The 144,179-nt window shown below is 37.1% G+C and overlaps 2 protein-coding genes, 1 long non-coding RNA gene and 1 pseudogene across 6 annotated transcripts; 3 read left to right on the forward strand and 1 right to left on the reverse strand.

The window, feature by feature from the left end:
• Positions 1–4,066: 4,066 nt before the first annotated feature.
• Positions 4,067–5,706, forward strand: LOC148860923 (protein WEAK CHLOROPLAST MOVEMENT UNDER BLUE LIGHT-like 1 pseudogene; annotated as a pseudogene).
• Positions 5,707–20,396: 14,690 nt separating this feature from the next.
• On the forward strand, positions 20,397–79,641 carry ABC1 (ABC transporter 1). Of its 2 annotated transcripts, XM_088941769.1 has the most exons (9): positions 20,681–21,419; positions 39,324–39,543; positions 47,251–47,403; positions 55,549–55,707; positions 56,037–56,196; positions 62,162–62,271; positions 66,119–66,157; positions 78,058–78,174; positions 78,907–79,641. In XM_088941769.1, exons 1-9 carry the CDS (start codon positions 20,818–20,820, stop codon positions 79,300–79,302), a joined length of 1,956 nt encoding a protein of 651 aa, XP_088797895.1. In that variant the 5' UTR covers positions 20,681–20,817; the 3' UTR covers positions 79,303–79,641. The 2 variants fall into 2 exon arrangements, with proteins under 2 accessions (XP_088797896.1, XP_088797895.1); XM_088941770.1 differs by lacking the exon at positions 66,119–66,157 and having other exon boundaries at positions 20,397–21,419.
• Positions 79,642–87,944: 8,303 nt separating this feature from the next.
• Positions 87,945–92,552, forward strand: LOC148860925 (uncharacterized). The gene is made up of 3 exons (XR_016112371.1): positions 87,945–88,612; positions 88,788–88,883; positions 91,949–92,552. It is a non-coding gene; the product is annotated as an uncharacterized LOC148860925 (long non-coding RNA).
• Positions 92,135–100,378, reverse strand: HEB1 (ARM repeat superfamily protein). Of its 3 annotated transcripts, XM_088982607.1 has the most exons (7): positions 100,251–100,378; positions 98,725–99,871; positions 96,692–97,156; positions 95,446–96,516; positions 95,043–95,151; positions 92,564–93,587; positions 92,135–92,407 (listed from the first exon to the last, which is right to left on the reverse strand). In XM_088982607.1, the coding sequence occupies exons 2-6, from the start codon at positions 99,805–99,807 to the stop codon at positions 92,602–92,604; spliced, it is 3,714 nt and encodes a 1,237-aa protein (XP_088838733.1). In that variant the 5' UTR covers positions 99,808–99,871; positions 100,251–100,378; the 3' UTR covers positions 92,135–92,407; positions 92,564–92,601. The 3 variants fall into 3 exon arrangements, with proteins under 3 accessions (XP_088838733.1, XP_088838731.1, XP_088838732.1); XM_088982605.1 differs by having other exon boundaries at positions 92,135–93,587; XM_088982606.1 differs by having other exon boundaries at positions 92,135–93,587; positions 98,725–99,915; positions 100,251–100,367.
• Positions 100,379–144,179: the final 43,801 nt, after the last annotated feature.

Here is a 144,179-nt window from a genome sequence, read left to right on the forward strand (position 1 = left end):
GAAATACCACACATAATACATAACTCCTACACAACTATCTCTTCTTAGTATAATATGCAATCATTAGGACAAACATCGATGTTTTCGTAATGGAGACCTAATTCCTTGATGATCTTTTTGGTTTCATAAAATGACTTTGGCAGTGTTTCACCCCCAAGAAATGCCTCCTTCAATAATATCAGTAACATAGTAAATGAGAGCATGGTGAACTTGTTACACCAAAGATATAATTCTTTGTCAACACTTCTGCCAGTTTAAAAAAATTTTGAGCCTCAACATTAGGCCCTTGTCTAGATGCTTGTGCCACATCATTCAACTCATCATCTGAACTTGAATAACCAAATGAATCATGTAACATAGCATGTTGACCTGATTCATCATTTGTAACATTTTCACTAATAGGCATAGAAGTTGTAGATTCACCATGGAACACCCAATTGGAATAATCCTTTTTAAATCAATCACATACAATATGATCATAAACTTCTTCCCGAGTTCTCAACATGAAATTATTGTAGTTAACACATGGACACAAAATTTTCCCCTCATGATTTGCATTGACAAATGCAAAATTAAGGAATTGCACTAATCCTTCCAAGTAGGCCATACTTGTCCTATATAATAAAATAAATCAAGACAATTAAATATTTCCAAGTAGGCCATATTAGAGATAATAATTGGCTACAAAATCTTTTTACACAGATACCTTGATCGATAAATCCAACTCTTGTCCATACTATGCTCGCCAACTACTCCCAATAAGACCTAAAATCAAAAGTAAATTGAGGTAGAGAGAAAATCATTCTCAGTTTTCAAATATGAAAAAGGCTAGGACCCTAACAACACATAGAGCATCATAACTTCATGAGCAGCAAAGCATCTTTGCACCTGGCATGCTTGATTTACAAGGGAGCATCCATGAAACTTAATTGGATGGTCTTTGAAAAGTAGATATACCTTTCAGGGAGTTTCCAGATTTTTACATTCATCTAAATGAAGTGTTCATGCTGAATCTGATAGGTGAAAGTATGTCTAAACTAGCAGTTTCATCCCTCAATAATCCAATTATCACTTAGTAGTCTTCATCAATCTCTAGTCTCTCATGGTCTACAAATAGTGCCAATCTTTACTCTTGGAGTACAGAAAGCATCTCTATTGAAATTGAGTTCCTATTGTCAATATGGTTAGGATCAAAGTATATCAACAATATTTCACCATATTGATTTCTAAAGACCGCTCCTTATCCCATTCTTCCTTGGTTTCATAGTCTATAACCATTGAAGGCTTGATTTGATTATTTTGAGGAGATTGAGAAGGATGAAATATCATTGTCAAGGCTTTCTGTTAAGATTTCATTCAAGAGAAAGCATCTCTGTTGAAAAGTTTATTGATGTTTCTTTTGGTGAATAAGTTTTTCAGAGGTTACGGGGTCCTTAATTGCTGGAATTGAAATTGGGCACAGATCACTACACTTTTGAATATTTTATTAAAGAGACAAAGCAATAAGTCATTCAGTTCATCAATTTTAGTCTCATTTAGTACTGAAATATTTATGTATATAATTATTTTATCTACTAAAACAAAAATTACATTTGTTTCTTTCTTATTTCCTTTCTCAATTAAGACTCAGTTTGGGATGAGTACAAATACAAATATGTACAATGCAAATACTACGTTTAGAAATGCCATATACAACAGTTTGCATTATACATATTTGTATTTGCACTTTCCCAATTTGAGATTAAATGTTTGTTACTTACCAAACAAATAAATAAATAGGAAAAACAATGAAAATGAAATAGATCATTGGTAACGAACTTAGAATTGAAAGATTGAGGAATTATAGTGCATAGGTTTACCAAGGAACACTAGTTCTTAACTAGCAGGTTTTGATCCTCTCTATCACTAATTTCCTTTAATTAACTTGTGTTACTCACCAAGCAAGTAAACAAAGAAATGCAAATGAAATAGGTCATTGGTAATAGTAACCAATCTAAACTTGTGAGAGTGGAAAGTTGAAAGGCAAATGCTTACAAGAGAACACAAATTTGCACAACGGAACTTAAAAGACATACATAAGTATAATTAGATAGACAAGAAAAATCACATAACACAATATATACTTACTCTCCTTATACTTGCATATGTAATAGAACATGGTGGAGAATTACATTAGCAGCATTTGCTAAATCCTCACTTATGCAACTCAAAAACTGAACAACATTTGCATTTGTTGGTTCTTTGAAAATTTTGTCAATCAATGGTTCAATGAAAATGTTCCAATCATGGGGCTATAAAATTTGAAACAAATTTTTAGTGTGAAAAATGATTGTAATGTAAGGTAAAATTATTGTAGTAGAGCCATAGACCAAAAATCTTTTGCTCTCTCTCTCTCTCTACACACAGACCCATGTAGGAAAAGCTTTGTTGGTCAAGTCATTTAGACAGGAATTCTAAACAACCTAGTAATCTTATGCACGACAATGTTGATGGGGCCATAAACTCTAACCATGTCTAAAATAAGTCCTTATATCTAGGCAGCTTTTAAAAATAGTAATATAAGATTTATCAATATTACTTGGGGCAAATGTCAATATAAGGTTTGGAGCCGGATGACAAGGATAATGGGATTGGTAGGTAGCTGATCCATGGGATCACCAATCCAGTGAATGGTTTGTACAAGAAATCATTTCTCTAGGCTAAATCATGTAATGGAGTTTCCTGATTGACTCTATTAAGCAAAACTTTTTCCTCAATGTATGTACGTATTTGTTAGTAAATAAGTATGTATGAATTTATTTATGTATAATTTTATTTAAAGATCTTGCGACTTGAGTGTATGTAAGTAAATAAGTGAGCTCTTCTTATGGGTTGAGTGTGTGGAAAGGCATAATGAAATTCTACTCTGCAACCATTCTTATCTTGGAAGGTGGGGAATGGGTCAAGCATAAGGAAGAAGGATTTTTCTTCAAAGTTTGTAGTGGAGTGGTTGCAAAAGGAATAAAAAGGATTTCAGGTTTTTAATAATGAGAAGAAGAATTCAAGTGGCTGACATAAAATATAGATGTGAAATTCAGTTCGGATAAAAGAACTGGGTGGATGGGTCACTAGTTCAACCATCCAATTGAACATTGATATCAGGATAATAAAAAAATTCAAAGAAAAAAGCAATATATGAAATTTGGTTAATGAATGATTCAGACAAGTCAATGGTTCAGTCTGGGCCAATGGATGTTTTCCAAGTCAATTCTTTTTTTTTGTAATATGGCATGTTAGAGGTTTATTGGGTTGTTGGTCAAACCAATGGATCAACTAAATGAACAAAATTTGGAATTCAATCTATATAATCTTAAAAAAATAGTAATATGAAGAATTATTTAGAAACATATATTTAAGTTGATTGGAATTGTTCAGACATTAATTGAGTAAAAACTAACAAATGGAATTAAATTAAATACTCAATCCAACTTATCCATAATCCCAATTAATGGAAACAAATGACAATTGAGCCATTCCCTTTCAAGCCTGCTTTGAAAGGGATTCATTCCTTACTAGTTACTACCATGTGCATTCCTTTTTTCACTTTGTTTAAAGCCAGCTTAGTCGACTCCACATAGTTAGGATAAGGCATGGATGATGATGATGATTTTCTGATTTTCTAATTGTGAAATCCTTTAAAAAAATCAACTAGAAGTGTTTAATTACCTTTCCTTGTTAGTTTCTTTCAAGAAACTAAGGCAATGCCCTATAATTACTATTTGAATTCTAGGTATCCACTTGAGACTCTGAGAACTTGCTTGGAATGGAGGAAACAGAAAATGCTGATAAAAAGTCTTGTCCTAAATCCTCTTTACCTTTTTCATCATCTAGCCAAGAAAATGGTCCTGTTGATTAAGTGGCAACTACAACAACTGCAAATGAAAAAGTAGCAATTGACCAAAAAAATGCTATTATGGAATATCCTAAAGTTGTAGTTGTATAAGATGCTTTTGATGGCCCAGCACCAGACCAGAATGGACTTCATACAATAGAGAACCTAGAAAGTCTACAGCCTAAACGTGAAGAAATGCAACCAGGGTCCTCAGAAGTTAATCTATTACCTCATTCATCTGATGTCTTAGAAGCACATGCAACTGATACAACAAAGCATCTTGATAATGTTTCCTCTGATAGCATTGATGTTGTTCAAGTTAATGTTGTACTAACACCATCTAATGGCTCCATTGAAATAAGGAGCTCTAAATATGATGATCATGTTCAGCAACTAGAAGAGCCTATTCTACCCCAGATAGAGGATATAAGTGTTGCCCATAAAACACCAGAGTCCACTGATGTTTCTCAACATGTAAAACAAGTTGATGTACATAGAGGCCTTGTTGATATTGTACCATTTGAGTCTGTTAAAGAAGTTGTTTCTAAATTTGGAGGAATTATTGATTGGAACACCCATAGAATACAGACTTTGGAGGTATGAGGCTTCTCTATGTTTGTTTTTGTTGCTGTTAACTTATTATCACATTTTCTTTGATGTGTTTCACTTCTTATTTGAAAGAGAACAAGGAATTTGATATCCTTTGTGTTTCCTTAACATTTCCCAGTTTTGAATATAAAGAAATTTAAGTTACTTTTTTGGGATCATAGAGGCACAGGCTTGTAGAAAAAGAACTCGATAAGGCAAAAGAAGAGATTTCTGAGTATAAAAAACATGCAGATGCTGCTGAAGAAGTGAAGACTCATGTATTGAAGGAGTTGGATAGTACCAAGAGACTCATAGAGGAATTGAATCTGAACTTGCAGAGAGCACAATCTGAAGAAGAGCAGGCAAAACAGGACTCTGAGCTTGCCAAGCTCAGGCTCAGGGTGGCAGAGATGGAACAAGGGATTGCAAATGAGGCAAGTATTGTATCAAAGGCATAGCTTGAGGTGGGAAAAGCCAGGTATGTAGATGCAATAAATGAGCTAAAACCTGTGAAATATGAATTGGAAGCACTAAAGAGGGAGTTTGTGTCATTAATTACTGAAAAAGATATAGTTGTAAAGAAAGCAGAGGAAGCTGTTTCTGCATCCAAGGAAGTTGAGAAGACAATGGAGGATCTGACTCTAGAACTAATTGCAACAAAGGAATCTTTGGAATATGCCCATGCTGCACATTTGGAAGTAGAGGAGCACAGAATTGGAGCAGCTTTGGCCAGAGAGCAATATGCTCTTGCTTGGGAGGAGGAATTGAAGCAGGTAGAAGATGAGCTACATACTCTAAATCAGCAACTTTTATCTACAAATAATTTCAAACCAAAACTAGATATATCATCAACCTTGCTGCTGAATTTAAAAGCTGAATTAGCAGCTTACATGGAATCTAAGTGTAACAAGGAAGACATTGAGGAAGAGGGGAAGCCAAAAAAAGAGCAAGAAGATCTAAATAGGAAAACCCATTAACAATTGGCAATTGCTTCAACCAAGAAGGAACTTGAAGATGTGAGGCTTAGTATCAAGAAAGAGACAACAAAAGTAAATTGTTTGAAGGTTGTTGGCATGTCACTTAAGTTGGAGCTTGAACAAAAAAAAAAATAAGCACTTGCCTCTATTCGGTAGCAAGAAGGAATGGCATCTATGACAGTTGCATCTCTTGAAGCTGAGCTGAATAGAACTAGGTCAGAAGTAGCCCTAGTCCCTCTTGACATCTATAACTTAGGTAAAAATAGATAATGGATATTACTTATCAGTGATTGGGTAAAGACCATTACAATTGAGTATAGAGATGATATGACCTTGAAATTCCACGCACGGTGAAATTAGTGGAGTCCCATATGATGACTTAGTCTGGATCAGCTATAGGATTCCTCCACATGGCAAAGAAATAAGTGGGGTCAGGTAAAGAACAAAATGCAAATACATATAGAGCTGGACTAAAAAGACTGGTGAAAGAGCTCCAGAAGCACAAAGAAATGGCTGACTCTATATAGATTATAGAGAGTTGTATTTAAATAGCGAACTATCTTCATCTATACTACAATCAGCAGAACATTCTCTTTTGTTTTATGACTTCATCTTTGTGAGTTAGACCTATCTACATAATTGCCTGATCCAAGCATCTAGATTTATGCACACCCCAGAGAAAAGGTTACTACATTCCTTGGATTGACATTGAACTTCCCACCTCCCAAAGATGTCATATCATATGAACCAACAAAAGTGGTATGTCCCCTAATACTGATTACTCAATTATCAACAAGCAAAGGGCTTGCCACAAGGTGGGAATTGGGAAAAACATACTAGAGTCTCAAATAGATTAGCACCATATTAAAGTCTGAAAACTTCCATATTTGTTGCCTTTGTGCTGATACTTGAACTTATCATCAATTACCCTTTCACAGGTGGCAAAGAAATTTGGTAGGAAGCAATCATTATTCCACCAAAGATAAACAAGGCAAAAAGTGACAAACTTAGCTAAGACTGTTAGAAATTAAAAGTGTAGACACACGGTTCACTTAAGAACTAGGTCCACAAACAGGGAGGCAGCTGCACCAACCAATACTAAGGCAAAACGGACCTGGGACTGAATCTATTGCCCATTTTAAGTTTTAATATGTTTTAAGTACACTATACATTATAGATAAGTTGTCCAATGTAAAACTTACATTCACATTGGCTTTATTTTGTATCTCAATGTGAGGACGAAGTCTATTTTTTTGGCATTAAAATGTCTCTGAAGTGGTAGAACTGAAAAGCTTATTGCTTTGTCTTTTAATAATTAAAAAATCTCTGAAGTGGTAGAAGGGAAAAGCTTATATTAAAAAACTCTACTACAAGAGGCAATTATAGGAGAGACTAATAGATTTCAAGAACTCTAGCATTTTTCTTGTCCTGGTCCCCTTCCCCAGACCCTGGGCTGCAGTCAGTAGTTACAACGAAAGAGGATAGAAATGCAGTGGGGAAACAAGACATGCGATGATACGAAGACCACACAAAACCAAGATAGAGACCTATGACTATGATAGTAAACCCATACACCAAAAAATCAAGCTTTAGGGAAGAAGGACCACTTAGTTGGAGGATAGTGCGTAGAAGCAAGAAACTAGGAGGGATGGGAGTAGGCAATTTGAGATCAAAATACATGGCCTTATTAGGAAAGTGGCTTTGGAGGCTTCCATTGGACTAAGACAAGTGTCATGGGGTGGGTATGGAGTATTCATGTTTTGCATGCTAGTGGCTGGGATGTTGGGGTAAATGTAAAAGCAACATTAGCTTCCTATCTGAAGCAATTCCAAGTTTCCTCTCTTGTTTCTTACGATTCATACCGATACCGCATGATTTTTATGCTGGGAACAACTTTTTGTTTTCGGAATATCTCTGGTGGGGTAATGTTCCTTTGAAAGACCAATCTCCTTATCTTTGCAAAAATTCTTCAGATTCTTGCTTTGACTAAGTTGCTTGAGGAAGTCAAACTTGACTTTTCTAAACCAGACTTTAGCATTTGGTGCCTTCCTCCTATAGACTATTTTCTTAGTGTGTGTGTGTGTGTGTGTGTGTGTGTGTGTTGCTTGCCTTCTTTGTAATGGTAGTGATGGGACTAGTATTATAAGACTTTACCATTGATGGAATCAATAAAGGCTGGAAATGAGGGCTTAATCCTCCACATATAAGGTTGCAGTCAAGGCTAGCTGGACTTTACAACATAATTTATAAATCTGAGGTCTGATGGATGAAACAGGAGTAACCCTGGTCAGTTAGAAAGGGTTGAACCCATTAAAGGATCTAAATTCCACACATCTGATAATTTAAGGGGATTCCAAAGTGGTTGTGGGCTGGCTGCAAAATGGGGACATGGTTCTGTGGCTATTTAGTAATGTTATTAAGGAGATAAAAAAAATGTATAATTAGTTTAGTTGGGTTCATAGCCATTCCTTCATTCATTGGCAAAGCAGGGGGTGGACAGGGTGGAATTATTTTGGGGAATTAGGGGAATCACTTGATATACTTATGCTCTCTATGCCTTCCCAATCTCTGGGATGAAGACAATGAAACAAAAAAAAAAAAATGGAGAAGAGCAACATACACTAAGGCCACAATAGTTTCACTATAAAAGAGAAAATAAATTTTTTAGTCTATAAAGTCTTTGTTTCATGGCCCTTCTACATGGAAACAAACATGGAGGCGTTTCTCAAGCAATTTGTAGGTGTGGTAATTTTTCTTTGCATGGAGGGAGTAATTTGGTAATTTGGAATTTTGGGTTTTCTTTTCATCCCCTCCCTCAATTTTCCACTGTTTCCATGCATCATTAATGTTGTATTATTAGGTACGTGAATTTTTCTTTGCATGCTTTCAATCTTGTTTGGAGATTGAGACTGATATAGGTGAAAATGGTAGTATTTGAATGCTCAATTAGGATTTTAGAATCAGGATTGGATGGCTTAGCACCTTTGACTTATTTGTGGCTGATACAGAAGAATGGGGATTTGTACTTGGGCTGGTTTAATGGCAAACCCAGGCCAATCCTAGGCAACAAAACCTCCATAATCCAACTTGAGCATTAATCCTATCCCAACCCAATTGATGCCTTAGAAATGCACCCTCACCCAGCTGTGCAACATGATTTCTCTCTCTCTCTCTCTCTCTCTCTCTCTCTCCCATTTGGCCATTTGCATAAAAATCACTTAAGTAAAGGAAAACCAGTTAATCAGGCTTCAATAATCAATAGGGAAAGGACAAGTGAAAATTTAATTTATATCAAAACCTATCTTATAAATACTCATTCTAGAAGAAAAAGATACATCAAGCTTCTTGATCATTGAGATCAGCTTGCTTTAGTAATGTGCCTTCCAAAAGGAAAATTAGCAATGGAGACCATTTTGTGAAATACAATTGATGTTTGTTTTCTTGTATGAGGTTTAGTTTTTATCCAGTTTATCAGTCCTATTTTAGTTTTAGTTATAGCATAAAGAATACATATTCGAAAGAAAATGAATAGTAGTAATAGGTGAATTTTCAAATTCCCCCACCTCACAAATTTTTATCTATTTGTACAGTTGGGAGAATCTAACACAATACAAGGGGATGGCACTATGTCATAGGTGGGGGTTTTGGAAAATAAAATCAGAAAACAATTAAAAATTTGTGAGGTGGAGTAAAGTGAAGATAATACAAAATCATTAATCCTTTGTACATGTATCCCTTTTGCAACATCCATGGTTAGACCATTCATCACCTATTAATTTCATGTTTATATGACAAGGGAATCTGTTAACAATGTTTTTGGCTTTATTTGGAGAAGGATTCCCTTAGAGAAGGTTCTGACCCTCTTTGTGCCTCATGGTTTTCCTTTTCCCCTAGGAGGAGAAGGGGTTAAATCATGTGAAAGTTCCTGAGAGAAGCAATCTGGTCAATTTGGGAGGTGACTAGTGCCAGAGTCTCTAAATTCCGCTCTCCTACAAACCCAGTTCAGTTTATTATAATCAGGGTAGACAATTAAGTTATATGAGAAAGGAGCTTAGAGATTTTAGTATTAATGTTGTTGTGAGAGGATGGGCAAATGCTTCCTTAAAGAGCAGGATTGTTTTTTTTTTTTTTTGACAAGTACAAACCAGGATTGCTTCTCCGTTTAGATTCATCAATCTTAATTTTGATGGATGGTTTTCTGGGCAATTCAGGCCCCAATAGCAGGATAGAACTACATCAAATCACACAGGTGCAAACTTTAAAGAAGCAACCACACTAAAAGACCTCTCCTACTCACATATTGACCAAAGGACAAAATCAAGATCCAAATAGACAACTCCACCTCTAGTAAAGTCCCACCTCACAGGATGCTATTTCTTCCCTCTCTTGCCATGGCCTCTGCCTCTACTGCTTTTTGAAATGCCCTATTATCCTTCTTGTGTCATTAACCTCCTTGCCCCTACTATTAACTTCCACCACTGAGCGTCCCCTACTATTAACCTCCTAGAGTATCATTGCTCTGTTGCATCTCTACAACATTGCTAATCTCAGTTGCCAAGTCCACCCCTTCCCTCTCAAAGTTTTGTGATACTAACACCTATATCTTGATTCTTGACTTTCCTACTCTCCTTATCTTTTTCCTGAACCTCCTATTGGATTTTGGTACAAAATTTTGTTAGTATTAGATTTTCTTGATTATTGTCAGCTTAAAATCAACTCTAATGAATCATTCATCTATGATACAAATAACATCGATAATCATGAATTAGATTTTGGTGCAAAAGCAGTAAATCATGTTCCACAAAAAATATTTAAATCAATAAAATCAATGTTCCAAAATATGGAATAAGAATTTGACAAATAGAAATTCATATATGATATCATTAGAAATAGCAAGCAATAATAAATTGTAGATAGTTCAGAGATGTGAAGTAATGAAGGAGAATTGAAAGAACTCCTCATGGAGCTTCTCAGAGCTGTGCGTAGAAAGAGATATTAAATCTGTGGGTCCAAGATTTGGAATCCCAAACTAGCACCAGTGTCCATTCTTTCAGTTTTAATCTAGTGTCTTTCTTCAAATCTGCTACAGATATTGCTTTGGCCTCATTTTTCATTACAACTTACTATCCACTAAATCCTTTGGAATAGAGTGGGAGGAGGTGAAAATGGTTATTCGAAGGAGGATGAGAAAGAGATTAGAATCAATCTGCTTTTAAAAACAAACCTCAAACGAACTAAATCAGAAATAAAATAAAAAAACTAAAATATCCAAGCCCTAACCTATTCGTTATTGTCGTTTTTGAGGTGATTAGTTCTTCTTATCCACTCAAATCTCAAAAGAACCAGCCAAATCGATGATTGTCTCACTGCTTCGATACTGGAGAAGGAGAAGCTGAACTGTGAGTATCATTTGATTGTCACTTACATTTTGGGCATTCTCATATAAGAATGAAAGAAAAAAATAAGTGTCGTATATTGTGGTTAATACCAAAACACCCTTAGTGGCATGAAGTATAATACAGTGGTATCTATAAAGTGCCTCTACATAAGTTCTGCTGAACTATATCATAATTGATTTCTTATAGAGGCATTTTTTATCAAATGTGTTCGCCCTCCCGCCCCTAAAAGCAATCTTTCTGGTAATGGAATGAATATAGATGGCTTTCAATTTTGTCTTACAAATAACCGATTAACAAATATAACTAGCGCTACTTTCTTCTCTATAATTGATGTGATTAATTGAGGTTGGTCACTTTAGCATATGAAGACTAGGAAGAAGCACTTAATTCCCCCATAAAACACATATGGAAGAATGTATATCCATATAGGATTTTAAATTCAAAGGAGTTGGGGAGACAAGAGAGATCATAGTTTTGAATTTTAATCGAGTAGTGAGTACTAGATATGTTATGCTAGAAAGGACAAAACTTAATAAAATCCTTGCAAGTTTGTCATGGAAAATGAGAATAGATTGATAGAGAGAATACAAGGAAATGCACATGCACTCATAGAAAATGAAATTAGTAAGAGTAGAAGAAAGGTAAGGATAAGTTGTTAACCCTTCTCCTCATGGCTTGTTTGAGTAGTGCTGGCTAGTGTTTTCAACTTGCCGTTGATTGACTGGTTGAACTACTCAAAGTGTCACCCAATAAAGATTTTGGGTCCAGTTTGAGTAAAACCTAGGGAGAAGTTAAAAACCATTGACTTGATAAAAAACTGTCAAACCCAGACGGTTGGACCGTTGACCCATTCGACCCGGTCATTGGGCCGTGGGTTGCTTACTAACCATGTATGCAAACTTTGGGAGGCCTAACTTTGCATTTAGATGTCTGGTTATGGTATTTTTTTTATTTTGGATAACTTTTTGATATATGTGCATCCGAATGTTCCATATCCCGTTATTTTTGCCAAAACTCCTTTTTTGCCTCAAATTGCAATTTTTAATATTTTTTTATGAATACAAAATTTAAAACTAAATAAAAAACATAAATTAGACACCCCATTCTTACGCCCTTGTGTCTTTCTGCAATACTTTGAGCTCCAAACATGCTTTAGTTAACCTCTTAATTTGGGGCATTTTTTAAATTTTACAAAAGTTGGGGCCTTAGAAATCTAAGACCATAAGTACATATAGCAAAAAATATTCAAATCCAATGACACCAAGATCAATTGAACCCAACACCGTTTTCCCCTCTTCCTAAGACCCAAAGTTGTAACTGATTCCGATCGTCCGATCAGAGTCATTTTGATTCTAAACCTCATTTCATGTCAAATCAGAAATCCAAAATCACAGGTACGTAGATCCTATAAATCCAAATCCAATAACACCAAGATCACCCGAATCTGACACCGTTTACCCTTTCATCCTTAGACCCAAAGCCAAAATCAATTCCGATCGTTCGGTTGAGATCATTTTGATCCTCAACCTCAGTTCATGTCAAATCAGAAATCTGACACCATATTTACATAGAGCCTAAAAATCAAAATCCAACAACACACAAATCACTGAAATCCAACACGTTTACCTTTTCATGTTAAGACCTGAAGCCATTGCCAATTCCGATCATCTGATGGGAGTCATTTTCATCCTTTACCTCATCTCATGTAAAATTAAAAATCCAAAATCATAGATACGTATATCTCAAAAATCCAAATCCAATGACACCAAGATCACTTGAATCTGGCACTATTTACCCCTTTATCCTAAGACTCGAAGCCTGACACCATTTACTTATTCATCTTAAGACCCGAAGCTAGAGTTGATTCCGATCATTCGATCGGAGTCATTTTCTGAACTTTTGGAATTTTCATTGGACCATAAATGCTCCCTCTCTAAAGTTTAATTTGGAAAACAATATAAGTCAAAATTGTTATTTTACATCTTCATTTAATGCTTTTATACTACTTTTAAAAGTGTGAATAATGGTGTGGACATTCTATACTAGAATACCCTTAATTTTTAATTTAATTTCTCTCTAATTGTGAGGGCGTTTGTAATTTGAACTACTAAATTTCTTCTCATTCAATTCCCTCTCGTTAAGTTGTATTATTAACTCCCATTCCTTTATTGAATCCTATATTTAAGATATTATTTTTACAAAATAAAAAATATAAAATTTATCAGTTAGATCTACATCCAATGCTTTTAACGATATAAATACATGTTTTTTTTAATTTACCCAAAAATGGAACTATTTTTCCATCATGGTGGTGAGTAAGCAATTCAACCATCTAAGTCAAGTGGGTTAATCCATGATATCATAATTAAATAAAAACTTTAAAATATAAACAAATAACAAATGTAGAAAAATTGGGCACACACAGACACATATTGAAGGAAGGTGAAATCCATTAGATGGATGGCTGAACAATGCAACATGGCTAGGTGAAATTTCAAAAACTTTATTTCAACCTTCTGGGAATCGTATTCCTTGTTTTAGAAAAAATTGCATTTTTCAAGGATCGTTTTTGTATCGAAACTAGACTAGATCTAAACCAAAAGGAGGGAGAAGTATACCTGATGAGGATTCTACAAATGTAGATCCCAAAGTGGTAGTTCATGTCCAAACCAAATCCCAAAACCAACATCCACTAAAAATGGCGCAACTTGGAATGCAACCGATTCAGCAAGGTAGTTTTCAGCAAAACTGCAATCCAACTCTTTGAATCGAACTAGGGAGGTGACCACGGTTTTTCACTAATATTTTCTTGCAAAATCAGATATCAAACTGATCAAGATCAGTCACAAGAAGGGGAGATTGAATTAAGGTTTCTAGGGTGACAAGAGCAAAGAGAGAGCTGAAAGCAGATTGATAACTCGAGCAGTTCGATCTCTCTTTTCTTTAAGCCTTAAGGAGCACCACTCCTAATAGAATTAGTAGATTCCTAATCCAAATCTTTATTTGGATTTGGACTCTATTAGTGGATAAGAGTTATCCTCTTAGGAGAATGGGTGTTCAAGACCCATATCCAAATCCATATTCGCCCAAGTCACATGACAACTTAAGTAGTCATGTGACCACTTGATTAATCTCATTAATCATGGGATTTAGGCACATTAAGCAAGTGGCTCATGTCCTAAGATAGTTGATGGCTCATTTAGGTTCAATTTGTATAGCATGGGACCCCAACAATGACCTCACATAAGCCCACATGGGTTAGGCCCAACCTCTAAGAAAAGGCTTAGCCAAATTCACTATCAAGTATAGTGAACCCCTGAGTCCATCAGTATAGGCTCTTAACGAGCCCAATATTTACAGTTAAATGATCATTGAGTCCAGTCATCTTATGAAGGCCCATGGATAATGGACTCAAGTGAGATATAGCCCATTAGGTAAACAACCCTTAATGGTCTCTTACACTTAATTTCTCAGCCATAATGATCAAACACTGCCCACCAGGGAAGGACCTCTCACCTGACTGCAAGGTGCAATGTTGCACTCTCTACTGGAATGGGTCCTAGGAATTAAAACATTTTGCTACCAGTTTTGGTTTCCATCAGAGAGAATGTAGCCCTGATCATTCACTTTGTCCGACAAATGAGCTGATTCTATCATTATGATCACCCACTCGAGTGAATTCACAGATTTCCCACAGATACCCAGGTTTTGACCCTAAAGGATCTCACTGATTGGCATATCAAAGACAACCCGATCCGACACCTGGTGTAGTATCATAGTCAAGTCCAGGAGTTGTGTATAACTTTCCAATTTTGCGCATCAGTCTTGAAATATTTTGTGAAAACTACTCCTTCAAAGTATTTTCTAGAAATATTTTGTGGAAACTACTCCTTGAAAGTGCTTTCTATAAGTATTTTGTAGAATTATTCCTTGAAAGTACTTTCTAAAAGTATTTTATGGAAACTGCTCCTTGAAAGAAGTTCTTGGATATATTTTGTGAAAACTTTTCATTGAAAGTACTTTCTAAAAGTATTTTGTGAAAACTACTCTTTAAAATTACTTTCTAGAGGTATTTTGTGAAAATTGCTCCTTAAAAGTACTTTGTAGAAGTATTTTGTAAAACCACTCATTGAAAATACTTCTTAGAACTATTTTCACCAAACCTCTCTTTGAAAGTACTTTCTGAAAGTATTTTGTGAAAGTTGCTCCTTAAAAGTTCTCTTTAATATTTATTATTATTAGGGTAAATATCTTAATCTATCCTTACTGTTCATGAAATTGACAAACTGTACCCTTACTATTTACATATTGTCTTAAAGTACCCTTAAGTTTTCTAAGAATTGACACGCCAGTAAACACTAACAGAAAAAAAAAAAAAATGAAATATCGATTTTTTCCTTCACCATTCATCAAAATGTCAAAATAAAAAACCCAACTGATGAAAAACCCCTAATTTCCAATTTTTTTTTTCCAAATGCAACTTCCAAACCTAAAATCGTGTTTAAGACATCCGCCTCATGCATCTTATTTCAAATTGAAAATCTCATGGTTTTTTGTAACGAACCTCAGATCTGAGTATCAGATACCAAAAGGACCAAAGGCGTTAGAGGTGGTGGAATTGGGTCTAACAAACCCTACGAAGCAATTTGTGGGGTAACGACATCCATGGCCACTAAAAAATTGGCAATAAAGGTCTGGCGATTAGGCATTGCAATGGTTCTATTGGTGCATACAAGGGCGGCTTGTGTTGCTCATGGGTCCGAAAAAGGTGTATTGAAGAACAACAATAAAAAAGGAGAGAAATAATACAAATGATAAAAGATAATACATTGAAGAAGGGAAAAAAAGCTACAGGGATGTTTTAAAGGACTTCTTTGAGCTTTGATTGGAAAAAGGCTTGTGAAAAAAAAAAGTTTTAGGTCCTTAACCTAGAGTGCGTCCAAGAGGAATAGAAAGACAAAGGATTTTGTTGGATGAATTTTGGTTTCTTGCAATTGAAGATTTGAAGAATACCATTCAATTCTACAAAAAGAAATACTAAAGATTCAAAGAGGAATAGGGTTTTGAGTTTAGGAGTCCATAGTCAAGGAAGTGTAAACTAAGCAGAGAGGAGGAAGGGAATTATCTCCGCAAAATCTAGGAAAAAAGAGGAGACGTATAGATTTTTAAGGTTTACTTGTGGGTTTTGATGAGAGTTTTCGATCCTTACAAATAAATTTCTTCTGTGTTGTACGTTTTCTCCCCTTACTCCTCTTACTAACATGTGACTCTTCCTCATCATCTACATAGTCAATTCCATCTTGCTTGAATTCCTCATCACCATCATCATAATCATCTTCATCCTTGTTGTAATCATCTGACAACCTGGTTCTTCTACCGAATCGTTTGAGCTTAGTTTTTGATCGACTAGAAGAACCCTTTTGGGGTTTTGATCTGGAAACCTCTTCGTGGTTTGGATCTAACCATCTAACAAACCTTGTCTGATGAATGCATCTTGGAGATCATCAAGTTTCTTCCATCCTCTAGAGACCACTGCTCGTGTTGTTGTCTCAAAGAAAGGGCTTGCCTTACAGGCTACCATGTGGATTTTTGTGTTAAAATTTGAGCTAAAATCCTACAACAATAAAATCTCAAGATGCTTGGAAGGAAAAAATTCAAACGATACATGATTGGCTACTCAAATATTCCAGCTGACAACCTCCTTTTCATCAAACTTTTATCGTTCGGAAGTTATAGTGGCTGCCGTCGCTTGTGACGACGATGCCAAAATCACCGCCACCGCTACAATTCCCAAAAGTGGTGGTGAACAAAAAGGGTATTTTAGGAATTTTAAAATAATACCACTCACGTGATGTCACATGTGAATGGAGTGTGACGGAAAATTAACGACAATGGAGGTTTTTAGATAATTATCAGAAAATGATACTTTTCTGTCCCATAGCCTTGATTCCTTATTTTGCAAAAATGATACAAATGATACTTTTCTGTCCCAAACATTAAAAATCCATTATGTAGATTCTTGTACTTCATTTCGCTTTTCAGTTGTGATGTTTGGGGATAAAACGTGCACATTAATTTTTAAGTGAAAGATAGTATTTTCTACAGTAGTTGATATTGTCTTTATTACATCTCTAAATGTGTTATCAACTGATTTAAAGCCAAACATATTTGTCATAGGAGTTTTATTCCAAAAAATTAAGTCAATTTTTTTGAATTATTTTAATTAATTATGCATGTTGGTTGATCAGACAACATGACTCAAGTAAATTTAAAAGAATCTTCAATCTTGAACGAATTATTCTTCCTCCATGTAATAACAAATCAACAATTTTTGAAGAATCAACTAATAGAACAATTTTGTTATCATCTAAAATTTGCAATGATTGTTTTCCACAAGAATGTTTTTCCTATTCCATTGCTTTTATAAACAAAGATTAAATCACCCTTATTATTATAATACACATTCATAATTTTATCAAAAATGAATTTCTAATAATCATTTATGTCCGCATGGCATAACAAAATTTTGAAATTCGATTGCACTAACATAATTCATTTTTTCATGTATCATCCTATTTTGTAGTAGTTGAAAATTTTGCCTTACTAACATTGGAATGAGGTGGGTATTCATTCAAAGATCTTACATTCTAGTTCAAAATATTTTTCAACCTCATTTGTAAGATCTTCCCAATATTATTTTCAAAGCTCAATAGCTTTTGTGACATTACTAAATGTTAAAATTTTACAAAATAAATTTATAAGTTGTGATTCTAATGCCCGTTGAGATTATTTAAATAATGTATTATGTTATTTATTATCATCCTCAAGTAAACCAAGCGTTGAATATGTTTCCTTATATGTTGGATATAGAATGTCATTCACAATTCTTAAATCCTTAAAGCACATGACTTATCTTATTTAATAAGTCATTAAAATCAAATAATACATCACATGAATTTGGTTGTGCATAATATAATCCTTCAATTGACATCTTTTTCTCCTTTTCCACTCATTTGTGTCTTTGTTCCATACCCTCATTAATGGAAATTCTACGTATGTTAAGCTTCTTATATCTTCATGGTTTTGGTTTGTTTCAAACGATTTTGTTAACATGGTATGTTTGACATCAGAATGATTAAGAATCGAGTCAATGTTATCAAAATCAGTAATTATTGATTTGATAAATGAAATTACAATAGCTGAATTGATAGAAATGCTCTTGATTTTCAAATTCAAATATCTTCAACATAATTTAATTGATGATATATACTTTCACAATAATGATTAATTTCACCTACATGCTTGTACTGCTACATATCATTAGCTATGAATGTACTCGTATAGGTATTGATCACCTTTGTGCACATCATTCAACATTTACATATGTATCATATCTTATTAGCAAATCAGGGTTATATAGACACATCGGTTAACAATTTCAACTCCATTCAACATAACCATTTTTCCATTATCTCTATGTCGATAAACAACAAATCCATTGTTATTTATTATTGTCTTTTTGCAAAAGACTTTTGGATAAACATTTGAACACCTTTTCATAAACCATGCATGCATTATTTGGATTGTATTTGCAACGTGGTCCATATATCATACATCAAATAAATATTTCATGTAACAATATATCTATTTCTTTATTAAGTATCTCAGTAGTTATAATATTATCAATATCATTAATTGAATTTGGCTTGTCTTCTTTTTGTTTATGTAATACGTATGTGGGAATAGGAAGGCATCGCTTTTGAAACTCAACTACATCAACACCTATGTTTTAAGAAAGCAATAGTTTATAATGTGGTTTATAATAAATAATATATCAACAAAACTTAAAATGATAATATATAAGTACTTAGAATGAGAATTCTAAAAAGTTTATCATTCTTCAGATCTTAAAGCATTTGCCTCAACTTAATATGAAAGACCCTAGCAACCAAATCAGGCCTATCTTTTGCTTATTGTCATGGTATTATTTTTAGTTATTTTTCTTGTTTTTTTTGGCTAGTTTGAATTATAAATGAATGTAATGAAAAGGTCAAGGGGTCTTGCCTATCTACCATTGAATCATATATGGTGGCCAACTTGTAAAAGATGATGGCAATATAAACCTTTGACCAATTATTGAAGTATTAAGATCTCTTTATGTAATTGCATCCCCTAGACCTTGATAAAATCAAATTGCAATTTTGATTGATTATCTTTTAAATGTTTCAAGAGATTTTGTTCAATTGCTGCAAAATTCCATCTTTTAGTAAACTTTCTTTATGCTTATTGTAAAGAATTTGACAATCATTTCAAGTTATGATTAGAAGCAACAACATCAACATTTCATTGTGGCAACAAATTATCAATTTTTGCAATTTCAAAGACATTTGCATGCTCTCTTGATAATGTTGAAGTACGTTCTTAAAAACCTTCGTTGGCCTAGTTAAAACTTTGATAGATCGGAAATGTTTTCACATGATCTAAATTTGATAATCTCTTACCAAGCATATTCACTAATCTCACAGTTCGAGCAAGTTTCCTCACGATCTATCAAATTCACAAGAGGAAAGGTCAAGATTTGAAACACAAATCTGTATTGCACATGCAAAATTTTGGAGTTAGACAAAGGGCTCCATCTAAATACAGTAATATTATCAGACTCTATTTGAAAACATGATGCATCAACCACAAACTCCTAACCTACCACTCCCAAGAGAGCATTACATTTCTCGAAAGCGGCTAATATTGTGGTGGATTTCAACATTAATCCTTTTATCACACCGTTTGCAATTCTCCTCCAATCCCTTAGTGGTTGTTCAGTAACCACTACTAATTTCCACTCCCAATCAACATTGGCAACATTGATGGTTATTCTATCATCACTTTTAATGTATCCTAATGTCAATAGCGCTCCCATCAAAACATTCTTTTCACCATCTTAAATTTGTGCACCACCATCATGTTAAGCTGCCTAAACTATGAGCACTAACCAATCCTCCCCCTTTCCAAAGCAATTTATTCACTATTCTTCCCAATAGTTTTGTCAAAACACTCATAAAGTTGTGAATGATTTCAAAGAAATAAATGAAAGGATTCAACATTCTTTTTTTTTTTTTTGCTTCATGGGGCTACACAACACGGGGTAGCCCATCCCCTTTCCCTTAACCCCCCCCCCCCAACCCCTGGTGGCAATGGGATTTGCTCTAGGTCTCTACTCCGACGAATCAGAGAACCTACCAACTGAGAAGGATTCAACATTTTTTAATAACTCAAAAAAATAAATTATATGATTATCCCTAACTATGAGAAAAACAAAGATATTTTATCAAAGAATACAAACTCTAAAGAATACCGATAGAACACTGTAAAGTGAGAGGCAAGGGTGACCGGAAGAAAAGAGATAAAGGTGAAGAGAAACTCCTTCACTCGAATTAGCGAACAGACAACCGAAAGATATAGAGATAAAAGTAGACCCCTTCACTCGAACGAGTGAACAGAAAGCAAAAGATATAGTGGTGAAGATAGACTTCATGAGCAGAGAACGAGATATGTAGAGACTTTGAGCGATTAGATTAGACATAATACATCGGTATCATGCATTAGACTACTACACTTTTTTTGATGTAGTATCATTTATTAATTTATTTATATGCATACTCGTCACATAAAACATTAGTACCTACCAATGCAGAGAGATACCATGCTTGTACATACAAAATTCTTCGATGCAGTTACCGGTTACGTTGATGGCTTGGCTCTTTTCTTCCTCTTTATTTCATTTCGAGCGTGTAAATAATAACCGCCACGTTTTATTGGGAAATAACCAACTGATCCCGACGCCACGTATACCCTGCCGCCTCTGATTCGCTGAAGGCTGCTCTGGTCGCTACTTTATCCTTGGGCTCAAATATCACGCGCATGCACCATAAGTATCCTTCGTTAACGGACAAGTTCGTTTCCTTCTCCCTATATTGTTCTTTCCATGGCGTCGCTCCAGGACCTCCGACGACTTCTCAATGGTGTCTCTCTCATTGCAACAGAAATTGCCAAACGCTCCCAAGCCCTCGAGAGCGCCAAAAATGGAGACTTTGAAGCCCTAGTCTCTTCATCCGCGAATAAATTCGTTCTCTCGGTTACAGATTTAACTGGGCTGACCAAAGGAAAGATTAAGGAGTTCTCTATTCCCAGCTCGAAGGAAACCGTTGTTTACTTCACGAACCCTTCTGAGTTCGGAGATTCCAACCCAACCAAGGATGAACGAATCATCGTTTTGGACCAGGAGGTTGAGAATTCTTCCAAATTTAGTTCGAACGATAGCGGAGAAGTTAGGAATCTCGAGATACCAATCAAAGATATTGCAGGGAAAAAGTTCCAACCAGTTTCTTCTTCTGCAGATACTAACACTGACCGTGTTCCTGAATTCGAGAACTTGAGCGGAAATAATTCAGAAGCTAAAGAACGCCATACCGAACAATCCCCAGTAAGGAGTGGTATAGCCGAAAGAGTTGAAGTGGGAGTTTCATCAATGAAGAGGAAGCCTCGGGAGAGGAGAGTTCCTTCAACCCCTTTCAGCAGAGCACTTGGGTGAGTTCTAATTCTATGCATTCGTCTAATTTACAAATAATTACTACTTATATATTTTACTCCCTTCCCCCTTCTTTGTTCTGTTATAGTTTCCGTCAAAATATGCAGACAAGTGGCTAAACACAACATGTGCAGACTAATGCTAACTATAGAAACATGCAATCAAAGCCATTAAACTAAAAGATATGAATGGTAAATTAATGAGTTGGAAGCTGGAAGAAAGAGTGGCCTTTATGTCTCTAAACATTAACACATCAATGGCGACGTATTTTTTCGCTTATTTTTAAGTAGGCAGAAACAGAACGAGCAAAGAAAAATTATGTGTTTGCTTTGATTATTAATCGGGAGTTTAACAAGCGAAGGACCTAATAACATAATCTGGACTCTTTTCTTATTTCCTGTATAGGAGGGATAAAATTGACTGGACCGAAGAGCCTGATGGAAAATCCTTTGATCGATCATTCCACACGCTATTGCTACTTGCTGGGGGGGGGGTGTCCATGTCCGTTGATGCATCACCAGTGTGTAGTAGTTGTTACCATCACCATCCAGGCCATGTCCCGACTATATAGGGGCAGCTACACTAATCCTGTTTCGCCATTCCGTTATCTTTAGTGCCATATTCATTGTTAAAGTTTGAAGTATGTGCACTCCTAAGATTGAAACCCATATATGGTTTCAATTTCTTGATAAGGTTCTTTCATTAGTCAGTAGATCATCTTAACAATTGGTTGCAAGAGGTGTAAGAGGACCATGTACTTGTTGGATTATTTGTTTCTATCATAAGACTGCCTCTATTTGGGTTTGTTGGTCACTTGATTAATTTCAATGGGCTTCTCTTCAGTCCTTTAAGGTTCTATTTGTTTCAATGTAAAATGGGTGCACAAATTTTTAGGCTGAAATAGTTGAGCTATATTTTCTCATTTTTTTTACAATCAAAACTATCTTTTCATTGCCATAGGCATCAAAAAAAATTAGGAGAAGACAATATTATGAAAGAAAGAATTCTGAGCTGAGTAGTGGGGGAGGTTCTTAGTAGATTGATCTCTAGGGCTAGTTAGTTGCATGTTGGGTGGTGGGCAGAGATAGTGTTGGTAACCCATCTTCAATTTGTGGATGACATATTGTTTTATTTTTTTATTTTGTGATGGGAGGGGGGGGGGGGGCAGAGAAGTGATTGAAAAATTGAAATTGGTGGTGAGTCTCTTTGCAAGAATGTCTAATCTTATAATTAATCGGAGCAAGAATTCGGTGGTTGGTTTAAATCTTGAGGAAAAGGATTTAGGATTTTTGACTGAGATTTTGGGGAGTGAGAGAGGGGAGTGCCTTTTAAAATATTTAGGTTTGCCTCTTGGCACTAACTTGAGGTTTGCGAGTTTTTGGAACTTGGTCTTCGAGAGGATAGAGAAAAGATTAGCTGGTTTTTAAAGGAATTAATCCACTCTGGCAAATCTCTCTATTTACTTCATGTTTGTCATCAGGATGCCTCAGGCGGTTGTGAAGAAAGTAGAGAAATTGGTGAGAGATTTCCTTTGGGAGCCGAGGGACAAAAAATGATCATTTGGTGAGATGGGAGAAGGTGATCAAAAGATAAGAAGAGGGTGGTTTGGGTCTAGGGAACATTAGTAAGAAAAACTTTGCTTTTTTAGGTAAGTGGTTGTGGCATTTTCCCTTGGAGAATGGAAGGCTGTGGCACACAAAGTGATTTCAAGTAGCTGATAAAAAAAACCGATTTCAAGTATTCATGGGCTCTCAAGGAATGGATGAGATGGATGCTAGTATGCTGTAAAGAGCTAATCAAGCTGCACCATGGAAAGTGATTCCTATGTGCTTCTTGTTTGGCTAGGACATCTGCCAGCCCATTTGCCGATCTTCTTTCCCATTGAACTGTGACTGAGATATTTGACATTAGCCACTTAAATCTTTTCAATGCCTCCCTGTAGGGCCAGGCTGCCAACTCTGGTTCTTTTAGCCATCCAATAACCAATTTGGAGTCACCTTCAATCATTAAATGCTCCACTGCAAAATCTTTTGCAATTTCTGCTCCTTGGGATGGCATTTGGGGCTAGGGAGAAATATTAGAGAGTCTGAAGTCTTGCCCGTTAAATATTTTAGATAACGTAGTCTTTGATGATTTAGTGGGTGATAGTCGGGTATGGTCTCTGAGTTCTTTAGGTTCGTTTACATGTAAATCCTTCTTCTCTTCCCTTGTGATCACTTCCTCTTCTTATTCTTTTCCTCTGAAAGAAGTTTGGACTGTCCCTATCTCCACAAAAGTTGGTGCTTTCTGTTGGGAAGCTTATTAAGGGTACATCAGCACATATGATTTGTTGCAAAAGAAAGACCAAATTGGTATTTGTCTCCCAACTGGAGTATTTTGTGTAAGTTGAATGGTGAGATTGCTTATCACCTCTTAACCTCTTGTTCCTTTGCTTGCTGTATTTGGGAATGGTTTTGCTCTCTTTTTGGTTGCATGTGGATCCCTCTTGTTAGTTTGAATTGCTCTTTAGCCCTTTTTTTTTGGGGGGGGGGTGGGGGGTACAAAGCGAAGAAGTAGAATCTTGTGGAAGTGTGCAAGGACAACGGTAGTGTGGAAAATTTGGAGGAGAGGAACTTGAGAATCTTCGAGGATAAGGAAAGGAATAAGGAGGTAGTTATCGAGAATGTTATAGTAAGAGTAGCATATTAGGTGAAGACTTTGAAACTAATTTCTGATTTTTCACTTGAAGAATTCTTCAGAAATTGATGGTGAATTGCTCAATCATCCTATAGGAAACAAAAAAAATCCTTGAAGTGTGGTCCCCCCAATTGGTGGGTGGATGAAACTCAATTTTGATGGTAGTAGTTTGGGAAATCCAACACCTTTCAGAATTGGAGGAGTGATTTGGGATGAGGATGGGAACGTTTGTGGTTTGTTTTCAGGGCCAATTGAATAGGGTAGTTCAATGAGAGCATAATTCATGGTTGTTTGTCCCCTAATTGGTGTGCCCTGTGTAAGTTTAATGGCAAGGCTGCATTTCATCTTCTTATCTCTTGCCCTTTTGTTAACTTTATTTGGAATTGGTTTGCTGCCCTTTTTGGTTGTAGGTGGTCTTTTCCTGATAATGCTGGATGGTTTGTTTAGCCCTACTAGCATTAGTTGCACTAAAAGGAGGGGTAGGATCCTGTGGAGGTGTACTAGAGCAACACTACTGTGTACTTTTTGGGAGGAGAGAAATGCAAGAATATTTGAAAAATGAGAAAAAGCAAGAGAATGATTCAATTAACACTAGTTCAGTCTTAGGTATGAGATAAGTAAGAAGAAAAGAAGAAGAAGAAGAGAAAGCAGAGGCTTAGCAAAGCAAGGGGTTCAAAGAACATATATGTTTTGGGCACATTTGTAATTCTGCCTGGGGTCAGCTTACTAAGCTGATTTCTTTTGCAACTTCTTGTTGTATCCTAAAGCATCTTAATTAATGAAATTCGTTCAAAGTTATTGATAAAAAAAAGAAGAGAAAGAAGAGAGGAGAAGAAGAAAGGGTTCAATCTGAGAAGAGGAAAAGTCAATCACCTCTCAACCAACCCACCTTATATTTAGGGGCTGTTTGGCAAGTCTTTTTTGAAAGATCTTATGGGAGCTTTGACAGTCAAAAGACGTAGTGAGCTTTTGCAATAAGATCTTGACAGTTAGGAGACCGTTTGGTTAAGGCGTGTCTTTTCGCGCGAAGATGATTTGAAAAAAACTGAAAATCTCCATTTGGAGCTTCCCGAAAGTCGCCCAAAATGGGCCTTGTACATCTTTTCGGCACGACGTCTTTTTGTGGCTAGATCTTTTCCCAACCAAACGGGAAAAGACGAAAATGCGGGTTGTTGGGACTTCTAAAAAGCCGACAACCCATGTGAAAAGACATGCCAAACGAGGCCTTATACTCTTTGCATTAGAATACAAAGGACAAATCTGCCCCTCATTAAGTATGGGACACAACTTCAACCCAGACAAAATAGACAACTCATCCTTAACACAATAGACAAATGACCAAACTGTTGGACAGTTTTGTATGCCCTTAGCTTCAATCAGAATGATGTACTTTATGGGTTTATTGTAAATGAATAAAAGTGCATATTTGATTCATGTTCCCTTGGTATGTTTCTGTGTAATACCCTTAAACTGGACACTTAATGAGACTCGTGTTAGTTTAGAATGTTCACAGTCAGTGGGTCGGTTTGGGGAGACCTATCCTGATAAGGCTGACACAGTTGTGCCACCAAATCGGTTGGGGTGGCATGTCTCAACTGCCAAAGTGAGACCCTAGGCACATACTGTGTAGGATTAATTGAATATTTGAACTGGACCAGATTTCCAGTATTGCCCTGGACCTTGGAGATTGATGGGCAAAACTGGAAAGTTACACCCGACCCCTAGACTCGATTATGATACTGCACTAGGTGTCGGATTGGGCTGTCTTTGATGTACCAATCAGTGAGATCCTTAGCGGGGGTCAAAACCTAGGTATGTTGGGACAATCTGAGAATTCATCTGAGTGGGTGATCATAGTGACAGGATCAGCCCCTTTGTCAGACAAAGGTAATGATCGGGGATGCACTCTCACTGATGGAAACCAAGACTGCCGGTAGCCGATTTCAATCGTTGAGATTTGTTTTGCAAAGTATATTTTATATGAGATATAAAAGTATATATATTATGGTTTCTAAAATGTTTGCAAAGTATATATATGAGATATAAAAATATATTTTATATTTTTATTCAGATCGCTCGATCTGAATAAAAGAAAAAACTTTACAAGTACCAAAATATAAAAATAAAAATAAATGTTTACAGGTCAAATCACACATATTAGATAGCTTCAGATAAACCATGCTAAAGCTACAATTAATCTCCTTGAGAAATTACTTTATATTTTCAACCTGCTTAACTGCCACAAAACCTGCCTGTCCTATATCAGTTTAGTATTAGAGCATGACAGCAAATAATAAACCATGAAAGCAAGGAAAAAACCATAGAAAAAGAAACCAAATTACCTTATATTTTAACCAATAACAACTTCATAGCTTCGAGGAAATTTAGATTTATTTTTTTTTCAAACTTATTTCTAGTTTATTAGTACATTAAGAATAGGGTTAGTCATTTTAAAAGGTTAATTTAGTTTATAGAGTCTTAATTATAGAGATTTTATATTATTTAAAACATGAAAAAAATGCAACTACACCATTGTTCAGTCTATTTTAAGGACCAAAACTTGTCTTTTTGCATGCCTTTTGTTCCATTTCATAGGTTATTGAGTTATCTAGCCAATGAGTCCAAGATCTTGTAACTTGGATGTGATTTGAGCAAGTTGTTATCATTTGAGTTCTAGGGTGTAAGTCTTTTGGCAGGATTTGCATCTTCCTATTTTCTTGGTCTTTGGAGTTGTTTTTCATTTTTTTTTTTTTGGATTCAGTATAACCAATGATGGTTAGAGTTGTTTTAGGAGTTGGAACCCTTACTATAGTGTGGGTTTGTCTTAGTTTTCAGATAATTAGAAATAGTTTTGGAGCAATTTCCTACTTGAGTTTGGAGCTTATATCCAACTTATAATAGTCATTGTGATTGATATTTTAGAGTTGTATGAATGGAATAAAGGCTTGCTTTGAAGTTACCTGCAAGTGAACGTATGATCTTTCACTCTCCTTTATCTTCTAAAGGTGCAATATTTCTTGTCTTTCTTCTATTTCTCTTCTCTACTAATTCTTTTTTTATCAGAAACGCAGAAAATTTATTAAAACTTATATCCAACTTATAATAGTCATTGTGATTGATATTTTAGAGTTGTATGAATGGAATAAAGGCTTGCTTTGAAGTTACCTGCAAGTGAACGTATGATCTTTCACTCTCCTTTATCTTCTAAAGGTGCAATATTTCTTGTCTTTCTTCTATTTCTCTTCTCTACTAATTCTTTTTTTATCAGAAACGCAGAAAATTTATTAAAACTTAAAGAGAAAAATATTACAAGAGATGTTAGAACTGAAACCCTTTACAACAATAAGATCCCATCATCTTGTTATAATTGAGCCCAATACAAATGATTTCTATTTACTCCTTGCTTAGCTAGTCCATTCGCCAAACCATCAGCGGGCCTTCTAACAGATCTTTGAATCCCCTTCCACAACCAGCCTTGTGATTCCCATTTCCTTAGCTTTCTGCATCCCAACAATAGCAGCCATGATTTTTATTTATTTATTTTTTTGCTCAGCAACACAAAAGATTTCATTGATTAAAAAAAAAAAAATCGGTAACAACAATAAGTTGTGAAAGAAACCCAGCTTTAGAAAGCTGACCTAAACCAAAGTTACAGCTAAGCCCAAAACAGATGTGTTCTTTGTACCCCTTGCTTAGCTAATCTGCCAAGCTGTTGGCAGTTCTCTTCACCCATTTCACACAAATTGACATGTCCTTTTGGGAACCACTTAAATCTTCTGAGTTCATTTCTCAACTGCCATGTCACTTCCTCTCCCTTCTGCAGCCATAAACTCTGACCTTGCCACATCACCCTGTCCCACAGGACCAGAGAATACAGAAATGATATTTTCATCAACATCTCTAATGCCCCCCTTATGCCTGAGGGACCCGAACTACCCACACAACTCCCATCAAAGTTCAGCTTCTTCCAGCAATTTAATGGGGGAGACCATGTCTCAACAGATTTCTGTCTTGTAGATGAAGAGGCATGAAGAGGCAGCAATAACACCCCAAGCTCTCTAAGAAACCTTCAACCTTGAAATCTGAGAACAACTTCATGCTTTTTGCCCAGTGTGCCACTCAATATTATTGTTTCAATCAAGGCTTCCTTGCTGTTAGAATCGATAGTACAAGGGTAGTTTGGTCATTTATCTATTTAATTAAGGACGAGTTGTCTATTTTGTCTGGGTTTAAGTTGTGTGTCCCATACTTAATGAGGAATAGATTTGTCTTTTGTAGTCTATTGCAAAGAGTATAAATATAAGGTGGGTCGGCTGAGAGGTGATTGACTTTTCCTCTTCTCAAACCAAACCTGTTTTTCTTCTCCTTGCTTCTTTTTTTTTTTTTTGATGAATGAATGGTATTTTATTAAATAGAGATAGAAATAGTACAAGCATGAAGCACCCTAAGAGGAGGCACGAGGTGTTACCTCCCCTTAAAGGTGGTTCCAAACCCAACTCTTTTCACACCTAGGACTGAACTAGTGGTAATCGAATCATTCAAGTGGTATCAGAGCACTAGAAAATTAGTCTAGAACTCAGTTTTTTTTCCTTCTTTCCTTCCTCCTTGGATCGCCATTTCAGAACTTCTTTTTGAAATAACTCCCAAACTAATTGGGGGATCGGTAAGGGACCAAAAAGGAGTAGTAGTTTTTCCTTCTTGGAGGTAACTATGCCTCCAGTTGCTGTGGTGGTGGTCATTGTGGTGGTTTGCTAGAAACCCTCTAATCGATGACTCAGAGAGGACTGGTTGTGGACAGGTGTGAAAAGAACCCTCTAGTCAGCTGATAGTGTAGAGTGTTTTCACCCTCTTGGACTGGATTTCATCCATGTGTCAATGCTGATTGATAAGTATGCATATGGACTGTTTTTCTCTCTATTTATGTCTGAATATGTGTGGTAACAATAGGGTTTTCTGGTGCTGAACCTATGACAGCAGCAGTGTCATAACAACAATGTTTCATTGTGTGGTGTGTGGTGTGCGGTGTAGTGCTAGACTTTCGTCTCTTGTAGTTCAACCTTTTTTTTTGTGTGTGGTGATTTTGTTATAAAGGCAACATCTGGAGAGGGTAGTGATAATAAAACTAGTGTTATGATTTCCACCAATTATCTGAATGTTCAAATGACCTCTATCAAATTAAATGGTGAGAACCATGTGCCATGGGCTAAATCAATGGAAGTGTTCTTGAGAGCGAAGAAGAAGGTGAAACATATGAGGGGAGGAGAAACCCTCTTCTAAATCTCCAGGGTTTAGTGAGTGGGAACAAGAGAATGCACAAATTATGATCCGGTTGTGAAATAGCATGGAGTCTAAAATTAGTGTGAATTTTATGTTCTTGGATACAACTAAGGAGATCTAGGGCCATGCTAATAAACTTTATTCTGGCCAAGATAACACTACGAGTGTACCAACTTTATCATGAGTACTTTAACCTTAAGCAGGGAAATCAAAGTCTAGAAGAGTACTATGCAAGTATGAGAAATCTCCCTAATGAGCCTAATATATATCACCCTTTGACTTCAGATGTCAAAACTAAGCAGCAACAACGAGAACAACTTGATGTGACAAGGTTTTTAATAAGTTTAAAATCTGAATATGAACCTGTTCGAGCACAAATATTAGGCGGATCTGCTCTCCCCTCTCTTGAAGAGGTGTTTGCCCGACTCTGGAGGATTTCTATTGAACCTACAGAGCATTCCACTCTTGCAGACAGGTTAAGCTTTGTGGTGGCAAGAGGGGGAGGTTGTGGAAATAGAGGTGGTCATGGATTTCCAGGGACCCGAAGTGGTCCTATGTTCAATCATACTGGTGGTCACAGTGGAGGTCGAGATTCAGGGGGAGGTCGCGATAGAGGACGGAGTACTGGTCCTAGAAGGTACACATATTGTGGGTTAGACACCCTCTACATGGTCCACCCAACACTTGGGCCAATCATGCAGTGACTAGTGGTGGTGGTCGTATAGTTAGTGAGAACCAGCAGGATAATCAGACACCCTCTACATCTACAGGTGCTTCAATGTCCCACGTGAGGAGTATGAGAAACATCCTCTCAACATAACACAATTACTCTTGCACATTCAGGTATAACTTGCTTGGCATCCATACTCTCACACTGGATTATTGACTCTATAGCCTCTGATCATGTGATTGGTCAGGTGTGTTTTTTTCTCTTTCTCAGTCTTCCATGTCCCAAACAAGTGTAAGACCATTGAGGATAATACCTGATGGGCTAATCTTGCATCTGCCCACAGTCCCTGGGTGTTACAAGGTGGCTTGGCCCAGGGACCACTTAGGGTAAGTGTTGGGCCCATAGAGCCCATTTGATGGGTTTCAGGGGGTGCACTGTCCATAGCAGTGTATTCGGCCAGGCCTTGTAACAAAGGCTGGATCGAACCCATGTGGCCGATGTGTAGATCAATGCTTGGGTCCCACACCATACAAGGAAGCCCATCTGGGCAACAGTTAGGAAGGCTAAGAGAGCACATAAGCTTAATGGGCCTAAAGCCCATTTCGAACTGGACGTATTTAATAAGTTAAATATGGGCGAATTCTGAGATGGATCAACAGATAGGATAGGGTCTTAACCCTATCTACTCAGAGAGTCCAGATTTGAATATGATTCAGATCTAGAAACCTCCTAATGAGATTAGGAGAAGGCTGATCTAATCTGCAGATAAGATAAGGGTTTATCCTTATCACCTAAGGTAATATCTGATCCAAATATGATTTGGGTTAGCAACTCCTGATTGGATTAGGAGCTGATCCTTTGGGTTTACAAAAGAAGGAGGGGGCGACAACCTTTAGAAGAAAGACATAATCAGATCCTCTTCAGAGCTGAAATTACAGAAGAAAGATTTCTGCAATCCCTGCAAAGATCTTTCTTGCCGCCTCCTTCCTACAGCCGCCAGACATCCAGTTCGATCTCCAGTTGTGGGAGAAGTCAAGAATCGATCTTGTCATCAGTTCTTTGAGAAAGAATTGATAGGAAGCTGTGCTCACGTGCCATCCTGCTGTTTCTTGCGAAGGACAGAGTTCTTGGAGAAGAACACTGCTGATTCTGCTCCATCCTACACTGCGCCATCTTCAGTGGGAGCAGTCTTTGGATCTTTCCTTGGGCGTGAACACTTTCGTTGGGAGATATTATTTCTCCGTATCAGGTATAATCCTCTCCTACTCCTTTTGGTCCAGATCTGGTTCAGTTTATGGTTCAAGATTGTTCCTTGAAAATATGATTTTCTAAATAGGGAATGAGATTCCCAGTTGAAAGGGAGAGAAAAATTTTTGAAATTCGCCCCTTTATTCCGCAAGATTTGGGCGTCCATACGATGGATCTCTCATCCCTTCACAAACTACCTTTGTATTATCGATTTTAACACTCCCCCTCAAGTTGGAGAATATATATCATGTAGTCCTAGCTTGTTATATATGTAATCCACTCTTCCCCAACCTCAACCCTTTTGTAAACAGATTTGCCCATTGGTTTCTTGAACTCAACTGAGCTGGATTCATCACTCCACTGATCACCTTTTCTCTTACAAAGTGGCAATCAATTTCAATATGATTTGTTCTCTCGCGAAAAGATTGGATTAGAAGAAATGTGGAGTGTAGCTTGGTTATCATAGTACAATGTCATAGGTCTGTCAATTGAGAACCTCATCTTCTGGAAAAGATTTTTCAGCCACACTAGTTCACATGTAGTATGAGCCATGGTCTTGTATTTAGCTTCAACATTGCTTCTTGCTACCACAGTTTGTTTCCTGCTCTTTTAAGTCACTAGATTGCTCCCAAGGGAGGTACAATACCCTGTAGTGGACCTTCTATCAAACACAGATCCAACCCAGTCAGCATCTGTGTACCCCTCTATCTCAAGAGTTCCTCTACTCTTGTATAATAGTCCACGACTTGGAGCTCCCTTCAAATACCTAACAATTCTTAGGACTACCTCCCTATAGAGAGACTGGGCTGAATGGGCCCTAGCCCATTAGTGTCTTTCTTGTTATGTTTTCTTATTGGGCCTTTTCTTTATGGGCCTTTAGCTCTAGTTTATGTTTTCTAAGTATAGTGCTGATGTGGATGCCTACTTAAGGGAAACCTTGTAAATTATGTAACTTAAGTAAGTTTATTAAAAGATTAGTGGGGGAAAGAGGATATTATCAAACTCTTCCTTTCTTTCTCCTTTCTTCTCCAATCTTCTTTCTACTACTTGCTGTCTTCTTCTTCTTCCTTACTTTCTTTTGCTTTAATCTGAAATGTTCTGCTAATTTTAATGGTTTGAATCACATCTCGGTATCAGAGCGGGTCTCCCTTCCAATTTTTTCCTTTTTTTTTTCTTTTTTTTCCCGTACCTTTTTTTTTTTTTTCTAATAGAAAGGTGTATGGAGAGATAAATTGCTGATTATTTTGGAGAGTCAAAATATGGCCGAAGATTGCCAAGAAAGTGGGACTGCAAATTTTTTCCCAAAACCCTAGCCGACTAGAGAATTTCCAGTTACGGGTTGAAGAGGCTTTTTGGGTGTGGCATTCAAGGCTTGGAGGGTTCCTTTTTATCTCCAAAAGTGGGCAGCTACAGTTGGAAGTGGTTTGGATAGCTCTGGTTTGAGCGGCTACCTCTTTTCTCTTTCTCCTCGGAGGCCAAGTATGGTGAAACCCTAGTTTTAGGACTTTTGAGTGCTTGACTGACCTTAGTTAGGTCTATAAAGGTTGAAAACATTGTTTTTTGATTTTCGTTTGATTGATGGAGCAATCTGGAAGTGAGGCGAAGAAAATCCCAATGTTGGGGGTTGGTCCCGTAGATTCCATTTTGACAAGAGTGACTACAATTAAACTTGACGGAACAAATTACCTTGCTTGGGCACAATCTACTAAGATCCATGTCTATTGTAGAGGTAAACTAGGGTTTCTAATGGGTGGTAAGGTGATGCCGGGTGAGACTGATCCTACATATGAGAAATGAATGCAGGATAACTACACAGTTATTGGGTGGTTGGTAAACTCTATGCAGCCCCACATAAGTCAACACTATTTGTTGATGATTTCAGCCAAGGAGATTTGGGATAGTGTGACAGAGACATACTCTCAGAAATTAAATGTTGCAAGGACCTACAAATTGAAGAATGATGTGAAAAATTTAAAACAGGGGGAAAAGAGTGTGGTTGTCTATTATTCGATGTTGAAGTCATTATGGTAGGAGATAGATGTTATGGAAGCATTTGTATAGGAAAGCACCAAAGATGCAGAAACTTTCAGGAAATTTGTGGAAAGAAACAAGGTTCTTGAGGTCCTTATAGGACTCGATCTTGAATTTGATATTACAAGGCAGAATATCCTGGCCAAGGATGAAGTGTCACTTGCTTAGGCATACTCTATGGTGAGCAGTGAAGAGAGCAGGTAACAGGTACAACTACAGATCCCACCTCCTCCAGAACATTTTGCACATGTTGGAATAAAACCAAAGGGGCTAAATGAAGAAAAGGAGGTGATATGTGAATATTGCAAGAAGCCGAAACATACTAAGGATTCTTGTTGGAAGTTTCATCCAGATCTTCTTCCTAAGAGGTTTCAGAACAACAACAACTTTAAGAAGGGTTGTCAGTCTAGAAAGCCCGAGAATGCAAATGTTGCTACAGTATCTGAATGTGAAGAAAAATCTGCGTGGAACAGTTGGCAGCAGTGAGGGCAGGATTTGAGAGATATGGGAAGTTGATAAACCACTTGGAGTCTACTATTGCATCTTCCTCCTTAGGCACCCTCTCTACATCTGCTTTTGCCCATTCAGGTATTCGTACTTCTGTAAATCATGCTACAACCTCAAGTAGTTGTAGAATTCCTTGGATCATAGATTCTAGTGCATCAGACCATATGATTAGCATACCCAACCTTTTTTGTTCATACCAGCTCCTCATGGGTAGAGAGAAGATTTCTCTTGCTGATGTGTCATTTGCTCCCATCTCTGGCAAGGGGAAGATTTCTCTGTCCTTCATGTTCCCAAACTTAGCACTAACCTTTTATCTGTTAGTAGTTTAACAAAATCAATAAACTGCAACATAACATTCTTTCCTATTTATTATGTTTTTCAAGACTTGAAGTCTCAGAGGACAATTGGGAGTGGCCATGAGGCGAATGGGATATACTTGCTGGATGTCTCTGATCAAAATCTTGGGTTACCTAGTGGTGTAGCTTTGGAGTCTGGATATGTCATTTCAGATTTGGTCATTTGTCTTTTTTAGCTTTGAGTCATTTGTTTCTAGAAATGCTTAAGGGAATATCCCTATCGAGTCTTCATTATGAGTCATGTGAACTTGCAAAACATTGTAGACAATATTTTTCAGTGAGTAATAAAAGATCTGTGTTTCCTTTCTATATTGTGCACTCTGATGTGTGGGGTCCATACCATTTACTTGCTTTGGGGGGTTACAAATATTTCCTTTTTTTCATTGATGATTTCTCTTGTTACACCTGGATTTACCTAATGAAATCCCGGGATGAAGTACTAAATATTGTACAAAAAATTCATGAACTTATATTTACTCAATTTAACACTCGGATCAAAATATTCCAGTTAATGCAAAGGAATATTTTGAGAAGAGTCTTTCCTCATATTTTGATACCTTCGGAGTTACTCATCAGATTTCTTGTTCCTACACTCCTCAACAAAATGGAGTGGCGTAAAGGAAGAATAGACATGCGGTTGAGGTTGCGAGGAGCCTCTTTTTTGCTTCCCATGTTCCTATTAAGTTTTGGGGTGATGCTGTCCTTACAGCTACATACTTGATAAACTGAATGCCTTCTCGGGTTCTAGGGTTTAAAACTCCCTTTAGCTTGCTTTTCCCAAATGAGGATCTCTTCTCTCTTCCTCTTAGGGTGTTTGGGTGCACTTGCTATGTTCATGTTCGCAGTCATCAAAGACATAAGTTTGAGCCTAAAGCACACAAGTGTGTCCTTTTGGGATATGCTTCAACACAAAAGGGGTACTGTTGTTTTGATTCGGTTCGTAGCACTCGTTTTGTTTCTAGAGATGTTACATTTGCAGAGCCTGTTCCTTTCTTTGGTACTTCTCTTGAGGGGGAGCATTCAGAGGAGTTGTTTGCATTGTCACCATCTATTCCTCTTCTAATTCTCATTGAATCTTCTATAGAGTCTCCTTTAGTCGAGTCATCTATCCTTGCTCTCCCTCCTCCTCCTGCTCATCCCCCTACTTTTCCTTCCCATCCTATTATCCAGAGGTGGTACCAGAGACAAAGACTCCACGACATGCAAGTTGTTTCCACGCCTTCATATGTGCCTCTTGCTCCTCCCATCACTAATGAGGTAACAGGTCAGCCATCTTCTACCACTTTGGATACCTTCCCTAACCTTGATCTCCCTATTGCCCTTCGCAAAGGCAAACGGAAATGTACAATTCATTGCATTTCCATACACCTATCCTAATCCTTCTTTCCCCTTCCTACTATTCCTTCATTGCCTCTGTTTCCACACATGTGACTCCCAAATCTATCCCAGATGCCTTGTCCAAACCAAAATAGAGGGATGCTATGATGACTGAACTAGATGCTTTGCATAAGAAAAATATATGGGAAATTGTGGATTTACCTGAGGGAAAGGAACCGATTGGCTGTAAGTGGGTGTTCACTATTAAGTATCATTCTGATGGTACTATTGAGAGATATAAGGCCTGTTTGGTTGCTAAAGGATATATTCAGATGCATGGTATTGATTACTTAGAAACTTTTGCCCCAATAGCCAAGATGACTTCAGTTCGAGTTTTTCTATCTTTAGCTATTGTTTTTGATTGGCCTCTTCATTAGTTTGATGTAAAGAATGCTTTTTTGAATGGGGACTTACATGAAAAGGTCTATATGTCTTTTCCTCCAGGGGTGTATGGGAAGGAGATGCAAGGAAAGGTATGTAAATTGAAGAAGTTTCTGTATGGCCTTAAGCAATCTCCTAGAGCCTGGTTTGACAGATTTCGGGTTGCTCTTGTTGCTTTTGGGTACACACAGACTCAGTCGGATCATACTTTGTTTGTTAAGAGAAGAGATTCCTTAGTGACCCTTCTGATTGTCTATGTTGATGATATTGTGTTACTGGTAATGATAGTCAAGAAGTTGTTCATCTTAAAATCTTTCTTAACACTGAGTTTGAAATTAAAGACTTGGGAGAACTCATATATTTCTTGGGAATTGAAGTTGCCAAATCTAAGGATGGTATATTCTTTTCTCAGCGGAAGTATGTTCTTGATCTCCTTGCAAGGACTGGCAAACTGGGGGTTCAACCTGCTTCTACTCCTATAGACCTAAATCATAAGTTGTCATCTACTGAAGGTGAACTGTTGCCTGATAAGGGAGTGTTCTAGAGACTGGTAAGGAAGTTATTATACCTTTGCATGACCCGGCTAGATATTTCCTATGTAATTAATGTAATAAGTCAGTTTATGCATTCTCTCAGATATACACATTTAGCAGTTGCTGAGAGAGTTATGTACTATTTAAAAGAGATTCCAAGGAAATGTATCTTGTTTGCTAAGCCTGGACACATGAAGCTGGAAGCATATATTGATGCTAACTAGGCTAGATGTATTGATGATAGGAGGTCCACTTCATGTTACTTTGCTATGGTAGTAGGGAAACATTGTATCATGGAGGAGTAAGAAGCAGTTTGTAGTGGCAAGATCCTCAGCTGAAGCGGAGTACAGGGCAATGGCACATGGAGTTTTTGAACTTTTGTGGTTGAGATCACTTTTATATGAATTGGATATAGACTGTGAGAAGCCGATGATGTTATATTGTGACAACCAGGCTGCTATCAACATTGCACATAATCCTGTTCAACGTGACAGAACTAAGCACATTGAAGTTGACAGGAATTTAATACGAGAGAGTTGCCTCGGGAGAAGTTTATCTACCATTTGTTGCTTCTGAAGAATAATTGGCTGATGTTTTGACAAAAGGTGTTCCTAAAGGAAAGCTGGTTCACTATATAAGCAAGCTGGGCATGATGGATATCTATGCTCCGCTTGAGGGGGAGTGTAAAGAGACTGGGCTGAATGGGCCCTAGCCCATTAGTGTCTTTCTTATTAGTTCTTTCTTGTTATGTTTTTTTATTCGACCTTTTTTTTATGAGCTTTTAGCTCTAGTTTATGTTTTCTAAGTATAGTGTTGATGTGGATGCCTACTTAAGGGCAATCTTGTAAATTATGTAACTTAAGTATGTTTATTAAAAGATTAGTGGGGGAAAGGGGAGATTTTCGAACTCTTCCTTTCTTTTTCTTTCCTTCTTCTTGCTGTCTTCTTCTTCTTCCTTACTTTCTTTTTCTTTAATCTCAAATATTTTGCTAATTTTATTGGTTTGAATCACATCTCTCCCAATGTGGAAATCGAGGTTGTTGCATAAATTGATTCACCATACTTACTACAAATGATATATTTGGCTGAGTAATAGTCAGGTAGTTCAATTTATCCACCAATCCCTTATACTTTCCAGGATCATGAAACTCTTCACTTGCATCAATACTCAACTTGACATTTGGTTACATGGGTGTTTCAGCTGGTTTGTCACCCAACAACCCTATTTTTCAAGTAAATCAAGGACATATTTTCTTTGGCACAAGTTAATACCATGTCTTGACCCTGCAACTTCTATTCCCAAAAAATATTTCAGTTTACCCAAATCTTTTGTTTGAAAATGATCACGTAGAAAGTTCTTCAACTTGTCAATCCCATTGCTATCACTACTAGTTATGACAATGCCATCCACATACACCACTAACAAAATCTTCCTAGCTTATGATTCATAACTGAACACAGAATGGTCTACATGGCACTGTTTCATGCTGAAGTCCCTCACTACTTCACTGAATATGCCAAGCCAAACCCTGAGCAACAAACCCTGATGGTTGCTCCATATATACTTCCTTAACAAGATCACCATGTAAGAAAGCATTTTTGATGTCAAGCTGAAAGAGGGGCCAATCATACATTGCTGCTAAAAGAAATCAACACCCGAATTGAACCAATTTTAGCCACAGGAGAGAATGTTTCCATATAGTTAACACCATACAGTTGAGAATAGCCTTTGGCCACTAACCTGGCTTTTAATCGTTCCACATTGCTATTTGGAAGATATTTCACTGTGTATACCCACTTACATCCAAAAACATGCTTACCAGGAGGGAGAGTGGTAAGCTCCCACATGTGATTGTGTGTCAGTGCAAACAACTTCTCTTCCATTGCTCGCCGCCACCTTGGAGAGACAATGGCTTCTTGGACATTCTTAGGAATTGAAATAGATGATAACAAAGATATAAACTGTCGATGAGAAGAAGAAAAGTGAGCAACCAAAATATAATGGGAAATAGGATGAGATGTACAACTACGTTTACCTTTTCACAATGCAGTAGGAAGATCAAAGTTAGAAGGAGGAGGTACAACTGCTGGATCCACTGACGAGGACTGAACTGGAGGAGGGGCCGGTGGTCTTCTGTGAATATACACTTGTATTATTGGTGGGCTTTTAGTATTAACCTACACTCGAGAAGACAACGACTGAGACACAACATGAACTGTAGGAAGGGGGTCCTCAACTGGAGCTGGAAGAGGAAACATAGGAGTAGGAGGAGGGACATCATAACTAGAAAAGAATGGAACAAACTAAAAGAAAGTAACATCAGAACACATAAAGGACCGACGAGAGTTAGGGTTGTAACACTTATACCTTTTTTGGGTTATGGAGTAGGCAAGAAAGATGCATTTTGTAGTACACACATTTAGCTTACCATTCCAAGCCCTAAATTCTGAACAAAACAAACACAACCAAAAACTTTGGGAGTAAGAGGGAATGGAGAAAGAGTAGGGAACAAGACTGAGAAAAGGGACCGACTTCCAAGGATAGACATGAGCATCCGATTGATGAGAAAACATGATGTATGGGCAACATCATTTCAAAAACGCTCTGGAACATTCATATCAAGCATAATAGACCGAGCCATTTCAAGTAAGTGTCGGTTCTTCCGTTCAGCCACGCTAATATACATTTAAAGAAATTCTTGATGCTATAGCCATGGAGATGCCTTTCTACTCCAGCAAGTTGGGGAGTATGTCATTTGTGCAATTTAACAGTTCTTTCACTTTCCCAATTTCATTGTTAACAGTTCTATTGCATCATGCTTGATTTATTTATTGTCGGTACTTCAGGTTTGCTGGTCTGGGAGCTGGACTTGCATGGGGAACCATCAAAGAGTCTGCTAAGAGACTTGCCTTTGGAACAAATTCACAAGACAGAGAATATTTTTCACCATTTTTATCTGAGCAGAATGCTGAACGTTTGGCTCTTGCACTATGTAGAATGCGTGGTGCGGCACTCAAATTGGGGCAGATGTTGAGTATTCAGGATGAGTCCCTTGTACCTGCTCCGGTATAGCAATGCTCTATCTGTACATTCTAGTCATTTATCTGTATATCCAACCCCCCCCCCCCCCCCCCCCCAGAAAAAAAGGGTTTCTGTATGTAACTATTGTTTCTTACTGCAAATCCATGTATACACTAAAAGCGGTAAGCATTAATGTTTTTCCCCTGTAGTTCGAATGCCTTCTGATTGCAAACATAGTATGGAACTTCAAATGGGAGATAATTCTTTAGTCTAGTTTAGTCAACATGTTACTAGATGATTACCTAGCTATTTTGGAGGATTGTCTACCAATCAACTAGGCAGGTGGTATAGGTATAAACATCTTAGTGGAGGCAAATGGTGGCACATAGTTAATTTGCCTTCTTTAAATACTCATTCTTGTGAGTAAGCTCATGAAATACATGGGGTTGAACAGAAATTCTGTAAGAGGCTTTAAAAACAGTTTTTATGCACATACCAACTAATAAAGAAGTGTTTGAGGACTATAGAAGATTTGAAGAAAAAAAATCATAAATCATTCAACAATTGTTTTATAGTGTTTAAGTAATTATAAAATATAAGTGAAGTAAATGATGACAATTAACTGATATTTATAATAAAATAAACAAAAAACTATAGAAGAAATAGACATCCTTCTTCATAGGTAACTTTAGTTTTACAATTGTAGCGCTATCAAATATTTGTATACAAATACTTTTTTCAATCAGCAACAAAGAAAATTTCACTAAAATTAGATAAAAGAGGTACAACAAGAAGTTGTGAAGAGATACAACAGACCCAAAGGGATAAAAGTATCCCAGAATATTACAAATGAGCCCAATACATAGACTGTCTCTGAACCCTTTGCTTAGCTAGACCATCTGCCAAATTGTTTGTAGATCTTCTAACCCAATTGACTTGAATTATCATTTCCTTTGATAGCTACTTGAACTGTCTGAAGTCATTCCTTAAATTCCAAGTTATTCCTTCACCCTTTTTCAGCCAGCTCACAATTGTTTTCGAGTCACCTTCTATAATCAATCATTCAATACCCAACTCTTTTGCTTTCTCCACCCCAAAAACTGCTGCCAAGAATTTTGATCTGAGTACGTCACCTTGCCCAACTGAACCTGAATACAAAGAGAGTATGTTCCCTTCCTCATCCCTTATTACCCCACCGATGCCTGATAGTCTGGATTACCCACACAACTACCATCAAAATTCAGCTTCTTCCAACTGCAAACTGGTGGTGACCAAACGGCAGAGGCTTTTTGTCTTCTAGAGGAAGAATAAGCTATTGCACCCCAAGACCTGAGTAGATTTCAACCTTGAAATCAGAGAAGAGGTTACAGGCTCTAGCCCAGTGCATCACTCCTAGGGTAATTACCTCAATCAGTTTTTTCTTACTTCTTTCTTTGCCTTAAAAGATCCTTTGATTTCTTTCTTCCCAAACTAACTATATCACCACTGCTTTCGTGCATCTCTCCAAGGTCCTACTCCTCTTTGTGTAACTAAAAGCATACATGCTAAACAACCCTTCCAAGCTAACAGAAGGGGACTACTTGCATCTAAAGAGAGAAGAAAACCATTCCCAAATACAGACAACAAAAGGTCAGGGGATTAAGAGATGAAGAGCAGTCTCACCATTTAACTTACATAAAAAACACCAGCTAGGGGACATTCTCCAGTTTGGTCTTTTCCTTTGGATCATATCACAAGTGTTTATACAACCGTGAAACACTTCCCACAAAAGGCATTGACTTTTGGTGGGGTGGGGGCACCAAATTTCCTTCACAGGAAAAGGAGACAGGGAAGAGTGTATTGTTTTGAAATGGTAACTTTCACCAAAACAACTTATAAAAACATAAAATGTCCATCAGCCAAACGTTGGGCTTTGATCTGATCAGAGTAAACCTTTTAATCTGTAGTCCGGCAGAAGAAAAAATAAAATATAAGAAAAGAGAGAAGGAAGAGAGAAGAAGAAGAGAAGGAGAAGAGAAGGAGAAGTTCTTATTTCAAAAGATATGTGGCTGGTGGCACCTAAGCTAGTATTTATACTTAGGGCAACAACTTATAACAAATAGAGGAGGAAATTCTAGAAATACCCCTATGCTAGTAGATAACATGTTACAACACTCCTCCTCAAGTTGGAGTGTATATGTCAATCATTCCCAACTTCTCACATAACTCATTATGCTGCAAATAGTGATGACCCTTTGTAAGGACATCAACTAATCGTTCCTTGGAACTAATGTAAGGGGTACAAACTTCCCCCTTTTCAAGTTTTTCTCTTTATGAAATGCTTGTCAACTTCAATATGCTTGGTCCTGTCATGAAGAACTGGGTTGGCCGCAATATTAATGGCAGCCTTGTTGTCACTGTAGAGAGACATTGGACTATCAACAGAGAAGCCCAACTCTCCAATCAAATTCTTTACCCAAAGCACTTAAGCAACTCCATGTGTCATGGCCCTATACTTGGCCTCAACACTAGATCTAGCCACTACACTTTGTTTTTTGCTTCTCCAAGTGACCAAATTTCCACCAACAAAGGTACAATATCCACTAGTTGATTTTCTATCATCAACTGCTCCGGCACAATTTGCATCTGCGTAGACCTCCACTTTCATATGACCATATTTCTTGAATAATAACCTAGTTCTTGGATATTTCTTTAAATATTTGAGCACTCTCTCAGCTGCCTTTGAATGGGAGGTTGTTGGTGCATGCATAGACTGACTAAGGACACCAACAACGTAAGCTATATCTGGCCGAATCATTGATAGGTAGAGAGGTCTTCCTACCAAACTTTGGAACTTCTTGACACCTGGTACTGGTTCTCTAGTACAATCGCCAAGACAATGGTTTTCATCAATAGGGGAATCTACAGGCTTTGCTCCTACCTTTTCTTGTGTCTTGTAAGAGATCTAGGATATATTTCCTTTGAGAGTTGAAGATCCTTTTTGAGAGCAGGCAACTTCAATACCGAGGAAATAACGTAGCTGTCCTAGATCTTCACCTCAAATTGCACATCAATGGATTCTTTAACTCTCTAAATCTTAGAGTCCCAATTCCCCGTAATCACAATGTCATCAACATACACAATCAAGGCCACAACATTCTTTTGGTTCCTTTTGACAATAAGGTATGGTCAGACTGGCATTGCTTGAACCCAATTTGTTGAAGAACCAAGTGAAATCTACTGAACCAGGCCCTTGGGGATTGTTTTAAACCATATAAAGATTTTTTTAGTTTGCAAACTTTCCCTTCACACCCCTGTGCTACAAACTTAGGAGGCTGAATCATGTATACTTCTTCTTCTAGATCCCCATTTAAGAAAGCATTTTTAATGTCTAGTTGGTGAAATTCCCAAACAATGTTAACAACCAAGGATAGCATAATTCGAATAGTGTTTATTTTAGCAACTGGGGCAAATGCTTCTACATAATCAACCCCATACACCTGTGTATATCCTTTTGCAACTAACCTAGCCTTATACCTCCCAATTGACTCATATGCTTTGTGCTTTATGGTCAATACCCACTTGCACTCCACTAGCTCCTTGCCTTTAGGAAGATCCACCAACTCTTAGGTGTTGATTTTTGTGTAAAGCAAAAATTTCTTCCTTGATTACATCTGCCCATTCAGGTATAGATAAGGCTTTTGCAACACTTTTGGGAATGGGACAAGAAGTGGGTAATAAGATGCTTAGTAGTACATGATCTAACACCCTTTCTATGAGCAATTGGGACATCAAGATCTTTGGTAGAATCATTAATAGCAATAGGTTCAATAATGTCAAGGGGAACAAGGGTACCTGGATTTGCCTTCAAGGAGTCAGATGATGCTAGATGTATAGTCTCTAACTGCTCCACATCCTTTGAATTCAGCTGTCCCTTATGGCGCCTCACAAAAACACAAAAAGGAAAGGAGTCAGGAATAGAAGGGAGAGAAACCTGTGGAACTTGCCTCTCCTCCACACTATTCTCCCCCTGAAGAGAGGCTTGGAAGAAGGGTTCAAATTCAAAAAAGGACACATCCATTGATACAAAGTACTTATGTGTGATAGGATTAAAGCATTTGTAGCCCTTCTGGGAAGATGGATAACCCAAAACAACACATGGAATAGACTTGAGGTCCAACTTACCCCGGTTTGGAGATAGGTCATGAACAGAGCACTTACAACCAAACACATATAGAGGTAGAAAATAAAGGAGATTGAGGAAAGAGAAGTTGATATGGGGCCTTGTATTGCAAGAGATGTGGTGGCATATGATTGATAACAAAGGCCGCAACCATCACAAAATTAACCCAAAACCGTTTCGGAACATTCATGTGTAGCATCATACTACGAGAAACTTCAAGACGATGTCAGTTCTTCCTTTTGGCAACACCATTCTGTTGTGGTGTTTTGCTTCTATGAAGAGATCCGTGAAATGAAAAAAAAAAAAATCAGCTAAGTCATGATGAAAGTATTCCTTTGCATTATCCGATTGGAAAATTTGAACTTCAACATGAAATTGAGTAAAGACCATGCGGTGATTTTTTTTCACAATTCTGGGTACTTATTTGGAATGCATAGGATATATCCAAGTGTATCTAGAGTAATCATTAATGAAGCTAATTAAATACTTATACCCACCCTTCGTATGTACGTTCATAGGGCCCCAAACTTCAAAAAAAACATGGAAAGGAAAAACATATCTTTTATTATTTGATGGAAAAGTTGTTTCACAATGCTTGCTCAATTGACATGTTTCACATCGCAATCTAGTGACAAACACAAATTTAAAAAGTTCAGGAAACATAATTTTTAAAGACTCAAAGGACAAATGGCCAAGGCGATTATGCCACAACCAAACTTGACTCTTAGTAGACTGACTCACTGGCTGACTCATAAGACTCATAGGAGCTGATGCCGTAGGACTAGCTTTGTTCTCCAAAATGTAGAGGCCATCAACCATATCTCCTTTACCAATCGTCCTCCCTGAGGTTAAATCCTAAAAACCACAAGGACGAGGAAAAAAAGGTTACACAACGGTTTAAGGATTGAGTGATACTACTTATGGACAACAAATTAATAGGAAGTTTGGGAACATGAAGGACATGGGGCAAAACAAGGCCATCAGGAAGGGATACAGATCCTTGACTAGCAATAGTGGATAGAGACCCATCAACACATCTCACTTTGTCCCTTCCAGATAAAAGAGTATAGTCCTGAAATAAATTTGATTTACTAGTCATATGGTTTGATGCCCTTGAGTCAATGATCCAAGTCGCATGAAATTTGACTTACCAATCATATGGTTTATTTCAGTCATAGGTTTGAAATAAATTTGACTTATCAGTCACATGAAATGCAAAAGCACCTTTACCTGATGTAGAAGCAAATGAAGTAGAAGGGGTAGGAGCCAATCTATCCATCTGTCCAAGAGTCCTACTACACAGTTCCAAATGATCTTTGGAAGAGTTAATTATGTCTTCCTTAGGGTTAGAACCACCAGGATGCTCTTGGGAAGTACCAATAGTCAGATTATTTGATTGGTAATCTTGTGCAGCCAGATTTGTAGAGGTAAATTTCTTCTGAGGATGCTTCTTTGATGTGTCTTGATTCTTGGTTGCCGCCTTGGGCTTCCCCACTTGCTCCTAACAGGTTTCTCGAGTGTCTAGGCTTTTGGTAGTGAGTACACCACAGTTTGTCCTTGTCACCATTTTTCTTTGATTCTCCCTTTTGTATTCCAATGTTACCCCCTCTTGCAACCAGAGCAACTGGTTGCTCCCCCTCAAAAACATTCATTAGATTTTTTTTGCTTTCTTCAGATTGAACTAAGGCATATACCTCTTGAACTGAAGGAAGTTCTCTACTTCCTAAGATCTATACCCAAAGAGGTTCATAAATAGGATTCAGCCCCAACAAGAAAGCAAACACTTGTTGTTGGGAGACAAGTTTTTTGTATGCTTTAGCATCCTCATCATCCTTCCACTCAATAGTTTGATAATGGTCCAGCTCCTTTCATACAGAGGTAAGGGCTGAATGGTATGTAGATAGGCTATGGTCTCCTTGCTTACAAGTAGATGATTCTGCTTGGAGCTGATAAATCTTGGCAAAATGTCTCTATTCAGAGTAGGTTGCCTTGGCTTATTCCCACATCTCACAAGCTGTATCAGCCCATATGGAGTTTTTCTTTACATGAGGCAGCATGGAACCTAAAAGCATGACATAACCATACTGTTTTCTTGGTCCTATCTATCATGTTCAACCGTACTAGATTTTGGTTCTTTAATCTTTCCACTTATGTAGCCAGCTTTCCCCCTAGCTGTGATATAAAATTTACTGCCTTTGGACCAATCCAGATAATTTAGACCATCAAAGGGGGTAATAGTCATAGAGAAATTCATGCTGTTCATCCCCCTGCTAAGGTTTCCTTGAGGGGAAGTAATACCAGAGGTTGCTGAATCCTCAGTAGCCATTTTGCCAATGTTTTACTGCTGATTTTCCAAGAATAAACTGAAAGAAGTTCTGTACTTCTACAGCACTGTTATTGGTACAAAGAGTAGGCAAACCAACCACCCAAACAGAGAGCAGCACACTAACCAAGGAGGACAGCAGTACCTCCACCACCCGTAATTTAAGAAGGGCTCCAAAAACAGTTTCAGCTGGACCGTAGGTCAGTAAACCCTAGCTGAAAAGCACTTCAGCTTATAGGAAAGGAGACAACCAGCTCCTACAACCCCAAACTGTGACATTCACAGTAGTGACACACTTAAATGTGAATGTAACAGTACATACCTGGAGTACAGTAGTGATTCCACGACCCACAGTCCATAAAAAACTAGGTGCAAACCCTAGAAATACTGCTCTGCATTCGGCTGTCACCACAATTACCACAAAGCCTCTTCTTGGTGCAACGACCAAGAGAGAAGAAAAAATAGGAAGACTAAAAGGCTAGGTAAGTCTGAATGAGTTTTCTCTTCCTCTTCCAATCGAAAAACAGAGTTTCAGATGGAGAACTCGATCTGATAAGATTAGGCCCAGATCAGCGCTCTGATACCATGTAGTTCAGCAGAAGAAAAAATCAAATAGAAGAAAAGAGAGAAGGAAGAGAGAAGAGAGAAGAAGAAGAGAAGGAGAAGAGAAGGAGAAGAGAAGTTCTTATTCAAAAGATCTGTGGCTGACGGAACCTAAGTTAGTATTTATACTTAGGGCGACAGCTTCTAACAAATAGAGGAGGAAATGGCAGAAATACCCCTATGCTAGTACATAACATGTTACAACATATGCTATGCCAGATAAGTTTGCATCGCTGAGTGATACCATGCTTTTTTGGAGCTTCGATTCTCTGATAGATCATTTTTTTACATGTATCGGAACAAACTATTTTTTTCTCCATCCAGTGGGACCAGAACTAATCTTTTCCCTAGTTGAGGTTGTTAGCATGACACAATGTGAATGGTTCCTAACATGTTCTGTTCTGGTCTCTCTCTCTCTCTCTCTCTCTCTCTATCTATCTATCTATCTATCTATCTATATAAATATATATATATATATATATATATATATATATAACAATTCGATAGTTGTTTGTGACTTGAAATTTGACAGATGGTTGTCATCTTGATAATCAATTTAATTCCATTGAGGTCTTGACCTTTACAAACGTTAATGTGGGCCTTAAAAAAATATTATTGCTATTTAGCTCCTGATGTACTCTAGATGTCTTTTATACACCTGTAGATTTTGGCTGCTTTGGATATTGTTCGTCAAGGTGCAGATGTAATGCCCAGAAGTCAGCTGAATCAAGTGTTGGATACTGAATTAGGTCGTGAATGGTCATCAAAGCTCAGGAGTTTTGATTATGAGCCAATGGCTGCTGCAAGTATAGGCCAGGTGATGTTCAATACTAGTTTTATTTGTTTATTTGACATCTGAGTAATAGAAAGTTAGAAACTATGCAAAATAATTTGGGCTACAATAGCTTTCTTATCTGTCACAGATGATGTGAAAAACTGACTGCTTTTGCTCTTTCTGTATTTTGGTGTTAGTTACTTTCTCCTTTGTTTGTTTGGATGTATCTATGTTAAAGAAGTGTGAGATCTTCTATGTCAAATTATGGATTTTGGTTCCTTCAACCATTGCACCACCAATTTGGAATCCCCTTCAATCACCACATTTCACAGATTCAATGCGTTTATAATTTTAAGTACTTCCTGTATAGGCAGTAATTCAGCTCTAGCTGACTTACCCACTCTTACTGGACCCGAAAACAAAACAACATTTCCTTCTATGTTTCTCAATACTCCTCTTATTCTAGAGGGTCTTGGATTGCCTTGACTTCTTCCATCAAAGTTTAACTTGACAAAACCTTCAGGAGGAGCCTGACAAATCACATCCACTTTTTCTTTCTTGGAAGAACTTTTAGATATCACTTCCCAATTTGTCCAAATATCACCAAAGGAGAACTGGGCAAATGAATCCAAGGTTCTAATCCAATGTATCACCTTGTCCATTACACAATCTCTCACTGTTTCTTTGCTTCTCTCCTTTATGAAGATTCTTGCATTCCTTTCTTCCCAGATGGTCCAAATTACAGCAGCCCTCACACACCTCCCTTTTCTTAGGTCAAGCAAAAGTGGAAGGATCAAATGGCATATTTTCTTTTGTTGGTTGATTCCACCTACACCCAAACAGAGAGAAAAAACAGTCCCAAATATCAACAACAAAAGGATAGGAGATTAGAAGGTGGTAACTACTCTCACTATGGATTAACACAGAGAGCACCGGTTTGGATATACACATAGAGGGGGTCTTCTTTTTTGTAGTATATCCAAGGTATTAATCTTCCCGTGCACCACTTTCTAACAAAAAGCTCCAACTTTAGGTGGAATGGATCTATGCTAGGCCTCCCTGAAAGGAAAAGCAATGGGAAGGAGCACAAATAGACTTAATCAAGACGCACAAGAAAAAATACCTTTTGGGATGGGTGGTCCAAATGCGTTTGTCCAATTCAGAGGGGTCCACACATAATCAAGGAGCTAAGCAACCTAGTCAATGAAACCAATTCATCATCCCTTAAACCTCTATGAAAACTAAAGTCCCAATTATGAGCCATCAGAAGTATAGGATGGGCAATGAATTTTGAGACAAATTCATTTTTGAACAAGGACACCAAGTATAAACAAGGAAAATGATCTTTTAGAGGAGAGCAACTGTTCCGAACATCCTCCAAAAAACAAATTAAATCCCAGAATGGGCATAATGCTTGATAAAATTGAGAATCTAATGGAGGATGCCATGAATAGCCTTCCTAGGTGATGCCAAAGTAGCCCAATAAGATATGCTTGCATCCCAACTAGTACCCAACCTCCCATGTATGCTTGCCACAACCTCAATCCATAAAAGGACAATCGACTCTGAGATTATTTTACAAAGTAATCAAACCAAGGATCCTCCGATCATATTGAGAGAGAAAACACTAAACAGAAAACCTAGGGGTTCTGGAATGTGTTTATGGGCATAAATTAGTTTCAAAGGCTCAAGGGTTGATTGTTGATTATGTTCTTGGATTCTCAACAACTACGTATGTCTCTGTTCAAGAACTCCTCTGTTGGTTTTGAGCCAGAGAGCCAGAGATTTGGTTTTGCCGCTTGGATCTGTGATGGTTTCACTGGAACAAACAATTGGTATCCATGGGATGGAAGGTGCAGTAGCTATCAAAGACAATGTATAGGTAGAGGCATTGTTGAAAATTTTGATCTGTCGAGTTTTGTTTTGAAATTTGAAGAATAATGGAGGGCAAAATTGACCACAAAAAGGTAATATTAAGATTTAAAAAATTCTATATGCGCATGGTGTCACATGTGAATGGATTGTAATGGAATGCTAACAGATATTAATGGCAGGGGAGGATTTAGTCAATTGTCATAATGAACTCCCCAAAAAAATGATGTCTCAATTCACGGATCACTCCAATGTTGTAAATCACTTTCCGTTTTTTCCTAATTATTGTTTGAGTTCTATGAATTATGATATTTTGTTGGAAGGACTAGTTGGAAGTTATTTTTGAGCTCATTATTCTTGTCATGTTTTGTTGGAATGTTAACTTTATTTATTATGTGTATTCTGCTGAGTTAGGGTCCGTTTGGACAAATTAAAGCAGTTTTTTCTTTTGTTTTTTTGCTGTAACTTAAGTAGGGGCACAAGGGTCCTTTCCCTTCTAATTATGGTCACCCTATATATATTAATATAAGCTGGCGCCGCCAGCACTGTAGCAGACACCAAATCTCTCTCTTCTCTTCTCTCCTCTCTTCCTCTTCTCTTCTCCTACCTCTCCTCTGTTCGGCTGTTAATATGGTATCAGAGCGATTCTGCTAGGCCTGTGAGCAGATTGAACAAGCGTCAACCTGCTGTCTTCTTCAATTGAGATAAAAAAGTGCAGACCTACGACTGGTATAGATTTTTTTAGTGTTTTTTTCCTTTTCCTTGGTCGTGTACTAAGAAGAAACTATATGACTCCAGACTGCTGAATGTTTTCTGAGAAGCTGTGAGGTTTGAGCCTCTTTTTTTTTATGGATCATGTGATCCCATGTCTGAGAATTCAGATCTGTAGGTCGTGGATGACCTGATCTTTTAACCCTTGTGGTGTAACCATACTGGTTTATGACCCCTCCTAGCAGTCAATGTGTTTGGGGTGTCTGGAAGTTGGTGGAGTGTGACTGCTAGGTTAGATCAGCTCTGAGATCACCCTAAAATCTTGCCTTTTTTGGACAATCTAGGCTGGTTTGTGGTCAGATTGTGTCCAGATTGCAGTGTGTGCATGTGGGCTTCATCCTTGGTGTTTCTAGGACTGTTTGTTTGGTGATAGGAGGGATCATAAGGTATGTGTAAGGTCTGAAAGGTGTTTGAATCATGTCCTCTGAGAATTCTGCAACTTTAGGAATTTCAGGAGGTCAAAATGGAATGAGTGGGGGGATGGATATGAATTTCCCCATGGCTGTAATACCCTTTGATGGACTGAACTATCTTGAATGGTCTAGGGGAATTAAACTTTATATTACTGCTAGAGGAAAAATTGGGTATATTAATGGTAAAATCAAGGAACCAAAGATTGGTAGTGCTGAACATGACAGATGGAACCAAGAAAATAGCATGATGATATCATGGCTCTTGGTTTCAATGCTGCCACAAGTAAGGAAGACCTTATGTGGGCTGAAACAGCTTGTGAAATATGGGAACAAGCAAAATCTACCTATTCAGAACAGAGACACTATGCAAAGATATATCAATTACAAGCAGAATCCTCTACTTGCAACCAAGGGGAGAGGAGTCTCTCGGTGTACTATTCAGACTTGACATCAATTTGGAAGGAACAGAATCATTATCAGAATGCGAATTGGAAGTACGATGAGGATGCAAAGGCCTACAAATCACTTGTTTCCCAACAACAGGTATTTACCTTCTTTTGGGGCTGAATCCTACATACGAATGTTAGAGGGGGTACAAGTACAAATGTTAGAGGTTCTTTTAACAAGGGAGATTCACAGAAGAGAGTGGATGACAAAGACAAACTTTGGTGCACTCACTATTAAAATTCCAGGCACACTAGAGACACATGTTGGGGTCTTCATGGAAAGCCGAAACGGGCTCAGGAATTGAGTAAGAAGTCTGATCCGAGTAAGAAGCCAACCCAGCAGAGTCATAAGAAATATAACTCAGCAAATATGGCATCTCAAGAGACTAGTCCCATGGTACCCCAAGAGCGACACTTTGGTTCTGACCCCAAGGAAGAGATCATCAACTCCTTTTGTGACCACTTGGAATTATATGGTAGGACACCTCGCCAAATGGATTTTGGCCCTACTCCTACCTCCTTTGCGCCTACATCAGGTAACATTGCCACTACCTTCCATGTGTCATCTCATACATCTGATTCCCCTTGGATAATTGACTCTGGAGCCTTAAACCACATGACCGGTAAGTCAAATTTATCTCAGGCATATAACCTCCTCTTTGGGAGAGATAAAGTGAGACTGGCTGATGGGTCTTATTCCACCATATCCGGTCAAGGAACCATCTCCCTTCCTCTTGGTCTTAACCTCTCTAATGTATTGCATGTTCCTAAATTACCTATCAATTTACTTTCCATTAGCAGCATTACTCATTCCTTGAATTGTCCAGTGACATTCTTTCCTTCTTCGTGTGTATTTCAGGATTTGACCTCGGGGAAGACGATTGGTAGAGGAAGCATGGTGGATAGCTTCTATGTGTTGGAGAATAAATTTGGTCTTGTGGCTACAGAGTCTTTAAGTTCTTCTAGTGAGAGTCATGCCTACTTGTGGCATAATCGTCTTGGTCACCTTTCGTTTGAGTCTTTAAAACTTATGTTTCTTGAGTTGTTTAAATCTTTGTTAATTAGTAAATTGCAGTGTCATACATGCCAATTGAGCAAACATTGTAGAAATTCCTTTCCTTTAAGAAATAAAAGATCTGAATTTCCTACTGAGACTGGATATAAATATTTCATTACTTTGATCGATGACTACTCTAGATATACTTGGGTGCATCCTATGCAATCTAGAGATGAAGTGCCAAAGATTGTGAAAAACTTTAAAAGAATGGTTTTCACTCAATTTCAAATTGAAATTCACATTTTCCAGTCGGACAATGCAAAATTGTACTTCCATAGTGATCTCACGGAGTTCTTTGCTTCGTGTGGATCTCTTCATCAAAGCTCTTGTGCCAGGACACTCAACAAAATGGTGTTGCTGAAAGGAAAAATCGTCATCTACTTTAGGTAGCTCCTGGTTTATTACTTCATATGAATGTTACGAAACATTTTTGGATGGATGTTGTTATGTACGCTTCATATATCATCAACTGTATGCCATCTCGGTTACTAGAGTATAAGGCCCCACATCAACTCTTGTTTCCTACAACTCCGTTGTTCCCCATTCCAATGCATGTCTTTGGGTGTCGTTGCTTCGTTCATGACTTGTCTCCTACTCGCGGTAAACTCGATCCCTGTGCCACTCTTTGTGTTTTTCTTGGTTATCCGTTATCTCAAAAGGGTTACTGCTGCTATGATCCTGCTTCACGCAAGTACTGTCTCCATGGATGTATCATTCTTTGAGAGTCAACCCTTCTTGGTTTCTCCTCAGGGGGAGAGTAGGGTTGAGGAGAAACACACTTAGGTTCAACTATCTCCTCTTCCCGACCCTTCTCCATTTCGGGTCTTTCTTCGCCGCCATAAGAGCCAGCAGAGTTCAAGAGCCGTGGAACCTGAAACTATGCAACCAATATCATCGGACTCTCTAGAGGTAGATCCTTCTCATCAACCAGGTACACTTGTTCCCATTGATATACCTGAATCTCTTAACATTGGTCTTCTTGTTGTTAATGATCTTGATGTTCCTATTGCTAAGAGAAAGGGTGTTAGGTCTTGTACTACTAATCATCCTATCTCTCACTTTGTGTCCTATGATCATATTTCACCTTCATACCGTGCATTCCTTTCCTCTATTGATAGTGTCTCTGTTCCTAAGAATGTGGCAGAAGCTTTATCCAAACCTAAATGGATAGATGCAATGAAGGAAGAAATTAATGCCTTACACAAAAATGGCACCTGAGAGTTAGTGGATCTTCCTGAAGGGAAGGAACCAATGGGTTGCAAGTGGGTATTCACAATAAAGCATAGAGCTGATGGTTTAATAGAAAGATACAAAGCTAGATTGGTGGCCAAAGGGTTTACACAAGTGTATGGAATAGACTATGCAGAGACCTTTGCTCCAGTAGCCAAGATGAATTCAATCAGAATCCTCCTTTCACTAGCAGCTAACCTTGATTGGGAGCTTCATCAGTTGGATATCAAGAATGCATTCTTGAATGGTGACCTAGAGGAAGAGGTTTACATGACTCAACCTCCAGGTTTCTGTGCCAAAGGTAGTGAGCAGAAGGTGTGCAAGTTAAAAAAATCTTTATATGGGTTGAAGCAATCACCTTGGGCTTGGTTTAGTAGGTTTCATTTAGCAGTGCAACAGATGGGATTCGAACAATGCCAGTTAGATCATACTTTATTTGTGAAAAAAGGTGAAGGGAAAATTGCAGCTTTAATTGTCTATGTTGATAACATAGTAATCACAGGAGACTGTAGGACTGAAATATAGAAGCTGAAGAAATTCCTAGCCACTCAATTTGAGGTGAAAGATCTAGGCCCCTTACATTATTTTCTTGGAATGAAGTTGCCCGCTCAAAAATGGGCATTTTTATTTCCTAAAGAAAATATGTACTAGATCTATTAGAGGATACAGGCAAGTTGAGAGTGAAACCAATTGATTCACCCATTGAACCCAACCATTAGATAGGAGACAGTTAGGGGGAGTGTTTGAAAGATGTAAAGAAGTTCCAGAGACTTGTAGGGAGACTCTTATATTTGTCTATGACCAGACCTGATATTGCCTATGTAGTGGGTGTTCTTTGTCAGTTCATACATAATCCTAAGATAACTCACTTTGAAGCTGCAGGAGGAGTCCTTAGATACCTCAAGAAGTTCCCAGGAGCTGGTTTGCTTTTCCAAAACCATGGGCATTTGAAAGTGGAGGTGTATACAGATGCTGATTAGGTAGGGGCAATCGATGACAGAAAATCTACCAGTGGGTATTGTTACCTTTGTGGGAGGAAACCTAGTCACCTGGAGAAATAAGAAGCAAAGTGTGGTGGCTAGATCCAGTGCTGAGGTAGAATACAGAGCCATGTCTCATGGAGTTGGGTGTTCTTTGTCAGTTCATACATAATCCTAAGATAACTCACTTTGAAGCTGCAGGAGGAGTCCTTAGATACCTCAAGAAGTTCCCAGGAGCTGGTTTGCTTTTCCAAAACCATGGGCATTTGAAAGTGGAGGTGTATACAGATGCTGATTAGGCAGGGGCAATCGATGACAGAAAATCTACCAGTGGGTATTGTACCTTTGTGGGAGGAAACCTAGTCACCTGGAGAAATAAGAAGCAAAGTGTGGTGGCTAGATCCAGTGCTGAGGCAGAATACAGAGCCATGTCTCATGGAGTTTCTGAAATGATGTGGATAAAAAATTTGTTAGGAGAGTTGGGTTTTGCAGTTAACAAACCTATGTCACTTTACTGTGACAACAAGGCTGCTATCAACATTGCTGCTAACCCAATCCTCCATGATAGAACAAAACATATTGAAGTGGACAAGCATTTTATTAGAGAAAAACTTGTGAGTGGAGAAGTGTGCATTCCTTATGTTAGTTCAGAGGAACAACTTGTAGACGTCTTCACCAAGGGCCTTCAACACGTGCGGCATAATAATTTGTGTGACAAGTTGGGCATGATTGACATCCATGTCCCAACTTGAGGGGGAGTGTTGGAATGTTAACTTTATTTATTATGTTTGTATTATGCTGAGTTAGGGTCCGTTTGGACAAATTAAAGCAGTTTTTTCTTTTGTTTTTTATGCTGTAACTTAAGTAGGGACATAAGGGTCCTTTCCCTTCTAATTATGTCGCCCTATATATATTAATATAAGCTGGCACCGCCAGCACTGTAGCAGACTCCAAATCTCTCTCTTCTCTTCTCTCCTCTCTTCCTCTTCTCTTCTCCTACCTCTCTTCTCCTCTGTTCGGCTGTTAATATGTTTGACTCTTGGTAGTTAAAAATGAATGGTATCAAGCATGAGAAAATATGATCTTTTGTTCCCCAAAAAGTTAACTATCATTTGATTTCTTCATCTGCATGTTAAGTTTAATCCTTGGTCAGTCTGAAAGCATTGCTTCTGCATCAGGATCTCAAAGAGGATTTTCAATTGAAATCTTTACTATTGAAATGTCTTTGTAAGGCACTTAATACTAAATTCACACTATATGTTTCCTTTTCACTTGTATTAACTGCAAAATATATTGATTGGTGAAAGTTTTAGAACTCTTTTAAATCGTGTTATGTTTTAAGGTCATTCTGTAGTACTAAGTAGCATTTGTTTGTTCCTTATCTTTTCTGGTTTTTGCTATTATACAACAATGATCAGGTCCACCGTGCTGTCACAAGGGATGGTTTGCAGGTTGCAATGAAAATACAATACCCGGGTGTTGCTGATAGCATTGAAAGTGATATTGAGAATGTGAGGTTGCTTTTGGACTATACAAATCTTATTCCAAAAGGGCTTTATCTAGATAGAGCTATGAAGGTAAATACTGGTTAGCTGTAGTTTCTTTTGTGTTTCACGTAAGAGCCTTCAAAATGCAAGAAATGCTTAATGATTCTTTTCTTTCTATATGTTCCATCAGCTTTGTCCGTACTGTTTTATGGTGATTGTAGCACATTATACTTTTTTCCCATAAAACTGGAAACAGACCATTTTGCATCTATGTCTTTGTCATTTTCCCTAATCCTGATAACATGCTAAATTTCTAATACACCTAGTGTCTCTTTTTGATCCTTCATTCCTTCCCAGCTAAATGGAAAATTATATAATTACGTTGTAGATCTATAATAATGCTCTTTCTGGAATTATAGGTGGCAAAGGAGGAACTATCTCGAGAATGTGACTACAAGTTGGAGGCGACAAATCAAAACCGATTCTGCGAACTGCTATCCAACATCAAAGGCTTCTATGTTCCTATGGTCATTGATGATCTTTTAAGTAAAAGAGTCTTAACAACGGAACTTGTCTCTGGTATGGTTGTTAAGGAATTACTTGATTTACATGTAAAGTTATTATCTTGTCATTCATGGTATATCCAAATTCTTCAAGACCTCTACTTATTCAATTCAAGTCAGCCTTAATCCCAACTAATTGGGGTGACTTCTAATAAGTAAACCTTTTATTGTTATGAATTTCATTAAATTTTTGCAGGAACTGATTGCCATCGATGCTGTAATGGAGTTTCATAGCTACTGTCCTTAAACCATAGAGAAAAGAAAAAAAATAGTAACTTTCTGTTACTTCTAATTTAAACTACTAAAACAGGAGAAAAAAACATCTGAGCAATAGTTATTAAGATGCTAGAGGCAAGATTAGGTGACTAGAAGACTAGAAGTAGAAGCAACTTGTCACCTAGTTGCCATGTATGTGATGAATTTTGACCTAAAAATGACCTATACATTTTTATATTGTTTCCCAAGTTTTTTTTTTCGTTTTTTTAATGAGTTAGATGGTTTCCATAGTTTAACTTTACTAACCAACAAACTAAGTAGCATAGTTGTATTGAAATAGGAAGCTGATCAAGTGAGAAGGCTGAATCTGCTGAAATGTCTAAGGAGAAACTTTCCTGTTCTGTTCTGCTGAATGTGAGAGAGAATATAGAGTGACAAAGAGTAATATATTGAAATGGAAAGGAAAAAGCCCTGTTGTGCTGAACACAAGAAAACTGAGAAAGACACAACAACATAAGAAAAAATGGGCAATAGTTATTAAGATGCTAGAGACAAGGGAAAGTGAACAAATAATGCTAACCATCCCTTGTTCCCTGAGGGGAATGGACAAAACTCTGACCTTAGCTACTAGCAAATATGGGCTCAAGAACCTCAAACCAGTTCTCTGTTTCCTCAAGTCAACAGAAGAAAAAGGGAAATGAGCAAATAACTCTTGATTGAAGGGCTAATTCTCTGAATTAAAACTTTCTCCTTTTCCTCCTCACTCCTCAAGGTTCAAAGTTCAAACTCTTAAATTTGTCCCTCTTGTTTTAAGCAAAACCTTGAAAATCTTCTCTCAAGGTTGGTAATGTTGAGCACAAAATTTTGGAAGGATATTTTGTGTGGTACAGGGTATTTGTATGATACCTTCCCTAGTGTCTCTTCAGTCTATCATATAACAAGGATGAAGGATGCTAAGATAAGTTTTAAGATGTCTTAGGGGATCATATTGTGTGGTCTCCTTGTCTTCAGTGAAATCTTATTATGACTCCTTAATAGTGGAGAGCAGGAAGCCTGTCCCATGGAAATGGATCTGCAAGTGCTTATGTCCTTAATTCTCACCATTGGTCTTCTGCTATCAAAACTCAAAAGGGACAGAGAATCTGTCCCATGGAAAAAGAATCAAGAATACCTTTCACTGCTTATGTGATCATGAACCAGAACCAGTTCATCACTTAGGGTCCCTTTGGTTCACAGTTGGAACCGGAGTGGTCTATTCCTATAGTCTGTTTGGTTCAGACGGGAATCAGAATGGGAACTGAAATCAGCTGGAATGGGATTTCATTACCAAGGGAGGGGGAGGGAATGGCCATTCCCTCAAATGGGGGACTGCCGTTCCAATTCCACCAACCAAACAGTTGAAACCAGAATGGCCCATTATGATTCCGATTCCAGACCCCTATTCCCACGAACCAAACAGGCCCTTACTGATTCACTGCTGTTTGTCTTAAGATGTTTATTCATTTCTTGAAACTGTTCAAGAAACAATGGGTAGGTTAAGTTCATTACTTTATGGATATTGGTTCCCTCTGTCATTTGTTGGTTGGTGCAGAGAGAACGCAATAGCAGATTTTTTCACAGCAAAAAGGCCACTAAGGATTGTGTCATGGGGAAGGTTGAGAGAACTTTGATTTTGTGGTCAAGTAATGTCAAGAAGTTGGAAGGCCTCAAATATCAGCATTTCTGTAATCATTGGAAGCAGATCATCTTTTATACCAACTTTTCAGTTTCATTTTTAGTTTCTTTTGTATTGAACTCATTGAACTTTACTTTTTGTTTTATATTTTTCAGAGTGGATCCATGTAAATTATGATTGAGGGTGTCTTGCTTTCCATTTATTTTTTATATATATTTCCCTTTACATCTATACTACAATTAAAAGTGCGAAACTTTTGTTTGACCAAAATACCCCAATTTTTGAATTTGATCTCTCATTATAAGGACAGAAATGTAATTTGTACAACTACTTTTCCCCTCATTCAAATCCCTCTAATTAAGTCTTATGTCTAAGATATTAGCTCCCATTAACATTCATTGAATCCTATTCTTTACTAGAATATCCCTATTTTGCTATTTGGCCTAATTGTGGGTGCACAAAATGTAATTTGAACTACTACATTTTTCCTCATTCAATTCCCTCAATTAAACCTTATATTTAGGGTATTAACCTTATATTCGAGTAAAAAATTCAACCTTTTGGGTCAAATGTGTAAACCCTTGATGTCATAATTAAATAGTAATAAAAATTAAGAAAGTATGAAAACACACAAAAGTATAAAAAATACAAAAAAAATTGTAGAAAACATTTAGACACATCTCTAATATCGAATATTCATCATAATAAACAAAAATAAGTGTATAGATAAGAATAATTTTTATAGACAGAAATATAAAAAAGTTGTAGAAAATTTTGGAAATATATTATTTACTATTATCATCATCCTCAAAAATTGTGACGTGCAAAGCATGTATACACTTACTAGTATTAAAAAAAAAGAGATAGAAGAAAGTGGTGGCCTTATGAATAGGCAGTTACCAATTTCTCAATGCTCTCAATAAAAAGAACATGCACTCATTTTTGTCATTTGACATGCCTAGGTAAGTTGTTGCTTAGTGATGACCTTATGAATAGGCAGTTACCAATTTCTGAATATAGAAGCTCCCAAATAAGGCAACTGAAGAAAATATCTTTTTGCCCATGCACCCCCAAGGTGATGTTTTGACAAGACTAACTTGAAGCAAATACCCTTAATATTTACATGACAAATTACCTGAGGTTTAAATAATATCTGGATGACCAAATATGCTTAGTAAGAACATGCACGATTTTAAATGAACATAAAAGAAAATAAAGGACTCCGAGAGATATCTCACAACCAGCTCTTCTTTTGCTGCTTCTTCAGGCTTTGTTTTTTCAATAAGATGGACAACTGGTTTGCCCATATCAGGTTGCCTTTGGGTTGGTGCTGATCACAGAGTATACTGCAAACCGTCATTCTCAAAACAGAAGGATACCTGATAGCAATTGAAAAATTGAACTAATTGGATGCATAGAGACATTAATTACATTAGTTGTCTCATTTCGCCTCATTGCCTTAGTGTTGATCTTGTAGCATGTATTAATAATTCTTTCTCCAGTGGCTAATCTAAGTGGCAGAGTTTTGGTTTTGTTTCATTGATTAGCAATGGCGAGGCTGATATTGGGAATTCATCTGAAAAGGTCGATTTGCAATTTTACTCACTTAATTTCACTATTCTGTTAGTTATTGATGGCTCAAGGCTGTTCTTGAGGGCACATTGTTTCTACAGGTGGTGGATCTCAGTATGATGGCATTAATTTGGTCAGTGTTCAAAATGTGCAAATGAATTTATTTTCCAGGATTTGGGAGCTTTAGCACTGGAACTGCCTGTGGTTCCAAGGTCTATGCAGGAAGGTATTCTGACTTGGGGTAGGAAAGTTGGGTGGGTCTAGGTAGGTGACAACAAGGTTCAAAGTATCGATTGGGCGTATCGTATCATATCTTTTGGGGTCTGAAACGCCTGTTTACAGGTGTTTCGGGACCCCATGTTAAAATATCTTCCCAAGAACCAAATTTTGAAAAAAAAAACTAAAAAAAAACCATTTTCGCTTGTATCTAAGTACCGATACGCCTCTGCCGATACACAGAGGCGTATCGATACTTTGAACCTTAGGTGACAAGGGTATGAATGGCAAGGGCATGGATGAGGGAAGGTTGATGATTTTTTTCCCTCTAGGATCATATTATGATCTTGGGAGTCAAGAAAATAACTTACGGGAACTTCCCAATGACAGATGGGGAGGATGAGGTGCAAGGTGAGGCAAGCATAGACCAATGAGGTTTCTTACTTTATTGAAAAAGAGAAAAGGTTTATCACTAAGAAAGAAACCGGATTGATCTTGAAGGACATCTAAGGATGGTAGGGATATGCTCCAATGGGATGCTATTGAATTGAGCCCTATGATTCCTAGATATGGACATGGATACAAATGCAGGAAATGGGGATATGCCTCTTCCAAGATTCTGGACATGGATGTGGATACGAATATCCAATGTAATATGTTTATTTCATGTGTCTATATCTAAGTTTTGAACCTAAATGTCATATTTCAAGACTTATCAAATTTAATTACATTTCTTAACATGTATAAATCTTTTTTGTGGTATAATTTGTTAAAATATACCATTTTACATATTTTTTTTGTAGATAAATACAAAAGAAAATTTATTAATGAAAAAAGGTATAATTGTCTAGGGTGACAAGGAGTCACCACCCAAAAAACCGACAGAAAAGACCCAAAATTTGAACCAAAATCTTCCCATTTGCAGCCAAAAGGTTTGGAGGAAAAAACCCAATCTACAAGCCTTGAGCTGATGATCGCCACTATTTTTCCCTTGCTCTTCACCTTTTAAAAAATTCTTCTATTTCTTTCCTTCTACAACTCCCAACAAACAGCAAAGGGAATGCAGCTCCAAAGAATTTTGTTTTGATTATCCTGGATGAAGCCATCACTCTTGTCTTTGAACCTACATGCTCCAGTACCACTGAAATTAAGCAACTCCTTTGGAAAAACCAACCTTGCTCAATATCCCGGTGACCCATAACATCAAAAGGCCCCTGATAATCTCTCAAATTCCGATTCCATCCAATCTCTATTCCTTGAATCCCCAATTTCATTGATAATTCTCCAATCCAGCTTTGATCCTTGTAACATCAATGGCTCAGTTTCGTAGTTCCTAACAAAGTTCTTGACCACCTCCCTTATTTTTTTTCCTTTCTTAAACCTCTCACAATCCAGATACAAATTGTCATATTTCCTCTTATTTCTCTTTTTTTTTTTCTTTGTTTCCTCAGCTCTCTCCTGAATGAAGGATTTTACTTCATTACTCTTCCTCTCTTCTTTCTTAGCCTCTTCCTCCTCCACTTCCCTAAATGCCTTCCTCACAAACTCTTCTCCACCTAAGAAAAACAGCCCCATTTTACATATTTTAGAAGTTTTAATGCAATAAAATGCATTTGGAAGTATTAATGCTGTCTAGCACCAAATACTGGTATGCTAGACATGTATAGGTATCTGGTATGCTAGACATGCCTCTAATAGGAATAGAGGCCAAAAGAATTTTGAGAAAGAGGTGGAGGAAGTTTTTTTTTATTTTTTTGATCAGCAAGTTGAAGGAAGAAAATTGGCAAGAGAGTGTTAACAAGCACAACTTCACAAGAGGGAGGTAAGAACTGAAGGGGCAAATTTGGTAGATTTTTGGAATGGGTCTATTTTTGCATGGTTAGGTGATATATGGGGTTCTGGATTTTGTCCTTTTGCTATTGCATCTGGTTGACTCCTATAAGGGACTGTATCTGTTTGGAGTGCCTAGGGAGTGTCACATTCTTGTACTTTTGGTGTTTTTTGTGGAGTATTTAGTGGATGATTTTTGTATAGTGTATCATGTTTTTATGGCTGTGGATTGGTAGGGTGTGGCTATTCTTTTAGTTTGCACTTGTTTTTGTTGAGTATCTGTTTTTTCTTCTTCTCAATTAGGTTACAATGCTCATCGTAGACATCTTCTATACTTTGCCTTTTAATTAGTTTTTCAATTTATTATAATAAGCATGTTGTTGTTGTTGTTATTACTTTATTGTGTGAGAAATCCTTATGCATCCTGTTTAGTTGAATGTCTCACTAATTCCCTTTTCTTTGCTTAATGCAGGAGTCCCTATTGATAAGGTAGTAGTTTTGCCCAAGGAAACTCGTGATTATGTAGGGAAAAAGCTGCTTGAGTTGACATTGATGGAATTGTTCGTTTTTCGTTTCATGCAGGCAAGCTTTCATTATTCATTTGTTTTTACTTGATCCTTATTCAAGTGAGTTTCCTGTATTTATCTTCTCATTTTTCTCCATGTTAGATTACCTAGTGAAGTTTTTAGAAATGATTTTGAATTAATACATGAGCAAAACTGAGAAGGGTTTGATGAAGGTGTGGAGTGTGGTGTCAGTGAAGAAGTGAGGTTCAAAGGAAATGGAAATAATCAAAGGGGAGTACTTGATTTAGGAAAATAAGGAGGAAGAGGCGTTGAGAAGAACAGGAACAGCAGTGGGGAAGATGAAAGGAATGAGGAAGAAAGGGGATGATGGGAGTAAAAGAAAATCGCAACAAACATTCAGGCCCAAGGTTTATAATAAGAAAAGAAGGTATCGTCCCAGGCCTCTAATAGAAAAAAAAAAGACAAGGCGGTGGTGGATATTGAGTCTAAGGATGAGGATGATTCAAGTGAAGTAAGTGAAGAGGAGATTGGTGTCAACTAAACTCACTCTGTTAATAAAACTATTGATTTGGACAAGGTTATTGATACCAAAGTAGAAGCCAGTAAGGCGTTGGGATTAAATGTGCAGGTGACATTTTTGTAGGCAAATGTTTGAGGAATTAGAAGGAAGATTCAAGATGCCAGTAACTGATGATGCTGATAGTTCCATTTAGGTAAAAAAAAGAAGAAAAAGAGAAAAAGAAAAAGAAAGAAACAAGCAAAAATGTTGATAATTATCTCTTGAAATGTGAGGGGATTGAGAGATTTCAGAAGAAGGGAGGTAGTTAGGAACTTGGTGGGGGATAATAGGGTGGGTTTGTTATTGCTGCAAGAAATAAAGTTGGAGGTTTTGGATTCTTTTGTCATTGTAGATTTATAGGAATCAAGTAATGATGGATGGGTTGGGTGTGAATCGGAGGGATTATTGGGAGGATTATTAATTTTGTAGGATTTAGAGGTGTAGACAAAGGTTGGTTATTTCAAGGGTCTTTACTTGGTGTCAATGGTGTTGGATCATTGGGAAACTAAAGGGATGGTATTGGTTTCAAATGTTTATGGGCCAAATGGTGGAGGTAGGACTGAGGTTTGGGAGGAGTTGGAGGGGGCTCATGATGCAGCACTGGGTCTTGGTTTTTAGGTGGGGATTTTAATGTATGTGCAAGAGTTAACGAAATGAAGGGGGTGTAGAGAGACTGGGCCAAATGGGCCCTAGTATTTGTTTTTATGTTTTAAGTAGTATGTTATTTATTCTGTATGTTAATGGGCCTGTTAACCTCTTTCATAAGTTCTTTTAAAGTTCTTGCTTAGCTGGCCGCCCACTTAAGGGCAGACTTGCAATTAATCTAGTTAATGAATATTAATAAAAGAATTAGTGAGGGGTGAGAGGAGATGATCAAACTCCTTCCCCCTTCTTCTTTAGAGAACATTTTTTCCTAGTTGGTAGAGGGTTTGGAGAGTTAGAATCGGGCTGCTGATTTTTTCCCAAAATCCTAGCCGACTAGAGAGTTTCTAGTTACAGGTTAAAGAGACTGTTTGGGTGTGGCACTCAAGGCTTGGATGGCTCCTTTTGATCTCCAGAGGTGGGCGATTGCAGTTGGAAGAGGTTTGGGAAGCTCTAGTAAGAGCAACTACTTCTCTCTTTCTTCCCAGGAACCGGGTGTAGTGAAACCCTAGTTTTGGGACCTTTAGGTGTTGAACTGACCTTAGTTAGGTTTATAAAGATTAAAAACCTTGTTTTTTTTTTTATTTTTGTTTGGTCAATGGAGCAATTTGGAAGTGAGATAAAGCAGATCCCGGTGTCGGGGGTTAGTCCAGTAGATTCCCTTTTGATAGGAGTGACTACAATCAAATTGGATGGAACGAATTATTTGGCCTGGGCACAATATATAAATATTTATGTCTGTAGTGGAGGTAAACTAGGGTTTCTCACGGGCAGTAAGGAGAAAGCAATAGAAATTGATCCTACATATGAGAAGTGGATGCAGGAGAACTACACAATGATTGAATGGTTAGTCAATTCTATGCCATAGTTGTCAAGGCGACCCCAAGGCGGGCGCCTAGGCATTGCCTAGGTGTGTGGGCGCTTTTTGGGTCTCACCTCGCCCAAATGCCATATGATGTATCTTTAACATGTTGTAATTTTTTCATATTTAATATTTTTTTTTATATTTTATAAAGACATGATGCACTGAATCATTATTTTTATTTCTTTCATATTATAATAATTTTTTTATTAATCTCTTATCTTTTTAAGGTTTATGATAGATAAAATATCCAAAGATGAGTTTTGAGAGATATAGATATGATATTCAAAGACGAGTTCAAGAGATATCCTCATCAAGTTCCAAGCTGTATGTCTTTGAAGAAGAAAGGGAAATTGATCATAGAAGGTATGCTTTTCATTCTTCTTAACAAAAAATAGGGGCTCTGCCCCCTTCTTCTTTTTCTTGTTTTGGAAGTTTGGAACAAAAATAGGGGCTCCGCTCCTTCTTCTTTCCTCCTCCTCCTCCTCCTTCTTCTTCTAGAACAAAAAACAGGGGCTCTACCCCTTCTTCTTTTTCTTATTTTGGAACAAAAACAGGGGCTTTGCCCTTTTGTATTCCATTTCAATGGCAAAAATAGGGGTTTATCCCCTTTTTTATTTTATTTTTATTTTTCTTTTAGACATTAAGCGACGCCTAGGCGACCAGGCAACTAAGCGCTCCCCTGTCGCCTAGGTTCGCCTTGGTGCCTTGAAAACTATGTTCTATGTAGCCTCACATAAGTCAACATTATCTCTGGATGACTTTTAAGGAGATTTGAAAACTATGTTCTCAGAAATTGAATGTTGCAAGGGCCTACAAGCTAAAGAATGATGTGAAAAATTTGAAACAGGGAGAGAAGAGTGTAGCTATTTACTACTCAATGTTGAAGTCACTATGGCATGAGATTGATGTTATGGAAACAATGGTATGGGAGAGCACCAAGGATGTAGAGACATTCAGAAAATTTGTGGAACGAAACAGGGTGTTTGAGTTTCTTACAAGACTCAAAGTGGAGTTTGACATTACTAGGCAAAATATTCTGGCCAAGGATGAGGTCATTCTTGCTTAGGCATGTGCTATGATAAGCAGTGAGGAGAACAGGCGGTAGGTACAGTTACAGGGTCCACCTACAGAATACTTTGCACATGCTAAAATAAAGCCAAAGGGTCTGACTAAGAAGAAGGAAGTGATGTGTGAATACAACAAGAAACCAAGGCATATTAAGGACACTTGTTGGAAACTTCATCCAGGTCTTCTCCTGGACAGGTTTTAGGATAACAACAATAACAGTAATTTTAAGAAGAATGGTCAGACTGGAAAGCCTAAGAATGCTAATGTTACCATAATGCCTGAAGGAGGGAATAGAGAAAGTGAAGAAAAATTTGCTATGGAGTAGCTAGCAATAGTAAAGGCAGAGTTTGAAAAGTATGGGAGGTTACTGAATCACTTGGAAACCACTATCTTAGCATCCAACCCTTCCGGTAACACCTCATCATCCTTATTTGCTCACTCAGGTACACGTGCTTATGCAAATCATGCTACTATTTCAAGTAATCATAAAATCCCTTGGGTTATTGATTCTGGTGCATCAGACCATATGACCAGTTTATAAACCTCTTTTGTTCATATAAACTCCTCTCTGGTAGAGAGAAGACATTCCTTGCTAATGGGTCTCTTGCTCCCATCTCTGGTAAAAGGGATTTCAAGGCCTCTAGTACCCTTGTCTTATCCTCTGTTCTTTATTTCCCCAAACTTAATACCAACCTTTTATCTGTTAGTAGCTTGACTAAATCCATGAACTGTAGCATAACCTTTTTTCCTACCCATTGTGTTTTTCAGGACCTAACATCTCAGAGGACGATTGGGAGTGGCCATGAGGTAAATGGAATATACTTGTTGGACACACCTGATAGGAGTCTTGGACCACTTAATGGAGTATCCTTGGAGTCTGTATTATCAGTCTTTTGATAGAGTCATGTTATGTCATTTACCTTTTTTTTGCTTTGAGTCATTTGTTTCCTGATATGTTTAAGGGAATGACTTTATCGAGTCTTCATTGTGAGTCATGTGAACTTGCAAAGCATTGTAGACATTCTTATTCAGTAAGCAATAAAAGATCTATTTCTCCTTTTCATATTGTGCACTATGATGTGTGGGGGCCATATCATCTGCCTACTATGGGGGGTTACAAGCATTTTATCCTCTTTATTAATGATTATTCTTGTTATACTTGCATTTACCTCATGAAATCCTAGGATGAAGTTTCAACCACTGTGTAAAAGTTTCATGAACTTATTCTTACTCAATTTAACACCCGGATCAAAATATTCTACTTTGATAATGCTAAGGAATATTTTGAGAAGAACCTTTCATCATACTTTGAGACCTTTTGGGGTTATTCATTAGAGTTCTTGTTCCTACACTCCACAACAGAATGGAGCGGCGGAAAGGAAGAACCGCCATGTAGTTGAGGTTGTTAGATGCCTCCTGTTTGCATCACACGTTCCTATCAAAATTTGGGGAGATGCTATTTTACTGCCACATATTTAATTAACCGTATGCCTTTTGGGTTCTGGGTTTCAAAACCCCATTTAGCCTTCTCTTTCTAGATGATGATCTCTTTTCTCTTCCTCTCCAAGTTTTTGGGTGCACCTGCTATGTACATGTTCATAATCATCAGAGACATAAATTTGAGCCTAGGGCACATAAGTGTGTCTTCTTAGGATATGCCTCCATACAAAAGGGGTATTGTTGTTTTGATCTAGTTCATGGCACCCGTTTTGTCTCTAGGGATGTCACATTTGTTGAGTTTATTCCTTTCTTTGGTGTTTCTCTTGAGGGGAAGCATTCTGAGGAGCCATTTGCTATGTCCCCAGTTGTTCCTCTTCCAGTTCCCTTTGAGTCTTTTATTGTTCCATCTTTCTCTATTGCTTCTCCTTCCATTGGGTCTACCTCTCATGTTCCTGCTCCTCTAGATCATCCTCCTAGTTTTCCCTCACATCCCATTGTCCAAAGGTGCTACCAAAGACAAAGATTCCGGCATGGGCAAGTTGTTTCCACTCCTTCAACAGAGCCTCTGTCACCTTCCACCACTTATGAGGTAACAAGTCAGCCTTCATCTGACCATTCTACTACCTTCCCAAACCTTGACCTTCCTATTGCCCTTCACAAAGGCAAGCGGAAGTGTACAATACATTGTATCTCCAAACACTTATCCTATAGCCTTCTATCCCCTACCTACTACTCTTTTCTTGCCTATGTTTCTACCCATGTGATTCTCAAGTCTGTAGCAGAAGCCCTATTCAAACCTGAATGGAGGGCTATGATGACTGAACTAGATTCTTTGCATAAGAACCATACCTAGGATATTGTGGATTTGCTTGAAGGAAAGGAACCAATGGGTTGTAAATGGGTGTTCACTATTAAGTATCATTCCAATGGCACTATTGAGAGATTTAAGGCTAGGTTGGTTACTAAAGGCTACATTCAGATGTGTGGTATTGATTACCTTGAGACTTTTGTTCCTGTGGCTAAGATGACTTCAGCTCCTTTTGATTGGCCTCTCCACCAGTTTGATGTGAAAAATGCCTTCTTGAATGGAAACCTACATGAAAAGGTCTATATGTCTTTGCCTCCAGGGGTATATGGAAAGGAAATGCAAGGGAAGGTGCGTAAACTACAGAAGTCCATTTATGCTATCAAACAGTCTCCTTGAGCATGGTTTGAGAGATTCAGAGTTGCCCTTGCCTCTTGTGGTTACACACAAACTCAATCTAACCATACTTTGTTTCTGAAAAGAAGTAACTATTTGGTGACTTTTCTGATTGTTTATGTTGATGACATTGCAGTTTGTTAGGAACTGCCCTAACTCAGGGATTTTTTTCGAGGAAGCCTGCCTCCTGAAGAGAGAGAGAGAGAGAGAGATTGTATTCCCAAAATCAATAATTTCTCTTTTGGCTTCCTTTCCTTATTTATACACTTCTGTTACAATTCTGTTATATTAGCCTCTCCACTTGTCCAGTTTGTTATTTAGTTTGTTCTAGTGGTTGGCTGTCAGTTACATTACTTAAAGGCTGACGTGGCATTTTCTTGTACACTTGTATTCCCTTTATTTGTGTCTCAACAGTCCCTCCTCCCTTGAAAGCGACCTTGCCCTCAGTGCAAGATGTGAAAATCTATTCTGTAAGTCCAAGTAAGGTTCCCAAGTTGCATCCTCAAGTGGGAGACCTGACCATACCACCAATGCCTCTGGTTCGATGTGATTCCCTTTGCGTATCCACCTGAAATCTGTTATCTGGGTGGGCTTAGTTTGAACTTGGCCATCTTTCGAGAATGATGGGAGGGTGGTTGTTATTATTGCTCCTGTTTTTGGCCCTTTCTTTAATAGAGATACATGGAATACATGGTGCAATTTTGATGTTGCTGGAAGGTCAAGCTTGTATGCCACAGGCCCAATGCGTTCCACAATTTGAAATGGGCCAAAGTACCTTGGGCTCAGTTTGTTCCACCTGTGGCCTGCTACTAAAACTTGCTTGTATGGTTGTAGTTTAAGGAAGACTTGCTCCTGAATCTGGTGCCCTATGCTTTATGTTGTAAGAGTCTGCCATCCATTGTTGGGCTCGATGGAGGTGGGATTTGAGATCTTGTAACACCCTATCTCGTTGGAGGAGTTGGTTTTCCACTACTACTACTGCTGTAGACCCTTTCTCATATGGGAGTAGGGGAGGTGGGTCCCATCCATATAGAGCTCGGAAGGGAGTCATTCCTACTGCACTGTGGTACGTGGTATTGTACCACCATTCCGCCCAATGAAGCCACTTGAGCCACTGACGTGGCCTATCCCCTGCATAGCACCTTAGATAGGTTTCCAAACTCCGGTTGACCACCTCAGTTTGCCCATCTATTTGAGGATGGTAGCTGGTAGATTTGAAGAGTTTCACTCTCTGTAGTTGAAAAAGTTCTGCCCAGAAATGACTCATAAAAATTGGGTTGTGGTCTGAGACAATAGAGTTAGGGGTACCATGCAGTCATGCCACCTCCTTAGTAAAAATCTCAGCCACCATTGAAGCTGTAAAGGGGTGGGAAAGAGAGAGAAAATGGCAGTATTTGGTGAATCTATCAACCACTACGAGAATGACGGACTTGCCATAGGAAAGGGGAAGCCCCGTTATGAACTCCATGGATATATCCGCCCACACTTGTGTAGGAATTGGGAGTGGTTGTAGCAGTCCTGCTGGAGACTGGGTATCAACCTTATTTTTCTAGCAAATGATGCATTCGGCTATGAATTTTTGGACCGAATTCCGCATGCCTTTCCAGTGGAATTGGGAGGCTAGTCTCTTGTAAGTGCGCAAAATTCCTGAGTGTCCTCTTGCTGGTGACGAGTGGAACACTTCCAAAAGCTTCTAAATATGGGCTGAATCCTGTGGTATCACCATTCGGCGTTTATACAACAGCAAGTTATTCTCCACTGTGTACCCTGGGTGGCTAGTAGTGTCCTCTTGGACCTGTGAACGCAGCTTGTTCAGTTGTGGGTGTCTTTCAGCTTCTTCCCTTAACTGACTCATGATGGAACATGTTGGGCCCGTGAGAAGTAATGGAAATAGTTGTGGTTGGCGTGACAGTGCATCTGCCACCTTGTTAGTGTGCCCTGCCTTGTATTTAATGACATAATCGTAGCCGAGTAATTTGGCTATCCATCGCTGCTGTTCCGGGGATAGTATGGACTGTTCCAACAGAAATTTCAGGCTATGGTGGTCAGTTCGTATGATGAACCTCCTCCCTAGAAGGTAGGGCCGCCACCTTTGCTATCAGTTCGCGTTCGTATACTGACTTGCCCCATTTCTGTGCTGTCATTGCTTTGCTAAAAAACACTAGTGTCCTTTCTCCTTCCATGAGGACCGCACCTACTCTTTGGCTTGACGCATCACATTCAATGATGAAGTCCTTTGAGAAGTCTGAAAGTGCGAGCGTCGGTGGGGACAAGACAGTTGTTTTGAGCGTCTCGAAGGCTTGTTGGGCCTCCCTAGTCCAGTAGAAACCATTCTTCTTAAGTAAACTTGTCAAGGGGGCAGCAATCAATCCATAGCTTTTGATGAATCACCGGTAGTACCCTGTTAAACCCAAGAAGCCCCATAACTCCTTAACATTTTGAGGTCGGGGCCAATTTATCATGCTTGAGATCTTTTCTGGGTTTGCTGCTACAATGTCATTTTCGACTACACGCCCTAAGTAGTGTACTTGCGTCTGTCCAAATGCACACTTTGACTCCTTTGCAAAGAGTTTACGAGTCCTTAGTAGTTCCAAGGTGATTTGTAGATGTACTAGGTGTTCGTCCCATGTAGCGCTATATACCAGTATATCATAAAAAAAAACGAGTATAAATTTGCACAAATGGGGTCGAAATATGTCATTCATAAGTGCTTGGAATGTAGCTGGCACATTGGTCAACCCAAATGGCATGACCAAAAACTCATAATGCCTCTCGTGTGTACGGAAAGTAGTCTTGTGGATGTCACCCTCATGGACCCGAATTTGATGATATCCCGATCTTAGGTCTAGTTTAGAGAATATGGTGGCCCTGTCGAGTTCATCTAGTAGTTCATCGATTACCGGTATGGGAAATCGATCCTTCACAGTAATGTTGTTCAGGGCCCTATAGTCTATACAAAACCGCCATGTCCCATCCTTCTTTTTCACAAGTAATACCAGCGTGGAGAATGGGCTTTGGTTGGGTTGTATAATTTTTCTATCAAGCATATCTTGCACTTGTTTCTCAATCTCTAGTTTCTAAAAATAGGGGTAACGATAGAGCCTTACATTTGTGGGTGCCGTTCCGGGCAGCAATGGAATGCAATGATCATGGGCACGTTTCGGTGGTAGTTCCTTAGGCTCTTGGAAGATCACTGAAAACTTTTGAAGTAGCTGCTGGAGTTGTATGTGGGCTTCTTCGGATCTACTGGAGTTACTTCCTTGGGCTAGAATTGGGCCATTCCCGTGGGAGTCTATCTACATTAAAATGATGTGGGTTGGGTTTGCTACCTATTTTCTTAGGGTGGCGATTACTCTCATAGTTTGAGAGGAAGCAAGGCCGGTCAAGGCTTGCAGGGATACTTCCGGGTATTCCTTTGTCCATTGCCCCCATTCTTGGTTGTCCACTGGCTCTTCAATGTCTGTTGATTGCTTGACATTTTCAGTTTCGGGTTGAAGGAAGAAAACTTGCGGGATCTTACAGCAATGGCTCAGTCCGAATTTGTCTCCACATGCATAACAAAGGCCCTTTTCTCGTCGGGCTTGCATCTTAGCCCAAGTTAACCTCTTGGCTGAGCTGGGGCTTGAACTAGAGTTGGCGTCTTTGCCTGTGATTCCTACTCCTGGTCTAGACTTCGGTTTACCCAAGATACCTGGTTCTGGATTCGGTATACCTGGTTTGACTGCAGCTCCCAAAGGTCGATTAATCCTTCTTGCCCGATTCAGTGTGTCTTCATGGAGTCGAGCTAAGGCTGCTGCGTCAAGAATGGTGGTGGGCTGCATGGCTTTCACCTTCAGCCATAATTCTTCCCTGAGTCCACCAACAAAACTTCCGACAAGTGCGTTTTCTGGCCACCCTTGCACGCACACAACTAACCTTTCGAGCGCCATCTGATAATCTTGGATGGAGCCAGTCTGTCATAGCTTAGCGAGGCTTTCATCATAGTTTTCAAAGGCCGAGACTCCAAATCTCATGGTTAAGGCATCGGTGAAGTCCACCCATGTGGCTCTTGGGTGCCGTCGCCGGTACCACTGGTACTAGACGATCGCCTCTCCTTCCAGGTGTGCGGAGACTAATGGAACACGATCAGGTCCCTGCGTATCGTGGTAATCGAAGTATCTTTCTGTTCGCAGAAGCCAGGATGTGGGATCTCCCCCTGCGAAGACGGGAAACTCGATTCTTGTTGTTCTTGATCCGCTTCGATGACTGGTGTCATTGCATTCTTCCTGCCTTTCCCGATTCGGCGCTAGTGGTGTCTGTTCCAGTCGTTCAAGCAAGGATGCGAAGCTTTCTTTGATTTCTTTGACGTCAGCCGATAATCTTTGCATTTCTCCTTCCATGTTGTCGACCTTGTTCTCCATCACGGACGACCTTGTGCTTGGCATCTTGGCTCCGATACCAACTTGTTACGAACTGCCTAACTCAGGGACTTTTTTGAGGAAGCCTGCCTCTTGAATGAGAGAGAGAGAGAGAGAGAGAGAGAGAAAGAGAGAGCGATTGTATTCCCAAAATTAATAATTCCTCTTCTGGCTTCCTTTCCTTATTTATACACTTCTGTTACAATTCTGTTATATCAACCTCTCCACTTGTCTAGTTTGTTATTTAGTTTGTTCTAGTGGTTGGCTATCAATTACAATACTTAAAGGCTGACGTGGCCTTTTCTTGTACACTTGTATTCCCTTTATTTGTGTCTCAACACAGTTATGAGTAATGACACCTAGGAAGTGATTAAGCTCAAAAGATTTCTTAACTTTGAATTTGAGATCAAGGATTTGAGGGATCTCAGATATTTCTTGGGAATTTAAGTTGCTAGGTCTAGGGATGGTATCTTCATTTCTCAACGCAAGTATTTTATTGATAGTGAACTATTGTCTGATAGGGAAGTGTTTTAGAGACTGCTAGGGAAGTTGTTATGATAGTCTGTAGTAGCTAAATCCCCAGTTGAAGTAGAGTACAAGGCAATGGCACATGGAGTGTCAGAATTACTGTGGCTGATATCACTTTTGGAAGAGTTGGGTATTGACTATGAAAATCCAATGATGCTCTATTGTGACAACCATGCAGCGATCAACATTGCACATGATCTTGTTCAACATGACAAAACTAAGCACATAGAGGTTGAAAGACATTTTATACGGGAGAGTTGCTTCAAGAGAAGTTTCCTTGTCATTTATCTCTTCAGAAGAGCAGTTGGTTGATGTTTTGACCAAAGGTATTCCAAAAGGGAAGCTAACACACTATTTAAGCAAGCTGGGAATGATTGACATCTATGCCTAGATCGAGGGGGAGTGTAGAGAGGCTAGGCCGAATGGGCCCTAGTATCTGTTTTTATGTTTAAGTAGTATATTATTTATTTTGTATGTTAATGGGCCTATCTTTATGGGCTTGATAACCTCTTTTATAAGTTCTTTTAAAGTTCTTGCTTGGCTGGTTGCCCACTTAAGGGCAGACTTGTAATTAATCTAGTTAATGAAGATTAATAAAAGAATTAGTTAGGGGTGAGAGGATATGATCGAACTCCTCCTTCTTTCTCCCTTCTTCTCCATCTTTTTCTCCTATAATCTGAAATATTTTACTGTTCTTTTATTGGACAATCACATCTGGGGGAAAGGGAATAGAGTGTCTGGGGCTGTGAGAAATTTTAGGGATTTTATTTAGAAGAATGGATTGGTTGATTGTAGAGTTTTGGGATCAAAATTCACATGGTCCATTGGTTAAGATCCACCAATTCTGAGAAGATTGGATGAGAGAAGATGATGGGGTGGGGATTGGTAAAGTGTGTGATCTTTGCTTGTGGTTGTACAGATCAAGTAGGAAGAATGTTTCTATTAAAGGAAGTTTTGAAATAACCCAAGATAGGGTCTTATGGTGCATAAAGTTTATGGAGGAATGTGTGAGCTATTTATCGAAGTTGCAGTCGGTTGAAGCTCAAATTGGAGGGACTTAAGATGGTGAGAGGAATCTAAAAATGGCATCTTCGCTGTTTATTCTTGTATGCTCTTGCAAGAAATCAAGTGGAGAAATTGGAGATAGCTGGAGTTTGGGGAAACCCTATTCCACCTAGGATTGAAGCATTTGCTTGGCTTGTAGTCTTGGACAGAATTATAATTTTGGATCATATTCAAAGGAGGGGAGTCCACATGGCAGGAAAAAGTTATTTATACAAAGTTGTTCAAGAGAATGTTTTGCACTTATTTTTCAGTTGTTGCTTTACGAAAGACATTTGGGGATATTCTTTGTTTTTTCAAATCTGACTTCTTGGATCCTAGAACTTTGGTAGAGAATGTTCAGTGGCCTACAATGTGAGGAAATATCAAGGTGAACATTGCTTGGAGCAGTGTTCCCTTTGCCATCTGTTGGGAAGTCAGGAAAGAAAAAGTAGAAGGATTTTTAAAGGAAAAGAGAAAAGAATAGATCAAATAGTATTATTTTGCAGTAAAAGAATCATGGAGTGGATTGTTATCTTATCAGAATTTGAAAGTCTCCAAAGATCTTGAAAATGGTTTGGTCTTTACTAAAGATAGAGTCAAGAACTTAACTAGTTGTATTTTTTTGAATTGTATTGCTTATTTCTTTGTTTTGGGGTTCTTGATCTTTCGATGATCTCTCATCACTAGTATGGATGTATTCTTTATTAATAATTTTTATTTTTTATTTATTACAAAGAAAACATTTTTATTGAAGAAAAGGCAAACAGAATGAATGTAGAACAAGCCAATCCATTAAGGGATGGCAAAATAGAACAAAATGAAAGAGGCTGAGAGGTAGACCTGGACGAAGTTAACCCACCAAAAAGAACACTAAATAAACAAATGAAAGAACAAGGGAAAATTAAAACCTGATGAAAACCTAGGAGAAGAAAAAGGAAGTCTTTGGTTTGGAGCTTCCTCAAAAATTGGGTCTTCATACGTGTGGTCCACTGGCTTAATTATTCTTTAGAGGAGGTGATAACCAAGTTAAAAGGGGCCAAAACTAGTCTGAGATTTTGGTGTCCTTAGATAAAGTTTTCAATTACCAATTCAATGACAATTTGTTGTGTACTGAGAAATTTGTGGTCATTTTAGTAATAATGTGTAAGTCTGTAATAGGACTAGTAAATTTCTGTTTCTAGGTCTATCTTAGAGTTTATTATTTAATTTCAATAGGATTAGTGATGGGTTTTATAATTATTTTATGGAATTCATATTTGAGTGTCCATATAGGTTATATATTGGATTACCCTATTTTGATCAGTAACCATCAATGAATTTATTACGTAGTTATAAAATAATGATATGAACAAAGTAATGTTCAAAGCACCGCAGTAATTGGCCAAGCCTTGCTAGCCACCCATTTTTTTGGGAGAATGACGGTTCAGCCCAGGGTCAGAATTTTTAGGCCCAAAGTACAGTTGGGGTGGGTGCCAGCTCGGAATTGATGCCAATTCACAGGCGGGCATTGGTGTGTAGAGTGGGGGTTTTTGACATTTTGAATGTTTATAGCTCTGCAGTGGAAATCAGAAATCTGCATTGGGCCTGTCTGTACTTTTTTTTTTCTTTTAGAACTTTCCTTTAGGGAATCAATCCCTAGTACTAATATTGATCCCTATTAACTCCTTTTGTTGGTCACAGCTATCCTGGGGTCTTGGGAGGGGTGCACCAGATTGGGGCTTACCTTAACTCTAATGCAATTAGGAGTCAATTTTGTTCAATTTCCATATTTTTTCTGATAGATAATTTTCAATTTGGAATTGGGCCCTGCTTGATGCAATAGTAAACTCTTGGGCTGACAAGCATAAGAAAACGGGTTTGAGTTTTAGAGTGGCCACTTAATGCGAGAGATTGCCAAATGTTAGGTAACACCAAAGTTGGAATTGAAATGTGAAAAAGGGATATCAAAGTCCTTGTGTTGAATCCATAAATAAATCATTGTAATTGAAATTATTGAATGGAAAGAAAATTACTGTCCCCCCTCTCTCTACTAATTTCTTATTCCAAGTGTCTTTCTGTTGTATGTAACAGCTAGAGTTCCTCTTTCTCTCCCTCAAGAAAGTAATTTATTTTATTGATGAGAAAAGAGGGTTGAAGCATAATGAGGGGCTGCATACAGATATATCAAGCCAACGTGAAAGCCAAAAAAAAAAAAAAATGCAAAAAGTGTCTAATTGCTTCTCCTTATCTATTTTTTATCATTAGTCACCCAAATAATCTTCCTTTACCTAAAAATCCTACTACCAGATCTGAAGATTCTATGACCCCCTTACCTGTCTGCCACAAACTCATCTCACCTTTTCATCCAGTCTGACAAAATGCTATTTGTGTCTTGAGATTGTTTATTGTGATGGCATAAAATGCAAGACAGACAGATTCTATGACCCTTTACCTGTATTAACGCTTCAAATGAGTACAATGTCCATGATGAGTAATTCAATTTTTAGTTTAAATCTTATAGACTTATACTTGATCAGTGCATTTAAAGGATCACCTAGGTGTTTTGGAGGTCCATGTCTAGGTGACCAAGTAGGTGGTGGTATAGATATTAACATCTTGGGAGGCGCAAATAACTGCAGGTCATTTTTTACTCCTGTTTCAGTCACATTAATATAAACTAGAGTGGGTGCTGCCAGACCCAGTAAGATTCTCTTCCAAACTTCTCTCCTCTGTTCTCTGTTCTCTGTTCTCTCTCTCTCTCTCCTACGTCACTGCAGGTTAAATTTCTTCCACCACCTCTATGTTTAGTATCTGTACAAAGAGCATTGATTTCCTCATTTCCATCACCCCCTTGATGGTCTGAACTATTTGGAGTGGTCCAAAGGAGCAAAACTGTTCATAGGGGGAAGGGAGAAGCTTGGGTACTTGGATGGTGATATTGTTGAACCTAAGAAGGGACTGACACATGCTAGATTGTTCTAGGAAAATTATATGATTGTGTCATGGCTTCTGCCATCCATTCAGCCATCCCTAAGGAAAAATTTTATGTGGGCTTATATAGAAAAAGAGATTAGCAAGCCAGAGCTACCTATGCAGAACAGAGACACCATGCTAGGGTCTATCAATTGCAGGCTGAAGCAGGGAGACAGGAGTTTATCTGCCTATTATTCTGATTTAACCTCTATGTAGAAGGAGCTGGATCACTACCAGACTGGAAGTGTGAAGAGGATGCTAAAGCTTATAAGCAAGGTTCTAAATATCGATACTTCGGTAGGGATGTATCGGGCGATACGGTAGTGTTTTGTAGGCTTTTTTAGACCAGTTCAGGGGAACGGTTTAAGGCTCCTTCACCCCCTGAACCGGTCAGACCTCGATACACCCCCTGTAGGGCCGTATCGGGAAGCCACCGGCACAATATGTATCGGCCGATACGGGTCGATACGTATCGATACTTCGAACCTTGCTTATAAGGTCCTGCTCTCCATGGGGTCCATGAGTTCGTGCTGGACTCCACTCCCCATATGAGCCTATACATGTTCTTGGGTGCAAGGATTTATCTTCTATGGAGGAAGTGTACTCCTTATGTTGGCTCCAAGGAGCAACTGCTGATGTATTTGCTAAGGGTGTGAGTGTTTTGTGCCATAACAAATTATGTAACAAGCTGGGAATGATTGACATCTATAGTCCAACTTGAGGGGGAGTGTTGTAAATGTGCCATATCTGGCACAGGGGTATTTCTGTCTTTTTACTCTTTTAACTCATCCTACCGCCAGACCCACTAAGATTCTCTTACAAACTTTTGTCTCTTTTGTGTTCTCTCATTTGTCTCTCTATTCGCTCTCCTACATTACTGCAGGTTGGGATCATAGCCAATATTTGGTTGATAGGAGTATACATAGAGCTAAAAATTAGGGTTCTTAATTTTTGGCCTTCAGGAAGGCCATTTGTTTGGATACAACTAAACCAATTAGTTGTTTCTTTGTAGTCTGTGTGTGTGTGCCTGCTGCAGATGCATTTTATTATTTATTAAGCTAATTTAGAAAGAAATATATTGGTTGTTCATGTTTTCCACTTTTTTGTGTTGTAATGCTTTGCTATGTTGTCCTGATCCAATGCAGACCGATCCTAATTGGAGCAATTTTTTATATGATGAAGATACAAAGGTGATCAATCTCATTGACTTCGGGGCTGCCCGAGACTACCCAAAGAGTTTCGTTGATGACTATTTAAGAATGGTACAGTATCTTTGCACTCAAATAGGACGCCTTTTTGATCTTTTGAACTTGTTTATTACATCCTCCGCTAAACAAATTTCCATTGTATAAAAATTCTCTTCATGTTTTCCTCAATATTTGGACAAAAAAAAAAGAAGAAAAATGGATTAACCCATGATGCCATAGTTAAATAATAAAATTTTTAAAATAGAAATAAATATAAAAGTTGCAAAAAAAAGTAGAAAAATTGAACACATTTTTAATATTTTGTATTAATAATTTTAAATAAAAACTAAGCCAAAAAATGAAATTGTTTTCCTATTTGGTGGTGGATCAACAATTCAACCTTTTGGGTCAAATGAGTCAACTCTTGATGACAGAATTAAATAATAAAAAAAAATGTAAAAACAGAAAAATATGAAGAAAAAAACAAAATTTCGCAAATGCTTTATATTAATCATATTAAAGAAAAATAAGTGGGATAAACAATAATTGTTCTTATTGATGATTTTAATGAAAAATATAATTTAAAACTAACCCCAAAATGAAATTATTTTCCTATATGGTTGTGGGTCAACAATTCAACCTTTCAGGTCAAATGTGTCAACCCTTGATATCATAATTAAACAATAAAAATAAAAAGATAAAAATATTAAAAATGTGTTTTCTTTTCTGTTTTATCCATACTGTACTCTTTTTTCTGGTCATGCTTTAGCTGTACGCGTTAAAGGGTTATTCCATCCATTTGGTCAGGTGCTTGCATGTGCAGACTGTGACAGAGATGCGGTAATAGAAATGTCACGGAGGCTTGGATTCCTTACGGGGATGGAGTCTGAAGTAATGCTAGAGGCACATGTTCAGGCTGCCTTTGTTGTGGGGTTGCCGTTCTCAAAGCCAGGTGGGTATGACTTCCGCTCCACCACAATCACCAAGAGCATTACCAACCTCGGGGCTACGATGCTTAAGCACAGACTGACCCCACCACCCGATGAGGCCTACAGTCTTCATAGGAAGCTCTCAGGTGCATTCTTGGCTTGCATCAAGCTGGGGGCTGTTGTACCTTGTAGAGAACTGTTGCTTGAAATCTATAGGCAGTATCAATTTGGTGATGATACAGGTGAGATCTTGACAAGCAGCACGATGTCATGATATGTCGATCTTCAATTTTTATCAATTGATTTATATAATAATTTTGGGATGCAATCGTGTATCCCCATTCCCTTTTACTATGGCCTGAGAGAACTGAGGAAAACAGAGCGGTAGCAGGCCATGTCAAAAGTCGAAATAAGTCAAAGGTGGTGTGTATAGTTTTGTATGAAGCATCTTTTTTCATTGGTGAGTCTGTGGGTTTGATCTCGCACCTCCTAAATGAAGGGTTGACATGCGGCCATCTTGACGACTGATGGATAAAAAAATAGTCAGTAAATCATGTGATAAAAGAATGTAACCATTTTTTTTTCCTGAAAAAGTAACCACTTTATTTACCTATGCCTAGTTTAATCTCTTAAAATGGAACCTGTTAAAGGTAGGCCCTGATTCTTATGTTTAAAGGAATGTAATCTTATTCATTTTAGAAGCCGGGTGATATTTAGGCGAGACTCATACATTGGCTCTACAGATCCTCTGTATATAGGAGTAAGGAGACATGACAATTCAAGGAAGGAATCTAGAGATATGGGCACCCTCATTGTCTGGTTCTATGAATTTATAAGATCACCCATAGGCCATATGACAGTTCAAGTTGAATGTCGATGACCCCAGTAGAGGCAACCCGGGCTTTGGTGGTGGAAGGTATAATAAGAAAGGTGTTGGGAAGCTTTCTTTCTTCCTCTTTTTTTTTTTTTTTGCTTTCAATAGTTTCTAATGGCCATAAGAGTGTAAGACTTATACTCAAGTGGTGTTCCTGGCCCTTCTTGCTGGTCTAATGTTTTAGTAAGGGAATCTCTTCTGTTGAAGTAGAGAGTGATAATGAAAACCTTGTTAATATAATGAATGGTGGTGAGTTTAAAGAAAAGAAGGGCCAGGAATCAAGGCCAAACGTTCATAAGACACATGCCCCAATCTTGAGTGCTAGAGACTAGAAGAAGCATCAGTATTTAAACTTGAGGAGTGTAAGGCTACTGATTGTGTGACCAATACAAAGTGGTAAAGATCGTCATGCATCTTGCCAAATCTAATCATTTTCTTGGAGATCAGGTCCGGTAATACACAGAAGGTTGAAAAAAAATTGCCAAATCCAATCACATGAGAAGTAATTTTGCTGATTGATAATAACTTGCAATTGAAACCAGTAATGAACAAAACATCTTTCAACTGAATCTCAAGTGTTATGTTCACAGAGCCATGATCCAGTGACTAATTTTGTGCCATCAGGTAGATGAATTGCCCTTTCAATCATTTTGGATTGGCTTTGATAAAAAATATTTGTAGTGGGACTCATGTGATTCAGGCACTGCTGTTAAGTAGCCAGTATTCGACGTTCAAGATTGAGCAATGATCCAAAGACTTAACAGTAAAATTGGAGGCAGAGGTTGCCGGCCTACCTGCACTTAGGAAGGTGATGAATTGACGGTATTGTTCAAGAGATAGGCCAAGAACAAGGGAAGTGCCACTACCAGCCCCAAGAGCGGGAACATAGGATGTATGATTCACAGAGTGTTTGGTATTTTGGTCGTTATTTGCTCTATTTGCATGTGATTTGCCTTTTTCCCATCTTGGAGGGTACCCAACTAGTTCATAACACCGATCCTTGCTGTGACCCTATTTCTTGCAATGGTCACAGCGAATCTTGGACCGTTCTTTCTGTCTTGTGAATGGATTCTTTGAACCAGAAGAAAAGAATGGTGGTAATGGTGGTAATGGCTCTTCTTGGGCAATCAATGCATAGACCTTGGTGACTGGTGGTAATGGCTCCATGCTCAGAATATTTGATCGTATAATATTGAAATGATCTCCGAGGCCGATCAAGAATTGATAAACTTTTTCTTTTTCCTTTTTTGCAATGAGATCCTTTGCTCTGCAATAGGCATAGACTGAGATTGGGGTATAAACAGAGAGTTCATCTCAAATCCCTTTCATTTTGGTGTAGTATGATGCAACTGAGAGATTTTCTCGACATAGAACAACCAATTCGTGCTTCAAATAAAAAATCCATAGATCATTTTCCTAAGAAAATCTCTGCTCCAGGTCCAACCAGATTTCTCGTGCGGTTTCAATGTAGGCAACACTTTGGTGTAGTTCTCATGCCAGGGCATTGAACAACCATGAGACCATCATGCAGTTGCATTTGGACCAAGCTCTCAATTCCGTTGATCTGGTGAGGTCCGACTTGCTTATCGTACCATCCACAAATCCAATCTTATTCTTGGCGCTAAGAGCATTGATCATTGCACGTCTCCAAGTTGGATCGTTTTCTCTGTTTAACAAAAACAATACCAGTATTGTGCTGGGATTATCCAATGGATGGAGAAAATAAGATGACAATGGATTTGTGAATGAGTTGTTGTCACCGCCATAACTCATTTCTATAGTCATCTTTGATTATAGGAGGGAAATAAGAAAGGAATCTCAATTGACTATGGGTGAGAAAGACAAGAAGGAAAAGAAAGATTGTCGGTCATGGATGCAAAACCAGGTCTTACAATCCTCACACATTGATTGTGAAAAGATGATTTGACTCAAAAAGAAGGTGATTTATTTACTTGGAAAAAATAAATATATATAAATGATGGTACATATTGCAATGAAATTTCATCTGCGATGAGGTTACATTTGTGATGAAGGTTGGTAATTTTGTTGAACTTTCCAAAAGACTATGAACCTCCCAAAAGTTTGATTTTTTTTCCTTTCTCATACTTGGTCACTACCTAGATCCATCTATCTTTTTCCTCTTGTAATCTTTACAAGTGGTCAAACTGCTGATGTTGTTTTTCTTCGAATAAGTGCTTTCATCAAGTTTAACCCTGGTAATCAATGTTTTTGAACCGTCATTGACCCAGATGGTCAGATCGTTCGGCCCAAAAACCGTCCAAGCAACCGGTTCCGCTTTACCCCTAGCCCATTCCTGGGTCAATAACCACTGACTTCGTTAGAAAACTGTTGGCCTGGATAGTCGAACCGTCAACTCATTTGACCTAGACAACGGTTCTGACCCAGGAACTCTCTTCTTAATCAGAAAACATACGAACTCAGATCTGAGTTGATGTCTCAGTTGTCTTAGATCTGAGGAAGAAGAAGAAGAAGAAGAAGAAGAAGATCTGAGAACTCAGATCTGTGTTTGTTGCTGCCTCCTCGCCGTCGCCATTATCGTTGCTGGTGAGTGTCGAACCACCCTCCTCCTCCTTCTTCCTTCCTTCCTTTCTCTTCTTTTCTTTTTTCCTTTTTCCTTTCTTTTCTTCTTTTTTTTCTTTCTCGGCCAACAGCATCTCTTCTCTCATTTCTCAAATCTCATAATTCATATAAAATATTTGCCCTAATATGCAAACCATCCAAACCATTCAACCCGAACAGTCAAACCGTTGACCCGAAAGCCGGTAACTAGAACGGTTCTATTTCTGGTTCAGTTTTTAAAACCTTGCTAGTAACCTATGTCTTTTTTAGCTTTCGACACCTTTTCAAATTTTACCGCCAACTTATTGAAGCGGTGGTCTCTTTTTTATTCTACCTTCTTCTTACCGGCTAACGACTTTACCTCTTACCTTCTCCCTTCTCCTCGTGTTGTTGTCCCTTCCTCTTTGAATCCATCTCCCCTATTGGCCCATGCCCATCGACCTCCATATGCCCACTTCATCAATTTGCCACCTCATCCCCTCCTTCCACGTGTGTTTTCTTTTTCAAAGATTCTGCCAGCTCATCTTCTTCTTTCTCTCCCCGACGTCTCTTCGACTTCTTGGGATTTTCTACTCACTTTTCTTACCCACTCTCTACCCGCCGTGAATTGGAGCCTCACATCTCTATTATGAATTAAGAGATGTGTGGATCCAATTCACAGGGGGTAGAGAATGGGTAGGAAAAGTTTCTAGGAAATCTGAGCTCCTTCTCTGGCTCCTCCCCTATTTTCCCGCCCAGCCTTTCTCCTTCCTCTTCCCTCCCCCTCCTTCTTCCCTACTTTTCTCGTACGCATCCACCTTCACCCCTTTTTCCTTCTCTATACTGCAGTACATACCATTTGTTCCTTCAATGAACAGTTCGCCTGCAAATAGCAAAACCATGCCTGTAATGGAATCCCCACAATATCTATCCACACCACACATTTTTGTCCTTGCTCTACAATTTTTCTACTATGAAACATTATTAGTACTAGTTTTGCTTGCAGTTTCCTTGCTCCCAGGACCTTTTCTCTCCCCCATTCTAAGGTCGCCCAACTCTCAAACTCCTTTATCTCAACTTCTCTCCAGACTACTCTACCTATCAAACCTGCTCAAAGAACATTCACTCTCTCTTCCAGCTTTCCTGATTATCTCACATCCACAACTACCTCCAGGTTGAACCAAGATTCCTAACCTCTTCTCTCTTCTTCTTCTCTATCAGTAAAAGAAAATTTGATCATGGGGGATTGTCACTCATTTCCATGCTTTATTTCATAGCTAAAGTCTTGATCATCTCCTCTTCTTCTCACACAACTTCTCAAATATTCCTCATTACTGGGTTTGAATTTCTATGATTTGGTTGGGTGATATTTTCTCTCTGTTATAAAAATCTTGGAGCTTAAAATTTTGATTTCCTTGGTTTCATGCTTTGTTTAAGAGGGATAGAAGAACAGGGGAAGAGCCCCTTGGTGTGATAAGCAAAGACTGGAGAAAGGGGCATGGTGGATGAGCGGATGGCCATTGGAACTGAGAAATGGTTTAAGGAACCCACGCTTGTAGCTACAATCGGTTTTCCTGCCAAAAACGTAGCTGTTATTGTTTAATTTTTATTTTCTTATTTATTGTTACTTTTAGATTTTTGAATGTCCAAGTTTTAAATTTTTAGGGCCCGTTTGGTTCGCGATCGGAATCGGAATCAGAACGGCCTATTTCACTTGGTTGTTTGGTTCAGACCGGAATCTGAATTGAATTCTGATTTATGCTGTTTAGTTCATTAAGAGGCTGGAATTGGAATCAGCCATGATTTCCAATTTTGCCCTTAACAAAAATAAAAAAGCAGAAAATGCATGAAAATACCAAAATTTGCAGAAAATTCAGAAAAATGCATGAAAATACTCAAAATTTGCAGAAATTGCAAAAGAAAAATGTAGAAATTTTGCAAAAAAAAAAAAAATGCAGAAACACCATTTGCAGAAAATGCATAAAGAAATTCTATTAAGAGGTGTCTATTAAGTGGGATCCATCTTGTCTCATAGTAAGTACCACGTGGTAAGTATTAACTCCAAGTGGGGAGAGGAATCGTTGGCTGTACAGGGTCCAATACCACCAGCTCTTTGCAACTACAAATGTCTTCAACATTTAGGCCCCGTTTGGTTTCCAAGAATAGGGGTTTGGAATTGAAATCGGAATGGGCTATTTCGATTCCTACTGTTTGGTTGGGCGGAATCGGAGTCCTTTTCTCATTCCTGCTTGAATGACATTCCCTCATTTAAAGGAATGGCCATTCCTTGCCCTTCCCTTGGGAATCCCATTTCTGTCTGAACCAAACAGACTATGGGAATGGACCATTTCGATTCCAATTCCGACTACGAACCAAAAGGTGATTGCAGGTGTGTATGACATTTTGGTAGCATGAAACACGACATGGGAATGGCACCCCCAGAATGGGAATGGCATTCCTTGGGGTGGGGTCGAGATGGGAGAATGCCCATTCTGCCTAGAATGGAAATGGAATTCCCATTCCGTTTAATCAAACATCCAGAATGGGAATGAACCATTCCGATTCTGATTCCAGACTCCTATTCCCTCGAACCAAACAGACCCTTACTTGTTGATGCTGGAGCGTACAATCTGTTGCTTTATTACCTTTGGGCATTATTCTAGATCCAAGCAATCATTTCTCTTCCACCAAAAGTAAGCCAGATTCACAAGATTCAAGTAACAAACTGGAATATAGCTACCATGTTTCTGTTGGATTTAGGTAAAAAGGGGGGTGGGGGGAGCTTAAACATGAAAACATGAGGTTCTCATGCAGCTTAGATTGTTTCAATATTCGATAATTTCCTTTTGTGCAAATCTGTCTCAATAGTTGCAATAGCATAAAGAAAACCATGTAACTTTATTCCTATGCACCAAAAAAGAATAATGCATTCTAGTTTCAATTCCTTATAAATATTGGGGCATATCAACCCTAGTGGAAGAATTGTACACCACAATTTGAATAAATTCATGCATGCTTATGACTAAATTACAACAATACAATGCAATTTGGATCATAGATGATTTTTGGATCTCTTTATGTCATGTTTCTCGTATGGTGTATCAGCAAAACTTCTGATGCAAGCCCTGCACAATGAAAATGTGGTAGGAATTTCATTGGAGATGCAGAAACTATGAAACATAGATGAAACCAGCATCTTTTTTGTGAGCTAGCTGTATGCTTTCATAACTGGTTGGACATTATCTTCATCAACCTAAACTTGAATGCTCATTCTTTTTACACTAAATGCTCTACATCTCCTAGTTCCATTTCACCTATTTTGCTTTCTCCTTCATTCTGAAATAATAATTCTATCTCCTCTAGAGACTTTCCCTTTGTTTCTGGAACAAATTTGCTAGCAAAGACAACAGAGAGAGCTGAAAGCATGGAAAAGATGAAGAAAATTCCCACCACTACAATGGCATTGGAAATAGAGAGGAAGGACATGACAACCAAGAAAAAGGGGTCAAAGGGAAGTTATTAATGATGCACCTAATATAAAAAAAAAATGTGAGGGAGAGAGAAATGTTTTAGCTTTTACCTTTATAATAATTAATAGATAAAATTAACTTACAAGTTAAGTAATTTTAGTTTTATAATTTAATGGCCTTCTTTACTAAAAAAATTAAGTAATTATGACTCTGATATTTAATATTGTTCTTGGATAAGTCAAATATTTGTTGATTTTTAAATTTTATTTTGTTTTTCTAAAGGAAAAAAATTATTTTCTTGTTAGATTAATTTTGAAAAGAAATTCAATTTTGCACAAGTTTGATTTTATTTATAAGGACATGTAAAATAAAATCGAAAAAATCTTATTTTACTTAATTTTCCGTTTTGCTAATTGTACATAATTCTAATTCTAAAATTTTTTTGTAGCAAGTCATCCGGGAACAATATATCTTTGTCATTAGCCGCTGCGAAGCAACGGCCCCCCTAGCTAGTATCATTAGAAAGAAAACATTAGAAGAGTTTTGAAAGCATGCCAAACAGAGCCTAAATAGCTGTGTAACAGACATGGAGAACTCCGGCCTTGACAATCAAGATGTCATCACTGCACTTAGAGAGGAACATTGTGAGGTTGAACCAACATACAGAACCCCCAAATGGAGGGTATATTTGACAACTACTCTGTCAAGCACCAAATTATTACCCCAACACTAGTTATTGCTTTTCAATTGCTACGTGCTTGTATTGCATATATTGTCTTTTGGGCTTTGGCTTGGGCTTTGACAAATCTTTGGTTCCTAGACTCCTTCAAAAGCGGAGTTTTGAACTCCAAAAAGTTTTATTGAATTTTTTATAGGGCAAATTTCTTAAACTATCTCAAGATTTAGCTAATTGATTAATTTTATCCTTATTGTTTGAATATGTCTTAAAGTATCCTTATTGTTTCAGACTATACCAACTCGACCTTTATCGTTAGCATTCATTAATATTCCATCAAAAACTATACTTGTGACTATAATTTTTTTAAAACTCAATTTTATCCTTCATCCCTTTTCCTCTCTTTTCTTCTTCTTCCTTTCAATAGCAAACCCAATGACGATGATAACCCCCTCCACCGACGTTGTTTCCATTATAGTCAAGCAAAGCAATGACCGTTAACCAAATTTCACCACTATTTTATAGAAGAAAACAAAACCAGACCAAATTACTTTGAATCTTGATTATCCCAATGATCGGAACCTAGTTTTCATAAATTTTAGTAAAAAATAGAGAACGTCAACCGTCAGACGAAAACCAGCCATGATGCAACGATTGGAAAGCTTTCTGTCTCTTCAATACAAGATCTCGGCTCATCATCAGGCCACTGCAGCTCCCTTCTCTGTCAACGAGAATAGGGGAGCTGTAGCGGCAGAGCTCTCCTCTTAATGGTGTAGTTGGGGAGAACGATTGTAGAGGCAGAAAACAACTGATTCCCGGAGCTATAGACAGGGTTCTCTAATGCTAACAGGGTATTATGTATCCCAAATTTTGGATTCTCCCTCACATTCACTCTTTCGCCAAGCCCTAGACCAAAGCACGCTTCTCGGCGGCCGGCAACCCCATTGAATGTGAAAGCCACTGGCGACGACACACTAAACCGAGCTCTTATTGATCCGAGCACCCATTGTTCTGAAGATGATGAGTTAAGAAGGTCTGCTAGGGTGCCCAGGAAGAATTCGAGGTAGATGGAGTGATGTTGAACGTGCTCTTGTTTTTGTCTTTTTTTTTGCTTTAGAGTCAATACTGGTTGGAGAATATCTCGGCCAAATTAGTTAATTGTTATTGTGTTAGTTTGTTATTTTGCTATGGCATAGGGATCGGTCAAATAGTTTGTTATTTTGCTATGGCTTAGGGATCGGCCAGCTAGTTAGAAGGCTAATCCCTTAATTAGGGGCTATCTTATTGGTAGGCAGTTAAGAATTTCTTGTATTTAAACACTACCCAACCAGCTTGGATGGGCAGTTGAAGTTGAATGAAATTCAGTGGTTTGCTCTCACCCTAAGAAGAGCAGTTATACACGTAGCTGCTGACTAGGACCTATCATTGGTATCATAGATAGTGGATCCAGTCATAATTTTATCAATGATAAGGTGGCGGGGCTTTTACAGTTGCCAGTGGTTCCCACTAAGCTATTTTCGGTGAAGGTAGCTAATGGGAAGGCTTTAACATGTCAGGGCAGATTTGAGAATGTGAAAATTCTCTTACAGGGTATACCCTTCACCTTAACTCTTTATGCATTGCCACTAATGGGTTTGGACGTGGTTCTAGGAGTCCAATGGCTGGAGCTCTTGAGCATGGTGGTTTGTTACTGGAAAAAGATGTCCATGGAGTTCCAATGGAAGGGAAACTACCACCAATTACATGGGATGGATGCCCCACCAATTCGAGCCATGACATTTAAAACCATCTCGAAACAGTCCCGCCAAGGATGTTCCATGTTCACAGTCTATCTTCAACCATCATCCGACACGCATGCACCTGAGATCCAAGAGGACATGCAGCAGTTGTTGGATACGTTTGAGGATATTTTTCAAGAGCCAAAACAACTACCACCAGCAAGAGAGATTGAGCATCACATCACCCTCAAGGAAGGTACCGAACCCATTAATGTTCGACCTTACAGGTATGCCTATTTTCAGAAAGCCAAAATTGAAAAACAAGTTCATGACATGTTAAGATTGGGGCTAATCAGACCTAGTACCAATCCATTTTCATCTCATGTTTTACTATTTAAAAAGAAAGATAGTTCCTGGCGCTTTTGTACTGACTATAGGGCTCTCAATGCGGTGACCATAAAGGATCGATTTCCCATCCCCACCGTTGATGACATGTTAGATGAACTACATGGGGTGGCCTTCTTCACTAAACTTGATCTATGGTCCAGTTATCACCAGGTATGGGTGCATCCATTTGACATTCATAAAATTCCAATTCGTACTCATAATGGCTATTATGAATATTTAGTTATGCCTTTCGGCTTATGTAATGCTCCATCGACCTTTCAAGCTCTCATGAATTCTATTTTTTGCCCATACCTACGAAAATTCATTTTAGTCCTTTTTGATGACATATTAATCTATAGCCCCAATTGGACCATGCATCTTGAACATGTTAAAACGGTTTTTGAGATATTAAGGCATCACAAATTCTTAATTAAGCTTCGCAAGTGTGCATTTGGCCAACAAGAAATTGAGTATTTGGGTCACAATGTCACTCCACATGGCATTAAGGTGGACCAGGAAAAAATCCAAGCCATGTTGAAGTGGCCAACTCCTACTAATGTTTCCGAGCTGCGTGGTTTTCTAGGCCTCACAGGTTATTATAGGAAGTTCGTTTGCAACTACGGAGTCATTGCTCGGCCATTGACAAATCTCTTAAAAAAGGAAAAATTCGAATGGACACCAAAGGCAGAGGTAGCATTTAACAATTTGAAACTGGCCATGACTACAACACCTATGCTTACTATGCCCAATTTTGACCAGCCATTCGTAATTGAAGCAGATGCTTCAAGTGGAGGAATTGGGGCGGTCCTAATGCAGCAAAACATGCCAATTGCTTTCATGAGTCGAGCCCTTGGGGTTTCCAAACGAGCATGGTCCATTTATGTAAAAGAGATGTCCGTCATTCTTGAAGTGATTAGAACTTGGCATCCTTACCTTCTTGGTCGCAAGTTCTATATCCATACAGACCAAAAAAGTCTCAAATATCTCTTGGAACAACAAATAGCCACTCCGGAGCAACAAAAATGGGTGGCTAAGCTATTGGGATATGATTATGAAATTGTCTATAAGCCGGGTTGTGAAAATTCAGCCACAGATGCATTGTCCAGAATTGAAGGAAGTCCTTGTCTTGACACCTTCTTCGTGCCTCATACCTCTTTGTGGGAAGCTATCAAAAGCGAGGCCATTGATCATCCTTACATGATCAAAATTGGCAAGCGTGCAAATGAAAATCCTGGTGAACCTTATAAATGGGGAAATGGAGTAGTGTGCTACAAAGGCAAAGTTGTAATCCCTCCAAAATCGAACCTCATTTCTCAATTCTTATATGAATTCTATGACTCACCCTTGGGTGGGCATTCAGGTACCTTGCGAACATTCAAGCGACTGGCTCAGCAATTTTATTGGCCATCAATGCATAAAATTATTAAGGAGTATGTGGCTTGATGTGACATTTGCCAAAGAAATAAAGCAACCACACAATCACCAGTTGGTCTCCTTCAAACCTACCCATTCCATGCCAAGTTTGAGAGGATATCACAATGGACTTCATAGAGGGCTTGCCGACTTCTAATGGATTCAATACAATTCTAGTTTTCATCGATTGTTTGTCAAAGTATGCGCATTTCTTGCCTTTAGCGCATTCCTTCACTGCCAAGATAATAACTGCAAAATTCATTGAAGGAGTGATCAAGCTGCATGGAATGCCAAAGTCGATCATCAGTGACCGTGACCCCATCTTCATAAGCAACTTTTGGAAGGAATTCTTCAAACTGTCAGGAACCCAACTCAACATGAGCTCCTCCTACCACCCACAAACCAACGGACAATCTGAAGTATTAAACCGTTGTCTCGAACAATATCTTAGATGTTTCACATCTCAACAGCCACACAAGTGGGCTACCTTTCTTCTTTGGACAGAATATTGGTATAATACCACCTACCATATATCCACTGGAATGACACCCTTCCAAGCACTTTATGGAAGATTGCCACCCAACATTCCCCCCTATAAAGTTGGTTCTTCAGCAGTAAACGAAGTTGATCAAACACTTCTCACAAGGGATGCTATCTTCCAACAACTCAAGACCAACTTACACGTGACTGTGAATAGAATGAAACAGGTAGTTGATTCAAAGAGACGTGATATTGAATTCCAAGTTGGTGATTCTATCTTCCTTAAATTGCAACCATATTACCAACAAATTGTGTTCCAAAGAACTTGTCAAAAGTTGGCCAACAAATTCTATGGTCCATATACAATAGAAGAGAAGGTGGGAAAAATTGCCTATAAGCTTAAGTTACCAGAAGGTTCCCAAATTCATCCCGTTTTTCGTGTCTTCATTAAAGAAATATGTTGGTGATCACGCCGCTACAAGCACAACTTTGCCACCTATAACAAATGATGGGGAAATCATTGCTGAACTAAAAGCTATTATAGACACAAGGTGGGTGAATAAAAACAAGCTCTTCATTGAGAAAAGCCTGGTCCAATGGAAGAAATTACCCATCGAAGAAGCTATCTGGGAAAACACACAGGAGATATTGGACCAGTTTCCCACTTTGAACCTTGAGGACAAGGTTCCACTTAATGATGGGGGGGGGGGGGGTAATGATGAGTTAAGAAGGCCTACTAGGGTGCCCAAGAAGAATCCAAAGTACATGGAGTGATGTTGGACATGCTCTTCTTTTTTTTTTTTTTTGCTTTAAAATGAGTCAATAATTGGTTGGAGAATATCTCAACCAAATTAGTTAGTTATTATTGTATTAGTTTGTTATTTTGCTATGGCATAGGGATCGGTCAAATAGTTTGTTATTATTGTTAGTTTGTTATTTTGCTATGGCTTAGGGATCGACCAACTAATTAGAAAGCTAATCCCTTAATTAGGGGCTATCTTATTAGTAGGCAATTAAGAATTTCTTGTATTTAAACAATACCCAACCAGCTTGAATGGACAGTTGAAATTGAATGAAATTCTGTGATTTGTTCTCACCCTAAGAAGAGCAGTTATACACATAGCTGCTGACTACGACCTATCAAAAGCCGACGACCAACAGCCAATGCTCAAAATGGACAACATTTCAAATCTCTAGCTCTTTGAACTGAGCACCAAAACAACTAGATTTATCTTTGAAAGTTGTGCAAACTCTTTGGATTCAAATCCTGGCGACCGATCTATGCATGGTTCCGTAATGCTTGTGATTGATTATTCACAGACCCATTTGTCTTCTTTATGCAGGTTGCCTTGGGATTTTGAAGTGGCTGTACAATAAATATTCCTTGGTGTTGTGTTTTCAGAAGTGTAACCTGCTTGTTTCACAAATCAGTGTGTGTGCAGCTTCTTGTGAGAGCCGGCCCCTCTTTGTATTTTTCCGTGATCTTTGAACAAATTCCGACATCTGAGAGGTGGATGCAAAGAATGAAATTGTGAAAGAAAGGGTCAAATTAGTTTGCCGTCTTTTTTGCAATTTTGAAACGTCACTTTCAGCCCTATTATTCAAACACATTTTTGGTATTATAAGGCAGCTAATTAAGGTGACTACAAATAAAAAGAAAAGGCATGGACCAAAGAGAAGGCCACCATTGGTAAGTGGAGCGGTTACCGTGGGAGAAACGCTATTAAGCAACGCCAGCTAAATGATAATGAACTTGAGATTGATTAATCTAGTGGATCCAAGTCAGCTCAACTTTCTCGTTTCTGCAACAATTGGAGTGACGAAGTTGTAAATGTTTGTAGATGGACGTATACTGAATAAGTGAATATCTTGTAAATCTCTTTTATATGGGGACCTCTTCAAAAATAGATAGAAATAAACAGGGATTTCCTTCTATATTTTATACTACGAGAACTTACTGATCAACAAACAGGCCTGGGCCCCATGAAGTTAGCATCTAATCTTCCGCCATGCACCCATCATCATCTTCATAAATATAATTCCTCCAAACAGGTTCAAGTAACCTCATTGCACTCTCTAATTGTTGCCTCTCATCCTCGTTTATTCTTGGATTCCTAATGTGAGCATCTATTTGAGGATAAAGCACTTGCAGACAAGCCAACATGAGCCCCAGTTCTTCCCACTCTCCATGGTCAATTCTGGCCAATTTAATACAAACAAAATGCACCAATCCCAGAACCAACCCAAAATCCTTCCTTTCAAGCCCAACTGCTGAACCAGTCAAGAATATAACCCCGACTGCATCCAGTACTTTTGGATTTTCTCTCAAAAGTAGAGCTACCTTTTCCATTAGTTCCTTGAAAACCACAAAATCCTCTGGTTCATGAACCTTTTCAGTCTCCTCATCTTGGTTAAAGTCAATTATTTCACAGAGCTCAACCTTACCCAAAATTGTGAGCCATGATGGGAAACGATGCTTAATGTGATCAGATGCACTGGAACAACCTCCTTCTTGTGGAGTCTTTGTCATAATGTGGTCAGATCCTAGTGCTAGGATTATATCAGGTATCCATGACTTCACTGTAGCAACAAGACGTGTGGCATGGCCCGAACCCAAGCATGATTCAGTTGAGGCAATCAAATCAAGCAAGTCATTGGCAAGACCAGAGACCTCCAGTGGTGGTGGTGAAGAGTCATTGCAATTTGTGAGAACTATATTTAGCAACTTTATTGCATAGGTGAAGGAACTCCTGAGGCAAAAGAACACTTCTTTCAACTCGTCTTCTTTGAATTGTAGTTTATCATGGGAATGCTTCCTTAGAGTTGAGATGACATGTTGAACAAATGCTGAAGTGAACTGCAAGCACCTTTCTTGATTGTGAGAACCAATATGTATGGCCATGGCATCAACAATAGACTTGAGAACTGTGGTAACCATTTTCAACATATTTGATATCTTCCTTTGTTTGGGTAAACTGGATCCTGCGTGTAAGTTAAAGGAAGAATGAAGAAAGATAAGTATATACTTCTGAACACAGGAAAACATCCAGTTGGGTAGTGGAAATGTCCTTCACATACAGGGTGGTTCAGCACTCCCAAGTCCCAATTGAACTTTACTGCAATACACGTTTGTTTCTAATTATACAGGGTGCTTAAGTACTCAATTGAACTTTAATGCAATAATCATTTTCTTTTTCTAATTGCTGCTGAAAATAATACTGAGATTGAGGGTATGCATGCACCCAATTGATATCGGGTTGAGAGATACAAATAATGAATCAGGAAAAACTAATCAAACTTGCTTGTCAAATCGTTTAGTGAAGTCAAAATGACCCAGGAATCACACATGTGGCAACTTAGTTTGGCACCTAAAAGGACACCCCATTGGACCCAATATAAGTTGACCCATGGAAGTTTCCTGGGTTGTTTTGGCTAGCTAACAAGACAATCCAACTAACAAAATCTTCTCATTGTGTGTTTGGGTGTATGATATAAGAAAGGAAGGAGAGGTTATAGAAATATAACTTGAAGAATATAAAAATTGAGACTGCAGTAGAGAAACATAACAAAGTAACAGAAGAACAGATAGAGGAAGAGAAAGAGAAAAATAAATAAATAAATATCACACCTTTAGAAGAAAAGAGAGGATGCACCTCATAATATTCAAACTTCAAATTCATTTTCGCTCATTCAATCTATTCAAAATAAGGATTACATCACCTTAATAGAGCTAGGGTTTACAAGCCGGTATTCTTGACCAAATAAGACTTCTAATGCAATTAGATATTCAATAAAAACACAAACTTTTAATGATTCTATACTAAGCATCTAATTCATCAAGGCATCTTCTAGAATACTCTAGAATATCGTACTAAATAGATTAATCCCCCTAAAACAAATTTAGAAACCAAAAACAAATAAAAAACAACTCCCTAGATAAAATAAAAAATTTGGAAAAAGATTCAATTCCCAACATAGCCCAACTCCTTATTGGTAAAGTGGCCATAATTCTCTAAAAAATATGTAGGAATTTATAAAATCATAACTTTCATTAAATAGATAATTATATAACCGTTTTAGATACAGCCAGGTGTAAGTATCAAGTGTGGGTACTTACAGGAGTTGAACCCTATGACCTCAAAATTTTCAGATAGACGAACTTGGATAAAAGTAATCTGCTAATCAATACTAACATATGGACTCATGAACTGCATGATAAATATTTAATTTCCGGTGATGCCAGTAAGCTATGTACTCTTCAAATGCAATCCATAATTGACATCCAAAAAGTTAAAAATTATTAGTAACAAAAAACAGAAGCAATAACTCAGGCTGAAATATGAAAATTAAAATTCCAAAGTGCAACAGTGTAAAGAAAATCCACATTTTATGATGTCTAAAGGCCATTCTTGGTTTAGCATTATATATGCTCATCACCTTGCTTAGAATTTAAAGGCAGTGAGCTACTTTCTCCAATGAGCCTTGCATCAATTAGCTTCTCTGCACAATTAAGCAGATGATTCACTGACTGGTCTAACTTTGTTAGCTGAAAAAGAAAATAGCAGTTAGAATAAATTCTGGAAACGTAAGATAATGCTTTGGTCAGAATCAAGCTGTGCTTCAAAACACAGACTAAAGTCAAAAGTCAATACCAGAAGAAGGAAAGCAAGAAAGAATTACCAACTCCGTCAAAAGAGACACTGATTGGTTTTAACATCCAGATGTTGTTTCTTTGATATTAATTAAAATAAAACTTTAATTAGGCAATTGGCACTAAATAAAAACTGCTAGAAAAATTAATGCATTAACAGAAAGAAAATGAAGTTAAGAAGAGCAATACCTCCAACGATGTAGTATCCAACCCGTTGTTCTTCTTTTCATCAGGACTGGTTTTATTAGTTAACCCAATTTTTTGAAAAGTCATGTTCATGGCAAGAGCTGTGTATGCAAGAACTGGTGATGTTTCCAGGAAATCATAACACATGCATTGTTCAATAATGACCTCAGAGATGATCATCAAAGCTGAAAATGCCAGTTCCAATATCTTGGACTTTAGCATGGGATTTCGTGTATATACAGACATGAGCAAGTCTTTTATCTGCCATGCTGCTCCTGCAGCAATAAGGCAATATTCCTCAAAACTGGAAGTATCTGAACTAGAAGATTTTTTTCTGCTGGCATTTTTCGCTGAGGTTTTCACAGATAACTTAGTTTTTGTCTGTCTGGTAGATTGTACACTCTTAGCGGGGACTTCTTTTCCAAATCTAATACAAAATCCAGAGGCAATATTTTGCAAGAGGCTGGTTAAGGATGCAAACATGTCATCAAATCTACCACAGGATAGCAACAGCTTATGGACAGAACTTATCTCTGCCTGCCTTTCCACATTTTGAGATAAACCACTGCAATTCATGATAAGGCCCATGCATTCTTCAGAAAGGATAGCTACATCATCTGGAGATACAACAGCAGCAATGCTGAACACAGATGTTCGAGCACGCCCAGATGCAGCAGAAGTAATCAAGGACTTCAGCTTTCCACCTGAAAACAATTCCTGTAAAGCAGCTTTACAAGATGACTCGGTAACAAGAATGATGCAAAGGTTGGAAGCACCAACGAGTAAACCCTCAATTTGATCAGCATTTAGATCATCAGGTGACAGGGCCAAATTGATAAAGACTCTGGCAAGCTCCAAGAGAGACTTAACAGATGACCCTTCTGATAAAGCAAATTCACAGAGCCTTGCCCCAGCCATAGGATACCTTTTGATAAGTGTGAGACAACGATTACATGCCTCTTGTGATGTTACTTTTGCAGGAAAGTATGATGGCATAAGGAGCCTTGTGATTTTCTGAGCAACAGGTGGTTGATCATTGGCAAGGGCAGAGAGTATTATATCTAGGTCCACAACCTAGGAACAAGAAAATGAATCAACTACTTCAAGAATGAAAACCATCATGATAAATTTACATACGAAACTTCAACAATTTGTGAAATTATATACAAAGACCAGAAATTTGAGGGGAGAATCTTTACACATAAGGACTACCCAGTACAAAGTCCAGATCTAGGAGAGCATCATGTACCTTATTAAATGGGAAAGCCCGAATACTTTTTACAGCAAGGAGGAGATCAGTAAAAGATTCTCGTACAGAAAGAACAGAATCATGGAATAGATGTCCCAATCTAGGAAGAAGCACTTTAAGAATTTCATGAGTTTGGGGATTTCCAATCAAATATATTATGCCACTCAATGTAGAGATTCTAACCTCGCTGCATATATCATGTGACATATCATCTACAACTTTTGTCATAATCTTTGTTATAGTTGAAGAAGGAATAACTTCCCAAAACAAATGAAGAATACGACATGAACCTTCTACAGCAACAACTCTCACAGCAGGGCAGTCATCTATGAGTAACCGTTCCAATAAGAAGAATTGTTTATCAAGTAAAGCATTCTTAACCTCTTTTGTAGCATCTGGATCTTCAAGGGGGAACATGTCAAGGAACAAATGTAATGCATTTTGACGAACATTTGAATTTGCAACCTGTCAAGCAACAACAAAAGATAGAACCATCATCTCATTAGGCCTTCTTATAATTAATTTTTCTAAAAGAATTAAACCGCTAATATCGAAATATATCTCAAGTAACCAAATTGAATCATGTTTTATATAACTAATATCTTCATATAATCGTCATCTGAGCAGGCCTTGTCATGATAAAGCTAAGTCCCTAATTTCCAAATATATTTCGACGAACCAAACTGGTTCGTGTTCAATAACTAGCATTCTCTACCATTACTGACTAAGATGATCATATATTACACAACCTTATTAATTTAGTAATTTAAATTACTTAGTTAATGCATTATGGCATTCATATTAAAAGACTAACTTATATCTAATTGAAAATATAAGTAGGGGAGAAAATGAGGAACAGCTAGCATCTTCAATCTCACCCAACACAATTAGTTAACTCCACCATAGTTTGTACATCACTTTGATCAGTTCTGGGCTCCCAGCAAACACCAATTTACCCACTAACATGAAGAAGGCTGTTCATGGGATGTTTATAATATAGGTTTTCTTACAACAAAAAAGATATAGCTGCATAGTCATAGATGCAGATCAAGACTAAATATAAACATATAATTGCAAACAATATTGTAAAGCACATGGGAAGCTATAAAGAAATGGTGTAAGCTGAGTTCAAATTGGTGATAAGATGAGTTTGATAGAACTATGAAGCATGAGCTTTGTTAAAAGTGAACTGCTACCTTTTCCCAAGAAAAGGAACAATGTTGTAAGAAACAGATCCTGATGTCATTTTGAAAGTCCGTGGCTCCATGCATCATAGGTCTATTAAATTCATCTTATCACCAATTTGAACTCAACTAACAGCATCTCTTTATAGCTTCCTATGTGCGTTACAATATCATTTGAAACTATATGTTTGTATTTCATTCTGATCTGCATATATGACTATGCAGCTAAATCTCTCTTGTTGTAAGAAAATTTAGGGCCTATACGTTTCCTCCTAACTCGTATCTCTTAAGAGGAATCTTTTAACTTTAAGAGAAAAATGGTTGTTTGTTTCCTCTTGTCCCTTATCTCTTAAAGTGCAATCATACAACTTTTTGTTTTCCAATAATACTCCGAAAAAGACAAACAAAAACTCTCATATATGGGGTCAAAATGGATATTTGATAATTTTCAGAATTCAAAACAACATTCTCTACATTCAAAGTTCAGAGGAAAGAAAAGTTCACCAATACCAATATACCTCTTAATGTAATTATTGCACTTTCAGATTGTCAGACTTTAGAGAGCAAACGGACAGGCCCTTATATTATAAACATCCCATGAACAACCTCTTCCATGTTATTGGATAAAATGGTGTTTGATTGGGAAGCATTGACAAAGTACAAACCATTAAGAAAGGACACACACACACACTTCCAAAACACAGAGAAGATAGTCCCATATCATGAGCAACTTGTAACCAGCTTCAAAAGGCAATGTAATGTTATGTTGCTGCAGGAGATCGTTAGCTCTTTACCAAATAAGGAACAACAAATTAATACAGGTACTCCATAGAAACCAAAGACAAATACCTGAAGAGACCGGAACAGTACAGGCTCAGCAAGGCAGAAAAGAAGCTTCTCGACACCAGCAGTAGTCCGCTGATTAATAAACCCTCCTAAAACCCTTCTTATAGAGGCAGCAAATGGTCCAGAACTTGCATGAATGGCACCTTCGATCAAACCCTGAAGAAAACAACTTTCAATTTCATCACGTGAAGATCCTTCTGAGGCTTTCCAGGCCCTGAAAGCAATATCTGCATATGCCTCCAACATGGATTTCCTTCCGAAAGGAATCTGAGACCGAATTATAGCCAAGGCTTCTTTAACAAGCTGATTGGACAATCCAAACAAAAATGCCACAAAACGCCTTCCCTCCTCCGTCTTCAAGTACAAAGGTGTAATGATACAACGAACCAGCAGGAGCTTCAGATCCTCAATGCTCTCATCCTCAAAATCAAATAAAGAGAACGCCTCCCGGAGGGCATAAACCCTATGCAAGTATGATTTTTTCCGAATAGTCAGTGACATCGACAGCAGAAACGGAAGGGATTGGGAAATTAGTGTTTCTCTGCCCGGCAACTGCTCCTTCCACCATTTTTCGCACAAGTTAGCAATCTCACAAAGTAGGATTTGATCCGGTTCAAATAAGACTAAGTTATCATGTAACGCCTGAACAGAAGGTAAGAGATCCGAAGGAGAAAAGGGCTTCTTCGGATGAGATATGCAGAGATGAGCAATGTAAGCGTAGGCTTGAAGACTCTGGAGAAGAAGTTGCTTTGCAGAAATGATTTTGGTACTAGAGTCCTCATCAGTCGATTCCTTTGTGTTCTTCCTTTGTCTGGACGATCTTCGGAGTCGCTTAGTTGGGGGAGAACGTGGAGAGATAGTGCAGTCACCACCATTCGATTGAAGCAATTGCTTGAAGGATTCAATAGATCGAATGACAGACTGATGCAGAGCGAAAGGGAGAGAGGAACTGAGCTCTGAAGATGAGGTGATGTTCCAAATTAGGGCCTTCAAGGAGGGTTTGACAGACTTGAAACCGATTTTGGTTGCAGACAAGAGGAATTCTTCCGCGGAACTTTGGAGAGACGAACGAAGCCTCTTCTCCATGGAGACGAGAAAATCTTTCGAATTCTTGCTCTACTTCTAAAACTGGATTTCAGAACTCAGGAGCCTGAAAGGTGACAAGTGAAAGGGATAGAGAGATGGAACGATTGGCTTTGCAAAAGAGGGAGATATACAAATTTATTAGCAAGCACCAACAATCCAACATGCCATGAAATTTACAACAATGTTGAAACTCAAAACTAGCAGCATGATATATCGAGCTAAAGCTGGCTTAAAGACCGATGGGAATAAAAAGAAGATGCAATCTCATGAAATCGTAAGGAGAAATTGAAGAAGATACAATTCAAATTCTCCACTAATTTTGAGGGTGAGATAATCCGTCCAGATGAAACCAAACAAAGCACATAAAACACAAAGCCCAACCTGGTCACGGACATAACATAAAAATAAAAAGAAGAAGAAGAAGAAGAAGAGGAGGAATTTACCGTCGATTATCCTTTGATTTCTTGCCTTCGGACGTTGGTTGATGTCGGTCGCCGGTGATTTGGTAATGGGATAGTGTTCGGATGAGAGAGGGTGGGACTGTGGGTGGTGAATCAAATGTGAGAGGGGAGGGAAAATTCAAATTTACGTCTTGGTCCTCTTGGAAGCTTCGATAAGGGGGATTTTGGCTTTTTCCTCTCTTAGTGGCCGGTTCAACCAGCCAAATGAATGTTACTGGCAAAGCCCAGCCCGTTTGGCGCGTCTTTCCGCGCGATCTTTCGGCTGTTTATAAGTTAGTAGGACGGATTTTCAATCTATCGGGCCTGGGTTGACCATAAACCCGACCCAACCCGCTCGACTTGCACCCCTACTTCGGGCTGCTCAGATCTTCATGCAAAAGTTCATGCATCTTTTGCATGTCAGAGCTACTAGAAGATCTTCCCAAAAAGACATGCCAAACGGGCCCAAACTAGTAGAGGGAGTGAGGGACCCTTGTGTTGCATGGGCAAAAACATGATGCATGTGAGAGCTATTAAAAGATCTTCCCAAAAAGACACGCCAAACGGGCCCAAACAAGTAGAGGGAGTGAGGGACCCTTGCGTTGCATGGGCAAAACATGATGCTTGTCAAAGGTAAATTGTTATATAAGAAAGAAAATTTGTTAAAGGTAAATTTTTAATTAAAAATTTATTAGAAAACACAATCTATTTAAAATAAATAAAAATTTATGGATAATAATATATTTAATTTAATAAAATAAATAAATAATCATGGCTATTGGGCAATAAAATGAAAGAGGGAGAGATGACTTTTGTCATTGTATTTTTGTTTTATATAGTGGAATAATTGTAAATAGTTAAATAATAATTAATTTTATTTAAGAAATAAACAAATTTATAAAATAAATGAGATAAATAGACAATCAAGTGAGAGAGAGTAAATATATATAAATATATACACGATTCTATGTCTTACTTTGCTAGCAATAATAATTTGTTAGATTATTAAATTATTAATTAATTAAATAATTTAGTAAAATAAGTAAATAAATAAATAAAATTTTATGTTTTATCAACATAATATTGGTAAAGGATATCTCAAATTATTTAATTAATAAATTTAGTGCTATTAATGGGTCATACTTAACTACTGGGCTACCAAGCCCACGAACAAGCTTAGCCCGATTTGTGGCCCGGCCTGGCCAAAGACTTTGCCCACAGATGAGCCTAGCCTATGACACAGCACGAATCCATACGGGCTTAGGTATTATATAATTATTGTGTATAATATTACAAATTAGGCTAAGCCATGTTTTTTAAAAATTTTGAAAAAATAATGAAAAAATTAACATAAATAGAAATAATTAGAGAAAAAGTTTAAAAAATATCTTACAAATTTATTTTATATGAAATTTGATGTCTACAATTGTTTATATATGCAATAATAAAATGAAATAATATAATAAAATTGAAAATAAAATTATATATATATATTAATATATTATATAATTATTGTATATAATATATGGCCTGAGCTCGTGTGGGCTTGTGTTGTGCCACGGGCTAGGTTGGTTCACAGGTCAAGTATTAGGCTAGGCTGGGCCACAAATTGGGCTAAGCCATGTTTTTTTTTAATTTTGAAAAAAATTAATGAAATTTTTAACATAAATTAAAATGAATAGACAAATAAATTAAAAAATATCTTAAAATTTTATTTTAATGAATTTTGATGTACATAATTGAAAATAAAATTATATATTAATATATTATATAATTATTTTTGCTTATATAATATATTAATCGATAATATATGCACAGGATCAGGCCATATATTATATACAATAATTTTATAATATATAATTTTATTTTCAATTTTATTATATTATTTAATTTTATTATTGCATATATGAACAATTGTATACATCAAAATTCATATAAAATAAAATTTTAAGATCTTTTTTTATTATATTTGTCTATTTATTTTAATTTATGTTAAAATTTTTATTATTGTTTTTCAAAACTTTTAAAAAACATGGCTTAGCCCCATTCATGGTTTGGTCTAGCCTAAGACTTGGCCCATGGTATGGAACGGGCCCACATAGGCTCAGTTCGTATATTATATACAATAATTATATAATATATAGTTTTATTTTTAATTTTAATATGTTAAATTTTTCATTATTTTTTCAAAAATTAAAAAAAAACATGGCTTAGCCCGGCTTGGCCTAAGACTTGGCCCACGATATGACATGAGCCCACATGAGCTTGGGCCATATATTATATACAATAGTTATATAATATATAATTTTATTATATTATTTCATTTTATTATTGCATATATAAACAATTGTATACATCAAAATTCATATAAAATAAAATTGTAAGATCTTTTTTAATTTTCTATCTATTTTTTATTTATGTTAACTTTTCATTATTTTCTCAAAATTTTTAAAAAGCATGGATTATCCCAATTTGTAGCCCAACCTAGCCTAAGACTTGCCCGCGGGCCGACCCCTTGAAGTATCTCAAAGGAGGGAAGCACGGCCCAACACAACTCGATTGTAAATAAAATGAGAGATAAAGACAATTTTTAACAAATATGAAAAAGGTAGAAGTTTAGTGGCATCATTATAAATAATTACTTGTTTAATATCAAGTATGAAAGAGGAAAAGGAGAAAGGACACATTATATTTCTTTAGTTTGTTTTATTCAATGGCATCATTGTAAATAATTAAATTTATAACGGGAATCGTTAAAAGCATGAAAAGAGAAAGATTATAAGATTTCATTTAGGTTATATAAAAAAAGGTTCCATTTGACAATTGTACAATTGGCCATATAGCTTTTTACTTTTAGGTTATACTAGTGCCATGCCCCTGCTTTGCAGGGGCTGGTGAATAGACAATTTACCAAAATAGCAAATTAAAAAAAGAAAAATAAAAAAAAAAAACAAAATTTGAAGCTAACATCATGCAAGATTTTTAAAAGAAAATATATAAATCAAATTAATGCAAAAAATAATATTTATATGATTTAATATTATGAGAGAATAAAACCATTTCAAAAAACATATTACCTAATTACTTTATGGATATATAGAGCCACCATGGAAGTATCCTACAAAAAATCAACTAAAAATAGATGATTCAAACTATATCTGTCTATTTGTCTATCTATCTATATTTTTTTTCCTTGAAAAGCTATTAACTAAATACCTACTTCCCCCCTCCTCCCCTTCCCTCCCCTACAAGGGTATACACTTCTAAAATGTATGTTAAATTAATTTTACTTAATGTATTTTTAAAATAATTTATTAAATACCTTAGAGTTATTAGTTGTAACTATATATTTTTTTATTTTGAGTAATTAATGTAGTTTAAGTATGTAATTAGATTAATTAAATTAATAATCTATTTAATTTATCATAATTAAATCAAATAAATTAACTAAGATAGGTAATTAAATACTAAATTAATTTGCTTAACTTCCCTAATTGAATATCTAAAAACATTTTTGAAGTTATAATTAGACAATCTATAAACATTCTATGAAAATGCAATATAGATTTTGCATTGCAAATATTATAATTGAAATCATATCATTTCTTCTTCTTCTATCAAGTTTCGTACAACCCCCAACTGTCTTGGTATATCCCCCCCCCCCCCCCTCCCCCCACCAATTATGACACCGAGTGCCACAAACCCCTATCCCTTCCCCCCTTGACACCACAAGTCCCACACAAGTCACTCTCTCTTGGTCTCTCCCCCTAATTACAACAACGAGTCCTACGCAACCCCTCTGTTTCTGTCTCATGACACCACGCTCCAGCGATTCATCGTGTCCACATAACCCCCCTCTCTCTCCCCCTCCCCCCCAGGTCCACATAACCTCTCTCTCTCTCCATTTTGATCAATGTGTACTATAAATTAATTAATTGATCTAAGCCCACTTGATTAAATTAAAGATATTTTAACAAAGGTAAGAAATAGAAAATAATAAAAATATAAGAATTAAGTGATTAGTGATAGTAGAAATAATAATAAAAAATATAAATTAAAAATATTTTAACAAATATAAAATAAAAAATCATGTTCTTTTGCTTACATTAAAAAAACAATAATAATCATAAAAATATGTTATGATGTTAATATAACACTAAAAGTACAGAAAATAATGAAAAAAAGTATAAAACAAAAATAATAAAGTTGTTAAATTAATAATGTTGAAGAATAGGTTATCGGCATGCAGCCAAAAAAGATTGCATTTTCTGAACTAACTTATGTTAAAAGTTTTTTTTAACCACCACTTATGTTAAAGTTAAGTGAAATTAATTAATTAATTAATATATTTAACTTAATTTAATATAAGGATTAAATTATATTAAGATACTTAATTAAGCTTTAATGTAATGCAATATAATAATTTATCATGGTTGATCTAGTGTCACAATTTATGTAGTTTACTTGGTCCAAGTTGTTGTTGTTGTTGTTAGTGCGCGATCTAGCAACTCCCTGCTCGCAGATGATTCAGATGTCGAGCTGGACTATTCCTTGCTGGAAGGTGACTCATATGCCAAGATGAAAAATGGCAAGCTGTACAGTTTTCTAGGCAACCTACAGGGAGACAATACTACAGTGTGTAGTTTGCTTTACCCGAGGTGGATACTCTGATGCTTAAGTCAATGATTTGGAGGTTTTAGAGAAAGATAGAATGCTAGATAACCAAAGTATACGAGAGCTGAATTGCACATACCTTTTCTGAGGGGAATGATGCCTTTATATAGGTATAAGGAACCGAAGGTCCCTTGTAAAGGGTCCGAGATTCCTGGGGAACCGCTCCCACTAAATTCAGAGAGGACATCTCGACCAATTATGCGATATGCACAGAGGGCTAAGGTCCGTTTGATCAACTCTGATGCGGACAATGCGGGTAAGCAGGCTTAATGGTTGAGTGTCATTACCCTGGAGAAGTTGGTCTCGATAACATGTTTAAGGAATAGGTTAGCGAGCACATCTCATAGTTTGTTGTGTGTACCCAAGTTAGCTCGACAGGTCCTCAAGGAGGTCGCTCCTCACATTGAGGTCCCTTAGATCGGCAAGGCAGAGGTACTATAGGTCTGCCTTGGATGAGGTGTTGCTAGCCACCCTGCTGAGGTGATCTTCTTACTTAGTTCTGAGATGTCATCTAGCTATTCAAAAATGCCACATGTTGTGATGTCATTTGGAGGACCAAATTACCCCTCATCAATTGCCCACCACTCCTAAGTCGATGCTAGCTCGGCGAAGGGAGTAGCTCAGAGTCGTTTTTCTCTGTCTAGTAATTTGTTCGGCCGATCCACAAATCGTGCAGCTCACTCACCAAACTTGGCTCAAAGACGACGAGACTATGGCGAAATTTAAATTCAAATTAGCCCGCACGTAGTGCAGTTTCTTCGACAATTGATTTGCCAATAAGGTGTCTTATCCATCGATTTCCCTTGCTAGAAAGCTATAAATAGGGGGTCCCCACTCGTACTATTATGAGATTTTCACCAAGGGAGAGGGGTGATCGATTGGAGTGGAACTCTGCCAGGGGACTGCTATTAGGTCGCTGAGTGAAGCTTTTCCTATCGCCGGTTTCTATTTCTTGAAAGCTGGTGAGTTCCTTTTCCATTCTCTAGTCATGTCTTCAAGCGGTTCTGAAGGAGGGTCATTATACTTTGCTCGAGCCGAGGAGGGGACCTCACACAAGATTGGCGAGGTTCTCATCTTGGGACCTCGACATCTTAGCAGGAGCTAGAGGAGCTGAGTGGGGAAGAGATTGTTAGTTTAATTTTGACATTCCAAATTCCCATGGAGTTCAATTGCATCCAACACGGCCCAAATCAATTCCCATGGAGCCATGACTGAGGTGAGGTTTACGTCTTTGAGGAGGTGTTGATCGCCAGCCTCCATTTTCCTTTGCACCCTTTCATTGCCGAGGTATTTTCATTTTATGGTATTTCCTTGGGGCAGTTCCATCCCAATGCTATCCGGACCCTTGTGGGACCGATTTCTTTGAGTCATCATCTAGATTTTCCTTTAGACATAGATATCTTCTCGGGGTTATGTAGTATAAAGAAGGTCCCCAATGTGCCCTTCTGCTTTTATTTGCCTTTTCATCACAATTATAAGATTCTAGAAGGCTTTCCTTCAAAAATTAAGGATTGGAAGGGTAGGTATTTCTTTCTTTCTCTGGAGTTCGGCTAGCCCATGGATACCGTGTAGTGACATGATGCGAGAATGGTTCCTGAACTAGAGTTTGACGAAGAGTTGAGTCTTAAAGTTCAACGCCTTGTGCATCAGTGGTTACTAGTAGACTAGTTCCTAGCCGAACCTATGCTCATCCAAGCCAGCTTGAGTCTCATAGGTAGGTTGGCCGAATCATCCTTTGTATTTATTTCTGAAGTTGATTTTTAGATCGACTAATCATTCTTTTGTCTTTTTTTTTTTCAAAGATGGCGAGTACCACTTTTCTCCTAGCAGTGGCGAAGAGATCTTCAAGGAAGAAGAGGAGGGTGGACAATCGCATGTCAACGGAGGGGATGTCGACCAGTGCTGAGGTGAAGTCTGTAGCACGTGTGCCCGAAGTCATCAAACTCGAAAGGGGTGGTGATCCAATGTCCATAAAGCCTGAACATGCCGCCATAGACCCAATCGCTTCCCCACTTCAGGTCGGCCAAGAGGAAAGCACTGCTGGCCCCTACCCTTCTGACATACCTCACTTTGTCCTCAATATTGATATTTCCATTGCCGACCGCCTTACCGACCCTTTAGTAGCTCTATGCATGGGGAGAGGTATTCTTCTTCCAGAGGGCATGCAATTCTATAGTGGGATGGACCCTTTTAAGGTCGACACTAGGATGGCTCAGTGCATGCTTCAGGTTTCATCTACATTCTTTGATGTTTACTTTTCCTTTCTTCTGAGATTTGCTTTGACTAGTTTTCTCTTTTCTCACAGGCAAATACGATGGGCCAAGTATTGCTGAATTAGGTCGCCTTGTCCTGACAAGAGAGGCGTGAGATGTAGGCGAACATAAAGGCTTTTCAGTGTCGAAGATGCTCACCTAGTTCTAAGGAGGACCACCAACGCTTTATTAACCTTAGTGTCGGTATGTAGTGTCAGCTAGAGGAGGCTAGGGGGAACCATCGCCACCTTGATTGATGAAGTGCAGACAAAGGATCATCAATTGGAGGAGCGGCGGGCCAAGTATACTGAGGATATTCGACGTGCTGAGGTCGCAATTGTCAAACATTTCCGTAAGTTGCCTGAGTATGCCCACGAGAAGATTGAGATGACCTTCCCTTAACGAAGAGGGGATTCAAACTATGCCAATACTATCTTAAGTCCCTACACGTAAACTTCAACTTTGGCAATCTATCTGTTAGGTCAGTGCTAGACGAGTTGGTCGTGCAGGTCGATCAAGAGCCTTTGACTCCAGATGAGGAAGAAGAAGAGGTCGACGATGAGGTGAGCGATGTCAATGATGAGATACAAGACAACGAGGAAGAGTAATAGCCGGTCAAGATATTTTCGTTCATGCTTTTCTTGGAGTTTGCTGTTTCTTGGAGCTTGCATGCTCCTGATGACATTTTAGATTCTGATGTTTCTTGGAGCTTGTGTGCTCCTGATGATTTTTCATTTTTGTTCTGTTTTTTTGCAATGCACTCATCAATCTTTAATGAAATAATATTTCAGTATATATTGTGTCTTTCCTCCTTATCTTATATTTTCACCTGCTAGAAAATAGACTATTTCAAAATGTCCAATACTGTCGAGGCGACAGGTCCAATACTGTCGAGATGATGTGGTGCATGAATTGTCTCAGTGCCAAAACGATTGTAATCTTAATTTCAGCTAAGTCCAAATGTTGTCGAGGTATCAACTTGTTGACGTGTCTTGAGGTCCGCATAGGGAGCCTTGGGGATAAAAGCGATTTGGCTTCCCCTTGAGTTCATTTTGGCCAACATGCTCACAGGTTGGCAACTAGACTCGTAATTTTGGCTAAGTCAAAATGTCATTGAGGTATCAACTTACCGACGTGTCTCGAGGTCGACGTAGGGGGCCTTAGAGATAAAAGCGATTTTTCTTTCCCTTTGAGTTCATTTTGGCCGACATGCTCGTAGGTTGTCTAGACTAGGTTGTTAAAGCGGGTGGTCTTATTTTCATACTTAGTGAAATTTTATAATTTTGGTGGACATAGTTTGATACTTCCGATCTTCTTTATAGGTAATACCTCCTTGGGTTATCCATATTCCACGCATGGGGCACCTGCCTCCCTTCCAGTGTCTCGAGCTCGTACGCGCCTTCACTGATCACTTTGAGAAATCTATAGGAGCCTTCCTAGTTCGGACCTAGCTTTTGTATGCTAGGATCAGGTACCATAATCTTTCTAAGTACCAGGTCACTAACTCTAAATTGGCATCTCTTAACTCGGGCGTTATAAAAACAATCTATTCGTTGCTTGTATGTTAGTACCAAGTCACTAACCACTTCTACTAGGTCAAGGTTAGTCTATAACTCATCCTCGTTAGCCTCCTCATTATACGTCTCGGAACGCAAGGTCAACACCTCGATCTCAGTTGGAATTACAGCCCCAGTCCCATATGTTAGATTGAAAGGTGTTTCCCTGATCACCGTCTTGATAGTAGTTCGATAGGTCCATAGGAGACTGGGCAGCTCATCCACCTACAAACCTTTAGCTCAGATAGTTGAGTTTTTAGCCCGTGGAGTATTGCCTTGTTCGTCACTTCAACCTAGTTGTTTGTTAGGGGATGGGCCACCGAGGTGAAGTTCTATTGTATACCTATCTTGGCGCACCAATTCTGGAACTTGATGTCCTCGAATTGTTTCTCGTTGTCCGAGATCAATACCTTAGGGAGTCCAAATCTATAGACGACCCTCTTCTAGAAGAAGTTCTGCACATTACGAGTTGTGATGGATATCAGTGGCTCAGCCCCCACCCACTTCATGAAGTAATCAACCTCAACGACCAAGAACCTCCTCTGCCTGGTCGCAGGTGGAAAGAGATCGATGATATCTATTCCCATTGTGCAAAGGGCCATGGGCTAGTAAGGTACCTCAGGTTGGCAGTGGGTTGGTGTAGAATGTTGGCATGCCACTGACACTTACCACACTTTTGAACCAACTCTAGTGTGTCCGCTTTCAAAGTGATCCAATAATAACCTTGTCGCAACACTTTTTGGGCGAGCTCCTGCCCCCTAGGTGTCCCCCATAGAGGCCTTCATGGATTTCCCATAGCAACCGATTGGCTTCGGATTGACGCAAGCAGCGCAGGTAGGTGAGTGTGAATGACCTACGGTATAACTGCTCGCCAATGATTACATGGTGAGTTGATTACAACTCTACCCTATGAGTTGCGTTACGCTTTAATGGTAGGGTTTCGTGATGTAGATAGTCAATGAGTGGATCCATCCATCTTGGCTCTACTACCAAAATAGGAGCGACCTCCGCTGCCACCCTTTCTATAATAGGGCATGGCATGTCTTCCATGTAGACCGTTCTCTTCATGGAATCTGTTGCACCAGCTTGCTCAAGAGTGCATCGTCCTCGGCCTTCTTGGACCTTAGGATCTGTTGGATGTACTAAGAGTGGAAGCTGGGAAGGAGCTCTCTAACCTTATCCAGGTAGGCCAACATGACGGGCTCCCGGGCCTCATACTACCCATTCGCTTGGTTGATGAGAAACTGTGAGTCGCTACACAATACGAGATGCTTTGCACTGACCTCCTTTGCAGTGAAAGCCCAACTATCAACGCCTCATATTCATTGTTCAAAGCTAGAAGCACGAACCAGAGGGCGTACTCCAGCTTTACCTCACTACATCCATGGAGGATCAATCCAGCCTTGCTTCTTTGCTGGTCGGACGAGTCATCCACATGGAGGATCTAGGGTTCCTTGTCCTAGGTCGGGACATGTGTCATGTTAGTTGATGCCTTCGAGGTGGTCACGGGTTTGGAAACTTCAAGGGTTGGCATGCTTAACATACACTCGGCGACAAAGTCAGCTAGGACCTGCACTTTGATTGTTGGTCGCAGCTCCAACCAGATATCATACTCATTAAGCTCGATTGCCCATTTTGTTAGTCTACCCGAGACCTCAAGCTTTTGAAGAATTTGCCTAAAATGTCGATTAGTTAAGACCATGATTGTGTGGGCCTAAAAGTAAGGTCGTAGTTTATGGGTAGCTAACATCAGCGAAAAGACCAACTTCTCAATGTTGGGTACTTAATCTCAGCAATGTACAAAATTTTACTTACATAATAAACATGTACTTCTCAAATAAGGACCGAACTGACTACCTCATCACTTGTAAAGAGGTAAAGTTTGAGCTCATCTCCAGGTTCCAGCCTAGTTAACATAGGTGGCAAACTGAGGTATCTCTTGAGCTCGTCAAACGCAAGCTAACACTATTTAGTCCACTCGAATTTTGGTTCTTCTTTTTGGCTTAAAGAATAGGAGGCACCGCCCATCTGACTTAGACATGAATTGGTTTAGGGTGGCTATTCGTCGTATTAATCTTTGTTCGAGTTGGCTTCGATGCCACGTCGGCTCACTACGTACATGAGGAATTTTCCCGACGTGGCCCTGAAGACACACTTGTTTGGGTTGATTTTTATGTTATATTTCCTTAGAACGTTAAAAACACAGTTTAGGTCGTCAATTAAAGAGTTTGAAAATTGAGTTTTTACAATCATATCATCAACATAAGCTTCAATTTTATTTATAATCAAATCAGAGAAAATTTTATTTACAAGGCGTTGGAAGGTCATCCCAACATTTTTTAAAACAAAGGGCATAACTTTATAATAGTACAATCCCAACATTTGTTGTAGCTAGAGTATGCGTCCATGATACTGAACAACTCGAACCCCGAGGTTGTGTCTACCAGGTGGTCAATTCTAGGGAGTGGGAAGCTATCATTTAGGAAGGCTCTATTGAGGTCAGTATAGTCGACACACATGCGCCACTTGCCATTAGCCTTCTTAATGAGCACTAGATTTGCAATCAAGCTCGGATATTGGACATCTCTAACGAAGTGTACTGCAAGGAGCTTCTCTACGGCCTCATCTACTATCTTCCATCTTTCTTGGGCAAGGTTCCTTTTCCTCTATCGGACTGGTCTAACTAAGGGGTCAACATTTAATTTCTGAGTTATGATAGAAGGGTCTATGCCGGATATTTTTGTTGCCAACCAAGCGAACACATTTAAATTTTCAATTAAGAAACTTACTAGGTCAGAGTGCAACGGTTTATCAAGGTGAACCCTAATTTGCATTGTCTTCTCAAGCTCGGTATCTGAGACCGGCACTAGGATAGTGTCTTCCATGGGATGAGCTCGCTCATCAATATTTTTTGGGGGCGACTCTATGTCAATGTCAACAACATGTTTTCCTTTGCCCTTAAGCGCGGCCACGTAGCATTTGCAAGACTCGAGTTAATCGCCTCACACGACTTTTACTCCACAAGATGTTGGAAATTTCATTGTTAAATGGTAGGTTAACACCACTAGGGCATGTGGTCGGCCTAGAATGGCGTTGTAGGGTGAGGGGGTCACAACCACTACGAAATTGTGATCGAATAGTATCGAGTTTGGCGTTGAGCCCGCCATCACTGGAACCCTCACCTTGCCTAGAGGTCGAACTACCTCTCTGTTGAAGCTAACCAAGGGAACGTCAACTGGCTATAGGTCTTTCTTGCTGAGCTCCATCCGCTCAAATGCATTTAGGAAGATAATGTCGGCCAAGCTTTCAGAGTTGACAAGAGTCTATTTTACTTCGAAGTCATTTATCATCAATTTAACCATGAGGGCATCATCATGCAGGTACTGGATCCCATGAGCATCGTCCTCTATGAAGTAAATTACCTCCTACACATAGGGGCATTTTGGCAGGTTCTTGTTGTTGAAGATTAGTCAGTTTTATGATGTTTTTTTGAGAATATGTTTTACGTTAGTTGTTAGATAGGAGGTGGGGACCATAATAGTTATGTGAGTCCAAATTTTATTATGTTTTTGAGTATTACATATGTTGTTTTATGTTTTGTCGCCCTATAAGGGCATAGTTGTATTTGTACTGTTCTATTATTTTTAGTATAAATAATAAGTGAAGGGGGCGGCCAGATCATTACTCTCTTTTCTTTTTAACTTCTATTCTTTTCTTCTTCTCCTTCTCTCTTCATTCCCTCTTCAATAAACTAATTTTCTTTCATATTTTTTAATTCAACAGATTTCTACTTGGTATTAGAGCATCGACTATGGTTTCTTGAAGCATTCTCATGTAGCCCTAGATCACTCGATTGCTTGAAGTAGTAAATGGTTGATCGATCTACTATATATTGCCCAGTTCTTGGATTTTTTGGTGGGGTCTAGTCATCAGAAAGGTGATCTTCTATTCGGCATCAAAATCAAGAACTGGACTACGGGGAAGAGTCCCAAAAAAGTTGGACTCTTTGTTTTTTATTTAATCTTGGGTGCCCAGGTATGTTAGTTTTCTTTTGATTTTCTGAAGAGGGCGGTTTGGTTTCTGGAATTTTTTGAGCCTCCTAGAGTGATCGATTCACTCTTTTTTCTGTTGGGAGGCGTGGAGAGGAGAGAGATTTCTCTTTAGGTAGGGTTTTCTTCTTCCAGAAGGGTTGGTTTCTGTGTGTGTGATATTAAATTATTTTTTCAAGGTCTCTAATCTATTTCTTCTTACTGTTGAACTATTTGAAGTAAGATGGAGAGTTGGAATACCGAGATGAAATGTACCAATACTGTGGGACTGGGAGTTGGAGGTAGTAGTGATATTTTTGGGTTTGAGATCATTACTACAGTAAAACTTGATGGTACAAATTATTTGGAGTGGGCACAATCAGCTATGGTAGCTATTGATGCCCGTGGAAAATTAGGGTATCTCACTAGGGAGGAGAAGAAACCTGATACAAACTCTTCCCAATCAGTGCAAGAGAATTACATGGTAATGTCCTACCTATGTAATTCTATGTTACCTCATATTGCAAAAAATTTCCTATGGGCTAATACTGCTAAGGAGATTTGGGATGGAGTGACTGAAACTTACTCTCATAAGCAAAATGAAGCTAGAGTCTATCAGTTAAGAAATCAGGTGATAAGTATGACATAGGGAGAAAAACCTCTTTCTATTTATTTCTCCAAGCTAAAAACCCTATGGCAGGAAATAAATCACTTAGAAATTGTGGTTTGGGAAAGTGTAAATGATGCAACAACTTATCATAGACTAGAAGAGAGAAATAGGGTTTTTGAGTTCTTGGTAGGGTTGAACCCTGAATTTGACATTGCTAGGCAGCATATTCTTTCTAGGGAGGGTGTGATACTCACTTATGCATATGCATTTGTCTCTAGAGAGGAGAGTAGGAGGAATGTAATGCTGAGACAGCTTGGGAATGACTAGTCAGCTATGGTTGGTACAACAAAACCTAAGCCGAATGGAGACAGGGGGAGTAGTGAGACTAGAATGGAAGATAAAAAATGACTTGGTGTGTGATTATTGCAAGAAGCTTAAGCATACTAGGAATACTTGTTGGAAGTTTCATCCAAATCTTATGCCTGTTCGAATAAGGAACAAGAAGGAAAATGCAAATGTAGCTACTACAGAAGACTCATTGGCCCCTTCTTCCCAAATTGATTGGAAATCCATTACAATAGTAGTAGTGAGAACATAATTGGAGAGGTTTGGACAGCTTTTGAGTAAGAAATATTCATCTAGCTCTAGCCTTCTAGATGGACAGCAGAATGCAGGAACCAACTACACCACTTTGTACATACAGGTAGTTCATATGCAATTGTAAATCTTGCATCCACTTCAGGTAAGGCGGGACCTCCCTAGATTATAGACTTAGGAGCATTTGAGCACCTGAATAATGCCCCTATCCTTTTCAGTTCACATATGCCCATTGCTAGGAAGGGGACAGTTAGAGTGACCAATGATATAACTCTATCTTTTGTTTTACATGTCCCTAAACTTCATACCAACCTACTATCTGTTAGTTCTTTGACAAAAATTTTGAATTGTTCCATGAACTTTCTTTCTGGTAAATGTGTTTTGTAGGATCTTGAGTCAAATAATATTATTGGGAATGGTCATGAGGTGAATGGAGTCTACCTTCTTGGTGAGATTCCGAGACATCAGGGCCATCATATTAGTAGTAGCAGTAGTAGTGGATCAAAGTTAGTGAACCAAATTATGCTTTGGCATAATCGCTTGGGACATCATTCTTTTAGTTCTTTGAAATGTCTTTTCCTAAATTTGTTTGAGTCTGTTCAATTATCTACTTTGGAGTGTGACAGTTGTTAGTTAGAAAAGCATTATAGGCAGTCTTTTAAACTAAGTAATAAAAGAAGTACTTCTGCTTTTAATATTGTTCACACTGATGTATGGGGCCATATCATATCCCTTCCATGTGATGATTCCGTTACTTTCTCTTGTTTGTGGATGATTATACATGATATTCTTGGATATATTTGACGAAATCATGTGATGAGGTTCCTAACTTAGTATGACACTTCCACCAGATGGTTATCACACAATTTGGAGTGAGAACTAAGGCTTTTTATCAGATAATTTAGAAAGTATTTTGAGAAGGAACTGACCATATATCTCTTAGAACATGGTGTAGTTCATCAGAGTAGTTGTGCATATACACCGCAATAGAATGGAGTTGCTGAGAAGAAAAACAGACACATTGTGAAAGTGGCAAGGAGTCTTATGGTGTGTGCTTCAATTCTTGTGTAGTTTTGGGGAGATGTAGTTCTTATAGCCATGCATTTGATTAACTATGTTCCTTCATGGACTTTAGGGTTTAAGGTGCCATTTAGTCTTCTTTTTCTAGATGGGGAGATATTTCATATACTTTTAAGGGTTTTTTGTTGTGTTTACTTTGTTCACATTCTTGGCCCTTATCGCAAGTAATTGAATTTTAAGGCCAAGAAATGTGTTTTTCTTGGGTATGCTTAGAACTAAAAGGGGTATTGCAGTTATAACCCAATGTCGAGGTGTAGATTTGTCACTATGGATGTTACCTTTTTTGAATCCACCTTATTCTTCTCGAGTGGTTGTCCTTAGGGGGAGAGTTTTGGGGGAGAAGAACTCACAATTTGTTCCTCTTCCTATTTCTTTGGTGCCTCTATCAGTTCAGCCAGCACCTGCACCTCTAGTTCCATCACCTAAGCCACTATGGGCAACCTCACAGAAATATCAGTGCCGGTAGATGATGGTTGACTCTACACATCCTCAATCCACACCATTCTCTATCAGTCATTCTAAAACTCAAAATTCGGCAGATACAGTTTCAGGTATTCCTTTAAAGCCCAAGCCTGTTATGTTTTCTGATGATAATGTTCTTGTCCCTAATACCATTGTTGCAGTTGATCCCACTGACCTTGATCTTCCCATTTCACTTCGTAAGGGGAAGAGAAAATATACAACCCATTGCATTTCACACCATCTTTTTTACAATGCCTTATTACTCTCCTACCGTGCTTTTCTTTCTTCACTAGATTCTGTGTCTATACTCAGGAATGTTATTGAGGCTCTCTCCAAATCTGAGTGAAAAATAGCTTTGCAAGATGAGATGGATGCTTTGGTCAAAAACCAAACTTGGAAAATAGTTGATTTCCCTCCAGACCGGGAGACAATCAGATGTAGATGGGTGATGGGAATAAAAAATATCATATTTTTATCTCCAAATATTCATTTTTTTACATTAAATTAGCATTTAATTGGACTCATTACTCATGTATTTCGATTCAGGGCAAGCAAGAAAGCGACAGGAGGAAAACAATGCTAATCGGACGATTTTGCATGATTTCGGCACTGTTCAGTAATCTTATCATAACTCTCCCATCCGGACTCCGATTGGGATGATTCAAGATTCATCGGAAAGATAAGGGAGAACTCCACAACTTTCATGTTCTATGTTTTGACAGATTCGATGTGAATCAAGGTCAAAATCGGGCCTAAAGTCGGAGAAAATTCGTAGAGAAGCCCAACCCACAGCTGAAGCCCAATTCACAGAAGAGCCTTATAGCAGCCCAATTTATTGAAGAAGCCCAACTTAGGGCTGTTCATAAGAAGACCCAACCTGACCAAACCAACCAACCCGAGTCAACCGGGTTTTCATTAACACGGGTCAGTTTCGGGTTGTGCAAATTCTTAAATCGATGATTCGGGTCGGTTTCGGTTTCTATGTCAGGTAACCCGACCAAGTCCGGTCGGTTGGAATAACCACAGTAAACTGACCCAACCCGACCTATGAACAGCCCTATCCCAACTCGAATTCAAGAATAAAGAGTCCCATCAGATTTAAATTTCAAATGTAATTCTAGAAGGATAAGAGGATTGAGATTACTAGATAAGAGATAGGATAGGATTAGATGAAAACTGATTAGGACTTTCTATTTTTGAGGATAATCTCCTAAGAGGAGTTGGAGAGAATCCCTCCTCCTAAAGCTATATAAAGGGGGGGGGGGGGACCAACTTTAGGCATCAATCAAGAAATCAAGCAATCAAGCAAGCAAACTGTCCATCCATATTGGAAGCAAAGCAAGAAGGAGACGACAACGATGAGCGGCTGAGCTTTTCTTTTCTAATTCAAGGGGGATTGTTGATTCGATTGTGTCATCGTGAGGCTATGTGTTTAATTTAATTTTTTGCTTTTAATTCAAGTATTCGTTGATTCTTATGCATGTTCTTATGGAAGTTAATGTTGATTAGTCTGACAAATTAATTAATATTGATCTTCCTACTGCTATCCATGATTCGATGATCCGTAATTGTCACGAATAGTGGTACAAGTAGCAATTAGGTTAATATTTTTTTGGGTCATTTGTTCGTGACAGCCTTTGACCAATGTTTTGGCATGTTTTAACCTAAAGGGAATCAACGGAACAAGATTGGATAATTGCAACTATCTCAATTATTTTTATTTTGGTTTAACTATTTTCACGGAGGTTATTGCTATCATTAATTGATATGGAACGCTATCATGCCCAGTTGGTCAATGATAAGTGTTGATCGAATGCTGGATTTGGTCAACTAAATTAGGAAAACACGAGGTTTTGTTATGGCTATCCTAATAAATCCGAAGGTTAAATGCTTGAATTGCAAGACTGTTGATTTTTACCTATAATCAATGACCAATTGACTCAATTCGAACCCTTGGATTAGAGTTGGTAAGACTGAATATTCCTTGTTAGTTGTTATTTTCTCTTTTGTTATTTTAGAATTTTAATTATTCAAATTTCCCACTCTTTAAATTGCGCATTTGACTGAGAAATTAATTACTAGCTCCCTGTGGGATTCGACCTGGTACCACTGTTACTATAATTTTGTTGTAAGGTGGGACTAGAATTAATTTTAAGGGCTTCAACAACCCGTCAATGGGTATTCATAGTGAAGTATAAGGCCAATGTCAAGATAGAGAGGTACAAGGCAAGGTTGGTAGCAAAAGGGTATACTTAGACCTATGGTGTTGATTATCTGGAAACATTTGCACCAGTAGCTAAGATGAGTTCAGTTCGCTTCCTTGCCTTCCTCAATGGTGATTTACAAGAGGTATATATGGACATTCCAGTAGGCTTTTATGAAAATGTTGGTAAAGAAAAGGTGTGCAAACTCAGAAAATCTTTGTATGGACTGAAACAATCACCAAGGGTTTGGTTTGATAGGTTCAGGGGGCACTCATCCATTTTGGATACAAACAAATACAATCTGATCACACCCTGTTTATGAAGAGGAGAGATGCTCTACTGTCAATTCTAATTGTGTATGTGGATGATATAGTGGTGACATGAAATGATATGGAGGAGATTGATGATCTCAAAAAATCATTGCAGCAAGAATTTGAGATAAAAAACCTTGGTGAGATCAAATAGTTCTTGGGGATTGAAGTTGCAAGATTCAAGCATGAGATCTTCATTTCAGAGAGAAAGTATGTACTTGACCAACTACGGGAAACTGGGAAGCTGGGGACTAAACCAACAGACACTCCTATTGATCCAAGTCATAGAATTAATGGTGTGGACGGTGAGATGGTAAAGGATATGGGGAGATTTCAAAGAATGGTGGGCTGACTATTGTATTTGTGTATGACACGACTAGATATTTATTATGCTGTTAGTGTTGTGAGTCAGTACATGCATGTAGTTCGGGTTCAACACTGGGAATCTATTGAGATAATACTTGCATATCTGAAAAAGCACCCTAGCAAAGGTATTCTTTTCTCAAATCATGAGAATCTGAAGCTAGAAACCTATGCAAATGTAAACTAGGCAATATGCTTAGATGACAGGAGGTCTACATCATGAGTGTGCACCTTTGTAGGTGGAAACTTGATCTCCTAAAAGAGTAAGAAGCAAGCGGTTGTGGCAAGGTCAAGTGTAGAGGCTGAGTATGCATCCATGGTTTCTCTCAGAACTTCTTTGGGTTAGATCTCTTTTGAGTGAGATTGGGGTGAAAGCAGAGGAACCTATGATGTTATACTGTGGCAATCAGGTTGCAATCAATATTGCTCACAATCCAATTTGGCATGATAGGACAAAACACATTGAAGTTGATAAAAACTTTATAAGAGAAAGGGTAACAACTGGAAAAGTTTATTTGTCTTATGTCTCTTTAGAATTGCAGTTGGCTGATATTCTCACTAAAGGGGTGGCAAAGAACAAGCTTAAACATGATCTACGCAAGTTGGAAATGTGTGACATTTACTCTCAACTTAAGGGGAAGTTTTGAAGATTAATCAATTTTATGATGTTTTTCTAATTAGATGTTTTATGTTAGTTGTTAGATAGGAGGTGGGGACCATAGTAGTTATGTGAGTCCAAATTTTATTATGTTTTTGAGTGTTATATATGCTATTTTATGTTTTGCTGCCCTATTAAGGGCATAGTTGTCTTTGTATTGTTCTATTATTTTTAATATAAATAACAAGTGAAGGGGGTGGCTAGATCATTACTCTCTTTTCTTTTCAACTTCTCTTTTTCTCTTCTTCTCCTTCTCTCTTCAAGAAACTACTATTCTTTCATATTTTTTAATTCAACAGATTTCTATTGTCATCATGCTCAAGCTCTCGAACTGAATTTCTACTTGTCAAGGTGTTGTACCCTTCTACTATCGACCCCCCATATGATCATATTAATGACACCACAGATGGGTTGTTCTGTTGGTAGTGGGTCTTAGGGAAGTTAGTCCCTATCTTGATCTCGACTATGGTACACCTCTGGGCTATTCGACAGGTCGGCCTATGTCTTCCCTCTTAATGAATTGTTTCAAATAACCTTGACGGTTCAATTCCTCAATCTCATCCTTGAGGTTACGACAGTTCTTTTTATCATGATCCGTGTCTCGATGAAAGCGGCAATACTTTCTAGGGTTTCTATTAGTAGGGTCTCCTCTCATCTGGGGTGGCCATCTAACATATTCAGTCATTTTTATTTGCATCAATATCTCTCCCATTTTTGCATTTAGCGCTATGCAGTTTCTATTTTGTGTAGGGGAGTGCGAGAATGCCGTCTAGAAGGTCGATTGCTTTTGTGTGGAAACTTGCTTCTCAGTGGCGACCTGCTGCGCCGGTTTTGGGGAGATCTACTGCGCCTTGGTGATTTGTTTTTTTGGCATTGCTTACTACTCCCTGTTTCATCTTTTGTCCTTTTCTGCTTGCTGCTTAGCTCTAACCTGGATTCGAGCACCTCTTCGTCCTTCGTAAACTTGGCTGCTTGGTTAAGGAACTCCTCCATAGAGGCTAGAGGGGTCAACTCAACTTCCCAGCGCAAGTCCGGATGCCCGACGCCGTTGACCATTGTGGTGAGTTGGATGGCTGGGTCAAGGTTAGGAGTCTGTAGTTATTCCAGGTTGAATCTCTTGATGTAATCCTAAAGCTTTTCATCTAGCCTTTGGACGACATTTAGTAAACAAGTCGCCAATTTTGGGCACCTCTTCGTTGTCGTGAAGTGTGTGGTGAATAGGTCGGCGAACTAGTTCCAGCTTTTTATGGAGCCTGCGACCAATCCCGAGTACCACATCTGAGTTGTGCCTCAGAAAGTCATCGGGAAGACCATGCACGGGCTCTTGTCATTTGCCCCGTGTAATTGCATAAGGGATTGGAAATTGTTGAGGTGGTCAACGGGAATAGTTGTTCCGTCATGGGATTCTAGACTAGGAGCCTTGAAGTCTTTGACTCTTTGGGCCGCAAGGCTGCGAGGATCTTGGAATCCAGCGGAGAGGTATGAGATATTGGTTGTGTTGGAGAGGTACCAATCTGGCTGGCCTCCTTCTTGCCTTTCTTCTCCACCTCACTTATGGTTGGGGCAAGGTGATTCTTTCCTGTAGCACGACGTGTATGTCTACGGTGTCTCCTTCGGGACCCTTCGATTAAGTTGGTGGGTTTGGTCCCAATAACTATTATGGCTCGGCTTAGTTCTTCCCTCGGGACTTGGTTTAGATTTTGGTCAGGAACCTGGTTTTGGTTTGGCCTCGCATTTTGGTTCTGTTGCTGTTGTTGTGGTTGTGGCTGCTATTGTGGCTATTGCTACTATATCCCCACAAAGGTGGCAAATCGCTCCTCCCATGTCCTCATCTGCAAGTTCATTCCACGAACATACTGCACCAATTCATTGAACTAGCGCACTTCAATCCCAACAAGAACCACTGAAGGCTCGACTGGAGGGAGAGGCGTGTTCACCTGGTGTAGGGGAAAAGCTGGGTTTGATATAACCGATACACCTAGTAGGGTCAAGGGCACTATGAACTGCCCGATGGTCACTGAGGGGATCTCTGGGTGTGCTAAAGGCTGGTCTTGCCCCCCATGTGACTTGGTTGTTGTTGTTGTTGGTCGGCTGGTTGCTTTTGGAAGCAATGAGATTGTCGTGATGAAGTAAAGTGAGAACTTAGGTTTTGTTGTGGTTCCCACTGATGGTGACAATTGATAGTGCATGATCTAGCAGCTCCCTGCTGACAGATGACTTCGATATCGAGCTAGACTATTCCTCGTTAGAAGGTGACTTGGATGTCGAGCTGAATAATGGTGAGCTGTATAGTTTTCTAGGCAACCTATAGGGAGACAATATTAGAGTGCCTGGGTTGCTTTACCCGGGGTGGACACTTCGATGCTTAAGCCATCGAATTGGAGGTTTTAGAGAGAGCTAGAATGATAGACAACCAAAGTATGCGAGAGATAAATCGTGCATACCTTTTTTAAGGGGATTGATGCCTTTATACAGGTATAAGGAACCGAAGGCCCCTTGTAACGGTGTTTGAGATTCCCAGGGAATCGCTCCCGCTAAGTTCAGAGAGGATCTCTCGGTCAATTATGCGATCCATGCAGAGGGCTAAGGTTCGTTCGATCAACTCTGATGCAAACAATGCAAGTAGGCAGGCTTAACGGTTGAGCGCCATTACCTAGAGAAGTTGATCTCGATAACAGGTTTAAGGAATAGGTTGGCGATCACGTCTCACAGGTCGCTACCTATTCCTTAGTTAGCTTGGCTGGTTCTTGAGGAGGTCGCTCCTCACATTAAGGTCCCTTAGACCGGCAAGGCCGAGGTACTATAGGTTGGCCCTAGACAAGGTGCTACTAGCCACCCTACCGAGGTAATATACTTACTTGTTGTTGAGATGTCATCTAATTGTTCAGAAATACCACATGTCATGATGTCATTTGGAGGACCAAATTATTTCTCATCAATTATTATTATTATTATTATTATTATTATTATTATTATTATTATTATTATTATTATCATTAACAATTGAGTGCCATTACCCAGAGAAGTCGATCTCGATAACAGGTTTAAGGAATAGGTTGGCAAGTACGTTTCACAGGTCACTACTTGTACCTTAGTTAGCTCGGCAAGTCCTCGAGGATGTCACTTCTCACATTAAGGTCCCTTAGACCGGCAATGCCGAGGTACTGCTAGCCGCCATACCAAGGTAATCTGCTTACTCGATGTTGAGATGTCATCTAACTGTTCATAAATACCATGTGTGATGATGTCATTTGGATGACCAAATTACCCCTCATCAATAATATTGAATGGCTTTCATGCAACAGTTTTGGCCATTGGACCATATAACTTACAACGGTATAACAATACCATTGGATTTGCTTATATGAAAGTACCCAAAAAAACGTTTAATTAATTTTGGTCACCTCACTAATGATGGGAAAAATTATATAAATAGATAAATACAAAATGAACGCTACTCACAACATTTTGGAAATATTTGCCAGCTTATTGTGGGAAATGGAATTTTTGAAAAAATTAATTTTTAATCCTTCATTATTAGTCTTTAATTTTATCCCTGTTTGGGTTGGACTTTTATCTATATGACCCCTAAAATATTATAAAATGACCCCTCGATTAATAACTTTTGGATGTTTATCCCTACATCTACCTAAATTCTATAAAATTGTAATACATGCAATAAATCATGCATTAAAATCCCCTTTTCTCTCGCTGAATCAGGTTATTACTACTATTGGAAAGAATATTTTTGAGCAATTTGAAAAAAGAATTAAGTATAGAAAAAATAACGAAAAATTCTAAGATTTGGAAGAGAGATTTCAGGGGATTTAAGAGGCGGAGGTGGGTTAGATAAGCGAAGGCATTGCCGGAAGCGGTGGCAGATGACGGCGGGCGGCGGCGAGTGACAACACTAGTGAATAGACTACAAGATGAAGAAGATGAACAGTAATTCTGCCCTTTATTGATATAATTTTTCAAATGTTACCCTATATTTTAAATTTTTTTAGAAATATTACTTTTTTAGTGATATTAGAGCCCAAAAATTGCCCTCATATGCTAAAGCAAAAGAACATTGATCGATGGGATGAGGTGATGGGTTTTTACAGGTTTCCCCCTCAAATCAACTTTTGTAAGTTAAATCATCCTTACAAACATTTTAAAAACTGGAGCAAAAAATCGTTGGTCGATGAGATTATTTGGTGGATTTTTACACATGTTGCTCTCGGGACCGAGAGAACTCACTTCTATAAACACTTAAAAAATTAAATTTAGAACTTTAAAGCAAAACATTTAGAAAATTGGAACAAAAAAAACATTGGTCGATGAGATTATTAGATGGATTTTTTATACGTGCCACTCGCAGGACCAAGAAAACTCACTTTTATAAACATTTAAAAAATTAAATTTAAAGCTACAAAGAAAAAATAACATTGGTCGATGAGATTAATTAATGAGTTTTTACATGTGTGGGTCCCCCTAAAAGTAATAGATTGGAAAGAAACTTTTTCGTTAAAATCTTCACACGCGCACTCTATCTACACTCGTATATCCTTTTGCTTTTAGGATATATATATAGATATGCTTTTAGGATGTATATAGATATATGGATGAAATGATGTATATGCCTTTAACGGGAAGGTCCACGCTTCCCGTAAAGCCCATGGTTCACAGGATGCAAGCTCGTTTTGCACATTTTTGAACGGGCGGGGACTGAAATGGGATTGGAGGCCCACAAGACAAGATATGTCTCACTCTCAGCACTACAAAGCCCGCCCAGGCCTTGTATCTATTTTGGGTTGGGAGTACCGTTAAAAATCAAGCCCGGCCCATTAAAAATTTAAAATACCCACCCTCTTATGTTATTATTGTTCAATTCGTTGAAATAAAAAATGAAGGCAAACAATATATAATGCTAATTATTAGTTGCATGCAGGGGTGGATTCGAGCCGAGTTGAGTCGAATACTACCAGGTTCGAGCTTGGCTAGAGACTGTTCTACAAGGTTTGAGTTTGAGCTCGGTTCGAGCCAGAATCTTGAACTCGAGCTCAGTTCGAGCCAGAACCCTGAGTTTGAGCTCAGTTCGAGCCAGAACCTTGAGCTCGAGCTCGGTTTGAGCCAGAACCTTGAGCTCGAGCTCAGTTCGAGTAAAAAATTCATAAGTTCGATCTCGACTCGGATCGAGTTCGATTTTGAGAAAAAATATTTTATAAAAATAAAAATTTATGTAGAAATATTTTTTTATTTGATACTTAAAAAATTAAGAATTATAATATTTTTTATATATATTATTTTTTATAATTTTATTATATTAAATATATATATATATATATATATATATAGTCGAGCTGGCTCACAAGCCATATGAGCTGATCTCTAGTTGCCGAGCTCGAGCTGCTTGTGAAAAGCTCGGTTCGTTGCCACCCCTAGTTGCACGAAAACGGTTTTCCATAAACGAAGGTTTGTTTCCCAAATCCCAAGTTCAACCAAATACCAACAAACTTAAAAACGATTCATTTATCCTATTGAATATCTTTTTTTTTTTTTCCTTCATTTTACATGCAACCAACCAACCCACCCTAATTACAACTTACAAACTGTCAAGCCAAAGTCGCCTCACCCAATCAAAATCAATACCCAAAAGGGTGTCCAAAAATTATTTGTTAATAGCTCCCGCATATACCTTTATAAAATTGTACTAGCGGGGACTCGTGCGATGCATGAGAAAATCTGAAAATTTTAATAATTTTATTTATTATTAATTAATAATCAAAATTTGTTGTTAATTAACTAAAAGTATTTAAAGTTATTGTTAATATCTAAATTTTTTATAATTGTATTTTTCATTTAATGTTGATATACAGAAAATAATTATTGTTAATTTAATATGAATAATTTTTTTTAATAAATTTAGTTTTATTAATAATTTGTAGTAATTTTAATAATAATTATTATTTTTAAATGAAATTGATTAACTTTGAATAAATAAAAAATAATTACAAAAACTAACATTTCATTAATTTCACTAATAATTAACAAATTATATAGGAATGACAATGGGGTGAGTTCATGGCGGGTTACCCCATCCCTGTCCCTACTCCATAGTTAAACACTCTACCCATCCTCACCCCATCCCTAGTGTTAGGCGGGTTCAGGACAAGGTTACCACTTCTCAATGTTGGCGAGTTCAGGGGCAAGGCACCCCACTCCTCATCAAGGATGGGGAATTTTCGAATTTCCCCGCCCTGTCCCCATTATTGGGTGGGTTTAGGTAGAGGTGTAAATCGGGTCGTGTTGGGCCGGCATGACACGACCCACATGCGGCCCACACTTGTCTTGCTGACCCACAGGGCGTCTCGGGCTGTGCCTCCCTCCCCTAGGATAATTTGGGGGTCGGTTCGACACAACCCACAACCCAAGCTTGCATGGGCCCATGCCGTGCCATGGGTTGAGCTGATCCATGGCCTTGGGCTAGGCCAAGGGGCCAAGCTATGAAAGGTCCATTTTTTAAAAAAGGTTGAGAAAGATGTTTAAATTTTTATTTCATATGATTTTTTATATATACAATTTTTTTATATATACAAATTAGACCTATTCATGGGTCGGGTAACCTGATGGCATGACCCGTTATTTTTTAGGCTTGGACAAAATTTTAGGCCCGTGGGCTCGACCTCAAGCTTTCTGAAATAAACCCAGGCTGATACTATTACACATATAAAAAAGTACTTCTGTTATAATATATATATATATATATATATATATATATATATATATATATATGCTTCTTAAATTATTAATAAATATCTATTTACTATTAGGAAATATAAATTACTTTATTAATTTATTAAATTATTACTAAACTAATATAATATTAGTTTATAAAAATATGCTGAAAATAAGACATTTTGTGTACGGGCTTCGGGCTTAGGCTCGAGCTTCGAGCTTTATATAAGGGCTGGGCTCAGGCTCAAGATCTAGGCCTGATGGTCAGGCTGGGCTCAACCTCGGGCTTACACATTTTCTGTTGATAATGGGGCTCGTGTTAATTATAAAACTATGATATTTTACAAATTAAAATTTTTATTTATTTCTAGTCTATTATAAAAATATATAAAATTTGTTATTTAAATATTATATAATAATATTTATCATATATGCATATAACTTCCAAGTTGAGTTTATTAGGGGTTGTTAATTAGCTTGGGCACTATCCGCTAAAGCCATCATTGGACTCCAAAACTTTGATACCCAATTAGACTTCGAGTCTAACTATCCATCATAATGTGTGGGCATGGTGCATATCTCAGCTAGCCCTAACTCCAAAGAAAATAGTTGCTTGACCTGCAAATTTATAGATCTAATTGGGTTAGGTTAAGTTATAAATGATTTCTTACTTTTTATTATTAATTATTAAAATATTGTAATTATTAAATTACTATATTTATTTAAAATACAGTAATTTCTAGAAATTATCATATTTTCAGAAATATTGCTAATTTCTTGGTCAAAACTAATTAAATGTAATTTTCTACTATTTATAGCTTAAATCATAATTACTGTTAATTAATATTTAGAAATAATTATTGTTCATTATTTTTAGATCTAATTGGGTTAGGTTAAGTTATTTTTAGACCTAACTCAAAAGAAAATAGTTGCTTGAAACTTCAAATTTATAGATTCAATAGTCTTAGGTTAAGTTATAAATGATTTGTTACCTTTTATTATTAATTATTAAAATATTGTAATTATTAAATTACTGTATATTATCATATTTTCAGAAATATTGCTAATTTCTTGGCTAAAACTAATTAAATGTAATTTTCTACTATTTACAGCTTAAATTATAATTATTGTTGATTTCATTTTAAAAGTAATTATTGTTCAATATATTACAATTAATAATTAAAATACATTATTTTTTTCATTATTACTCAATATTTTTTTTTGCAATAAAATACATTTAATTTAATTTTTGAATTATTTTTAGTATTTTGATTAAGCTTTAGGTTTTTCAAAATTTTTAGATTTTTATTTAATTTTTGGTGTTTTTTCATAATTTTTTCATATGAGTATTTTTCAATAATTTTCACTATTTTCAGCAATTATTTTTTGCATATTAGTCACCACAAAATTAATTTGCATTTGCTTTCAGTAAAAATAAATTAAATACCATAGTTAATAAAAAAATTCATCTAAGTTTCAATATTTTTCAAAAATTTCTAGCTTGGGTATTTTTTAATAATTTTTGGTACATTTTCATAATAAAATACTATTGATTGTACTTTAATTATTTTCAATAAATACCCTTATGAATATAAAATATTGTTAATTTTTCAATATTTTTAGTATTTCAATTATGCTTATTTTTTTTCAGAATTTTTCGGATTTTTAGTTAATTGCTGGTATTTTTCATTATTATTTAGTAATTTTTGCAATAAAGTACTGTTAATAAAATAGGTTCTGCATTTTAAAATTTTATTAATTTTTATCATTTTTAATGAGTTCATTATGCACAATAATGGTCTCAACTAATAAGTTATCTAATAATGTTATCAAAACTATCAATTAATATTTTTATATTTAAATTTCTTATTTTTATTAGCGTTTATTAAGTTTGATTTTTAAGTGGAATTGAAACACATTTTTAATGTTTGCTAAGTTTTGTTAATGTTAATATTTATTGATTTTTATTTAGCTAAAATGTTTTTATTTAAGATTTTTAGTTATTGAAATATTTAGATAATGTTTTACTTTTTAATGTTAACTTTTTATTATTTGTATAACATTTAAATTGAATAATTCGTAAAATTATAATTTATATTGTTACTACTTAATTTCATGATGAATTTTGTAAAAAATATTGAAATTATCAATAATATGTATTTTATTAAATCTATTAACTTTTTTGTGTTTTGAATAAATATTTTAAATTTACTGTATAATTTTGTATAACATTTAAATTGTTCTGACTTTTTTAATTAAAACTTTCTTTAGATAGATATAGATAAAAAGTGGGGGAGAGGTTAAATAGGAATTAGAGATAGTTTAGGAGATAGTCTCTCTACTAAAGTAGAGATAATTTAAGATATAAATAGGAGTTAGAGATAATTTAGGAGATAAATAGGAATTAAAGACAATTTAGGAGGAAGTGGGGGAAAGTAGTGCCACTTGGATAAACATTAGAAAAGCAAATCCCTCTTTCTTTATGGTTGTTAGAAATAGTTTGCATATGTTATTTCCTTATTGGTTTAATGAGTAATTATGTGGAGTTCAAAAATAAAAAATTCAAAAAAATAGAAAATTAGGAAGGGGGTTTTAAGCAAGGATAGGCTTGGTGATGTGAACAAACCAATTTTAAATATATATATATATATATATATATATATATATATATATATATATATATATATATATATATATATAGATTATAGATTATACGGAGTCTTGATTTTTATTTTTTCTTTTTTTTTTCTAATGTAGTGCTTACAAGAAAGCAAAATTGATGTGTGGAAGTGAGTCTGGCAATTGACAAAACTCGGATTGGCAGAACAGTCCAACCATTCGAACCACGACCCATTCTCAAAACCATTTACTTGAATACAAGTAATATTTTTTGCTTTAACTTTTGTTTTTCCTTCCAGCAATTTAGGTTGTTGACCTGGACAGTTGGACCATACGACTTGTGAGCCAGATTTGATATATTGAGTGGCACTCAACTAGTTTTGGAAAGAGAAGGTCAAGACAAAAAAAAACATTTGCATTTATATATCATTTAGACTAGGCTATTGGAATTAGAAGAAACCCCTTAGGCTGCACTTTTGCCTCTGGATACTGGGCTTGGGTCTACATGAACCATGGAATGATATGGAGCACAAATAACTTTCCACGTGTCTTATAATTGGCTATTTGTAGGATAGTGAGGGGAAAGCACAAATAACTTTCCACGTGTCTTAATAAGCATCATCTCTCAAATGAAATTCCGATACACAAAGATTTTGAGCTCATTTCGTAATAAACTGGAGAAAAATCCCTTTCCATTCCATTCCACAAACAATGCATTGAGTTTCGTGACCCCAATACAGGCTAGTTCACAGTAAAAAGTAGGGCCGCCCTCCCAAAAGGCACCCCCTAACATTCAAATAAATCCAATGACATGATGGCCAATAAGCAACACAAATGCATCAAATCACACAAACAGTTCTCTTCCCATCATTTTATTATAACTTTAATGTTAGCTTTAGTGACTACTAAAATCCCCATAATTGTGTATTTAATCCATCTCTAATGGTAAGGTTGAAAGTGTAACTTCAATTATTACTTCCTGTTAGGCAAGTTGACAAGTTAGTCCAAGATCGTGTTATCCAGACTCATGTATCAAAGTCTACTTTAAATTTTAAAAGAATTTCACTTCTATTGTACTTTTATCACTACAGTTGTAACTCTTAAGAAATTATAAATACATATAACTGATGCACTATACACCTGGGTTTTATGGGAAACTACCCTAATTCTTGATTAACAGGAGGATTTGTGATGAGAGATGCTTAATTGAAGAAGTTTTAGAATAAAATCCCTCATCGTCAGCCAATCAGATCTATCCTATGCTAAATTACCAATTTTTAAAGGATCGATGAGGACTTGATGAATGGGACAAAACGTGGTCTAGGACATAGGATTTGAAATGAAGGGTGAAAGGCTCGAAAACATATTTATGACTGAAAATTATATGCTTGACCTTTATGCAGGGCTGCTATTTCTCTTCATCCTCATTTTTGTTTATTTTCTCTTCTTCTTTTTTCTTCCTTTTTCTCTCTTTTTTCTTACATAACCTTCAAATCTTCCAATATGAACTATGTTTCTTCATGGGTCATGGTGGACTTTACATGTTAAAGAATCGACAGACAAATACACAAGCCAACTGATTCTAAAATGATTGAAACATATATTTGCCCTAGTTTTTTTTACCTTCTGCAAATATTTCTCTATCATTCTCCCCCACTTTTTATCTGTCCCAGATTTACTAGTTTGATCTCCTTTGACTACCATTCCCTTCAAGCTTTCCCATTTTTCAATATCTGTTGGTCAATCTTCCATACTAAGCTGTCCTAGTTTCTTCTTCATTGTTCATTCTTCTATTTTTTTTCACTTTTTTATTTCTTTTCTTTTTTTTTTATTTTTTTGGCCTTACAAAAGGTACAATAGGAAATTAACTAGTTCACCAAAGAAAAGGTATTTATGCATGGCTCAATCGGGCTAACTAACGGATTTTGAGAGATAATAAGGTCACTTGAGGATTGAGACAGTTAGAGGTGGCCTCTAGTCCTTTCCTCTATCAATTGGCGAAACACTAGGTCATAATGATATCCTTACTCTGTGCTAGTTTTGGGGAAATTGGTAGAGGATACATATTTAAATTGTCAAAACTGCCCCAATTTAAGGATACTTGGGTGTTGCTAGAAAAAAATATTGGGATTTATGCTCAAGGTTATTTGAAATGTTCAATGAGGTGGGTAAGGGTGGGCATCGGTGTTTTTATTCATTGGACTATCCCCTTTATCGAGCGTTTCCAGATGCAAGTCAATGACTGTCAACTAGCATTTTACGAAGACATGACTTTTAATATTCATTGCAAATCCTCAATTTTTTAGGCTTCAATTATGAAACTTTCTTAGAAAGGGGAATCTTCATCTTCTTCTAAGAGTAATGGGACCCAATGAGGTTTATAGTTCCATCATGAATAAGTGATTAAAGGAAAAACAAATGATAGAAAATGATGGGAAAAACTGGTAATTTATTAAAGGAAGAGGTCAGACTTGTGAGATGAGCTACTCTATATACCCCTATGAAAGGGATCAGGCTAAACGTAGTTTAGTGTGTGTCCTTGAATGGCACAAAAAGAAAAAGGGATAGGGACTATATACAATGACGCAAAGATGCTCTCAATGAATGTGGAAATAGGGTAGAGAACATTGTCTCCCTACTTTGAAAATTACATATAAACTAGCAAAGGAGCCCCAATATCAAAGGCGGCATTTGAAATAGTAGATAAAATATTCTCAGCTCCTGATAGACCATTTGAATCGATCACAGAGGTGTCCTCCTTGGGTAGGCTTTTAATGACACATTCTTCTGTCTCTACAAAGGTCAGATCCTCAATCATCGATGATGGCTCAAAATTGGAATTATTGACTTTTCTCAAACGGGGCTGCAACGACATCAAAATTTTCACATTATAATGACTACCTCCTTTGAGACTTGGCGGAGAATTAATAGCATGATTTGGTTGAGGCCGGGATATCCAACTAGCTAATGATTTGATTCTAAGAGAGTTGGCCATATAGGCTTATGTGAAGTCATTGTTGGGGTCCCACGCCATACAAAGAGAGCCAAATTGGCCAGCAAACAAAAGTGGACGTGAGCCACTTGGATTAATTAAGAATTCACAGGACAACTTAAGCAGTCATGTGACATGGGCGAATATGGGTTTGGATCAGCCTTTAGGATAAGAGGTAAGTCTTATCCACAAAGAATTCAAATCCAAATAAAGATTTGGATTAGGAAGCTCCTAATTTGATTAAGAGAGCTGATCTTTAAGGCTTATAAATAGAGGAGGGCGAACTGCCCCAGATTACACTACTCTCAACTTTCTCCCTCCTTCTGCTCTTGCCGCCATACAAACCTAGTTCGTTCTCCAGTTCTTGGACTGATAAAGATTAGTTCTCACTTACGATTTTGTAAGAAAATTCGGAATAATTTCATGCTCACCTCCCTTGCTCGATCCTTGCTATTGGATTACAGTTCTTATAGAAGAGTGTGTTACTGAACCAACTTCAGCCTAAGCTATGCCATCTTTAGTGGAAGCTGGTTTTGGTACCCTCTTTGGGCGTGAACACTCACTTTGAGAACTACATGTGTAGAATCTATGGCTATTTATAAGAAGGCCCAACCCGACCAAACCGACCAACCCGAACCGACCCAACATGAGTTGGCTGGGTTTTCATCATCACCGGTCGGTTTCGGGTTGGGCAAATTCATAAACCGATATATCGGGTCGGTTTCAGTTTTCACACAAGAAATCTGAAACCGACCCAAACCGAACTGAACCAATTAGTCTTCTAATTCGGTAGTTCCTACTTAACTAGTCTTCTAGTTTCTACTTAACTAAATTGTATCCATCCTAGTTTCTATAGTCTTTTACACCAAATAGGAAACCTATTAGGCAATTACAATTAGAATTAGGTGTCCTTTTTTACCTAGATTAGAATTTAGAAAGTTTATTAAAATATAAATATTTCAGCATTCTTTCTATAAAATGGTTTGACTTTCTATTTTATTGATAACTTTTGTCTTCTCTTCTATTCTCTAACTTGGTCCGCCCCCCTCAATTCCTCATTAGGCAATTGCAATTAGAATTAGGTGTCATTTTTTACCTAGATTAGAATTTAGAAAGTTTCTTGAAATATAAATATTTCAGCCTGTTTCTATAAAACAATTTGACTTTCTATTTTATTGATAACTTTTGTCTTCTCTTCTATTCTCTAACTTGGTCCGCCCCCCTCAAGTCCTCAATTGAAGACATCATTTGATTTTTGAACTTGGTTCTCCCAACTCTCTCATCTTCTCAAATAAATTTCCTTATAGTTCTAGGCTTTTCTGTCCTTTTTGTGTAGGAGAAAAACCGAAACCGACCGAAACCGACCATGTCGGTTTTGCCTATCAGTGGGTCGGTTTCAGTTTCCACCTCAGGTAACCCGACTAGGTAAGGTCAATTGGGAAAACCCCAGTAAACCGACCCAACCCGACCCGTGAATAGCCCTAGTAGAATCCATATTAGGTATTTTCTCCCTTTCTTTTGGTTTCAGACCTGGTTTGGTTTCGATGCAAGAATAATCCTTGAAAAATGTAGTTTTGAAAATTTTCCCTACCATCCAGCATGGTTCGGCCATCCATATCTCTATTAGATATGGTCCGATCACTTCTTGTCTACTCAGAACTACCTATATCCTTTTGGAGATATACATTAGAGATTGCTATATGCATGTTGAACCGTGTTCCAATCAAATCCGTTCCTAAAACTTCATTGAGCTATGGACCGGTAAGAAACCAAGTGTAAGACACTTGAAGTTTTGGGGTTGTCTGGCACATGTTAAAAGAACAAGTATTGACAAATTGGAATCCAAGACCAGTCGTTGCCTATTTGTAGGCTACCGCAAATGATCTATAGGATACCTCTTCTATGACTCAAAAGAACAAAAAGTATTTTGTAGTCGAAATGCCTATTTTTTGGAAGAAGATTACATTCTGAACAATTACCGTTAGGAAGTTGTTCTTGATGAGGAGAGCTCAGGAGTAATGGGAGATGTCTCACAGGTTCCAGATAATACCCAACTTAGATGAGTAGTGAGTAAGATTCCATGACTTATGCGAAAGTTATGTTAGACATAGATTCCTTGAAGTGGGTAGATGCTTTGAGAGTCGAGATGGACTCAATGGAAATCAACGGAGTCTGGACTCTCGTAAACCCACTCCCTGGGGTGAAAGCAATTGGTTGCAAATGGATCTACAAGAGAAAGAGGAAATGTGCCCTCTTCTAATGGGAAGGTTGAGACCTATAAAACTCGTCTTGTAGCAAAGGTACACTCAGAAAAATGGAATTGATTATGAGGAAACCTTTTCGCTAGTGGCCATGCTTAAATCCATATGGATCTTGTTAGCTGTAGCAACACACTATGACTATGAGATTTGGCATATGGATGTCAAAACTACATTCCTGAAGGGAGATCTTACTGAAGATATCTATATGCAACAACCACAAAGTTTTATTGTTGTTGGTCAGAAACACATGGTGTCTAAACTTAATTGATCCATTTATGGATTTAAGCAAGTTTCAAGAAGTTGGAACATCTGATTTGACCCTATCGTCAAACAGTTTGACTTTGAGCACAATCTGGATGAGCACAATCTCCCTTTCTTTTGGTTTCAGATCTGATCCAATTTTGGTGCAAGAACGATCCTTAAAAAATGTAATTTTGAAATTTCACCCTACCATCCAACATGGTTTGACCATTCATATGATGGATTTCCCTTTCCTTCGTTAAATACATTAAAGCTTTTCTGGATTTCCAAATCATGAACTCAAATTAAAAGTTGGAGTTTCAATAATTCTCCTTTGAAATTAAAATCAAAGTGATGGGTTATGCAATGGAACGAGGTAGATTGTTACTTAGTTAGAAATAAGAGTAACAAAAATTGAAATAATTACAGGAAATAATATGAGTAAAAAGGTTTTTATTCCAAGGATAGTGATGTCTCCAACATATTCAAATTGGTCTTATCTATTTAGACAGGTAATTTCTTGTGAAAGTCTGTTTTGCAATGACAATAAGTAAAAGTCAATGACAAACTTTAAATTATGTTGGAATTTACTTGTCACGACCTATTTTTATTTATGAACAATTATATGCAGTAACCTCTAGTGAAATATCAAAAGATGGTTTAAACATTTTGATTGAAAAAAGGAAAATGAATTAGAATGATATACACAAAACATTGTCTACCATGAAGTCTCTAATAGTTTATATTCAAGTATATTGGTTATCAAGAGTTCTTTCTTAAAATTTTATATACATTTTGTCTAATATATTTTTCAAAATAATGAATAGGTGAATGAAGATATGTCTTCAAGGTATTATTAATATCTCAATAAAATACAATCATATTTGGATTCTTAGAAGATTAAAGTATGAGTGTCATGCTTATAGAAGGTATAGGATTTTAAAAATAACGATAATCCATGGAGTTTGTATATACTATTAGTTGATGAAAATGTAAGTATACATATTATCATATGCTATATTTTCATGAAATTTAAATTTATTAATAAAATTTTATTTGTTTAATTTTTTTGTTTGGAGAACAAATACATGCTATTATATGGAAGGGTTTCTATTATAAATTTGAAAAATTATTGTGCAATGGAGCTTTATATTTTTTCATTTAATGTTGTTTAATGTAAGGGTCCATAGAGATGTAAAACATGTATTTTCCATATATTTTAAATGGGTTACTTCAGTTGAATTGATACTGAATTAAATTGCAAAAATTCCAAAACACATGTTTGAACTTATTGATTTTGATAACATCACCATAAATGAAAATAATACATATGTTACTGGTCAGTAAGTTTTAATATTTTTTGCATATATATATACTTTATATTTGTTGATATTGTAAATGTAACTGAAAAAGTTAATGCCATATCTGGTGAGGAATGTATTTGTAAACAAAATGGAGAAACAGTGAAGCATAAGAGTATTGTTTTGGAAAAAAATAGGTAATCTTCAACTCTTTATCTATTGTTAACATAATTATAAATATTGAATTAAATTATTACAAAGGAAAATGTATTAAGGTCTCTTTATGAGGTGAGATAAGGAATTTAATTGAGAAAGATTAAATTGAAAATAAATCAAGTGCAAATATTCTGATTGTCATTTCAACTATAATAAAGAAATATCAAATTAAGTTTAACCATTGTCTTTTAAATTTTCTCCATTTTATTATATTATATTATAGTATTGAATGTTAAATATGTGTATAGGTATTATATATCTCATCAACAAATGCAACCAAGTTATACTTAAATTTGCAAAATGAATGTGTAAATAATCTTGGCAAGATATGAATTGTATATATTACAAAATATTTCTATTACTATTATTGTTTAAATTATCTAATTTATTTGAAAACTTTCTGAACTATTTGATAGTATTGGACTAAATTCATCATCAACAATTGGAGAAATATATATAGTAGAGAATTATTTTTTACCGTTGGAAGAGAAAATTTAAAAAAATAGGAGGAAATTTTCTAAATTATTTGAATTAAAGACAAATAACACATCTCTAAGGTTTGCACCAATATTGAATAACAATAATGAACTAAAAATTATAAATATTTATTTTCTTATTTATTAATAAAATATTTTTATTGTCATAAGTTATTATTTATACTTGCAAATTATCTAGACACAAGGTAATACGCGAATGTGGATGATATTATATTGTATGCACTAAGTGTGCAAAAAAATTATAAGATTCTACATCACATTGCAATATGTGTAATATTGATGTTCTTTATCCTAAAGTAATGTAAATATTTATTTTTTTAACTATAATGATATAATTTATAATTTGAAATCAATTATTTTAATTTTTAGATTCAGGATGAAGGTGGAGGTGAAAGATGGCACAAGCTTTGCTACCTTTGTGCTATTTAATAAAGAAGCAGAATTTTTAATTAAATATCCAATATCACATTTGATAGATGTTTCATTTAAGAGAGTATTTTTACATTATTTTTGAATTCGATGTTATCGTATTATAAGAATTTTATTAAAGTTGTAATTGATTACAAAAGAAATGGGATGAATTTTTTAGTGCAATTTTTGATAGAGTGATTGGATCGACTATTAAATTTTAAATTAAAATTTCTTCATATGATTTGCAATATCAATATGCAGACCTCACACTGTCCAAAGTTTTCATAGTTAACAACGGAGTTGACATGAAACATAGCACTAGTGAATCTTTAGTTACTGGATCAACAAATACAATTGAAAGTCCTCTAAGAAAAAAAATTGTCTAGGATTAGATTTTGAGGTAAGTTGTTACATGCTAATTATATTAGTTATAATTTTTTTATATAAATTATTAATATAATTATATATATAACTACATCAGTTTTTATTAGGATATTGGAAAACCAAAATTTGAAAAGTGCAAAAATTTTAACATTATGTCAAATCTGCTACGAATGGATTAAAAGGTTATTACCATTGTTAAATCACTTAAAAGGTTATTACTACTTTGATTTTATTATTGTTTATACGACTTTCATTAGACTTTTACCTTTATTAGAAGTTCATTATTGTTTATAAAATTATTAATTGTCTAATGAAGACTATGAATTCATATAACTGAAATTATCAAATAATTTCAAAATTAAAAACTTAGTCTATTCAAAAAACTAATTTTCAATATATACACACACATAAAATTAACTTCCCTGTACTTAGTACGAGGTCATTCACTAGTGTATATATTAAAGGAAGGTCATCAGGCTAGAGTTCTCCCCTTTAAGACACATGATATCCTATTAATTCAAGAAATAGGATTCAAAAAGTGGATAGTTTCACTTCTAAACATTTTCAATAGATAGTTATTTATTAACTTAATACATGTTTATCCATAAAATTTAATTAAACACATGGCATCCTAAAAATTTAATTAAACAACATCCTAGAAGTGGGCTCATCCACTCCTAAAAAACTCTCAAAGTGGTTACTTTTAGTTATGTAAATTACTAGAATTTAGTGTAATTATAAAATCTATAACATTATATATATGTATATATATATATATATATATATATATATATATATATATATATATATTTATTTATTAAAATTGAATGGTCTATGTTAGCATGCCTCTCCTTTAAGAGAAGCTATTTGTCTATTTTTTTTTCATTTTTTTCTTATTTTCTTTTGTTTTAAAAAATAAAAGAGTAATCATTGCTTATCTTGATTAGATTAATAAAGTTGCACACTATTAGAGAGAGACCTTTGGATTTTTCAAGGCTTCTTATTTTACTGTATGCTATTATTATATTTAAGAGAGAGAGAGAGAGAGAGAGAGAGAGAGAGTAATAATATAAATCAAGGTTTTTAAAACCAAACCAAACAATGAACCGATCAGAGGTCCGATTCTCTGAACCAAACAGATGACCCATTTTGACAAAAAAAATGGTCAAAACTATTAGATAGTTCAAACAGTTTGATCGCCTGGGTCAGCGGTTTGCTGACCAAATCAACGGTTTTTGGCAAAATAATGGTTATGGGGTAAAACAATAAAAAAATTATTAATTTAAAAATCTACTAAACTTTCACTAAAAATAAATATTAACAAAACTTAGTAACTATTAACAATCAAAAAATTATTAATAAACGCTAATAAAAATAAGAAATTTAAATATAAAAATATTAATTGATAGTTTTAATAATATTATTAGATAACTTATGAGTTGAGACCTTAATAAATACTAATAAAAAGTATTAATAGATAGTTTTAAAATACCAACAATTAATTAAAAATCTGAAAAATTTTGAAAAACCTAAACATAATGAAAATGCTAAAAATAATTAAAAGATATTGAAAATTATCACAATTAATATTATTTTATTATTAAAAAATACCAAAAATTATTAAAAAATTTCCCAACTAGAAATTATTGAAAATATTGGAAATTATTTAGATTTTTTATTAACTTTGGTATTTATTTAGTTATTTAATTTATTTTTACTAAAAGCAAATGCAAATTAATTTTGTAGTGACTAATATGCAAAAATAAATGATGAAAATGCTAAAAATTATTAAAAGAAATACTTATATGCAAAAATTACTGAATAATAATGAAAAAACCAAAAATTAATTAAAAATCCAAAAATTCTGAAGAACCTAAAGCTTAATTAAATTACTAAAAATATTTAAAAAACTGAAATAGTTATATTTTCTTGCAAAAAATATTGAATAATAATGAAAAAATAATGTATTTTATTTGTTAATAGTAATATAATTAACAATAATTATTTTTAAATTGTAATTAACAATAATTATAATTTAAGCTATATAGTAGAAAATTACATATAATTTCCAAAAAGTTATATTTAATTACTAGAAAATTACATTTAATTAGTTTTAGCCAAGAAATTAGCAATATTTTTGAAAATATGACAATTTATAGAAATTACTATAGTTTAAATAAATACAGTAATTTAATAATTACAATATTTTAATAATTAATAATAAAAAGTAATGAGTCACTTATAATTTAACATAACCCGATTAGATTTATAAATTTGCAAGATCAAGCAACTATTTTCTTTTGAGTTAGGTCTAGTTGAGATATGCACCATGCCCACACATTATTAGGGATAATCGAATATAAAGTCTAATTGGGTTTCAAACTTTGGGAGTCCAATGATGGCTTTAGGGGATAGAGACCAAGCTAAACAATCATTAATAAACTAAACTTGGAAGTTATATGCGTATATAGTAAATATTATTATATAATATTTAAATAATAATTTTATATTAATATATAGAAATGTTGTATATTTTTTATAATAGATTGGAATTAAATAAAAATTTTAATTTGTAAAAAGTCATAGTTTTGTAATTAACATGGGTCTCTTTATCAATAGAAAATGTGCAAGCCCAAGCCCAGCCCGGCCATCGGGCCTAGATCTTGAGCTCGAGTCCAGCCCTTATATAAAGCCTGAAGATTGAGCTTGAGCTCGAGCCCAAAGCCCCGATCTGTACACAAAGTGTCTTATTTTCAATATACTTTTGTAAACTAATATTATATTAATTTGGTAATAATTTAATAAATTAATAAACTAATTTGTATTTCCTAATAGTAAATTGATATTTATTAATAATTTAAGAAGCATATACATTATATTTATTATATATAAGTACTTTTTTATATATGTAATAGTATTGGGTCGGGCATATTTGAGAAAGCTCGAGCTTGAGCCCATGAGCCTAAAATTTTGTCCATGCCTAAAAATAACTGGTCAGGCCAAGCCGGGCCATCAGGCTACTTGGCCCATGAATAGTCTAATTGTATATATAAACAATTGTATACATAAAAAATCATATGAAATAAAAATTTAAACATCTTTTTCATTTTTTTTAAATGAACCTCTCATAGCTTGGCCTGGTCTGCAATTTGGCTTGGCCCAAGGCTTGGCCCAGCATGACCTAATTTACAATTCTACTTGAACCCGCCCAATACTAGGGACAGGGCAGGAAAATTCGAGGATTCCCCATCCTTGATGAGGGGTGGGGTACCTTGCCCTTGAACTCACCCGACATCAAGGAGTGGTTGCCTTGTCTTGAAGCCGCCTAACACTGGGGACGGGGCGGGGATGGGGTAGAGTGTTTTGACTATGGGGCAGGGACAAGGATGGTGTGCCCCACCCTGAACCCACCCTGTCGTCATTCCTATATAATTGTTAATTATTAGTGAAATTAATAAAAATGTTAGCATTTGTAATTATTTTTATTTATTTAAAGTTAATCAAAATTTCATTTAAAAATAATAAAAAAATATTCTATCTATCTATATCTATCTATATATATATGTATGTATGTATGTATGTATATATATAACAAACCCCACCCTTCATACACGTGGCATTGTAAAATTTCAATAGATAGAATCTTAGAAGAAGTTAAACTCTCACTCTTAAAAAAGCCTATAAACTCGCACAAAAAGTAATAACTCCACTTTCTTAAAATTCACACACGTAGCATCCTAATCGGTAAAAAGTGGCCACTTCAAATGTTATAGTAGTAGCTGAATTTTATTCAAGCACAACCATTTCAAAAGTAACGATTAAACAAATAATTTAACTTAAAAATATTCAAAATATTAAATGGATAAAAATAAAAATAAATGAAAATCATAAAAATGACTAAACCATTAATACGAATGGTGTGATTTTCATTATTTTAGATGAAATAATTTATTAATTGCAAGCTAGATTTAACTATCTTTTGGAAGCATAACCTAATTTAGCTTTTAAAAATAAATTTATCAAATAAATAGTAAATGCCACTTAAAGTGGGTTACATTTAATCTCTTATAGGGTTGTCAATTGGACTGGATTTGGTTCAATCCAGTCCAATCCAATATTGGTCCATTTACAAATGGACCGGACAAAATCCAGTCCAAATCCATACAAACTAAGTCCAGTGTAGTCCAAATAAAATGCAAATGGACCGGATTGGGTTCAATTCGGTCCAAATTGATTCAAACATCAAAATAACATTAGAAAACTACAACACTTGCTACATTCCAATTCCATCCAATTAAAATGCAAACGGATGAGATTGGGTCCAATCCAATCCAAAGTGAATGAATAAAAGTACTTTAACAAAAGTTCTTTCATAAAAACATATTTGTAAAAATGCTTTCATAAATATATTTTGATAAAAGTACTTTTGTAAAAATATTTCGCAAGAGTGCTTTTATAAAAGTACTTTCATAAAGGTGCTTAATGGTCCAAATCAAAATCATTTTGGATGGATGGGATGAACCAATACAACATATTGAACTGGACTAGTCCAAACATAATGGTCCAAAGTATTTATTGGATTGGATTGGATTGGACCTGGTCGGTTGGCAATGGATTTATAGTGGACTGAATCGAAATGAATCAATATCTGGTCCATTGATAGAAGAAAAGAATAGGTGTCAATGGACCAAGTTAGGGTTGGAACTGATCTAAATTAAAATCAATTTAAACAGATTGGACAGATTGGGTTGGACCAAATCTGATCCAATAAACACTACTAACAAATAATAGAAAATACAAAAAAAAAAAAAAAAAAAACGAGAGAGATCTTAAAAAAGGAAAGTGGATAAAAACAAGAACATTCAAATTGGACCGAATTTGTTCCAATCTGATCCAATCTAAAATACAGACCAAGTTCAAACTGGTCCAATTGAAATGTAAATGGACCGAATTGGGTCCAATCCAGTCCAAATTGAATGAAATTTAAAAAATTACATGAAAACCCCAGAAATTATAAGAATCTACAAAAATATATAACTAATTCACAAAATATAAAAATGCAGAAATATGGCTGCAAAAGATACCCATAGTTTATCCAAACAAAAATACAAATATTAAAAAAATTATTGAAAATGCAAGTAATAATAAAAACACCAAAATTTCAAAAAAATAATGAAAGCGTTGTTTTAAAAAGTAGAAATTGAAAGAAATACCTAAATTGAAAAAAATAAAATGATTACATTTCAACACAAAACTTGTGGAAGAATAAAAAATGACAAAATTCAAGAAAAGTAATTTTCAAATAAGAAAATAAAAATGTATAAAAACACAGAAAAAACAGAAAAAACATAAATTATAAAAAATGGGAAACAGAAATTAAAAATTGCAAAAAAAAAATTATAGAAGTTGCAAAAAATTACAAAAAAAAAATAATAATAATAGAAATTATAAGAAATTTCATAAAAAATAATGGGAATTATAAAAAACAACAAAAAATATAGAAAAAACAAAAATTACAAATAAAAATACATGAAATTGTATAAATTGCAAAAAAAAATAATAATAATAATGCAAATGGTGCTCTACATTGGTGGAAACACTAGAGAACGGATTGAGAAATGGTGCCTAGTGAGACGGTTTGGGAGAACATAGATTCGGGTTCGCACCGAATCTTGAACCTCCGTTGCCGGCTGTCGCTGCAACTGTGAAAAAACAAACAAAATATCATTTGTGTTCTGTAATGGCAGAAAGACGAGACAGGCAACATGAACCCAATATTAGTCATTGGTTGTCGTTGCAGTGGTAAAAAAAAAAAATCTCTGGCCTTGTTTTGCAATGTCGGAAAGACAGATCTACTCCGTTTCCATTAGAGGTGAAGAAAAAAACAATGCAAGCAACATTGGAGCTATTGGAACCAATGTTTGTCAATCGCCGGCTGCCGCTGCGTCTCATTTCTTTCCATTGGTGATGAAGAAAAGCTTTGCCCCAGCTGAAACAAATAGTGAGATGTGGGAGAAAGCGATTCCGCAGCAGAGCTTGTAGAGAGAGTGGGTGGACGCTCCAGGGAGATAGAAATTCAAAACATCGCCGGTCGCTAGAGAAATACCCTTTAATGGGCTATTCGCTAGAGAGAGACGAGAGAAAACAATTGGAGAGATACCACCGCCTTAGAAAAACCACCGCCGGAAGTACTGTCGGAGTACGAGGAATACCACCGCCGGAGAGAAACCTTCTTCTTTGTTCAATTGCCGAAGGGAGCGGTGGAGGCGTACAGCGCCGCTAGCTAGGTCTTTGAAGAAAAATTTGGAGAAAACTTTAAATGAATGAACGGACCATCCATTCAGCGGTTTTGTCCAAATTCGGTCCGCATTATATATGGACCACTTAAATTTGGACTGGTCCGGATCCATACAATTGTTTAGACCATCCGGTCCGTCTATAATATACCTTTTGATTGGATGGGGTCCAATCCGAAACCGATCTATTGACACCTCTAATCTCTTAAATCATATTAAAAACAACATAAATCAATAATGGTTTTCAAATGAAGTAGGTCAGAATAGATTGTAGTTGCCTCTTATATGGGATATAAAATTTTACAATGATATAAAATTTATATTATTTTTTATAATTAAATAATAAATTTTAAATTAAATGATATTGTAGTTGCCTCTTAAATCAAATAAAAAGTTTAATATAAATAATTTAAAAAATTAAAATAATTCAGATTAATAATCTCGTACTTGGTACGGGGTCATTTCTAGTTAAGTTAAAAAAGGTGAAGTACAACCAAGTATATGGTCCCATTTCCACAAATAAACATGGAATTGTCAAACGAATGATCTAGACGACCGAAGAGGCGAAGAATCTCACATGTGGTAGCTCAGGTGTCGGGACATCAAATGACCTACGGCCCTGTTGTGTATGAGAGATGCTTTCTTTTGGGCTTTTAAAAATAAAAAAAAAGGCACTTTAATGGCGAGAGAAATAACAAAAATAGGACACAAATTTAATTGTTAAGATAGAGTTTATTATAAAAATCCATTTTTTTATGGGTCAAGTACTCTTCCTTTTGGTGTTTGCATCTTATGTCTGTGGTGGTGGGTGTGGGGCTAATGCTACAGATGTCTTATAAACCCATAAACCCACCACTCCAAATAGAATCTAAGTGGTGGGAGAGATGCATATGATCGGTAAAATTAATTTAATTTATAAATTCATAAATTGAATTATTTTCAAAGACCATACAAGCAATTGCAAATACTAGTTACGATTATACATATAAGGGAAATTCATAAACATAACCAAAGTATTTTCATTAATATAATGGGATTTATTTTATATTACATTTTTAACTTGTTTCATCTATGTTAGAAATAAGAGGTTTTAAAATAGGGAAATGTTATGGTGTAAAAATAAGGGTCAGTGGTGGCTTCAAAAACCACCCATACCCATCAATTCCAGGAGTGGGTCATATGGGTCAAGTGACCTATTAG

Source organism: Nelumbo lutea, chromosome 4 (genome assembly GCF_056320005.1).
Source record: "Nelumbo lutea isolate HS-2025 chromosome 4, American lotus-T2T, whole genome shotgun sequence".
NCBI classification, from domain to species: domain Eukaryota; kingdom Viridiplantae; phylum Streptophyta; class Magnoliopsida; order Proteales; family Nelumbonaceae; genus Nelumbo; species Nelumbo lutea.

What these genes read in the sequence shown, in the direction of transcription:
- ABC1 (XM_088941769.1), top strand. Translation starts at nt 20,818, where the DNA reads ATGGCGTCGCTCCAGGACCTCCGACGACTTCTCAATGGTGTCTCTCTC. An exon ending in CCTTTCAGCAGAGCACTTGG is followed by an intron (nt 21,420 to 39,323) that starts GTGAGTTCTAAT and finishes TCGGTACTTCAG; the next exon opens with GTTTGCTGGTCTGGGAGCTG. An exon ending in AGTCCCTTGTACCTGCTCCG is followed by an intron (nt 39,544 to 47,250) that starts GTATAGCAATGC and finishes ATACACCTGTAG; the next exon opens with ATTTTGGCTGCTTTGGATAT.
- HEB1 (XM_088982607.1), bottom strand. Translation starts at nt 99,807, where the DNA reads ATGGAGAAGAGGCTTCGTTCGTCTCTCCAAAGTTCCGCGGAAGAATTC. An exon ending in GGGCTTTCCCATTTAATAAG is followed by an intron (nt 96,517 to 96,691) that starts GTACATGATGCT and finishes TCTTGTTCCTAG; the next exon opens with GTTGTGGACCTAGATATAAT. An exon ending in GCCTTTAAATTCTAAGCAAG is followed by an intron (nt 93,588 to 95,042) that starts GTGATGAGCATA and finishes ACTTACACGCAG; the next exon opens with GATCCAGTTTACCCAAACAA.